Source organism: Pelophylax lessonae, assembly GCF_965119305.1.
Source record: "Pelophylax lessonae genome assembly, chromosome: 5".
Classification (NCBI taxonomy): Eukaryota; Metazoa; Chordata; class Amphibia; order Anura; family Ranidae; genus Pelophylax; species Pelophylax lessonae.
In genome coordinates this window covers 515,627,322-515,771,500 of record NC_138772.1, presented here as the reverse complement: position 1 = coordinate 515,771,500, position 144,179 = coordinate 515,627,322, and the positions used below count along the sequence as shown (strand labels likewise).

Here is a 144,179-nt window from a genome sequence, read left to right as displayed (position 1 = left end):
TAACAGGTATTCTGGTGATGGTACTGATAGGTGATGTGCGACAGGTGCACTGCTGATGGTCAACAACAAGAAAAGGGCGCACCGACCTTGTGCATTACCACTAAAAAGTTTATTAAAATCGAAATGGGTAGCGTACATTATACTCACAAACATAGGATGTGTACATGCATGTAGGAAATGTCTCCAGAACACTTCTCTACTGCTGGATAGCGTGATGGCGTCCACAAAGACCTGGTTTGGCTTACACATTTCGAGGGAGAACCCTCTTCCTAAGAGCCAAATTGGCGATTTTGTCACATGTCACCGCTGACATCCACTGCCCCATAAGGATGCATGGAGCATCCAGTCAGGTCCGCCTGAAAAACTGATAGGCGGATCGGATCGCTCGTGTGAAAGGGGCCTTAGAATATACACTCAACGGCCACTTTATTAGGTACATCTGTTCAACTGCTTGGTAACACAAATTGCTAATCAGTCAATCACATGGCAGCAACTCAATGCATTTAGGCATCTGGATGTGGTGAAGACGACTTGCTAAAGTTCAAACCGAGCATCAGAATGGGGAAGAAAGGGGATTTAAGTGACTTTGAACATGGCATGGTTGTTGGTGCCAGACAGGCTGGTCTGAGTATTTCAGAAACTGCTGATCTACTTGGATTTTCACACACAACCATCTCTCGGGTTTACAGAGAATGGTCCGAAAAAGAGAAAATATCCAGCGAGCGGCGGTTGTGTGGAGGAAAATGCCTTGTTGATGTCAGATGTGAGAGGAGAATGGGCAGACCTGTTCAAAATGATAGAAAGGCAAGAGTAACTCAAAAAAACACTCGTTACAACCAAGGTATGCAGAATACCATCTCTGAACGCATCCAACCTTGAAGCAAATGGGCTACAGCAGCAGACCACACCGGGTGTCACTTCTGTCGGCTAAGAACAGGAAACTGAGGCTACAATTCACACAGACTTACCAAATTTGGACAATAGAAGATCGGAAAAACATTGCCTGGCCTGATGAATCTTCATTTCAGCTGCGACATTCAGAGGGTGGGGGTCAGAATTTGGTGTAAACAGCATTATAGTATGGATCCATCCTGCCTTGTATCCACGGGTCAGGCTGGTGGTGGTGGTGGTGGTGGTGGTGTTATGGTGTGGGGCAGGGCAGCCATCAGAAATTTTGGGGCCCCTTACACAGTTTTATGCTTGGGCCCCTCTGGGCCTGACCGTCAACATTCCAAAGGGCCCGCCCTCTGGCCACCCCACTGAATCGCCTACTGGCCATCCCACCAAGTCCTTCAGTGCACCCACTTCTATTTTAACACTCTTATAACTTAATACATTCAAATGAATCCAATCCATCAAAGAGACATCCCCATATATTTAGCAAAGAGACATCCCAATCAAGTAAAGAGACAACCTCATATATTTAGCAAAGAGACATGCCAATCCAGCAAAGAGACGGCCTCATAAATTCAGCCAAGAGATATCCCAATCCAGCAAAGAGACGGCCTCATATTTTCAGCAAATAAAGATCCCAAAACTGTAAAGAGACAACCTCATATATTCAGCTAAGAGATATCCCAATCCAGCAAAGAGACAGCCTCCTATTTTCAGCATAGAGACAGCGCAATCCACCAAAGAGACATCCCTTCAGCTGCATCGGCTTACTCTGTAGCCGCTATGTTTCAGCAATTGCTAGTTACTACAGCTGCAACTACTCGGTCTCCTTGGTTGGGGCCTGGGCAGCTGGGCCCCTTGGAATGCCTGGGCCCCTTACATGTGTATGGGCTGTCCCCCCCTGATGGCTGCCCTGGTGTGGGGGAGGGTAATGGTTCGGTATCCCAGTACCCAGGGCCCGGTGATCATGTGATTGCTGTGCGATCACATGATCACAATGTCAACAAAGCTGTCATGAATAAATTAGTTCATAACAGCTGTGTTGCCTATGTTGTGATTGGTCCACAGCTATCACATGGTACCTGCTACAATTCTTTAGGTGGGATAATGCAATTAAAACAATGTTCCATGCATTTTACAAAAGCTCCACTTGGTGGCGCTGTGGCTCAAGTATTTTCCTAGTGTGAAAGATAGCAATGATAAAAAAAATTTCTCGCTAGACTCACAACTTTGCGATTTTCATTGCAATCAACCTTCATGTCAGCTTGTGCCATGATGCACAGCTACACATGTTCCCATGCACACCAGTGTACAATGTAAAGTTGTGGGGTTAAAAACACACCAAAATGCAAAGATGTAAAAAGGTATTAAAGTAAAAATGTCTTTAGGCCCTGTTCACACCTGAGCGTTTTTCAGTTTGTAAACCGCTCATCTCTGAAGTCTCAAAATGCCCAACAAGCAAAATCCCATTCATTTCAAAGGCCCCTGTTCACATATGAGCGTTTTGTTGCCTGAAGCTCAAAAAAGTACATGAGCTTCCTTTTTTGCAGAATACAAGCGTTTTTGTTAGATGTCAATGCCTGCCTTCAAACACCTGCAAAAAACGCCTGAAAAACGATACGCTCAGGTGTGAATGGAGCCTAAAGTATAACTAAAGGCACAACTTTTTTTTTTTTTTTTCTTAGTTTTGGGTTAGATCCCCTGTTGGTTTTTATTGCTGTCTGTGTCCCCATTAAGGAGATTCATCCTCTCTATTTGTCCTGTTTATTATGATCACTGAAAGTGAAAATAAAAGAAAATCCCAAGTTTAGGGTTGTCCCCAGAAAAATATTAGAGGGGAAACTTCCAATGGGGACACTAGTTCTGTTGACCTGGGGGGGTCCCCAAGGAATTCCCTAAATTTTCAGAGATTTCCTTTCACTTCCTGTTTGGTTATGTGACAGGAAGTGAAGGGAAATCTCCCCAACGAGACACAGATGGGAAAAAAAAATCTGATAAGGGCTATAACCCTCCCTTAGAGCCGGTACACACTGGGGTGACTCAAAGTCGCCCCGACTTTGAAGCCGCCCTGTGCAGCGCGACTTCATCCCGGCTTGCAAATGACTTCTCTAATAGAAGTCAATGCAAGCGGCTCCGAAGTCGCCCCCAAGTAGTGCAGAAACCTTTTTCTAAGTCGGAGCGACTTGAGTCACTCTGATTAGAACGGTTCCATTGCACAGAATGGAGCGCTACTTGTCAGGTGACCAAGTCGTGGCAGTGTGAGCCGGGACTTACTCTACCAAAAAAAAAAAGTTTTGCCTATAGTTCTACTTTAGGTAACACTAAGCTCTAGCTAAAAACAATTCTTTTGAGAAAAAAAAAAAAATTCTATTCTCGTATGTTTTTTTTTTTTTTTTTGCTGCTGTGATCCAACTTCCTGCTAGAGGGTGACTACATTTGTTGGAACATATCCACCCCGTCTTGCTCCCTCGCAAGGTGGACTTGTAGTGTGCATAGAGCAGTTCACATAACAACTAACATGCATTGCTCGTTGCAAGCAAATGGAAGGGAGGGGGGAAAAGTGAGGGGTTCGGGAGCTCATGGAGGATGTTACAGGGAGGCAGAAAAACACTGCAATAAATGATTTGATAAAAAATAGATTCAGGGCCATGAATTATGAATGTGTATGGATTTTTTTTTTTTTTCCGGAACATAAGGATATCATTTAGAGTCACTTCAAGAAAACATTTACACCCAGGGCTTTTTTTCTCAGAGAATAGGTGAAGGAATTCCCCCCTTCTGTATCCCCCCTTGTCTCTTCCCCCCCCCCCTTGAGCACCGCCACTTGGTTCCACCCCTAACCACCTCCCAGTACTTCCCCAAGTATCATTTTTTGGTGCTAAATAATTTGTATGGGATCTGTTCTTGTCTAAGAACACGTAAAGCTGTAAAATAGATCCTCGGCAGCCAGCAACAATAGATCTCCCCAGCATAAATAGACCCCACCCCAGCAACAATAGATCCCCCACACAACAATAGACTTCCTTAGCAACAATGGACCTCACCCCAGCAACAATGGACCTCACCCCAGCAACAATGGACCTCACCCCAGCAACAATGAACCTCACCCCAGCAACAATGAACCTCACCCCAGCAACAATGAACCTCACCCCAGCAACAATGGACCTCACCCCAGCAACAATGAACCTCACCCCAGCAACAATGAACCTCACCCCAGCAACAATGAACCTCACCCCAGCAACAATGGACCTCACCCCAGCAACAATGAACCTCACCCCAGCAACAATGGACCTCACCCCAGCAACAATGGACCTCACCCCAGCAACAATGAACCTCACCCCAGCAACAATGGACCTCATTCCAGCAACAATGGACCTCATTCCAGCAACAATGGATCTCATTCCAGCAACAATGGACCTCACCCCAGCAACAATGAACCTCACCCCAGCAACAATGAACCTCACCCCAGCAACAATGGACCTCACCCCAGCAACAATGGACCTCATTCCAGCAACAATGGACCTCACCCCAGCAACAATGAACCTCACCCCAGCAACAATGGACCTCACCCCAGCAACAATGGACCTCACCCCAGCAACAATGGACCTCATTCCAGCAACAATGGACCTCACCCCAGCAACAATGAACCTCACCCCAGCAACAATGGACCTCACCCCAGCAACAATGGACCTCATTCCAGCAACAATGGACCTCACCCCAGCAACAATGAACCTGACCCCAGCAACAATGGACCTCACCCCAGCAACAATGGACCTCACCCCAGCAACAATGGACCTCACCCCAGCAACAATGGACCTCATTCCAGCAACAATGGACCTCACCCCAGCAACAATGAACCTCACCCCAGCAACAATGGACCTCACCCCAGCAACAATGGACCTCACCCCAGCAACAATGGACCTCACCCCAGCAACAATGGATCTCATTCCAGCAACAATGGACCTCACCCCAGCAACAATGAACCTCACCCCAGCAACAATGGACCTCATTCCAGCAACAATGGACCTCACCCCAGCAACAATGGACCTCATTCCAGCAACAATGGATCTCATTCCAGCAACAATGGACCTCACCCCAGCAACAATGGACCTCATTCCAGCAACAATGGATCTCATTCCAGCAACAATGAACCTCACCCCAGCAACAATGGACCTCATTCCAGCAACAATGGACCTCATTCCAACAAAAATAGACCCCCACCCAAGACAATAGTTCCCCCCCCACACAGAAACAATGGACCACCCACAACAAAATACCACACTCTGCAACATTAGACCCCCCCAGCAGCAACAACAGATCTCCCAGCAGCCAGCATAAAATAGACCCTCCAGAAGCCAGCAATATTAGACCTTTCCCTCAACAGTAGATCCCCACCAGCAACATAAGACTCCCCAGCAACAATATACCCCCCACTTGCAACAATAGACCTTCACACAAAAACAGATTCTCATCAGTAACAATAGATCCCCCAGCAGCCAGCATCAATAGCAGCTTCAGCACACCCCTTGCTATTACATTCAGTGCTAGAGGTGCCGGAACGGCGTTCCCCTGCATTCATGCTGGAAAAAAGCCCTGTTTACACCCATGTATTCCAAATTTCTGCACACTGCAGCTTAAAAAAAGCTCAGCACAGATTTTTATTTTTCTGAGCTAAAATACAGCCGGTTCATTGTAATGTGCCCGTGCACACAGGTGCGTAAATGAGCGCCGTGCATTCTTTAGTAAGAACAAAATAAAAAAATCTGCATTTTTGGACAGTAATTTACGCCTAATGCGTGCAAATACGCGCAATTGTGAACAAATGAACGCATACAAACATACTGTTGATCTGAAAAATACTAATTTGCATATTTTACAAGAACGCGAGAATACATTTGCGCGAAAAGACTTGAATTTGCGCAAAAAGACGCAAATTTGCACAAACACATATGTGCGAAAATGCATGCGAATGCGCAAATTTCAATAAGACAAATAAGCTCCAGTCCCAGAAGCCGACTTGTTAGTGGAAACGCGTCGGGGGGAGCTAGCCGTGCTGCTATCGGTCCCGGACTTACTGCAGAGGTCCTCGATCCACATTGACATATGCTGTTTATTTCTCCTGAAATTGTAAGTGTTACTCTACTTTTATTGGTTCAATAAATTGAGGTAATGCACTATAGTCCCCTTCTCTTCCTTGGGCATGTTCTTTGTGGCGATATCCCCCTGAGTGGAAGTCTCTAGATCCCCACATTTTGGAAGCAGGTGGTCGCTTTATTCCTTCTGAGAATTTCCTTCAACAAGCTGACCCTAACGGACTCCAGGAAAATACGCCATATGTTTGCATCTCTTTATTATCTGGTAAGAGTCCTTTCCTAACACTGGGTGCATCACGTGTACATTAGAGCACAGTTTGGATCACCGTTTAGGAAGAGGCTACACCCACCTCCCATCACTCCTCAACCTCACTATATTTTCTGGATTTTTAAGACCTTATTCACCGTCTCACTATCTGGAATATAGACTTTATTCTTTAGCTGAATTTCAGCAGACACCACTTTTTGTGAACATTTGTGTTCCTTATTTTTTAGCGCACTTTTGAAATTGATGTTTTTCATTTGTTACAACTTTCTCCTAGTTATATTATTTCAGTGCTGCTTTTCCCCACTTTTTTCTCACTCAAGGTTCGCGCACCTATTTTCTATTTACCAATAAGACAAATGCGCCTGAAATTTACGGCTGAAAAAGGAGATGCTCAAACAGGAATATTGTGTGTAAGAGGCCTTATAGGAAAAATAATACATATATTTTGCAGGAAAAAAAATGTGCATTCATTATATTTTCCCATAGAAGCCTGCAAACCATTGCACCTGTGTTCAGTGGATGGCCGGTGCAATGTCAGGCTCCTGCACACTCTCCCCCCAACTTTTTACACGTACCTCCATATGGGGCTTCAATTAGAGATCTGGAGGAAGCGTCAATGGACTGCAAGTCCAACAATAATAAATGTGACAGCAGCTGCAGGGGAATGATACCTGTAAATACTGTTTGCAGACATCATCTACACAGGAACCATTGCAGCTGTGAAACACAAAGTGGACCGCCACCAGGATAATAGGATACATTGGGCTGCTGAGCACTGGACGCAATACCAAATCACTGGTGTACCTTGCTCATCAACAGCTGTGCTGAATATCATGAGCGGCTACTGAAGCCTGCAATTCTATAGCTTGACACAAACTAAAGCAGTATTAACCACTTCCCGCCTGCCATATAGCAAAATGACGGCCGGGAAGTGGTTGCTCTATCCTGACTGGCCGTCATATGATGTCCAGCAGGATAGACCGGGGGCGCACAGAGTGACGATCGGTGGTGCGGCATGTCACTCTGACTCACCGCATCTACGATTCCGGTAAAGAGCCTATGACGTAGGCTCTTTACCATGTGACCAGCTGTGTCCAATCACAGCTGGTCACATAGCAAATAGGAAGAGCCGTTGATCAGCTTTCCTCAGTTCACTCCTGACAGGCACGAGTGGAGGAGAGCCGATCGGCGGCTCTCCTGACAGGGGGGGGTCTGTGCTGGTAGTCAGAGCATTGATTACCAGTGCAGACCCTTGGGGGGTGCCACTAGAGCCACCAGGGATTGCCCACCCATGGCCACCAGGGAAGCCAATCAGGGCTCAGGGACCCTTTCAGTGCCCTCCTCATCAGAGCTGCCCATGATTGCCATCTATCAGTGCTGCCCACCAGTGCCCATCATTGCCATCTATCAGTGCTACCCACCAGTGCCCATTATTGCCCATCAGTGCCGCCTGTCAGTGCCCATCAGTGCCACCTATCAGTGCCCACCAATGCTACATATCAGTGCCCATCAGTGCCCCATCATCAGTGCCACCCCATCAGTGCCTCCTAATCAGTGCCTCCTCATCAGTGCCTGTCAGTGCGGCCTCATCAGTGCAGGAAAAAAACGTATCTATTTACAATATTTTATAACACTTTTCAGTCTTTTTTTATTTGTTTAGCAAAAAAGAAAAAAGCTTGGGGTGATCAAATACCACCAACAGAAAGCTCTATCTGTGGGAAAAAAAATGACATACATTTGGTTTAGGTACAGTGTTGCATGACCGCGCAATTGTCATTCAAAATGCAACAGTGTTAAAAGCTCTAGAACTGATCAGTGGAATAGGAACCAAAGGAGCAGGCAGAAGTCAGTGGTCAAGCCGAGGTGGATGCAAGTGGAGCTCGGAGGAAGGTCAAGACAAGCCGGGTCAGCAACTGGAAGCAGAATGCAGGTTCACAGGATTACAGATACACAGAAGGCTGAAGACAAAGCAGCACTGATCTTGAGCACTGGCTGAGTTTAAATAGCCTGTTTGGCGCCAGCATCTGCCACAGGTGTGCGCAAACGCGCATAAAAAATACGCAATGACATGCGTGCACGCGCGAGTTCGAGCATGCGCATATTTATTAGCCAGTGCCCAATTCCTACGTGCACGAGAGGGAATATGTTTTAGCTTATACCCAAAAGTTCATCCAGAGGAGTTATCTAGTTTGCTGACATGTGCATCCTGACAGAACATGAGTGAAAATTTAACAACATAACACATGGATGCCAATGAGATGCTAATCCCCGGTGTCCGACCCCAGACATATGTGACATAAGTATGCCTCTTACTACAATGCATATTACTAGATTGTGACACACCTGCTGTTGGTCCTGAGGAACCCTATTGCGAAACGCGTCGACCAGCAACAAGGATTGCATACCTTAATCAATGGATTGAACATATATAGGTGTTAACATAAAAAAAAAACCTCATAAGGATATTGTTATCATATAAATTTGTGTTTCTTTGAAATGTAGTCGTCTTGGGCGCCTACTATGTTTTAATGAAGTACAATAAAATATGATTTTTTTAAAAAATACAACAAATCTGTCTCATGTTAGTGCCATTAAAACCCACCACAAGCAGGACTGTGTCTTGCAAACTTTTTGCACATACAGTACACTGCCTGGCCGAAAAAAAAATTTGCCACCCAGAAAAAGGTCACACACTCTATTATTCCATTGGCTTTGATTACGGCACGCATTCGCTGTGGCATTGTTTTCGATAAGCTTCTGCAATGTCACAAGATTTATTTCCGTCCAGTGTTGCATTCATTTTTCACCAAGATCTTGTATTGATGATGGGAGAGTCGGAGCCCTGCGCAAAGCCTTCTCCAGCACATCCCAAAGACTCTCAATGGGGTTCAGTTCTGGACTCTGTGGTGGCCAATCCATGTGTGACAATGATGTCTCGTGCTCCAGGAACCACTCTTTCACAATTTGAGTCCGATGAATCCTGGCATTGTCATCTTGGAATATGGCCGTCCCATTAGGGAAGAAAAAATCCATTGATGGGATAACCTGGTCATTCAGTATATTCAGGTGGTCAGCTGACCTCATTCTTTGGGCACATGCAGGAACTATCCAATAGGATATCCAATAGGAGAGTTACTGCATGCTTAGTTTAGTTAGTTGCTTAGTTAATTCCAGGTGGCAACTTTTTTTTTTTGGCCAGGCAGTATATATCGATATATAAGGATGGGGTAAAAGTCCTTTTCCTTTTTTTTTTTTCTATAGTACAGTTTTCGTTTTGTGTTTAGTACTGCTCTAAATATACTGCAATTCATCTTTTCCTGACAACAAAAATGTCAAAACAATGGCTCCCGCTGCTGTCAATCAAAGTCAGTGAGCCAATGAGGAGAGAAAGGGGGCATGGTGGCCTGTGGCTCCATATCTGAATGGACACAGGGAGCTGTGACTCAGCTCGGGTGCCCCCATAGCAAGCTGCTTGCTGTTGGAGGCACTCGACAGGAGGGAGGAGCCAGGAGTGCCGAAGAGGGACCTGAGAAGAGGAGGATCTGGACTGCTCTGTCCAAATCCAACTGCACAGAGGAGGTAAGTATAACATGTTTGGTATTTTTAACAAAAAAAATATCACATTAATGCATATGAGTAGATCTGTGTTTTAACCACTTCTTGTCCGCCCTATAGGGAATTGACGGTGGGAAGGTGGTTGTATTATCCTGAAACGCCGCCATATGACGGCGGCAGGATAATGCACAGAGCGGCGATCGGTGCTGCAGTGTGTCACTCTGACACACCGCATCTCCGATCTCGGTAAAGAGCCTACTGATGTAAGCTTTTTACCATGTGACCATCCGTGTCCAATCACAGCTGGTCACATAGTAAATAGAAAGTGCTGTTGATCGACTTTCCTCAGTTTGTGCCTGACATGGGGGGGGTCTGCACTGGTAATCAGAGCATTGATTATCAGTGCAGACCCTTGGGGGGGGGGGTGCCACTAGAACCACCAGGGATGCCCACCCATGACCCCAGGGATGCCCACCATGGCCACTAGGGATGGCAATCAGGCTCAGGGAGCCCATCAGTGCCCTCCCCATCAGTGCTGCCTGCCAGTGCCCTCCCCATAAGTGCTGCCCACCAGTGCACATCATTGTTATCTATCAGTGCCGCCCACCAGTGCCCATTATTGCCCACCAGTGCTGTCTATCAGTGCCCATCAGTGCCGCCTATCAGTGCTGATCAGTGCCACCTATCAGTGCCCATCAGTGCCGCCTATCAGTGCCGCCTATCAGTGCCACCTATCAGTACCGATCAGTGCCGCCTTTCATTGCCACCTATCAGTGCCCATCAAAGCCGCCTATCAGTGCCCACTAATGCTGCATATCAGTTCTACCTATCAGTGCCACATATCAGTGCCCATCAGTGCTGCATATCAGTGCCGCATATTAGTGCCATCCTATCAGTGCTTCCTCATCAGTGCCTGTCAGTGCAGCCTCATCAGTGCTCATCAGTGAAGGAAAAACATATCTATTTACAAAATGTTATAACATAAACAAAAAAATTTTTTTTTTCAAAGTTTTTGGTCTTTTTTTATTTGTTTAGCAAAAAAGACAAAACCTTGCGGTAATCAAATACCACCAAAAGAAAGCTCTATTTGTGGGGAAAAAAATGACATAAATTTGCATGACCGCGCATGAGTGTTGCATGACCGCGCAATTGTCATTTAAAATGCAACAGCGCTAAAAGCTATAAATTGGCCTGGGAGGAAAGGGGTAAAACTGCCCGGTATTGAAGTGGTTAAATAAAAGCTTTGCTTTTAAAAGCATTTTTACTCTATGGAAGCCTTCCTTCCTCCATCTTGATTCCATGGGTGGCTGGGACTTGCTTGAGCGGGCTTAAATGTGAGGAACTATATTGGCAACCAGGATGGTGGAAATGAACAAGTCTATTGTGGAGCGCAGTAGTTGGTTTATAACGTGACCAGCCATTATTTATGGTGAGTCAGTATAGTGCGGACGATGAAGGATTCGCAGGATTCGAGTGCCACCTATAGAAATCTGAATAATATTTATAAGAAGATTATCGGTGGTTTTCTGGGACTCTTCCTTCTGGATCACTAATGAACTCTGTTTTTTGATTGGACATTTATTTTTGCACTTTGCACATTTTTGTATTCACAGCACAAGAATTAGCTTTTTTTTTTTGCAGCATTTGCACTTTTTTGATAAGCATTGTTTATATTGTTATTAGAAGGTTACCGTTTACAGCATTGACATACTTAAGGCTCCGTTCACATGTCAGCGTATGATCGCGGGCAGAACCGCCGCGGTTCCGCCCGCGATCCGGAGATTTATTGCAAATCGCGGGACGCCTAGCGTTGCCCGTTGATTTGCAATAGCCCCCCAAACGCCGAGCGATGTTGCCGCGATTTACGCCCGCCGAATCGCGGCAACATCGCGCAAACAAAATCGCGGGACGCAATACGCTCCAAAGAAGCTCTTGTACTTTTTTGGAGCGTATTGCGTCCCACGATTTTGTTTGTGCGATGTTGCCGCGATTCGGCGGGCGTAAATCGCGGCAACATCGCTCGGCGTTTGGGGGGCTATTGCAAATCAACAGGCAACGCTAGGCGTCCCGCGAGTTGCAATAAATCTCCGGATCGCGGGCGGAACCGCGGCGGTTCTGCCCGCGATCATACGCTGACATGTGAACGGAGCCTAAGACAACTCAAGTAATCATGTGATATATATTTTTATATTATTTATTTTTATTTTTATATTTTTATATTTTTCTGTTTATTGTTACACATGTCAAATGTTTGATTAGGATTATTTTCATATATTTATTTTCACTACTGGTATTGGCCAGATTAAGGCCCCTTTCACACTTGCGGACCATTCAGATCCGCCTGTCAGTTTTTCAGGCGGATCTGAACGGACACCCCATGCATCTCTATGGAGCATTGGATGTCAGCGTAGACATGTCCTCAGACATCCGATCCGATCTGGTCCGTCAAATCTGGACGGATGGAAACCCTATTTTCCTTCCATCCGTCCGGCGGATCGGATCAGATGGGATCGGATGAGAATGGACAGGCGGTCCATTCCCATCCGATTCCCCCATAGAGAAGAGCGGGACCTGACAGCTCTGTCTCTGCACACAGCGTGGAGACAGAGCTGCCACCCGCCTGCTCAGAGGGGGATCGGCGGATCGATCCCCCGCTGAGAAAAATGGAGTCCGCCGACGGACTCCAAGTGTGGAAGGGGCCTTAAAGGATAGATTATAGACCAGTGCCGCAATTCTTTCCTCAATAGAAATTTAAATTAGTTGTAAACCCACTTTATCATTTTCTGGTAATCCTCTGTGTTAAATAATGCAATGCCTCCAGTGTCTGTGCTTTATTAAAAAAAATGCCCCTGTATACCTTACAGTGGGGGTCGAAAGTTTGGGCACCCCAGGTAAAATGTGTATTAATGTACATAAAGAAGCCAAGGAAAGATGGAAAAAATCTCCAAAAGGCATCAAATTACAGATTAGACATTCTTATATGTCAACAAAAGTTAGATTTTATTTCCATCATTTACACTTTCAAAATAACAGAAAACAGAAAAATGGCGTCTGCAAATGTTTGGGCACCCTGCAGAGTTAATATCTTGTACTGCCCCCTTTGGCAAGTATCACAGCTTGTAAACACTTTTTGTAGCCAGCCAAGAGTCTTTCAATTCTTGTTTGAGGTATCTTTGCCCATTCTTCCTTACAAAAGTCTTCCAGTTCTTTGAGATTTCTGGGCTGTCTGTCACGCACTGCTCTTTTAAGGTCTATCCATAGATTTTCAATTATGTTGAGGTCAGGAGATTGTGAAGGCCATGGCAAAACCTTCAGTTTACGCCTCTTGATGTAATCCCCCGTGGATTTCGAGGTGTGTTTAGGATCATTATCCATTTGTAGAAGCCATCCTCTCTTTAACTTCCGATTTTCACAAATGGCATCAAGTTACCATCCAAAATTTGCTGAAATTTTATTGAATCCATTTTTCTTTCTACTCGTGAGATGTTCCCTGTGCCACTGGCTGCAATACAACCCCAAAGCATGATTGATCCACCCCCATGCTTAACAGTTGGACAGAGGTTCTTTTCATCAAATTCTGTGCCCCTTCTTCTCCAAACGTACCTTTGCTCATTCCGGCCAAAAAGTTCAATTTTAACCTCATCGGTCCACAGAACTTGTTTCCAGAATGCATCAGGCTTGTCTATATGTTCATTTGCAAAGTTCAAACGCTGATTTTTGTGGTGAGGACGTAGAAGAGGTTTTCTTCTGATGACTCTTCCATGAAGACCATATTTGTACAAGTATCTCTTTATAGTGGAATAGTGTACCACAACTCCAGTGTCTGCCAGATCTTTCTGGAGGGATCGTGCAGTCAAACGTGGGTTTTGAATTGTTTTTCTCACAATCCTGCGAGCTGTTCTGTCTGATATTTTTCTTGGTCTTCCAGATCTTGCTTTAACTTCCACTGTTCCTGATGACTGCCATTTCTTAATTACATTCCAAACAGAGGATATTGACATCTGAAAACGCTTTGCTATCTTCTTATAGCCTTCTCCAGCTTTGTGTGCGTCAACTATTTTCAGTTTCAGTTTTCTAGACAACTGCTTAGAAGATCCCATGGTGCTGATTGTTGGGGCAAGGTCAGATGATTCTGGGCATTTAAAACCTTTGAAATTGACATCACCTGGTCTTCCCAGACGATGATTGAGAACAATCCATGACACTGGCAGGTCTCAGCCTTGAAAAGGGGGCAGTGCATGCTATAAATTCCCAAACTTTCGATCCCCACTGTATTTCTGAGCCCAGCTTGGCGCTCACATGACTGGTCGCCATTCCCTCTCCCGATCTGACAGGTACAGGAATGGGTGTTCACACTTATGCGAACCGATTCATGTCCGAACTGACAGTTTGCACTGCGATATGCGAACTAATCTGGGGGTGTCCTTAACTTTGTGTTGACACCCCCAGCGATTCGCATATGGCAGTGTGAACTGCCTGCCCGCAGTGGATTCGCAGAGTTCCCGTATCGCATATGTGTGAACCGGCACTCAGACTGCAAACTGAGCGCCATGCTTGCACCATAGAATATCTGTTTATTTCCTAAACAAGTATTTATACTATAATCTGTTTATAAATGTGTAAGTCCCTGTTCACACTAAGGCGACCTGTGAGGCGACCTGGTCGCCTCACAGGTCGCCGTAGGTCGCCTCCCATAGGGAAGCTGCGGACCCGTTCTAATAGGAGCGACACAAGTCGCTCCGACTTAGAAAAAGGGTCTGGAGCTTCTTTGGGGCGACCAGGAGGCGACCGCCATAGACTTCAATGTTATGAAGTCCGTGGCGGCCGCTCCGAGGTCGCGGCGCGCTGCTCGAACCGCGACCTCGGAGGTCGCGGTGCGAAGTAGCGTCGCCCCTATGTGAACGGGGCCTAAAACTTCTAAGAACAACATAGTCGCAGGACCTCTATCAGTTTACAGTACTGCCGATGTATAATGCAGAGGTATTTGAAATTGCCTAAATAGCTTTTATTAAATAATTAGCTGAATTTTCTCATCGCTTTGTATTTGTCTCGGGTTCTTACAGCCAAATATGTACTTGGCAGCTGCCCAGTTTCCAAAAAACTGTTTGATGTTTTACTATATATTCATTCCTATGAATTACATATGAATTCTTGCCTGACTTTTATAGTTTAACCCCCTCCTGGACATGGGTGCTGATGAGCCTCTCCTGTCTGCGCTTGTTCATTGATTGTGTGGTATGCATACTCTTAATCTCGAATGGCCTATGGCGCTCTCACGTTTATAATTTATTTATTGATTTTTGCACACATCTAGCCTGCATTAAAGTGTTGTTCCTCCCAAAAGCAGAAGTTCCTCTTAAGGACTCCTCACCCCCTTACATGCCAGTGATACCACATTTGGCATGTTATTTTTTTTTTGTGAAATTTTCAGTCAAACGGACTTTACAACAGGAGACTTCAGAATTGTTTTCTCTAGTCACAGCCCATGCAGTAAGCCAAATCTATTTCACTGTCTTAACCACTTTAAGACCGGAAGGATTTGCCCCCTTAATGACCAGGCCCTATTTTGCGATTCGGCATTGAGTTACTTTAACGGACAATTGCGACGCTGTACCCAAATAAAATTGATATCCTTTTTTTCCCACAAATAGAGATTTCTTTTGGTGGTATTTGCTTACCTGTGCAATTTTTTTTTTTTGCGCTATAAAATAAAAAAACATCGACAATTTTGGAAAAAAAAAAAACAAAACAATATTTTTCACATTCTGCTATATGACATTCGCAAAAAAAAATTTAAAAATCAAATTTTTTTAACATTTTAGGCATAATTTGTTTTCTGCTACATATTTTTGGTTAAAGAAAATCGCAATAAGCATATTTTGATTGGTTTGCACAAAAGTTATCGCATCTACAAATTACTATGTCATTTTTATTGTTTTTTTTTTTTTCACTAGTAATAACGGCGATCTGTGATGTTTTGCGGGACTGCGACATTGCAGCGGACAGATCGGACCCCTAACTGACACTTTTTACACTTTTGAGGGTACCAGTGACACTACTACAGTAATCAGTGCTAAAAATATGCACTGTTACTGTAATAATGACACTGGCAGGGAAGGGGTTAACCCTATGGGTGATCAATGGGTTAAATGTGAGCCTAGGGGAGTGATTCCAACTGTGAGGTGGCGTGGCTTGTGAAATGACCATAGAGACATGTGATCCTATATAGAAGGATCACGGCCGCTCTGTGATCATTCCAGGGAGAAGAACGGTCAGCTGTGTTTACAACAGCTGACCGTCCTTCTCTCTCAGGGGGGAGCGATTGCGGGTGTCATCGGCAATCGTAGCCGCCTGACCCATGCATCTGCTACCCAGCTGTCGAGTGGGGGTGGGAGCACGCCATTGGCGGCGCACGCTTGCCCTTTTGCTTCCCGTGCGTGACCGACGTAGGTCTACGACGGTTTTCGCAGGAGAGCCACCCTGCCGCAGTAAAACCGTGGCGGGTGGTCGGAAAGTGGTTAATAGTGTAGATTTCTTACACTCAGCTCTACTAGTCATCCTGGCCAGCACTGAAACTAAGCCTGTATGTGTAATAGAATCTTCCCCAGGGTGTTTCCTCAGCTAAAAACTGATTGTAGTTCTCCAAAAAATCCACAGTTTAACCACTTTGCCACTGAGTACCGTAGTACTACTGCGGCAGAGTGGCTCTTTATCGTCTGACGACGTAGACCTACGTCGTCAGACACTCCCCCTTGTGGGCGGCGCCGCCGGAGGCTCGCTCCCGCTGTATTCAGTCACAGCGGGAGTCGGGCCAGGGGAGGAGCAGCGGCGATCGCCGCTGCTCTGCCCCGATCGTCTGGGATCTAGTGTGGAGATCCGCCCGCTTGTGTAAACACAAGCGGGTGGATCTCCCAAGTGACAGGGAGTGACAGATCGGAGTGTTCAGCATAGCTGAACACTCCGATCTGTCCCTGGCTCACACAGTTACCTCCCCCCCCCCCACACGTCAGTAAGCACCAGGCATACATTAACCCCTCCCTCTCCAATAAAATTAACCCCTTCCCTGCCAGTGTCATTTTTACAGTAACAGTGCATGTATATAGCACTGATTACTGCAGTAATGTCACTGGTACCCCCAAAAGTGTCAAAAATGTCAGTCAAGGGTCCAATCTGTCCGCCGCAATGTCGCAGTCCCGCAAAAAAAATCGCAGATCGCCGCCATTACGCGTTAAAAAAAAAACACCAAAAATGACAGAAATCTTTCCCTTCGTTAGTAAATGCAATAACTTTTGCGCAAACCAATCAAAATACGCTTATTGTGAATTTTTTTACCAAACATAGGTAGCAGAAAACAAATTGGCCAAAAATTTAAAAAAAATTTAGATTTTTACATTTTTTTGGGGGGAATTTCATATAAAAAAATGTGAAAAATATTGTTGTTTTTTCAAAATTTACGCTCTTTTTTTGTTTATAGCGCAAAAAGTAAAAATCGCACAGGTGGTCAAATACCACCAAAAGAAAGCTCTATTTGTGGGAAAAAAAGGACGTAAATTTCGTTTGGGTATGGCGTCGCACGACCGCGCAATTGTCAGTTAAAGTCGCACAGCGCCGAATCGCAAAAAGTGACGTAAGACAGCAAAATGCTCTAGTGGTAAAGTGGTTAAAGTGGAAGCTCCACTTTTGGGCCTCCTGACCCCCTGACCCCCTGACATGCCACATTTGGCATGTAATTTTTTTTTTTTTGGGGGGGGGGGGGGGCGGGTATCTAGATTTGACAGGTACCTGCTCCTACATTCACTCGAGCCGCCTATGCAACCTGAGCGGAAGTTCTCCTCTCCCCCTCCCTCCCTGCAATCTTCTGGGACACGACACAGAAGATTGCCGGGCCATTGAGAAGATGCAGCGCAACTCGCGCATGTGCAGTGCGCGCCCGGCTGTGAAGGAGAGAGGAGAGGGAGAGGAGTGAGGCTTCAGGCAACTGCATCGCTGGATCGTGGGACAGGTGACTGTGTTGTTTATTAAAAGTCAGCAGCCACAGTTTTTGTAGCTACTGACTTTTAATAAACACAAAAATTACTGGAACTCCGCTTTAAAGTGGAACTGCACTGCATCTTAACACCACAAACCAAAAATACTATTTAATTCATTTGTATTATTCAAAGCAACCTCCCCCCATGCATCCATGTCTCCATGCTTTATTTTGCTGAGAAATAACTTTGAAAAACACACCCTAGCATTTCTGGTTGTGGCCATCTTGAGTAAGGGCAGATGGTTCATGTATCATTTACTTCCTGGAATCCATCTGCTCTTAGCTCAGGCACAGGCCTCCCTCCTATGCTGAAGACTCTTGGGATGTATGGCATCATTTGCCTAAGCATGAAAACCAGGAAATAACTGAAGAGATGTTAAAAAAAAAAGTTTTAAACAAGTAAATATGATATACTTTCCTATCTATTTACTAATGCTAGCAGCATAAGGATTAAAAATAGTCGATGTTGATTGAGAGAGTGAAGTTCCACTTTAAGTTGGTCCCTAGCATACAGTGTATATACAGGAATATAATTAAATGTCAGAACTGCAGTTGGGTACGATGATTTTTTACACACAGTTGTCCATTTATACAATATTTCTAACACATAGCATGTACATAGCAAAAATTGCACCCGAAAACACATTCTGCTACTCCTTCTGAGTATGGCGATACCCAATCCTGTTTAATTTATTCATAAATGATCTAGAGGAGGGGATATCGAGTACAATATCAGTATTTGTGGATGATACTAAACTAAGCATGCCAATATCTTCTATGCAGGATGTGGAAACCTTACAAGCGGACCTGAACAAAATAATGGGGTGGGCAACTACATGGCAGATGAGTTTAATGTTGAAAAATGTAAAGTAATGCACTTGGGGGCCAGAAACCAGAAAGCAAGCTACTCACTAGGGGGGGAACCTCTGGGTGAGTCTAGGATGGAAAAGGACCTGGGGGTACTGGTAGACAACAGACTTGGCAGTGGCATGCAATGCCAAGCCGCTGCAAGCAAAGCCAACAGAATACTGGGATGTATAAAAAAGGGGATTCACTCCAGAAATAAAGAGATTATTCTCCCACTCTACAAGACTCTGGTCCGGCCACATCTGGAGTATGCTGTCCAGTTCTGGGCACCGGTCCTCAGGAAGGATGTGCTGGAACTGGAAAGAGTCCAGAGAAGGGCAACAAAAATAATTAGGGGAATGGAGGACATCAGCTATGAGGAAAGACTACAAGCACTGAACCTATTCTCTCTGGAGAAGAGACGATTGAGGGGGGATATGATATCAATGTACAAATACTGTACTGGCGACCCTAGCATAAGGAACAAACTATTCAGAGAAAGGAGATACAATAAGACACGTGGCCACTCACTAAAACTAGAGGAAAAGCGGTTTAACCTTAAAGTGCGTAAGGGGTTCTTCACTGTAAGAGCGGTAAGGATGTGGAATTTTCTTCCACAAGCAGTGGTATCAGCAGAGAGCATTGATAGTTTCAAAAAACTATTAGATGGCACCTTAGAGACCACAACATAAAGGGGTATACAATGTACGGTTAAAAGCAAACATACACACACATCATAGGTTGAACTGGATGGACTGATGTCTTTTTTCAACCTCACTAACTATGTAACTATGTAACATGTGTGAGACTTTTACACAGCCTGGCAACATACGGAGCCCCAAAATCCAAGTAGCACCTTCAGGCGTTCTGGGAGCATAAAATACTAGATTTACTAGTGTATATATATATATATATATATACTCTAATTTCCTGACAACGTATCATTTTCAAAGGCCCTTCCTGTTTCTAACACATAGCATGTACATACCAAGAATTACACTCCAAAATAAATTCTATTGAGGAAAGGGTAAAAAAATAAAAGTATTACCTGTGGTTTTAGTGGTGCAGCTGTCCACAGAGGAGAGCAATGGTCCAGGCAGCAGACAGGGACATGCTTAGCAACAACAATAGTAATTATCCAGGCAGCAGGCAGGAATATTGTCTATAAGCAGTACTGGGATATTGTCAGCACAGCCAAAGCATTTGTCCAATGGAATTGTCCAGGCAGAGACATGGTCAGCACAACCATAATATTGGTCACACTGGCATTAACAGCAGGCATTTGAGAGGTGTTAAAAACTCCCCTCAAACGTCTATGCAAATGATACAATGGATAGCTCACAGTGCTGTTCACACTATCAACACGTGAAGCGTTAGCATCGCACCGCTTCAAAATTGAAGCCTCATGTCGAGTCAGGAAGCCTTTCAACTCCTCCCATTCAAGTCTCTGGTAACGCTTTGCAAACGCTCTGGCAGGCAGTTGTGGGGCGTTAAGATTTGTTTATTTCCTGTAAGGGAATGGGCTTTTTTGGGGTGATTTTAACGCACCGTTAATGCTCATCAAATGCTTCAAAACTACCCAAAGTGCGTTTGGGGAGCATTTTTAACTCGTCATTAGTGCTCGAAAAATGCCATTCTAAGGCCCCCTTTCATACGGTGCAAATCCGTTTTGATGGACCCTTCTTGCTCAGTGGGGAACGCTCCGCTGAGCAGGCGGATGACAGGTCCGTCTCCGCTCACTGTGCAGAGACGGACCTGTCAGATCCCCACTCTCCTCTATGGGCATATCAGATGAAAATGGACAGCCTGTCAGTTTTCATCTGATCCCATCCGAACCGACCTGCTCTTTTCAGTGGATCGTGTCGAAACGGATGCCAGGCTGGTGTCAACAGACACATGTCCACTGACATCCACCTCCCCATAGAGGAGAATGGGTGGCCCAATTGGGTCTGCCTGAAAAACGGACAGGCGGACCCGATAGTTCCCATCGCGTGAAAGCGGCCTTACGCCCATACTGACGCTATAGGAGCATTTGTTAAGCGTTAGAAATTAGTCAAGTGTGAACAAGCCCAAATACTGGCTTCCAGTCTTTGACCATTGACAGTCATCAACTTCTATTACATTCTGCTTTGCTTTAAAATTCTCCTTACTGCTAATATTGGCTTTCCATGAAGTTCAGAGTACAGGTTGCAGGATTAAGTTATTGTATTCCTAACTTCATTGTAATGTGCTGCAAAAGGGGAAAAAATATGGCCATATAGAGAGTGCACATGGTGCAGTTCTGTGCTGCCCTCCCATCCATGCTGTGCTGGAAGTTGGACCTGTTAGGGACTGACGTTGAACCCTCAGTGCGCATGCTTTTGCAGCTCATAGTAAACAGAAGACGAGGTTTATGTAATCTGACATTCTGTATTCAGTGATAAGTATGAGGCTTCGGAATAAAATGAAACACACCCATACTGCTAATCCTTGTCCTGAATCTGGGTAATAACTGCCCAGAAGTTTATGAATATTCTATTACCATCTGCAGAATAATAAAATGAAATTCCAGTCATATTTAAAGAGGTCACATTTGACATTGTTATTTATTTATTGCTATATATATTTTATAAAATGTAATTAAATATATAACACTTATAATGCATGAAATATCTCTTTATGCAACCTTCCTTTCTACTGCAGGGATCTCCAAACTTTTTTAGAAAAGGGCCAGGTTACTGTCCTTCAGACTTTAGGGGAGCTGGACTGCGGCCAATGGAAGTAAACTATGCCCTATCAATGGTGTCAATGGGAGTAAACTATGCCCTGTCATTGGTGTCAGTGGGAGTAAACTATGCCCTATCAATGGTGTCAATGGGAGTAAACTATGCCCTGTCATTGGTGTCAGTGGGAGTAAACTAAGCCTTATCATTGGTGTCAGTGGGAGTAAACTCTGCCCTATCATTGGTGTCAGTGGGAGTAAACTATGCCCTACCATTATTGTCAGTGAGAGTAAATTATGCCCTGTCATTGGTGTCAATGAGAGTAAACTATGCCCTATCATTGGTGTCAATGAGAGTAAACTATGCCCTATCATTGTTGTCAGTGAGAGTAAACTATGCCCTACCATTGTTGTCAGTGAGAGTAAACTATGCCCTACCATTGTTGTCAGTGAGAGTAAACTATGCCCTACCATTGTTGTCAGTGAGAGTAAACTATGCCCTACCATTGTTTTCAGTGAGAGTAAACTATGCCCTATCATTGGTGTCAGTGGTAGAAATAGTGCCCCGCTTGTTGGTTTCAGTGGGAGGAATAGTACCCCATTGATGGGGTCAGTGGAAGTATTATGCCCCATCGCTGGTGTCAATGGGAGAAATAGTGCCCTATTGTTGGTGTTGGTGGCAGGAATTATGCACCATTGTTGGTGTCAGTGGCAAGAATATTGACTTAATCCAAGCAAAGGGCCACATCCGACCCCCAGGCTGCAGTTTGGAGATCACTGATCCCATGCAAAGGTCTCCAAACTTTCCAAATAAAGATCCAGTTTATTCTCTTTAAGGCCTAAGGAGGGCCAGATTGTGGCCAGTGGAATTAGAAAATGCCAAAGTGTCAGGTCAGTGGGACTAATCAATGCCTCATCACTGTTTTAAGTGGGAGGAGTAGTGCCCCATCATTGGTGTCAGTGAGAGCAATAGTGCCCCATTGTTTGAATCAGTAAGAGGAATAGTGCCCCATTGTTGCTATTAGTGGTTCCCATTAGTGGAAGGAATAGCGCCCCAATGTTGGTGTCAGTGGGAGGAAAAGTGCCCCATTAATGGTGTCAGTGGAAGGAATAATGCCCCAATTGTTTGTATAAGTGGGAAGAATAGTGCCCAATTGTTCATATCAGTGGGAGGAACAGTGCCCCATCAATCATTGGTGCCAGTGGAAGGAATAGTGCCCCATTGTTGGTATCAGTGGGAGGAATAGTGCTCCCATTGTTGGTATCAGTGGGAGGAACAGTGCCCCATCAATCATTGGTGCCAGTGGAGGGAATAGTGCCCCATTGTTGGTATCAGTGGGAGGAATAGTGCCTTATTGTTGGTGTCAGTAGGAGGAATAGTGCCTCATTGTTGGTGTCAGTGGGAGGAATAGTGCCTCATTGTTGGTGTCAGTGGGAGGAATAGTGCCTCATTGTTGGAGTCAGTGGGAGGAATAGTGCCTCATTGTTGGTGTCAGTGGGAGGAATAGTACCCCATTGTTGGTGTCAGTGGGAGGAATAGTGCCCCATCATTGCTGTCAGTGGGAGGAGTAGTTTTCCACATTCAGCTTCGGGTGTGGCTGCAGGAAGGTTCTCTGGCTGTGTGTCTGGAGCTGCTCCAGGTGATTTCTGTGAGAGGGGAGTTCGGTAAAATCTCTCCCAGCCCTGCTGGCCCCTATCTGGGGAGGCCATGCAGGCCAGCAGGGCCTCTCCTGCTGGAAGCTCTGAACCATCCCCTGGGCTGATGGATGACATACCTGCTCCTGGACAAGCCATGGCTGGGGATCTCTCTGCCCCTGGTGAGGATGAGGATGCCGAGTCCATTCGGGAGCGAGTGGTGGCCGGGATCAAGGTCCTGAATAGGGAGAGAGACCAGCTCTACAAACTGAGAGCAGAGTTGAAACGCCTGCGAAAGCAACGTGAAGGTTTGCACAGCCGCAACCGTGGATCTATGGATCCGGAAATCCAGTTGGCAAAGGTCCGGGTTCAACACCAGGAAACCATTGTGGCCATGATGGAAGGTAAAGAGGGGCCCTTTAAAGAAAAGTTCTGCAATGACCGCAGATTTGCAAGGATGGCAAAGATGGAGGTGGAGGAGGGGACCCCAAGTTCTGACCCCCTGCCCCCCCAAGGTGAGGTGAGCAGCCCGTTGCCTTCTCAGGGCTCAGGAGGCATGCTTAAAGTGATCCAGGCAGTGGAGTCTCCAGTACGGGGAGATCAGCTGGTGTTTGGTGAGGAGAACTTTCCTGATAATGTGCCTGATAAGGTAAAGCCAAGCAAGTCAAAAGTGACTGATAAAACTATTTTTGTGCCATTTAACACCTTGGTTAATGCGGATGTTTTGCCCAATGACACCCAGGCTGGTAATATTATATCCAGCAATATTTCAGCTGCTAATGTTTCCTTGCAGGAAAAACTGTGTTTAAAAAATGACATTGCAGCAAAGGAACTACAAGAGCCTGAACAACCCATTAACCCCCCTTTTGCTGAGCCCAAGGCTGTTTGTCCAGTCACAGCTGTTGTTCAGGACTCTATACTGCAGCATCAGGCCACCTGTGGTACTACAGCAGAAACTGTGATAGTGAATACTGATTGTTGTGACATTTCTTCCAACACAGCTGTTCTGAATAATCATACTAATGTTTGTGTAATGGGAAATCCTGCTGGCTCAGTACAAGCAATTAATAATAAGGATAATAATAATAATGTACCAGCTAAAGTTACATCGGTGTGGGGTCTTGGCCCTGATAAGCCTTCTTTTGCTCAGGTGGTACGCTCTGCGCCTGGTAATGTTATTAAGCCAGGGCTGCAGCCAATGAGGAACCCTGCTTCCAGGCAGAGATTTACACCACAAACTGCCACTTTGAGCACCCCTGGTTCCGGTCTTGGGTCTCTGGCTTCTGCTGGGGGTCCAAGACGTAATGTTGTTATACTTAAATGGGAAGGTGGTGCAGTCTCTCCAGCACGGCGTGTGGTGGTGGATATGATTTTGGAGATGGGCTTTGGGGCGAATGACCTTTATGCCCTAATACACGTAGCTGGGAGTCGGGAGTACACAATCAGCTTCACCAGGCCAGAGGGTCTTGACCTGTTCTGGGAACGATATGAGGCTCGGTGCAGGTCAAGACCCGAATGGGAAGATCTGGCACCAGTTGCTGTTTCGCAGAGATCAACGGTTAAAAAAATAACCATCATCCTCAATAATGAGAGTGTTCCTGCTCGGGACCTAGAGGTCTGGTTAAGAAACTATGGTGAGGTTTTGACAAGGCTAGAAAAAATCCTTGATGAACGTGACATCTGGACTGGGGGTTGGTCAGTAACGGTCAGGTTGGCCAGGGATGGGAATGTTGTCCGTCACCTGCCCTCCTCGGCTTTCATAGGGAGGGATAGGATGACTATTTTTTATCCTGGTCAGCCAAAGCTATGTCACCGCTGTGGAGAAAAGGGGCATTTTAGCTCCTCCTGTTCAGCCGTAATATGTTCAGTATGTCGGGGACAGGGTCATGTGGCCAGGGACTGTACCCAGGCGATAAGGTGCAACCTGTGCCTGCGCCTTGGCCACCCCTACAGCCGATGTCCGGAGGCCTGGCACAATATGGAGAAGGAGGTAGTAGATGAACTGTTGAGGCTGGACAGGATGGAGGATGAGGCCCCTGGTGTATCATCCTCCTCTGTGGTGACGGACCCCCCTGGTCCTGTTCAGGATACCTCCCCAGTTTCTGTGGCCAACCCTCCTGTGTCTGTAGGTATTCCTTCTGTGGCTGTCTCTGTGTCCCCCCAGCCTACTGTACCCGCTCCTCTTGTGTCAGAACCTTCTAAGTCCGTGCCCCCCGAGTCAGTCTTGCCCCATGAGTCTTCCCCTCCTAGGTCTGACTTAAGGGAAGGTCCCCCCCCACCAAGAGTGGTAGAAGGTACCAAAAAGGGTGCTGCGGCTTCCTCTGTAAAGAAGTCTTCTGTGAAGACTTCAAAAAAGAAGAAAACAAGAGATAACATCTCTGAATCTGACCTGCAGTACCTGGAGGAGAGAAGGAAGGTTGTGAGGCGGAAGAGACAGGCAGTGAGGACGGAACAGGGACAGGAAGCCCCAGTGTCTGTCCCCGACCGTTCTAGGGCTTCTGCATGGGATATATCCTCATCTGGAGCTTCTTCTGAGCAAAATTCTGATTCAGAAATGGAATTGGAGGAGGCCTCAAGAAAGAGAGAGGCTTCTGGTGATGAGCAGCAGAGGGGAGCTAAGAAGCAATCCACCCAATAACCCAAATGGCGGTTCCCCCTCCGTTAAAAGTGGTGACAATAAATGTCGCCAGCATTAAGTCGGTAAGAGCTCGTTCTATGGCCTTCTTTTTGTTCAGCCAATTAGATGCTGAAATTTTATTTTTGCAGGAGACTAGGCTCACCTCCTTGGCAGATATTCATATGGCCAAGAGAGAGTGGAGGTATGGTCCATCTTACTGGTCTCTTGCGGCCGAGCCTTACGGCGGGGTGGCGGTGTTGTTTAAAACCGGCATGGTAACTGTCCGGCGGGTTATTGAGGTGGAGATTGGGAGATGTATGGTCTTAGACGTTCTTGTGGGAGGGCAGGACCTGCGCCTAATTAATGTTTATGGGCCGCACACAAAGTGGGACAGGAAATGCCTTTTTACAAGGATCAAGCCATTTCTTTTTACATCCCGGCAAGTGGTTTTTGGAGGTGACTTTAATACTGTGACTAGGCCCAAGGACAGGAAGGACTTCAATGACAGGCTGGGATATGATAGCGTTTTTTTAAATAGTATGGTTAGGGATGCTGGTCTTGTGGATGTGCACATTAAGCACCTTCCGGATGACACAGGGTTCACCTTTCATCGAGGTAATAGTCAGAGTAGGATAGATAGGTTTTTTTTGAAGGAGGCCTCTGCTTTCTCACCCCCAGTGGTGCAGGCAGTGGAGTTCTCTGATCACTGTATGCTATCTGTGGTCTTGAATGCTTCAGACTTCCCTCAGAGGGGCAAAGGCATCTGGAGATTAAATGCGACTCTCCTTGAGGAAGAACACGTTAGACAATCCTTTGAGGAATTCTTTCAGGCACAGGTGACCATCCTGGACTTTTGTAGCAGCAAGGCTGAGTGGTGGGAGCTGACCAAAAAGAGGATTGCTGGATTCTTCAGGGGCCTAGCCAATAAAAAACAGTTTAATAGATACATGACCTACCAACGTTTGCGGAGGAAGCTGGATATTCTTGTCTCGAGAGGAGGAGATCCTGGGGCAATCTCTGAAGTGAAAATCCTCCTCAGGAAGTGTCAATATGACCGGCATACCTCTTTGGTTCTGGAGCGGGACTATGGGAAATACCACTCGCCTGACCCTTACCAGAACTGCAAACAGGGTGTAGCTGTTAAGATGGTCATTGGCCTTAAGGATAGTACAGGTTCCTTGACAAAGTCCAGGTCAGGGATCCTGGAGGTCGTGAGGTCTTTTTATGCTGAACTTCTTGGGAGGAAAGAGCTTGACCGAGACAAGATGGAAAGCTTTTTGGACTCTACTCCAGGTCTAAATGGTGGAGATGTCCCTTTGATGAATTTGACAGAAGAGATCACAGTTGAAGAGGTGACGAGGGCAATTGAACAGCTTGCCATCAAAAAGTCACCTGGACCGGATGGTCTGACGGCTGAGTTTTACAAAGCCTTTAAGTCTATTCTGGCCCCACATTTGGTAGAGGTTTTTAACAGTTGTCTTGCTGAGGGGGTGCTTCCCCCTTCCATGAGACTCTCAGCTGTGATTCTTCTTTCAAAAGGTAAAGATCCTTCGATGATTGAGAATTGGCGCCCCATCAGCCTTCTCAATGTCGATAGAAAGGTGCTGGCGAAGATACTTTTCTGGCGCCTATCGGCAGTAGCAGAGTCTTTGCTTTCTCGCCATCAGCACTGTTCGATCCAGGGTAGGAGCACCTTCACAGCGGTTTTAGCTGTCCGGGAGGCCTTGGAGCAGTGCAGGGCTGCAGGCTGGGGAAAGTATTTACTGGCATTGGATCAGGCAAAGGCTTTCGATCGTGTCAACCATGAGTACCTGTGGTTGCTCTTTAGTAAGTACGGTCTGCCGGGTGGTTTTGTCGATTGGTTAAAAGTCTTGTATAAGGGGGCAGAAAGCTTCCCTCTTGTTAATGGTTGGGTTGGACAGTCCTTTGAGGTTGGTTCTGGGGTGCGCCAGGGTTGCCCCCTGAGTCCCCTGCTCTATGTGTTTGCAATCGACCCCTTCATCAGGAGGCTAGAGAGCAGCATGTTGTTTGGGGTACCAGTGGGAATCCCGGGTGAGCCGCCTTTGAGGGTTGTTGCCTATGCGGATGATGTGTCAGTGATTGTCACTGGGACAGATGAAGCGGAGGAGGTGGTCTCTCTGACATCACGATACTCTGAAGCATCAGGCTCCAAGATCAATCAGGACAAGAGTGAAGTTTTTTGGATGGGAAAGGAAGGTGAGGGGTTTGATCTCCCGGACACCTTTCCAGTGCCCCAGGAAAAATTAAGATATTAGGCATTGAATTTGGACCTGGCGATTATGGCCTCAAAAACTGGGAAGGCAGGCTGGAAGTTGCCAATACTAAGGTGGTCAGCTGGAAGAGATGGAAGTTATCTCTGAGGGAAAGGGTTGATCTGATTAAGACTTACCTGATACCGATCTTCTTGTATGTCAGCCCTGTCTGCATCTTGCCAGTGTCTCTCTATGCTAGGATCTATAGTGTGTTCTTCCAGATGCTGTGGGGGAACAGACTGAACCCCATCAAGAGGAATGTCACCTATCTATCCAGGAGGGAGGGTGGCTTAGGTATGGTCAACCCCGTTCTTTTCTTTTCACTGCTATTTATCAAGTTTAACATTGGTAGTATGCTTGCAGTGGAACCTCCTGGATGGGCAGGCATGTTTAGATCTTGGTTTAGGCCTTTTCTGCAACTTTGGGAAGAAGGTGGCCAAGTGAAGAATCTCAGGGGTCATCGTGGTCAGCTCCCAGCCTATGTCGCTCCGTGTCTGAAGTTACTGCGGCAGTGGCGACTGTCGGCTGAAGATCTCAGATCCGCTCCGAGGAAAGTCCTTATGAGCCGAGTCTTGAGCGAAGTCTTTCATGACCCACTGGCCTTAAGGGATTGCCCAGGCCCAATTTTGAGGGAAGGGTTAAGACTGATTAATTTGGCTAGAGTCCCCCTTAAATTCAGGGATCTGGCCTGGTTGTGCTTCCACGGGAGGCTCTATGTTCGGGGCAATTTGAAATTCCGCAGTGGGATGGATCGTGGTTGTCCTCGGGAGGAATGTACAGGTGAGGAGGAGACTATGGACCATTTTCTGCTTCGTTGCCCTTTTAACATAGAGGTATACAAACAGGTGGGGCGGGCCCTCGGTGTTCCTTTCCTCTCCAGGCTGGGTTATGCTGAGTGGGTGTACGGAGCATTCAATACTGGTGGGGGCTTTTGTTTGGATACACTTTTTTTAGTTAGTTTAGTAGTCCGTTATTACACATGGAACGCACGGTGTCAGGTCACCCTTCGGCGTAAAATCCTTCCTGTTCAGGTGGTGGTGTGTGACATTCTGCATGAGGTGGGGAAGATTCGGGCGCTTGAGAGAGACAAGTGGGGTCAGAGGGCTTGGCTGAAGGCGTGGAGGGGTTTCAAGCCTCCCTGACTGCCAGGAGTCTCTTTCCCGGGTGTGGCTTTCTGTCTCTTATCACCCTAGATTTTTTCTTAATGCTCAGTTTTTGATAAATGGCTGCATACATAGGTGATGGGTTGTGCCTCTTAGGCCCTCTCTGCTGCTTTATGTAAATAGTTTTCTAAAAATGTTGGAAGTGGATTATGTATATATTGTATATATTCTGCACATGGATGTGTATTCCTTTGTTTTCTTTTGGAATATTGTACTATAGTTATGTTTTTTACTTTTGTATAAAATATGTTGCTTGATTCTTTTCAATAAAAGATCAATAGTGCCCCATTGTTGGTGTCAGTGGGAGGAATAGTACCCCAAAGGACAGACATAGGCAAATTTAGGGTGGCATCCAGCCCCCAGTTTTCGAGAACTCTTCGCCAAGGATTTTAGGACTTCCCCTCTCATTATCTCCATAACACAGGAGAGGTGTTCCGTAGTTTACAGAGGTAACCTGAGAATGGCTGATGACACTCCTTTGGAGTTCAAAGCTACAGAGGCATGAAAGGAAGATTTTCCCCTTGTGGTGGGACTTTTAAGGCACTCACATGAAATTACAGAAGTAGTAATAAAAAGAATACATTTTTTTAAATAAATATCAACATTTGTGAAAATATTAAAATATCCAAACAGTACATTACATGATATACATAGTACATGTGGTTGTCAGCCTAAACGGTGAGAGATACCCAATGCATTTTGAAGTCAAGAAACGTCTTCCTCAGGGGTAGATCTGACATCTGTAGCTAGACTTCTGTGATCAAACCAAATAAATTGCGATTAGTACATATGTTTAATCAATATTATACAACGCATATTAACCACTTAAGCCCCGGAAGATTTTACCCCCTTCCTGACCAGGGCCTATTTTGCGATTCGGCACTGCGTGACTTTAACAGACAATTGCGCGGTCGTACGACGCTGTACCTAAACGAATTTGACGTCCTTTTTTTCCCACAAACAGAGCTTTCTTTTGGTGGTATTTGATCACCTGTGCGATTTTTTGATCATGCGCTATAAACAAAAATAGAGCGTAAATTTTGCAAAAATAACAATATTTTTCAATTTTTTTTATATGAAATTCCCCCCCAAAAAAATGTAAAAATCAAAATCTTTTAAAATTTTCGGCCAATTTGTTTTATGCTACATATGTTTTGTAAAAAAAAAATCACAAAAAGCGTATTTTTATTGGTTTGCGCAAAAGTTATCGCGTTTGCTAATAAAGGGAAAGATTTTTGTCATTTTTGTTGTTTTTTTTTTAACGCGTAATGGCGGCGATCTGCGATTTTTTTTGCGGGACTGCGACATTGCGGCGGACAGATTGGACCCTTGACTGACATTTTTGACACTTTTGGGGTTACCAGTGACATTTCTACAGTAATCAGTGCTATACATATGCACTGTTACTGTAAAATTACACTGGCAGTGAAGGGGTTAACTTTTTTTGAGAGGGAGGGGTTATGTGTGTCCCTAGGGGCGTGATTCTAACTGTGATTGGCTGTGGCTTGAGGTGTATGAACAGTGATCAACGGTCCTACATAGTAGAACCGTATGATCACCATTCATACACAGGGGAGAATGACAGGCGGCTTGTTTACATTAGCCGTCTGCCTTTCTCCCTCTGCACCGACGATCGCAGAGTGACCGGCGGACATCGGGTCCGCCGGTCACACGTGCGGGGAGTCCGTAACCGCGCGGGAGCAGGAGCGTGCCTCCGGGGGCGCTCGCTCGCTCCCTAGACCCTCACAGGCTAGCGACGTAGTACTAAGAGAAAGATCCCATGCTAGGATTTCCTTTTTTTGGACTCGGGTCGTCTGGGGTGCTGACATCGCGGGCTCCCTGGACAGGTAAGTGCTTGTATATTAAAAGCAGCAGCTACAGTATTTGTAGCTGCTGACTTTTATTTTTTTTTCTTCAGGCAGAACTCCTCTTTAAGTAGAACTTTTTGTTTTTAAACCCGAGTTTAGTTTTACTTTACAGGCAAAAGTTACCTCTATGCAATGATATCCCTCCATCCCTGACAGCTTTCATCCACAGTACTGGTGCCAAGTACTATACTGGCTAAGCTAACAGCGCTTCTGCTGCCCGTCCCCGATAGACATATATGTCAAGTGCAATCACAGTAGGGAGGTTGCCTTTAGGTCCCATCAAAACTTTGTGGTGGGGCCCCGTGATCTATAGTTACACCCCTGATTACAAACAATAGAAAATAATGACTTCTGAAAAGAGGAGACCTCGCAATTAACAAAGAACAGCTTGTCCCTGTGATTCAGTTAGTATAATGAAGATTAAAGGTTAGATTCCAGGAAAAAGGAGAACATGTGTAATCTCTTGACATCTTCATGTCAAGTCCCTCTGTTCCTTTCCATGACAGGTCTATAAGCTCCAGGCAACGCAATGAGCAAAATTCTAACAACATGAAGCATTAAAGAGAAATGTGCTATACATCTAATTAGAAAAAAAAACTGGTTTATCAACTTCACACTGTTCACTGCTTAAAAATTTAAACTGATCAGTAAAAAACCCTGCATAACTCAACATTAGCACAAGGTATTTAAACAGTGTGTCAAGGCAAAATTCACCATATTCAGTACACATCTGAAACAAATGATAATTCTCCTTTTTCCTTTACAAAAGCTGCAATTTCAAAAGAATACTTATTAATCTGCCTGCAGTTCAATAGGCTCCAACCTTCCTGTGCAGGGTGACAACACGGTGCAGTTACTGCTCCTAAATCCTAAGCAGTGTTGTCAGCCCTGTCTGTAGGCAGGGGCTAATTTAATACCCCTTAAAGGGTCCTTTCTGCCGATCCCCGCTGAGCAGGCGGATGACAGCTCTGTCTCCCCTCTGTGTGCAGAGATGGAGCTGTCAGATCCCCGCTCTCCTCTATGGGAGATTGGATGAGAATGGACCGCCTGTCAGTTTTCATCTGATCCCCTAGACCAGGGATTCCCAAACTACGGCCCTCCAGTTGTTCAGGAACAACAATTCCCATCATGCCTAGTCATGTCTGTGAATGTCAGAGTTTTACAATGCCTCATGGGATGTGTAGTTCTGCAACAGCTGCAGGGCCATAGTTTGGGAATCCCTGCCCTAGACGGATGGAAAATAAGGTTTCCATCCGTCCGGAATCCAAGGACCGGATCTGATAGCAGCGGGTGTCAGCGGAGATGTCACCGCTGACATCCGCTGATCCATAGAGGTACATGGAGCATCCGATCAGGTCCGACTGAAAAACTGACAGGCGGACCGGATCGGAAAGCCCGTGTGAAAGGGGCCAAACCGCTTCTGCCCTGGAAGGTTTTGCCCTCTTAATGACCAGGCCATTTTTTGCGATTCTGCCCTGCTTTAACTGACAATTGATTGGTCGTGCAACGCTGTACCTAAATAAAACTATTTTTTTCCCCACAAATAGCGTTTTCTTTTGGTGGTATTTGATCACCTGTGCAATTTTTATTTATTGCTCTATGAGCAAAAAAAGAGCGATTACATTCTGCTATATGACATTCCCAAAATAAAAAAATTAAAAATCAAAATTTTTTAACATTTTAGGCCAATCTGTTTTCTGCTACATATTTTTGGTAAATAAAATAGCAATACGCGTATTTTGATTGGTTTTCACAAAAGTTATCGTGTCTACTATCTACGGGAAAGATTTATGTCATTTTTATTGTTTTTTTTTTTTTTACTAGTAATGGCGGCGATTTTCAGCGGGACTGCAACATTGCGGCGGACAGATCGGACCCCTGACTGACATTTTTGACACCTTTGGGGGGACCAGTGACATTACTACAGTAATCAATGCTATACATATGCACTGTTACTGTAAAAATGACACTGGCAGGGAAGAGGTTAACACAGTGGGTGACCAAGGGGTTAAATGTGAGCCTAGGGGAGTGTTTCTAACTGTTTTGGGGATGGGCTTTTGAAATGATCACAGAGACCTGTGATCCTATATAGAAGGATCACAGGCACTCTGTGATCATTCCAGAGAGAAGAACGGTCAGCTGTGTTTACAACAGCTGACTGTCCTTCTTTCTCACTGGGGAGCGATTGCGGGTGTCCGGTAGCAATCGGAGCTGCCGGCCCGTGCATCGGAGTCCCCGCTGCCGAGTGGGGGCGGGAGCGCGCTGCCGGCGGCGTGTGCTCGCCCCCTAGCTGCAGGCGCGCGACTGACGTATATCTACGCAGGGCTGCTTGCTGCAGTAAAACTGCGGCGGGCGGTCGTTAACAGGTTAATAAGTGAACCTCTTGTTGCCTGCAACGGTGTATCAAGTGATTTACATCAAAACATTTTTTTTATGTGAATGCGTAGCCATGATCTGTTCACAAAAAATGGCAAATAATAAATGGTGCAAAAAGTTCATAAATAGTCCAGTGCTCCACAATTCAATGAGTTTAGTGAAGAGATGATGCTCCAACTTTCCACATGCAAATACAGCAATCCACAATGGAAAGTTTGTCACCGCTGTGCTCTATATGTGAAAATTGGCCGCTTACCAAATCAAATGATCCCACCAAGAGCCCATATGAGTGTGAGTGGAAGCGCCTCTGAACAGTGGTCAGCCAGCTCCTGGGAATGTATCCAGGCTTATGGTGCTTCCTAATCTCATTAACTACTTGCCGACCGCCCGCTGCAGATACGTATACTGCGGCAGGCTGGCTCGGCTGCAGTTTGCGGGAGCGCTCCTGGGGGCACGTGCATTTGCCGCTTGGCCCCCACGATTGCTCCCCGTGGAGAGAGAATGGCGGTCTATAAGAAGATTGCCAAGACCCTAAAACTGAAACTGAGCTGCAGCACGGTGGCCAAGACCATACAGCGGTTTAACAGGACAGGTTCACTCAGAACAGGCCTCACCATGGTCGACCAAAGAAGTTGAGTGCATGTGCTCAGCGTCATATCCAGAGGTTGTCTTTGGGAAATAGAGGAAATAGATATATGAGTGCTGCCAGCATTGCTGCAGAGGTTGAAGGGGTGGGGGGGGGGGTCAGCCTGTCAGTGCTCAGACCATACGCCGCACACTGCATCCAATTGGTCTGCATGGCTGTCGTCCCAGAAGGAAGCTTCTTTTAAAGATAATGCACAAGAAAGCCCGAAAACAGTTTGCTGAAGACAAGCAGACTAAGGACATGGATTACTGGAACCATGTCCTGTGGTTTGATAAACTTATTTGGTTCAGATGGTGTCAAGTGTGTGTGGCGGCAACCAGTTGAGGAATAGAAAGACAAATTTGTCTTGCCTACAGTCAAACATGGTGGTGGGAGTGTCATGGTCTGGGGCTGCATGAGTGCTACCGGCACTGGGGAGCTACAGTTCATTGAGGGACCATTAATGCCAACATGTACTGTGACATACTGAAGCAGAGCATGTTCCCCTCCCTTTGGAGAATGTGCCGCAGGGCAGTATTCCAACATGATAACGACCCCAAACACAACTCCAAGACGACCACTGCCTTTATAAAGAAGCTGAGGGTAAAGGTAATGGACTGGCCAAGCATGTCTCCAGACCTAAACCCTATTGAGCATCTGTGGGGCATCCTCAATTGGAAGGTGGAGGAGCGCAAGGTCTCTAACATCCACCAGCTCTGTGATGTCATCATGGAGGAGTAGAAGAGGACTCCAGTGGCAACCTGTGAAGCTCTGGTGAACTCCATGCCCAAGAGGGTGAAGGCAGTGCTGGAAAATAATGGTGGCCACACAAAATTTTGACACTTTGGGCCCAATTTGGACTTAGGGGTGTACTCACTTTTGTTGCTAGCGGTTTAGACATGAATGGCTGTCTGTTGAGTTATTTTGAGGGGACAGCAAATTTACACTGTTATACAATCTTTACACTCACTACTTTACATTGTAGCAAAGTGTCATTTCTTCAGAGCCCATTCACATTAGCGCGACTTGTCAGGCGACTTGTCAGCCTGACAAGTCGCGCTCAGTCGCAGTCCATTGATTAGCACAGGAGCCGTTCTAATAGGAGCGACACAAGTCGCTCCGACTTAGAAAAAGGGTCCTGTACTACTTTGGGGCGACCTGGAGGCGACTTGCATAGACTTCCATTATGTGAAGTCTCTGCAAGTCGCGCCGAAGTCGCGGTGCACAGCGGTGCATGCGACTTCAAAGGTCGCCCCCCAAAGTCATGTCGCGCTAGTCTGAATGGGCTCTTAGTGTTGTCACATGAAAAGGTATAATAAAATATTTAGAAAAATGTGAGGGGTATATTCAAAATAATAGGGGTAAAAAGCCTGGAAGAGAAAAGAAATGCACCCACCAGATCTAAGGCTGGCCATACATTATACAATTTTCCTATTCAATTTCCTTTAGATTTACCCTCAGCTATGTAGAGCAAGGGCCTACCTGATTGCATACAAATTGAAAGTGTTTAGGTTTGACTTCATATTACATGGTTTTGGTAAATCTAAAGTAACTTTGCACAAGGAAATTGTATAGTGTATGGCCAGGCTAAGGACTAGTAAACTGCAATATATTCAATTTTTGTTCATGTGTTTAGATACACTTTAAGATGACTGTTTATTATGTAATATATCTGTATCCTCCTGAAGTGCTGTGACTTGTATGTGACCTCAGCCTTCACATCCTGCTCCGCAGAGAGAACACGGCACAGTGTGTCATACAACGTGTTGTCAGTTTCCATCTGCAACTTCTAAGAACACCATACTGCATATAAACCTGCCATTTTTTCGTCATGCTTTCTACATTAAACAGAGTGAATGAAAGATTGTGCGATAAGCATATTGTAATTTACATGTACTGTATGTAATTCAAAGAAAACCGGTTTTGCCAGAAAAAGACGAGCTGATGTTATTCTTCCGATGACAGTTGGCTGAGTGTCATGCTGTTTCTTTGGTTTAGTTATTTGTTTTCCACTAAACTTTGTTATTATCACAAAGGGGACCAATAGTTGCCTATGTAATAGCACATTTTAAAGACAGGTTCTCTTTATTGAGATTTTAGGAGTCTATTAGACCTCTAATGACTCCCCTGCCCTCCTAATGGGACACATAGGTAAGCAGGCCGGGTCCGTGGAAGCAAATAGGTGCAAAATAATTGATCGTTGCACAATAATGGTAAAATAAAGAGCCATAAATAGATCTTACAGCACAAAGCAGTGCCACAATAAATTCATCAATAAATTCAAACAATCCATAATATGTGAGAAAAATAGACCAAGGTATATTCCACCCGCCCAGGAGTATTCTAATATGAATATGTTTTATCTATTATATGTTGTGAAATGAGCAGCTGCTGTAGAGAAAATGAGTATATAAAGGATAATGGTCTTTTTTGGAGGCCAACTACAGCGCTTGCTGATAGACCCTATATAAATGCCAGTAAAATTACTAAGACAGGTGATATGTGATAAACATAAAAACTGTCAATAAGTTATATATATAACTTATTGACAGTTTTTATGTTAATCACATATCACCTGTCTTCAGGGGCAGACTGGCAACTTTCAGCCCAGGGGGCAAGTACAAACCAGAGGCACACGGAGCAGCGACTCAGCCCCCCTTCCACACTCTCTCTCTTCCCGGCCTCCTTCTGACCCCCATTCCAGGCTGAAGCTCCACTCCAGGTACTCTCTACTCACCGGCCGAATCCAGATTCCCGACCTGACCAGCAGGGGCAGTTGGGGGGAGCGGGGACATTTGGTCAGGGCTGGCTGGAGGAGGAGAGTCTCCAGTGGGGCATGGAACCGGCCTCTGCTCGGACATAGCTTACACCAGGGGTCTTCAAACTATGGCCCTCCAGTTGTTCAGGAACTACAATTCCCATCATGCCTAGTCATGTCTGTGAATGTCAGAGTTTTGCAATGCCTCCTGGGATGTGTAGTTCCACAACAGCTGGAGGACCGTAGTTTGAGGATTCCTGGCTTACACCATCCAGGTCAGCGGTGGGGACTTTTTACTTCTCATCACCAGGAATCCTTTAGGCATGTCTGTGGCAGAAGCAGTGCAGCCTTTTTATGGGGCATCAGAGTGGCCCGGGTGGCAATTGCCCCCCTGCCCCCTGGCCCAGTCCTCCCCTGCCTGTCTTAGTCATTTTACTGGCATTTATATAGGGTCTATCAGCATTCAGCAAGCGCTGTAGTTGGCCTCCAAAAAGACCATTATCCTTTATAAACAATCCATAGTGTCCATAAATGCACTTCTCTACTTTAATACCAAAGTGCAAGAGTGCTTACTCCACAAAAGTGCTGCGATACACAGAACCAACGCTGTTCAGGATTACTTTTTGCCTTGAGTTCCACTATTAAAGTGCATCTAAACTGAAAACCTAAAATGTGATATATTGTACATTACTTGTCTTTGGTGTGATGGTTGCATTTATTTTATTTTTTTCAAGTTACTTTTGCTTTATTTTCACCTGAAAATCCTGAAATTAACAGACTTCTTGTCCCAGGGTGGCAATGTCACTCCTCCGCAGTATCTATGGAGGAAGCCATAGTTGTCACCCTAGGCTGCTCTCTTGATACGGACTCCAAACACGTTCCTATCTCTTCATATCCATTACATGGTGGGCAGGGCAATTGGTAGATTACAGAAGATAGCGAGGAAGGAAGATATTCTTTGGTACAGCTCAGAGAAAGTGACAAAGGAACGGCATTTCTGGGAAGATCAACACATATTTTCTGCATTTTCTGAAAATGTTCTTAGCTGAAAAAAAGGAAACGAATGCAGCCACCACATTTAAGGTAGGCGGTCCATGCGGAAGTGGGAGCAGGTATCTAACTCCCCCCCCCCAAAAAAGTGCCATTTAGAGAGGAGGAGGAGGAGGGAGAAGGCCATAAAGCAGAACTTCTTCATTTCCTGTGTATCACCCTCTTTTTTTCTTTCTAAAGCCCGTAGCGTGTGCAACACACTCAAAAGACTCCACCCGGTGCATAAAAAAGTGCACACACACAAAGTGAGAACACAAAAAAGCACAGGGTGTGCGAAATCGTATGGTCTTCCCTCCGAAGAGGTAGGACCCGAAACCTCGATCCCCCGGGGCGCAAGACTCCTGACAGGGATATAAGGTACTCATGGTCTGTCTGGCCGAAACCAGAACGACCCCGTTCTTCAGGGGGACTGCCGAAACAGCCCCCACCGAGTACTAAGTAGGGCTCCCCCGAAGGGAGACCCCATGGGAGAGGGCGAACTAAGCCAAAAGGCCATATCCACCCCCTCCCAAGACTCAAGGCTGGGCCCGAGGACCCACACACTCCAGTCGTGCAAATAAAGAAAAAAGGTGACAGTGCAGTGACAAACTCCAAAGAAAAGGACAAACAAACAAAGAAGTGAGGGAAGGGAAGTGGGGAAAGTGCGATGGTGCCATGTGAGGGGACCAAGGCAGGCCTTCCAGCCGGAATAAAAAATTCCTCTGGTGCAAGCCAAAAGGCCTGTCCCAAGAGGCAGGTGTGAAAAAGGTGTGCAGTGACCAAAGTGCCGAAAAAACTCACAGCGAGCTGCCCCTCACCAGTGAGAAATTAAGGCACCCCTGGGCTGCCACCCCAGGGGCACTTACATTACGGGCTTTTTCAATCTCAGCCCCCGGCCAGACCGAGTGTAGCCTATCCCCACCAGCAGACGTCAGAACCTGGACAGCTTAGAGAGAGCTTTCCTACCACTGGGGACAGGCCTTTTGCAAGGCCAGATCAAAACCCAGGAGAGAAAGCCCTCCCCTCGCCATCCTGTTCCTCAGCCCATTACATCCAGGAACAGTTCCACCGGCCCCCTGAACCGGCTTTCCTGCCCCCTTCAAACTGGTTAGGACAGTTCAACCCATTCGAATCAAAAGGCGGGCCCCACATGCTTTCCCAGATGACCTACTCCCCATACCTCAATACTCTGAGCGCTCCGGGTTTCGGTCATACTGGTACTAGCTAAGGCCCATACCAACTGATAAGAACAGATACTACACTTGATCTTAGCCAAAAGGCCGAGAAGCGATATCACCCTCTAGCTATTGTGCTAGTGTACATAGTTGTTGACTGAGTAAATTTGGCTTGGCTGGCAGCCAAGCCTGGGTTGAATCTGGGTCAGGGCTAGTGAATCAAGCAGAACCTCTGGCAAACCCCCCTGCTCTGTGGAACATTGGAGAGGTTTCCAAAAGTAGAGGGTAGAGTTTAGGAGGAGCGACTTGGAGTATTGATGAGGGCCCCAGCCAATCCCTAGCAAAGTAGGCTGTTAGGGGATGGGCACCTCTTATATTCTTGAGTCATGCCAGCAAGGGGAGTCGGGTTGAAGATGGAGAAGGAGTGCTGAGGAGGCTGTTGGTGGCCCTTGAGGGTACCCCCTAGTCTGGTGGGTGGGTGACTTCCGGCCTGGGGCTGGAGTGCTGGAGACGACACACAGAGGATGTCCTTTCCTGGAGGCACGGGAGCAAGTGTGAGGACAGCAGGAGCAGGTCCGCACGTCCAGGAGTTCTCCAGCTGAAGTCAGCCGGGTGGGCTGGTGAGTGTGGAGTCTGGGAGGACTGTGAAGAAGTTGCCAGGAGGGCTAGTGAGAGAGGCAGTTACAGCCAGGCGGACTGGCACTGCCTGAAGAGGTGGTGCTGGGATCAGTAGCCACAAGAATGTAAGCTGGACACTGGACTTTGGTACACAACCAAAGGGGCCCGGGGTCCCTGTCTGTAAAGGGCATGCAAGAATTGAAAAATAACAAACAACGTTGTTTTAAGTTTATTACTTATTGATATAGATGTTTGCATTTACAGTACGTATATATATTTTTAAAAAAATCAGAGAATGAATTCCTTGTAATCGTGTTATGCAATTTCCTGACATTTCCGAAGTTTGAGATGACCGGTTTTTCTGCTGACTGTGTGAACAGCTGAATTCTGTGAAAGACTGAAAATCTCATCAGGTTACTGTATCTGGAACTAATGTTTATGACCTTTCTATGAGAATTGTCTTATGAAATTCTGTACATTTCACCATGATTGTTCAATCAATATCTTCCTCTGATATCTAAGAAGAAAGCGTACCTCCTGCATAACCAGGACCACACCTAAAAGTCACTATAAACACATCAAAAATCTATTAGAAGGGCATCTTAGAGAGCAATGTATACAGGGATATGGAAAGTGGTAGAGACATAAATGCATACACACACCCTCACAGGTTAAACTGGATGGACTGATGACTTTATACAACCTTGCTAACTATGTAACTAACCTATTTGCCATAACTGGTAGAAGGGAACTTAAGGCTTCAGTAGTTAGCATGGGATTCTCGGACTCCAGCTTCTGTCTCCAGTTATAGGGGTTCCTACTTTTGTTCTCCACGTTCCCACTGTATGTAGGAACGTAGCCACCCTCTCTTGTTTGCTCCCAGGATGGGCTATGGACTATGGGATCTGTAGTATATGTAAAGCTACCACAACTAACATACACTGCTCCATTCAAACAAACAGAAGTCGGGGAGATCAGGAGAGGTTCCAGAGCTCACAGAGAATGTTTCTTGTAAACAGAAACACAACAAAAGACAGTAAAAAATTATTTAATAAAAAGATTACAGTGCCATTAAAAGAGATGCTCATTTGGCTGTACTTCAGCTGTGGAAAACAGGAGTGCAGTTCGTTTAGCACCCCTGTGACCCATTTTCAGTAAAAAGTGAGCAAGCACGTAGCAGTCGTGTGAAACGCGTCTACTGTCCTACCCTGCTGTACCTTGTACCACTTATGTGAATAAAGAACTTTTCTTCATTGGATTCCGTGGTGGTGTGCGACCATTTTCTTCTTTCACCCATTTTCAGTAGACAGCGAGCTGACTGTACCTGGCTGAAGCCTGCTGTCAGCTGATGTCACAGAGTCGGTTCAGGCCAGGGGAGGACTGGGCCAGGGGGGCAATTGCCCCCTGGGCCGCTCTGATGCCTCATAAAAAGGCTGCAACCCCTTCTGCCACAGACATGCCTAAAGGATTCCTGGTGAAGAGAAGTAAAAAGCTCCTGCCGCTGACCTACTGAGTGGGGGTTGAAGACAAGGACAAAGCGCAGGCCTCCCCCTGCCCCCCAGCATGGATGGTGTAAACTATGTCTGAGCAGAGGCCAGTTCCATGCCCTCTTCTGCCCTTGCCAGCCCCAATCGAGCTGTCCCAGCTCCCCCCAACCGCCCCCTGCTGGCCAGTTCGGAAACCCGGATTCAGCCGGTATGTAGAGAGTATCTGGAGAAGGGCTTCTGCTTGGAATGGGGGTCAGGAGGAGGAGTGGAAGAGGAGGGGGGGGTTAGGGAGAGTGGGAGGGGGCTGAGTCGCTGCACCATGGGCCTCTAGATTGTACTTGCCTCCTGGGCCGAAAGTTGCCAGTCTTCCCCAATGGTTCAGGCATAGGAACAATTGAGACAATATGGTCGATATTCGCCCACAACCCTGGACCAGCCCCTGGCTCAGCTCCTGGGAGCCTAAGCCAGCCTCTCTCACCCCCTCCACAGCCCGGTGCTCCACTGAGCGTGGGGGAGGGGGGGGGCAGACCAGACAGCGGTTCTAATGGCACTTTTCCACTGCAAGTACTGGCTCGGCTCTACTCAGCCCTGCTTGGCCCGGTTTGCTTTTCCACTGCTGGTACGGCATGGTACGGTGTTGGAACGGTTCTGTACGGTACGATATGGTTTGCTTTTCCACTAAAGTAGTACTAAAGTTAAGTGGGTGGGATAACAACGGGGTGGGTGGGATTCTCTGACCAATCAGTGGCTAGTAGTGACTGCATGCAAAGGATTGTGGTATATGGTACCGGTTATGGTACCTGTTGGAACCACATTCGAGTAGGTACTGTTTTTGAGAGCCGTACCGTTCGGTTCCATGCAGTGGAAAAGCGCCACCGTTCCTACACTATACCATGCGGTACCAGCAGTGGAAAAGCACAAAAGCGAGCCGAACCGTTCGGTTCCATGCAGTGGAAAAGCGCCATAAGTCTTAGAGCCAGCGGGGGACAAATGCTGCACTGCATCCAACTAGGTAAAAAAATATACTGAACTTCTCTTTTAAGTAGTGGATGGGTAGGGATTATATTTTGGAGAATAAGGATATAATTTCGTGTAACTTCTTAACCATTAGGACATTTGTGAATGCACCTTGGTGGACAAGGGGTTAGTGGTAAATGAACATTTGTCGTTTTTTCAATCTACTGTATGTAATAATTTCAACAATAATGTATAGAAACCAGATTTCATCAATTATTTTACAACTCTCAATACAATGAAGGATGCCTTCTGATTGGTCTGTGTTGGTTCCTGAACTTTGTACATCACTCTTTGCCTTGTTAAATAATAAGCCCACATACAATAATTATTGAAAATGTCTTAATTGGTACAACAAAGTAAGCCAAAGCTATTTTTAAATTGCCTCTGCCATTAGCCAGCTAGTTCATCTACTCTTACTGGTACAATTATACGCTGCTCTGACATGTCAGATTACCGTGTGAAGTGTGAGGGACATGACACTCAATGACAGGTCCATGGGGGAGTTGCTGAACCACAGGTATGGCTTACAGGTAAGGCGTGTCTATTCTTAGATAAGCTCAGTTATACAGCTTTCACTTCCCTTCTGATTCCAGTCTTGCTGCATTTTCATGAGGCATTTTTACGCTGCTTTTCAGGTTAACTGAACAATCTAGTGGGCATGTAGCTGCAAAGCACTACCTTTTCATCTGATATCCTGATAGGAAAACTGACTGCCTGACACAAAGGAGAAGAAAAAACATTCACAAGTTGATGACCACCAAACAGGTTCATCATCCATCTAACTGTTTGAAAAGCCAAGAGGATCGTTGTATTTCAACATGAACAGGTCTAAAACATTTGGGAAGATCAAGAAAAGGATTGAGGAGGCCAAAAATAGATGGGCCAGATTGGGCAAGGCAGACTTTAGCTATAATGAGAGCGCACGCTTGGCCACAGACGCTCTTCTGGATGGAGGAAAGGATTCCTATCAAAAAGTTCTGGCGGATGAAGGTGAGGTGGACTTTTTCTCTACGACAGAGGTCCAATTCATCGTGGACAATGTTAAAGAACCTTACTATGCTAATGAAAGTCATAACGAGGTGGAAAATGGATCGGAGCAGAATGGGAACCATGAGCACAAATCTGAAAGCTTCTACCCCATTCATTCTGATATCAGTGAGCCCACAACGCCACTGCACAACTGGAGTTCGGAGGACAAGCCATATCTTAAGGACAAGTCCAGTGCCACTGTCTACTTCCAATCTGACAAGGCCAACATCAGGGAGACCATTCGAAGGAGCATACATCGAACAAGCCAGGTATAACCATATATATATATATATATTGATAGTTGTGGTAAAAGTTTATCAGTTATTGGGGTAAAAGACAATCCGTTTCGACCAGAGTGAGCAAAAAAATAAATAAAAGGACAGTATGCCATTTTGGTAGAGTCTATTCATCCCATGATGGCTAGCAGTGTGTGCTGGGACTTGCAGTCCAACAGCTGGAGAACTCCAAATTGTCCTTGATACATAGCGCTATTATAACTAAAGTCTATAACCCTATGGCAATATATTTGCATTATTAATTAAAGTACAGGTAAACAGTATAGGTAAACCCTAACGAATCACTTTAGCCCCGTACACACGCACCGATTGTTGGCCCACCGTTCGGCCGTCTTTTGTCCGGTGCTGTCGTGTAGGTTGAAAAGTGCTAAAGACTACACACGAATTTTGTCGGCCAACAAAAACCAACTTCAGAAGTGATGTCATGTTCTGGTTGACTTTCTGTGTGTTTTTTCTTCTCTGAGCATGCCCAGTCTTGCTCATCTGCTTTTTGTCGGCCGAAATCTGTACTGACTGAGGAACAATCGGCCATTCTTTGTTGGCCTACAAAAATTTTATAGCCTGCACACCAGATTTTGTTCGGCCGAAAAGTCGCAGTCGGTTGTCGGAAGCATCATACTAACAAGCCGACAATCGGCCGATCGGACGTTGGCCGAATATTTACGGCCGACAATCAGTACTTGTGTACGGGCCTTTAGCTAAAGTACTGTGCATCATAAACAATTTCATTTTTTAAAATAAAATATTATTAAATAAAACTATTAAAATAAAATTAATAAACACTTTTTTTAATCTTTTGTTGCATCTCTGCGCTGCGGATTATCTGTAACCTCCTGGCAGTCACTTTTTGCCTACAGGCTTTCCACTGATGGCTGCACGTAATTTCTCAGGAGGTTTTCCAACAATTGTGACAACTGCGGACAATGTCTATGTAATGTGTATTTAAACAGCCACTTCTATTGGAAGCCAGCGTGACAGAATGACAACACAGGAGCACAATTGGGGGATAGGGACAAAGTGTTGTCACCCTGTAACAGGAAATTCCTGAACAAGGACCTTCATGGAAGGTTTCATATTAATAAAAGCTTCAGATTTATGAAAACAAAAATGGTAATACCTTAAAAAATAATACTGATATGGTAAAGTGTATATGAGATGTTAATAGCTGGATTTACATGTACTTTAATTAAGGTTTCAGTAGAATATCCAGCCACGGCTGCCATACTTTGGTAAACTTCTGAGGACATGCCCGACCCCAGCGTGTTGTAATTTGTACAGCGATCTACCCTGATGTTCTTCTGTGTTTTGACAGGGGGACGCCCCCCCCCCCCCCCCCCGCCAGAACACTCCAGTGAGAGCACTGATCGGGAGCCAGTGGGCTGCTGGTTTTCCAGCATGCTTGTCCAACAGAAGCCAAAGGCCGGCTTCTGTCAGACCGGCTGCCTTACGCACGGACCGAATGTCGGACAGTTTTTATTGAACCGGCCGATGTTGCCCAACATTTGGCCCATGTGTGTGTACAGGGTTGTAGGTAGATCAGCATTAACTAAACGAAAAAACTGTTGGATGGAAGGTGGAAAAGCATCTTTCCAGTGTAACCAAATCATATTACATGCAAAAAACAAAAGCATGCAAAGCAGAATACGGGGCATGAGTCCCAGGAACAAAGTCGTTCAAAATACCAGAAAGTTCAACCTCCGAGGTCCAAGGCCCTGGAAGATGAAGGGTGTTCTCTAAGGCCTCTTTCACACGGCCGCTCCGCTGTTTTTGTCCGCTGCGGGACTTTTTTTTTTCACGGAGCGGATGACACTTGTGTCATCCACTCCGTAGGTCCGCATATCATCCCATCCGTTTGCGGATGATATGCGGACATAATGTAAGTCTATGGGCATTGGGGATGTCAGCGGATGACACCGCTGACATCCGATTTTCCTTCCTTTCCGTTTTTTGAACGGAGGAAAAATAGGGTTCTGTTCCATTCCAAAAAACGGAACAGAACTGAAAGGAAGAAAATCGGATATCAGCGGATGGTATTCCGCTGACATCCGCAATGCCTTCGACTTACATTATGTCCACAAATCATCCGCAAAAAAATAGGATGATTTGCGGACATACGGAGCGCCCGTGTGAAAGGGCCCAAAGAAGAGAAACAAATCCCACCGAAAATCAGACAATACGAGTCAAACTATGTGGAAAAGGTCTGCCCCCTCCGGGACCACATCGGGAACAAATGGCAGCAGACCCAAACCACATGCGAGCCAATCTGGTCAGAGTTTAATGAAGATGATGGATAAACTTTAACTGAATAAGACTTAATAAGAGTTAACAATCGGTTTCGACCAGAGTAAGCAAAAAAAAAATCAAAGGACAAGGATGGAAAATTTTGTCCAATCTAATTTATTATTTATTTATTTCAGGTACTTATATAGCGCCGTCAATTTACGCAGCGCTTTACATATACATTGTACATTCACTTCCGTCCCTACCCTCGAGGAGCTTGCAATCTAAGGTCCCTAAATCACATTCATACATACACATTACTAGGTCCAATTTAGACAGGAGCCAATTAATGAAAACAAACAAATTTCTTATCATTGAATTTTCTCCCGGCCAAAAAAATTCTTATGCGCATGTACTTTTTAAGGTTAATCTAGAAATGGAACGTTCATTCTACGAAAATCGAGACATTGACATTGCAATATATATTGGGATTAGAGGAAAAAATGGGGAGGGAAAGGGATTGAGAGAAAAAGGGGAAAAAAAGGGGGAATGGGACATTGTACTGGAATGTAAAAGTGTTCACATATAGTTGTGTCCATGAAAGAACCATCAAATGGTTGGACGAGTAATTTATTTTTTTATTTTTGTGTGAACATTCCCACACAATTTTACAAGTGTAAGGCCAGCATCTGTTTTCAGGATTTATTCACACAAATCATTTGCAAGTGTTTAGTACATGTGTGAATCTCCTTTGATTCTGAATACAGGAATGGAGGTACAATGGTCAGTTGTAACCTCATTTAAAGTCCCAACCCCTTCCCCATATATAAATACATGTGTATGTGTTCATCCCATGTACACAGTTCTTAATTCATTCGTTTTGCCAAATATGAAAGAAACTCACAGGGGTGGATTTACTAAGTGTCGGTTCACACTATGGCGATCCGACTTCGGGGGCGACCTGTGAAGTCGTATGCACCGCGACTTCGGCGCGACTTGCACGGACTTCACATAATGGAAGTCAATGCAAGTCGATCCGAGGTCGCCCCGAAGTAGTACAGGAACTATTTGAACTACTTGAGTCGTTCCTATTAGAACGGTTCCCGTAGCACAGAATGGACCGCGACTTGCCAGGCTGACCAGTCGCCTGACAAGTCGCGGTAGTGTGAACCGGGACTTAAAGCAAAAAGACTGTGCACTTTGCAAGTGCTGTTACTCCAGAGCTTAGAGCTTCACTTTGCAACCAATACTCAATCACAAGGAAAATTTAAAAAAAAACAGCATTTTAGCTTACACATGATTGGATGATGGAAGTCAGCAGAGCTTTCTTTCGTTTACTAATCTCTTGAGCATTTTTGCAGCCTTTTGTAAATCCACTCCATAAAATGGATTTGTATGATGTGGAAGGGTTACAAAAATGCACAAAACTGCATGATACATATGATTTTATGTATTGACTATTAATTTCAGTGGTTCTGCTTAACGGCTATGAACACACAAATATTCTAATGTCCTATTATTTTAAAAAAATGCACCAAGGTGCCGCACATAAATGTGAACAAGCCACATAGGAATTAATAAGAATCCTACTTGAAATGTATCCTCATGCAGAAAAATGCTTGTGGTTTACTGCAGAATGGGCAGGAGTAAACAAGCCCAACTTAGGCTCGGTTCACACTGCTGCAACATGGGATCCGACTTGTGAGACCCCTTGTCGCATGACATGTCAAATTCAATGTTTCCCTACGAGAGCTATTTTACCCGATGCTACACAAGTCGCCCTGACTTTAGAAAAGATTCCTGCACTACTTTGTCCTGTCTTGGGTGTGATTTCAGCCCTTGTACGGGCTTCTAAGTAGCATCCAAGTCGGATGAAGTCAGAAGGAAGTTGCAGGGCAAAGTCACATGAAAAAGTCCTACGACTTTTTCGGTGCAGCAGTGTGAAATATTAGGCATTCATACAATATAAAATGAAAGTATATGTAAACCCAAACACTGAAATCTCATAACATGTTAGCATTTTTTAAAAATTGTTTATAATCTTTTTAATTCGGCAGCTTAAATTAGAAGGATAAATTGATTGATCCATGTTCAGTCACTTCCTGACATAAGGTGACAACGGTCTCCATAAATTTTCCTGTGTTGTCACCTTATCAAATGCCCCCCTGGTGGAGACTACAAGAGCCATGCTAACCCACACTGTACGGGTATAGCCCACCATTGTCACCAACAAGAAGCTGGTTCAGAGCAATGACAAAGCAAGGGCATGTAGAGAAAAAGTGCCTGAAAGAAGCTGGAGGGGATAGACAGCGCTGAGATGCATAAAAGAGTTCAAAAAGGGTGAAAACTAATTTATATTAAAAACCAAAAAAAAAAAGAAATCAACTGTTTATTACACATTGGGCAAACAAAGGTTTACATCTGCCTTTAACCAAATAGAACAACAGTCATATAAACATACTAAGTTCATATATATATATATATATATATATATATATATATATATATACTGTATGGTGAGAACATACAGTATGTATATATATGAAATTGCATTAATAGAGTAATTTACAATAATTTTATATTACTATTGTAATAGAAAAAAGCAATTTCTGCTTGGAGGTTACCCACAGCAACCAGATCGGAAGACACCTTTATTTTTCTAGAATTTTGAAATGTAAAATTGACTTGCCTTTGGTTACTGCTGTTGCAGTTTTTTCAGGCATTGGGCCTGATGTGGGTCTGCCATTGTTACCAGTAACACTTCCAACACATTTAAGTTGAGAACCCAAGTGTGAGATTGGAGACAATGACCATTCCAGGATCTTTGGTTTGTTTTGTTTATTTTGTAATGAGGATGGGAGAAAGGAATGAGTGGGATACTCCTCTGGCTCAACTAGGTTCAACTGGGACACTTTACAGAAAAATGCCCATTGGCGCTGTCTTGACGCCAGCTGAATGCTGACCAACGCTTCCTGGCACTTAAAGATACTGTTTTGCTTAACTGTGCTAGAACTTTGACTTTAACACTCTGGTTAACTCAGAAGATCCAGGACTGTAATACATTTGACTCCTGACACTCTGTTTAGCTCAAAGGTCCAGTGAACAGCTCCCTCCAGCCCTTCACTGACTGAGGTAGCTCCTTGTAACTGCTTGTGCTGCTGCAACTCTTAACACTGTACACTTCACACTGTATACATTAACTCTTCAGGGCGCAACTGCTGGAGTCCCCTTTACACTTGAGGATCCTCTGACTAGGCACCCCCTCTAACACTTCAGGGTCCTCTGACTAGGCACCCCCTTTACACTAGCTGGCTCCTGGATCCCTGGGACCTTCACCGGAGTGGTCCCCTCTACGCTAGACAGACCCCCAGGGGCAGTTCACAGTACTCACGAACTTGGAATGCTTTCCTGGAACTGAAAACCTCTTCCTCGTCTTCGGCACACCGGATCCTCTCTGCAGCTTAGCTCAGCTCTCTCTGTACTCTCAGGCAAGCCACCCGAGACACCCGATCCTTCTGACAGGAGGAGCGACAGCCGTACTCTCCCTTCTGGGACTCTGCTTCCCGCCAAAGACCCTGCGTCATGTGTTTCCCTCAAACTTATACCCACTCCCAGAATGCTCTGCAGCAGAATTTGGCTTCTGGGGTAGACACAGGCCTAAATGTGTCTCTGATTGGGTTTCCTCCACTGTCCAATGAGAATCCTCTCATGGAGCCAGTGGGGAGACTCCCCTCTCAGCAGACACACCTGGGAGACATGACAGCCAGCTGAAATCATGGCCCTGCTGTTAGGCAGCCAAGGCCCACTATACTTTACCTAGCACCTAACTTGTAGGGTGCTACACTGCATTGTAATTGTGTTTCCTTTTTGAATACTTTAAAAAGTAACCTATGTTTTAAAGTGTATCTAAAACCTAACACCTAAACCAAATAGGTTATCACACATGTTCCTGTAATGTCAAAAAAACTCTATTTTTGTATGTCCTGCTTTCAATTAGATAACACCATTCAAAGATGGCTCCATTCCTAAGGTGGCCACACTCACTAAGTTTTTTTAGCTGCAATTTGATAATTTATGGTCCATCATTCCCCTAGAACAGCCATTCTTAACCAGGGTTCCTCCAGCCATGTCCAGAGGTTTCTTCAGCTGCGGCTAACTGACCTACCATTTGATGGCGTTTGCCTAGTTCTAGGGCCAATGCCACTTGACAGAGTCAGTTCATGGCACCAGTAATCTTTTCTGTCACCAGTAAGAGAGACATTCAGACCACCATTGTAAGGCCTGTACTCTTCCCACTATACCCACCAATGTAAGGGGCAATTTTTACACTGATCCCCAATAAATTGGTTTTAGCAAGGATTCCCTGAGACCTGATAACTATTTCAAGGGCTCTTCTGGGGCAAAAAAGTTGGGAAAAGCTGCCCTAGAATCATATGGCATGTACTGGTATCTGCAACATCCATATTTACTAATCCTTGAACCATTTTCTATTATTATTATATATCGTACAGAATAAAAATTGCATAAACCAAAGTGGATAGTATGTATACTATTTACTATGTTAGGTGTTCAGATCTACATTTACTTTTACCTAAATGTATAATCACTCCGTACCTTTAAAAAATGGATTTTTACTGGTTGTATATGTTTAATATACTTTTATTATATGTAAACATAAAAATAAAAATTTCCCTTTTCCTGCGCATTCCTGGGTTGAGCTACAAGCAGCCATTCCAATGCACAGTGTGCTGGCTCTTTCTGCTGTAGTCTCCACAGCTAAAGTCTGCATATATTCAAAGGAAGTTCCTACAAAGAGTCTAGAGAAGTGGAGTTCTACCTGAACAACATGAAAGAGATCACAAATAACCAGGGTGCAGTGCGCTTTTTTCAGGAGACAACCTAGTAAGTTCCTATTAGAAAGTTAGGAAAATTATACAGAGTTCAGGGGTCAGTAGTAATGTACAGTGCAGGGGTCAGGAGTAAGTAACGTACAGTTCAAAGGTCAGTAGTATCTAATACAGATTACAAAGGTCAGTACTAAAACAGAGTTCAGAAGTCATTAGTAAGTAATTCAAAATTCAGGGGTCAGTAGTAAGTAACACAGATTACAGAGGTCAGTAGTATCCAACACAGATTACAAAGGTCAGTAGTATCCAACACAGATTACAAAGGTCAGTAGTATCCAACACAGGTTACAAAGGTCAGTAGTATCTAACACAGATTACAAAGGTCAGTAGTATCCAGCACAGATTACAAAGGTCAGTAGTATCTAACACAGATTACAGAGGTCAGTAGTATCCAACACAGATTAAAAAGGTCAGTAGTATCTAACACAGATTACAAAGGTCAGTAGTATCTAACACAGATTACAGAGGTCAGTAGTATCCAGCACAGATTACAGAGGTCAGTAGTATCCAGCACAGATTACAAAGGTCAGTAGTATCTAACACAGATTACAAAGGTCAGTAGTATCTAACACAGATTACAGAGGTCAGTAGTATCTAACACAGATTACAAAGGTCAGTAGAATCCAACACAGATTACAAAGGTCAGTACTAAAACAGAGTTCAGAAGTCATTAGTAAGTAATTCAAAATTCAGGGGTCAGTAGTAAGTAACACAGATTACAGAGGTCAGTAGTATCTAACACAGATTACAAAGGTCAGTAGTATCTAACACAGATTACAAAGGTCAGTAGTAACGTGAAGTTCAGAAGTCAGTAGTAAGCAATGCATAATTCTGAGGTCAGTAGTAAGTAACACAGATTACAAAGGTCAGTAGTAACACTGAGTTCAGAGGTCAATAGTAAATAACACAGATTGTAGAGGTCAGGAACAAGTATTGTAGAGTGCAGTGCTCAGTAGTTAGTAACACAGATTGAATTATTGATTCTTTGATAATTATTTTGACAAACTGTAGATATAATTTTTTTCCTCTGAAAAAGCTTGGCTGCTCTCTATCTATCTATCTATCTATCTATCTATCTATCTATCTATCTATCTATCTATCTATCTATCTATCTATCTATCTATCTATCTATCTATCTATCTATCTATCTATCTATCTATCTATCTATCTATCTATCTATCTATTACTTTTTCTCTCTTTAGCATTTGTGTCCCTTCCCCTTTTGTTTGTATATCTATTGATATTTTTTTCTTTTTATCTGTATGTATTAGCGAAAGTGCTAATACATACAGATAAAAGTTTTGAAAACGCCCAGGAGGAGGGCGAAACGCGTTGACGCAACTTCCGGCTACGGACGAGATGCATCAACACTTCCTGGTCACACCGTGGAACACACGCCGAATGCGGCTTCCACGAGTTTGTGATACATGCGATATCTATGCTATATGTTTGTGAGTATGCTTTTGACCTTTTGACTAGCAATAAAACTGTTAAAACATACTTCACCATGTACGGTCTTTTCATATTTTAATGGTGGATACGGAGGCGGATCACACCTACCTTTATCCAAGGATATATGAAAAACACCGAAAGATCCCTATAAGAAGGCTTTTGTGCAATATACATTCCAGGCGCAAACAATCTGGCATTGTGGTGAGTGGGGAACCAAGAGGGGTCACCTATCACCTTGGAGCACTTCTGAATATTTCTGCACTTGAGCATTTTATTTGGATCACTTCACAAGGACTTTTCTAATCAATTGTATTATCTATTTATTTATAATATTCATTACATTTGTTGTTTTTATGCTAGCGCTGCTTCATTTTGGTTTTATATATTAGCGAAAGTGCGCCCATTAATTTCTTAAAATAGCTAGTACAGACCACAGGGAACAGTGTGGGGTATGTGTCTTATGGCACAGCATAGAGATCATAGTGGTTTAGTGTATGTAACGTAGAGTAGAGCATATTGAGTATATGAGAAGGCATTGACAGGAGGTGTACTGTGATACCTACGAGAGGTAATAAATACTAGGAAGCGTTACACTAACACACAACACTTTGCACGCCTGTTTTTACCAATAAAGAATATACCTGATGTTGGGTCCGCTTCAAGCCTAGAATGTGGGAAATCTAATTGCTGGGCTACAATGTGCTTATAGGAAAATAAGCAGCTTGAGGTAGTAGTCCTGGAGCTGTCCAACAGGACCATCACATGCTTAGAGTCTCTGAAGCCAAGTATGGGGGCACAGATGCAGACCCCTCACTATGTAAAAGTGGGGAACCTCTGTGTACACACACATGGGGTAAAGCAGAGAGAACAGTAGCAATTAGATTAAAATAATAAGAGAAATATTATGTTGGGTTACTTATACATAGTGAACAAATAATACTTCTGTTCTCTATTCATCACCTAATGCATCTGCTATGTTTGAAGCTACAAACATGAAACATAGCAGTTGGGTCCCTTTCACACAGGCAGCATCTGTACCGATCATAATGGAGTCCATGAACAAATCCTCTACCAAATCCGAGAACGGAATGTACGACACTTTTTTCAAATCTGTGTCCTTTAAGTTTTTCCTCCAGCCTGAAACCAGAGTTTAGCAGACCCATGGTAGGTCTATGGGCAGGCGGATGTAAACTGACCAGCATATGTTGATATCTTTTTACTCTGGTTCACCACATTTAAGTATGAAATGTAAGCAAATGCGCTTCCATTTACATCTGCATGACTATAGACTAACATTGAGCTTCTGTTTAGATCCACCTGAACTGACAGGTGGATCCAATCAGATCACCCATGTGAAAGGATCCTTACGCCTTAGGGCTCTTTCACACAGGCGGACCGTTTTTTTGCAGATCTGAACGGTCCCCCCATGCATCCCTATGGGGCATCGGATGCAGGGCAGCCATCAGGGGGGAACAGCCCATACTCATGTAGGGGGCCTGTGCATTTTGAGGGGCCCGGCCACCCAGGCCCCAACCAAAAGAATGAGTTGTTGCTGCTGTAGTAACTAGCAATTGCTAAAGCAGGGTGGCTGCAGAGTAAGTCGATGCAGCCAAAGGGATGTCTCTTTGCTGGATTGCGCTGTTTCTTTGCTAAAAATAAAGGCTGTGTCTGTGCTGGATTGGGATGTCTCTTTGCTGAATATATGAGGCCGTCTCTTTGTTAGGTTAGGATGTCTCTTTGCTGAATATACAGTATGAGGTCATCTCTTTACTGGATTGGGATGTCTCTTTGCTGAATATATGGGATGTTTCTTTGATGGATTGGATTCATTTTCATATATTAAGTTGTAAGAGTATTAAAATAGAAATGGGTGCACTGAAGGACTCAGAGGGATGGCCAGAGGGCCTGCGGAATGTTGGTGGTCAGGCCCAGGGGGGCTGAGGCCTAAAGATGTGTAAGGGGCCCCAAAATATCTGACGGCTGCCCTGATCGGATGTCAGCAGAGACATGTCCTCTGACATCCGATCGGATCCGATTCGTCAAATCTGGACGGATGGAAACCCTATTTTCCATCCGTCCAGCGGATCGGATCGGATGAGAACGGACCGACGGTCCATTCCCATCCGATTTTCCCCGTAGAGATGCATGGTGAACTGACAGCTGTGTCTCCGTGCACAGCTATCATCCTCCTACTCAGCGGGGGATCGGTGGATCGATCCCCCGCTGAGATAAACGGACTCCGTCCGACAGACAGAGTGTGTGAAAGGGGCCTTATTCACACAAGTGATTACATGAAAATGCTGGGTTCCAGGGAAGATCAACTGATTCTCATGGCTAGGATGACAGGTGTATGCAAATAGTGGCAACCTGTACAAAATAACCAGTGGTTAGGGATGGAGGTCCAGGCTTGGAAGCATCTGCCTGCATAACTATGTGGGGAGGTGCGGCGGCAGTAAACACTCAGATTTGTAAAATACTGATAAGGGGGGTTGTGATGCGCTTCGGGGTGTTTACAAAATTCATTACCATAGAACCATATATTAAATAAACACTCAGATTACCCAGTGGGAACATAACCCAACCAGGTGGACTCACAGAATATTGCAGTGAAGAGAATAACAGTAGGTCTCAGGTGTACCGACAGCATCTGTATCGAGAGGCAAAATGTGGCCTGCAGTCCGTACCCAAAAAGGAAGGCTACCAGGAAGGATGGCGTGTCCTGACTCATTCCCTACTCATCTGGAACCTCTCTCTGGCACTAATTACTGTCCCTGACAGAAGGGTGACCTGTCCCTACACTACCCACATGCGAAATGCACACCAAGCCTAGAGCCAGGGTCTTAAATAGACTCTGCTCAACCCAAGGTGGCCACCAGAGTCACATGGGGTGCTAGTATCCAATCGAGTAGCTCCCCCAGTGACCCAGGAAACCATATGGGAACCATGTTCCTCTTGACTTCCTCTCCCTCTGCAATGCCACTGAGGTTGGGTGCCACCTGCAGTGGAGAAAGTAGACTGTACCTGCCTACAACTGTGTAACTGTTGCGTGTGTGGACATCTTTACAAAAAGTGCAGCGCTAAAGTAATTTGAATAATAATGTGGCAAGTGGAGAACCACAAAAAAAAACATATACAATATAAGCAAAATAGTGTCCAAAATACTGAATAAAGTCCCAAAACAGAAATGCAAATGAAAATGAATCCGCATGCAAGGTGTTGAGGAGAACAATCCTTTTCAGTGACACCCAGGGAAAAGTGAAGGATGGGGACACCTCTGTGCACAAGTATCACAAGCAGCTTACCAGAACTCCTTGGCTACTCAATTTAATGAGACAGCCTCTCCCAGCAAGATGTTATACCAATGTCACCAGCGGTTGTCAAGCTCCAATGCTTCATAATCACTCCATCATATAAGCATGAGTATATAAAAAGAATAAAAGCCCATAGCGTAATTCCGTAACATATAAAATCCAATTTATTAAAAGAATACTACTCACAGTGAGAAGGTAAAAAACAGGTACATAGAACAGTGCGGCGTCCCGCAATTGTCCAAAACAGCATCAAGCAATGTAAAGCAGCCGGCTCCGTAAGGGGGCGTGTGGACTTTGCATCTGGAGTCGCCAACGTTTCGTGTGGACATGTCCGAACAGGGACAGCTCCTCTCAATCTGTCATTACTCGGTACATACTGTTTGCATACGCCTGTCATCTCAGCTGCAAGAATCCACTGATCCTTGCTGCTGGAATCCAATAGGGTGGATTTACTAAAGGCAAATAGACTGTGCACTTTGCAAGTGCAGTTGCACTCATTTTACCTGGTAAACGTAAATGTGGTAAAGCTTAATTTTGGAAAGACTACCCAAAATATGCAAGGACACAAAAACTGCTTTTCGCTTGCACATGATTGGTTAATGGAAATCAGCAGAGCTTCACTGCATTTATAAAGCTCTGGGGAAAATTAGTGCAACAGTGCGTTTAGTAAATCCACCCCAATGTATGCATGTATAGATACAGCACTTGATCAACACCTCCCACACATATTTATTTAAAGTAATAAAGTTTTAAAATATAAAATTGTGAACACAGATGTCACAAAAGATAAAGTCATTACAAACTTACAGTTCCCAAGAACCTCCATTACTAATTATTATTAGTTTGTTTTAACCATCCCCTGTCAGCCCGCTGGCAGGGAAGGTCATTCTGCACTGAGAATTTGGAGAAAAATGACATTTACTGATTAACGCCAGGTCACTAAAATACAGAGGTCATTATTATGGCCCAAGGTGACAACAGATGAACATTCCAGATAAGTTCCATCAACGTGTCCATGGAGTTCTCCTCTCATCTTAGTATTGTTTGTTATGGAAGTAATGAACTTCTGACCCAGGTCATTTTTATGACTTGAAAACCACATTCCTCAGTGGCACCAAAAGAAGCAAGTGTACCTTTATCCAGGTAACACGTTGTATGGGAGAGGATGGGCCCCATCAGCAAATGGAAAGCTGATTGCTAGGAGGAGAAAGTTGTTAGGCGTAAAATATCCAGTTTTTCAGGTGCGTAGGGTTGCCACCTCATCCCTTTAAAACCAAACACATATGAATTACACAGGTTCCGAGGCTAATTCAATGCAGATAAGGCACTAAGTGAGTTCAATTATTTATTTATTTATTTATTTCAGGTACTTACATAGCGCTGTCAATTTACGCAGCGCTTTACATATACATTGCACATTCACATCAGTCCCTGCCCTCAAGGAGCTTACAATCTAAGGTCCCTAACTCACATACATACATACATAGTAGGGCCAATTTTATACAGGATCCAATTAACCTACCAGCATGTCTTTGGAGTGTGGGAGGAAACCGGAGTACCCGGAGGAAACCCACGCAGGCACAGGGAGAACATGCAAACTCCAGGCAGGTAGTGTCGTGGTTGGAATTCGAACCAGTGACCCTCTTGCTGCTATGTGAAAGTGCTAACCACTACACCACTGTGCCGCACAATTACCACCGCCATAGAACCTGTGTAATTCATATGTGTTTGGTTTTAACCCCTTCCTGACCACCCCCCTGCCTTTTTAGGGTGGCTTCCCTGCGCAAACCGACGTAGACCTACATCGGTCGCGCGCACGCGAGAATCTAGGGAGCTAGCGCGTCCTGCCAGCGGTGTGCTCCCGCCCCCACTCGGCAGCAGGGAAGCTGATGCACCAGTCAGGCAGATAAGGATTGCCGCCTGTCACCCGCGATCGTTCCCCGCTGAGAGAGAAGAATGGTCAGCTATTGTAAACAAAGCTGACCGTTCTTCTCCCTGAAATGATCATAGAGCGCCTGTGATCCTTCTATATAGGATCACATGTTTCTATGGTCATTTCAGAAGCCACGCCCCCCCCCCCCCACAGTTAGAATCACTCCCCTAGGCTCACATTTAACCCCTTGATCACCCACAGGGTTAAGCCCTTCCCTGCCAGTGTCATTATTACAGTAACAGTGCATATTTTTAGCACTGATTACTGTAGTAATGTCACTGGTACCCCGAAAAGTGTCAAAAATGTCAGTTAGGGGGTCTGATCTGCCTGCTGCAATGTTGCAGTCCCGCAAGAAATCGCAGATCGCCGCCATTAGGAGTAAAAAGCAATAAAAATGACATAAATCTTTCCCGTAGTAAGTAATAACTTTTGCGCAAACCAATCAAAATACGCTTATTCGATTTTTTTTAACAAAAATATGTAGCAGAAAACAAATTGGCCTAAAATGTTAAAAAAATTTTGATTTTTTAATTTTTTTTTAGAATGTCATATAGCAAAATGTGAAAAATATTGTTTTTCTTTTTCAGAATTGTCGCTCTTTTTTGTTTATAGCGCAAAAAATAAAAATCGCACAGGTGATCAAATACCACCAAAAAAAAGCTCTATTTGTGGGAAAAAAAGAACATCAATTTTATTTGGGTACAGCGTTGCACGACCGCGCAATTTTCCGTTAAAGTAACGCAATGCCGAATCGCAAAATAGGGCCTGGTCATTAAGGGGGCAAATCCTTTAGGTCTTAAAGTGGTTAAAGGGATGAGGTGGCACCCTTAGGTGCTCCCATAAAAGTCTGTTGGAGCCAAAGATGTGAGATGATGCCCCAAACAAGCTCCTGTACTTTTTATGAGCGTCGAGTGACATCACATAATTCACATGTGAACAGACATAATAGAATAGCATAGAAATATGAGTGCTGAGGCTTTTTGGAGTTGGAAATACACTTCAAATTGCTTAGATGTGAATGGAGGCTAATCAAAGAATGTTGGCTTGCTATATTGAGTAACAATGTGCACATAGATTGTTATAACTATTTCTACTGATGATGAAAAAAAAAAATATGTTTGATAACTTTACCTCTAAATATCTCTTTTACCTCTACAGTAGGTGCATGCTTACTGTGCCTAATAGATATGTGTGATTCATTCAGTTATGAACCAAAATTCAGACAAAATTCTTGTTATTTGGAGATTCACAAGTATCCGAATTGCCGAATTACAATAGTAACGAATTTCAACTAATCTGAAATAAACTATGACAAAATAATGACATTTATTTGTATTCAATAATTTCATTTGAACCTTTTGTTAATGTTTAAAGCATCGAAAAAAAAAAAAAAAAAGTAGACATAACAAATAATATAAATTAATTCTGATCCATTTCATTTTTATGTTGCATTAACATGTTTCATTATTATAAAAAATGCACTGCAATAGTAACAGATTTCAATGAATCTGAAATAAAATATAACAAAACAATGACATTTATTTGTATTCAATAATTTCATTCGGACCTTTTGTTAATTTTTGAAGCATCTAAAAAAAAAAAAAAAAAAAAAAAAGTAATGACATAACAAATAATATAAATTAATTCTGATCCATTTCATTTTTATGTTGCATTAACATGTTTCATTATTATAAAAAATGCACTGCAATAGTAACAGATTTCAATGAATCTGAAATAAAATATAACAAAACAATGACATTTATTTGTATTCAATAATTTCATTCGGACCTTTTGTTAATTTTTGAAGCATCTAAAAAAAAAAAAAAAAAAAAAAAAAGTAATGACATAACAAATAATATTAATTAATTCTGATCCATTTCATTTTTATGTTGCATTAACATGTTTCATTATTATAAAAAATGCACTGCAATAGTAACGGATTTTAACGAAACTGAAATTAACTATAACAAAACAATGAAATTTATTTGTATTAAATAATTTAATTCGGACCTTTTGTTAATGTTTGAAGCATCTAAAAAAAAAAAAAAAAAAAAAGAAAAAAAAGTAATGACATAACAAATAATATTAATTAATTCTGATCCATTTCATTTTTATGTTGTATTAACATGTTTCATTATTATAAAAAATGCACAGCATATGAAATGGAACCATATTGCAATAAATACAATAAGGTAAAAAAAAGTGAAACTATATGATGATTCCTTGGATGGAGGTGGATCCATTAGAAGCTCCAAATCATATCCTAATGAATGGAACAAAATACATTTTGGATTTTTTTGTTATGTTATGAAGATTCTGATGTATCCACCTCAGTGGGAGCCAGATAGGCTTCTCTGAAGAGATGAGTTTCCAAGGATTGTTTGAAAGCAGACAAAATAGAAGATAGATGGACAGATTGGGGTAGAGAGTTCCAGAGGATGGGAGAGGCTCGGAAGAGGTCCTGGAGGCGAGTGTGGGATGAGCTTGAAAGGACAGAGAGCAGGAGGTCATAAATGATCTAGAGGAGGGGATATCTAGTACAATCTCAGTATTTGCAGATGATACTAAACTAAGCATGCCAATATCTTCTATGCAGGATGTGGAAACCTTACAAGCGGTCCTGAACAAAATAATGGGGTGGGCAACTACATGGCAGATGAGGTTTAATGTTGAAAAATGTAAAGTAATGCACCTGGGTGCCAGAAACCAGAAAGCAAGCTACTCACTAGGGGGGGAACCTCTGGGTGAGTCTAGGATGGAAAAAGACCTGGGGGTACTGGTAGACAACAGGCTTGGCAGTGGCGTGCAATGCCAAGCCGCTGCAAGCAAAGCCAACAGAATACTGGGATGCATAAAAAAGGGGATTCACTCCAGAAATAAAGAGATTATTCTCCCGCTCTACAAGACTCTGGTCCGGCCACATCTGGAGTATGCTGTCCAGTTCTGGGCACCGGTCCTCAGGAAGGATGTCCTGGAACTGGAAAGAGTCCAGAGAAGGGCAACAAAAATAATTAGGGGAATGGAGGATCTCAGCTATGAGGAAAGACTACAAGCACTGAACCTATTCTCTCTCGAGAAGAGACGATTGAGGGGGGATATGATATCAATGTACAAATACTGTACTGGTGACCCGAGCATAAGGAACAAACTATTCTGAGAAAGGAGATACAATAAGACACATGGCCACTCACTAAAACTAGAGGAAAAACGGTTTAACCTTAAAGTGCGTAAGGGGTTCTTCACTGTAAGAGCGGTAAGGATGTGGAATTCTCTTCCACAAGCAGTCGTATCAGCAGGGAGCATCGATTTTAAAAAAACTATTAGATGGGCACCTTAAAGACCACAACATACAGGGGTATACAATGTACAACATACAGGGGTATACAATGTACGGTTAACAGCAAACACACACACATCATAGGTTGAACTGGATGGACTGATGTCTTTTTTCAACCTCACTCACTAACTAACTAACTAACTAGGTCTTAGGAGGAATGAAGAGAATGATTTGGTTGGTATTTAGAGACCAGGTTAGTGATGTAGCTGGGGGCCAGGTTGTAGATGGCTTTGTAAGTTACCATTAGTATCTTCAATTTAATTCATTGGTTGAGTGGCAGCCAATGGAGGTATTGGCAGAAAGGGGTAGCAGACACCGAGCGGTTTGTAAGATGGATGAGCCTGGCAGCAGCGTTTAATTTAACAGGCTGCAGGCAGCAGGGTTGGAAGCAGCACCTGTCCCTCCTGGAGACACATGGGCTAAGTGCTTAGTGTGCATGCGGGATTAATGTTCCCGATACAATTGCTTCTCATCTGCTGGATGTGATTGATATTTTCTATAGTTAGTGATTATTCCATGGATTTAGTATAACATTTTGCAGAATACTGTGTAATTAGCTGTCCTCGCTGTGGAAGAGACTTTATTGTACCATCTTTGACACCCGCAGATCTAAAATATTGCAAAATGTACAATGTTGTGCAACATTTTCCAGCACCTGGCGCCAATAATCTTTTCACTCATCACACATGACAGAGAAAGATCACTCTGCAGATCCAGCAGAAATATAAACATTTACTAATTGTCACCGGGTCACTAAAATATAGAGGTCATTATTATAGCCTAAGGGGACATGAAGATGAACCTTTCAGACACGTTTCAGCAAGATGTCCGTGGCGATCCTTATCTCTTCTTGCTATAGTTTGTTATGGGATGCAAAGTAATGAACTTCTGACCCTAAAACCACATTCCTCAACTATATTAAAGCTGAACTCCAGGCAAACAGGTAGATATATAAATTAAATAGAAATATGGAAATTATTTTACCTGCCATGGGATTTGTTATTTATGTTCAGATCAGAGATTAAAGCCCCGTACACACGATCAGATTATCGAACGATCTGTCATCCGTTTTTTGTTGCATGCTAGTCTGATGTGGAAAGTGAAGAGGTTATTTTCATACGAATTTTCCCGTACGACAGAATTCTTCTTCAGAAGTGATGTCATGTGTTGGATTGCTTTGTATGTCTTCTTTCATCTTTGAGCATGCCTACTCTTGCTCTTAAGATTTTTTTCCGTTGAAATCTGTACTAATGAGACAAAAATCGGACGTTGTATTACGGACAACAAAAATTTTATATCCTGCACATCAGGATTTTGTCAGCCGAAAAGTCGGAGTCGGCTGTTGAAAGCACCATACTAACAATGCGAAAATCGGCAGATCGGTCGTCGGATGAATTTTCCCTACAGATTTTCTTATCGCGTGTACGGGGCTTTACACAGCTCTGCCAAACAGCACAACAAGGTTGGTGACCACACTTTTGTCTACTGCAGTTAGCAATGCACCTGTCTAGTCACCTCCCTGTTCCAGCCTGTGATTGGACAGGGAAGGAGAAGCAGCAGACCAATGGGATCATCCCTCTTCCCTCATTACTATGTACCAATGTAGATGACTAAATATGGGTATGTGTCCATATAAAAGCACTGTAAACACCAGCATCCCACCCCTTTGTTTATATGTGTTGCTGGGCAGGGAATGACACAGCCACACATGATTGCATTAAAAAATAGTGCAAAGTGAAAGTTTGGAGAGAGATGAATTCAGAGGACATTCAAGAACAGTTCCAACTCCTTCCCACCCTATCCAAAATGATAAAAAAAAATGGTGCAAAGTAGAAGTGGAGAGAAGTAAGTTTGGAGGACACTCAAGATTGTCTCTAGTTCAAACCCCTTCGCACTGCATGCAAAATTATATACAATTGGCGCAAAGTGGAATTTTGGATAGAGATGAGTTTGATTAACAATCAAGATAATCTCTAGTTCCAACTCCTTCCCACTCCATCCAAAATTATAAACAAATGGTGCAAAGTGGAGGTCTGGATAGAAATGATTTCAAAGGACAATCAAGATCATCTCTAGTTCCATCTCCTTCCCGCTCCATCCAAAATTATAAACAAATGGCGCAAAGTGGAGGTCTGGATATGGAATGAGTTTGATGGACAAACAAGATCATCCCTAGTTCCAACTCCTTCCCACTCCATCCATAATTATAAACAAATGGCGCAATGTGGAAGTCTGGATAGGGATGAGTTTGACGGACAATCAAGATCATCCCTAGTTCCAACTCCTTCCCACTCCATCCAAAATTATAAACAAATGGCGCAAAGTGGAGGTCTGGATATGGAATGAGTTTGACGGACAATCAAGATCATCCCTAGTTCCAACTCCTTCCCACTCCATCCATAATTATAAACAAATGGCGCAATGTGGAAGTCTGGATAGGGATGAGTTTGACGGACAATCAAGATCATCCCTAGTTCCAACTCCTTCCCACTCCATCCAAAATTATAAACAAATGGCGCAAAGTGGAGGTCTGGATATGGAATGAGTTTGACGGACAATCAAGATCATCCCTAGTTCCAACTCCTTCCCACTTCATCCAAAATTATAAACAAATGGCGCAAAGTGGAGGTCTGGATAGGGATGAGTTTGACAGACAATCAAGATCATCCCTAGTTCCAACTCCTTCCCACTCAGACTTGTATAAAGTACTCGAAACCCATACTTGAGTAAAAGTACAAGTGCTCGATCAAAAAGTGACTTGAGTAGAAGTGGAAGTGCTCGATCAAAAAGTGACTTGAGTAAAAGTACAAGTGCTCGATCAAAAAGTGACTTGAGTAGAAGTGGAAGTGCTCGATCAAAAAGTGACTTGAGTAGAAGTACTAAAGTATTCAACATTTTTTGTACTTAAGTATTGCAAGTAGTTTTTTTTTAAATTTTGCTACTTAAGAACTGAAAGTAAAAGTACCAGTAGTTTTGAAAAAAAAATTGCTACTCAAGTACTGAAAGTAAAAGTACAAGTACTGTGTTATGTAGTTATTGAAGAAAGAAGTCAAAAGTTTGAACATCATATTGTTTTTTATTATTTCAAATGCAGCTTTTATTTATACATACAGTAGCACTTATTTTCGTATGCGCTGATAATACACATGTTTTGAGCTTCATGAAACCTGACATCTACTGTTCTGGCAGTGGTCATTTTTATAATTGTAACGAGTAACTATGCAGCACAAAAAAAAATATCGGAGTAGAAGTATTGGAATCATCGAAAAAATGTAGTGAAGTAAAAGTGGAAGTAGGAGAAAAAAATTCTACTCAAGGAAAGTACAGATACCGCCTTTCCGTACTTAAGTACAGTAGTGAAGTAGTTCTACTTAGTTACTATACATCTCTGTTCCCACTCCATCCATAATTATAAATAAATGGTGCAAAGTGGAGGTCTGGATAGAGATGATTTCAAAGGACAATCAAGATCATCTCTAGTTCCAACTCTTTCCCACTCCATCCAAAATTTGATGTGCTTTAAAAGAGAAGTCTACATATCTGGATGAAAATAATTAACTGCCAGCACTGCAGAACATTAACAGGGCGTTAATTTGAGAGGGGTTTGGACCTCACATTTCAGGTGCTGGCTGGGGTTAGTATAGGGGAGGGTAGAAAACTGGCAGGGATGGGGTCAGGTGGATTTTGCCCACATGAAACATGGTCAGAGTCCACAGATCCCTTCTCTCCAAACCTCCCCCAGTAATTCTTGGCAATCTTCTCACCGCAGGCTCCTGTCACTTGTCATTTGGCTTCACCCACACAGCTGCATCATCATTTCAAGATCTGTGATGGAGAGACTTAGGCCAGCCATACATGGTTTCTGGGAATCGTGTGAATTTCTTTCCTGCAACCCATGGTTGCAGGAAAGAAATTCACACCGTATATGGCCTGCCTAAAAGTCCCATCTGCCACTGTGGCAGGTCTTAATGGAGCACAAGCGTGGTGACGTCATCATGGTCCACTTCCTCTAGCCCCTTAACTGGAGGAGTCTGCAGGAGCCTGTGCATTACACCCACAATCCACATTTTTTTTTTTTTTTAAAAGCGTAACTCCACTTTTGTTGAGAAAAAAACATTCCCCTCATTGTTTGTTCCTCTGTGCTGAGTGGGTCTAATGGGAGTGGTTTCATAATTACCTGTCAGCTGTGCAGCTGCAGGGCTCTAATGAGGAAAGCTGCATCCCTGGTGGGAGTATCTCATCAAAAATGACATTTTTGTTGCAGGGGATGCCAGAAATCTGACTTGTATCTTAGTGCAGACTTCTGGGAAAATCAGTGAGCCAATCACACAAGCAGGAAATGATGTTTCTGGGGTGTGGTATATATTCTGTATACAGAACAGCTCTAGGCGGCCATATTGCATTGCATTTTCAGAAAATAACAACAGCTGCAGATTGAAAAGGAAAGGTCATTTTTAATAACATTCAATAACAATATGATTTGTTTCGCAATTGTATACGCTATATTGTTTTTTCTTTATTTTCTATTTTTTTTCACCCTTGAAAGTGGAGTTACCCTTTAAATCAATGTGGGTGCATTTATTACATTTTTTGCAAATGGCAGAATATGCTTTTAAAGCTAAAACTTCAAAAGCTCTGTGGATTCCCTTTAACCACTTTACCACCGGAGGATTTTGCTGTCTTCCGTCCAGGCCACTTTTTGCGATTCGGCGCTGTGCGACTTCAACTGACAATTGCGCGGTCGTGCGACGCCGTACCCAAACGAAATTTACGTCCTTTTTTTCCCACAAACAGAGCTTTCTTTTGGTGGTATTTGATCACCTGTGCGATTTTTACTTTTTGCGCTATAAACAAAAAAAGAGCGTTTATTTTGAAAAAATAACAATATTTTTAACATTTTTTTATATGAAATTCCCCCCAAAAAAGATGTAAAAACCAATTTTTTAAAAAATTTTTGGCCAATTTGTTTTCTGCTACCTATGTTTGGTAAAAAAAATCACAATAAGCGTATTTTGATTGGTTTGCGCAAAAGTTATTGCGTTTACTAACAAAGGGAAAGATTTCTGTCATTTTTGGTGTTTTTTTTTTAACGCGTAATGGCGGCGATCTGCGATTTTTTTTGTGGGACTGCGACATTGCGGCGGACAGATCGGACCCTTGACTGACATTTTAGACACTTTTGGGGTTACCAGTGACATTACTGCAGTAATCAGTGCTATATATATGCACTGTTACTGTAAAAATGACACTGGCAGGGAAGGGGTTAATTTTATTGGAGAGGGAGGGGTTAATGTATGCCTGGTGCTTACTGACGTGTAGGGGGGGAGGTGACTGAGTGAGTCATGGACAGATCGGATGTCCAGCTATGCTGAACAGTCCGATCTGTCAGTCCCTGTCACTATGGAGATCCGCCCGCTGTGTTTACACACAGCGGGCGGATCTCCACACTAGATCCCCGGCGATCGGGGCAGAGCAGCGGCGATAGCCGCTGCTCCTCCCCTGGCCCGACTCCCGCTGTGAATGAAAACAGCGGGAGCGCGCCTCCTATTACCCTACTATTACCGTACTCGGTCGGCAAGTGGTTAATGTTCCAGATACAGCAGCTGCTCGCCTGCTGCATCAGATTTATGTGCTTTGTAGTCAGTGACAAGGGATTATTTCATGTATCTAATCTAACACTTTTGCCGAATAGTGTGTAATTTGGTGGTCTTACTGTGGATGGGACTTTACTGTACCCTCTTGTGCAAAAGCTGACACACACAGATGTAGTCTTCTGCCTTCGATGTTGTTGTGTAACATTTTCCCGCACCTGGCGCCTATAATCTTTTTTATCATCAATCATTCAGAGCAGTACAATGTGTGTGTGTGCTGACCGCATCATGAGGATTATTGTAATTGTTCGTGTAAACCTCTCTGAATACAGTCCTGTTTGTTTAAACACAGTCCTTACATGACACCAATGAGCAGACATAATAGGATAATTAAAAACAACCTAATGCCGTATTTAGTCTTTCACCATATGGTAATTTATTTCACATATTCAATTAGCAAATTCAGGAGGGTGTAGAGCCATTCATGTCAGTTCTCGCCCCAGAAGAGTTTACTATCTAATGTCCGTTACCTATGGTTGTCAATAATTTAACCACTTTCATACCGCTGAGCACAGGGGAGGACTGGGCCAGGGGGACAATTGCCCTCTGGGCCGCTCTGATGTCCTGTAAAAAAGGCTGCACCGCTTCTGCCACAGACATGCCTTAAGGATTCCTGGTGGAGAGAAGTAAATAGTCTCTGCCACTGACCTACTGAGTGCAGGTTGAAGACAAGGACAGAGCGCAGGCCTCCCTCCCCAGCACAGAAGGTATAAACTGTGTCTGAGCAGAGGCCGGTTCCATGTTTCACTGAAAACTCTCCTCCCCTGGCCAGCCCCAACCACCCCCTGCTCACCAGGTTGGGAACCCAGATTCAGCCAGTGAGTAGAGAGTACCTTGGGCAGGGCTTCAGCCTGGAATGAGGGTCAGGAGGAGAATGGGAAGAGGGAGAGTGGGAGATGGGCCGAGTCGCTGCACCATGGGCCTCTGGTTTGTACATTCCCCCTGGGCCAAAAGTTGCCAATCTACCCCTGGCTGAACGTCATATCACCTCCTAGGCTTTCCATTGAGGCCAATCATAATTTGATATGGAGGATGACAGTTGCCTGCACAGCATCCTTGTATTCCCCTCTTCCGTCCCTCTCCATCAGCTTACATTAGTTGAATGATGGAGAAAAACCGAGGGAGAAGAGAAAAATTGGAATACTAGTCAGTACCAGTTTGCAAAAGTGCATTTGCTTTGGAAGAATATTTTCCCTTTAACGTTGGGTGTCCTACTTGTGTGGGGCGCTTCGAGATTGACCATCATTTTTAACCACTTGCCTACTGCCGCACGACTATTTACTGCGGCAGTCAGCCGCTCCTGGGCAAAGCGACGTAGACCAACGTCGCTCGCCCACGAGCCTGTAGGGTGCGAGCGCGCGCCGCCGGCGCCGTGCTACCGCCCCCGCTCGTTCACTGACATCCCTGTGCGTGTGACCGGCGGCTCCGATGTCCGCCGGCCACTCGCAATCTCCCTCAGGAGAGGGAGAAAGACAGACGACTGATGTAAACACAGCCGTCTGTCATTCTCCCTTAGATCATGACAGAGGGTATGCGATCCTGCTATGTAGGATCATATGTCTCTGTGACGATCTAACAAGCCACGCCCCCCTGACAGTTAGAATCACGCCCCTAGGGACACACTTAACCCCTTGATCACTAATAAAGTTAACCCCTTCCCTGCCAGTGTCATTTTTACAGTAACAGTGAATATTTATAGCACTGATTACTGTAGTAATGTCACTGGTCCCCCCAAAAGTGTCAAAAATGTCAGTCAAGGGTCCGATCTGTCCGTCACAATGTCGCAGTCCTGCAAAAAAAATCGCAGATCGTCACCATTACTAGTTAAAAAAAAAACAATAAAAATGACATAAATCTTTCCCGTAGTTAGCAAACGCAATAACTTTTGCGCAAACCAATCAAAATAAGCTTATTGCGGTCTTTTTGATTTTTTTCTTTGAGAATTTCATATAAAAAAAATGTGAAAAATATTGTTATTTTTTCAAAATTGACTCTCTTTTTTTGTTTATAGCGCAAAAAGTAAAAATCGCAGAGGTGATCAAATACCACCAAAAGAAAGCTCTATTTGTGGGAAAAAAAGGACATCAATTTCATTTTAGTACAGCGTTGCACGACCGCGCAATTGTCCGTTACATTCACGCAGTGCTGAATCGCAAAATAGGGCCTGGTCTTTGAGCAGCCAAATCCTCTGGGGCTTAAGTGGTTAAAGGGTGCCTCGAGATTGTCCATAATTTTAAAGGATGCCTTGACTAAAAAAAGGTTGAGAAACACTGATTTAGACCCATGAGAAAGGGGCATTAACATGACCATATCGCTGCTTTAACCACTTGCCGTCTGAGTACCGTAGTGGCCGCCGGAGGCTTGCTCCCGCTGTCGGGGATCGTCAGGGATCTAGTGTGGAGATCCGCCTGCTTGTGTAAACAAAGCGGGCGGATCTCCCAAGTGACAGGCAGGGTCAGATTGCAGGGTTCAGCATAGCTGAACCCTGGATCTGTCCTTGTGTCACACAGTCACCTCCCCCCACACACGTCAGTAAGCACCAGGCATACATTAACCCCTCCCTCTCCAATAAAATTAACCCCTTCCCTGCCAGTGTCATTTTTACAGTAACAGTGCATATGTATAGCACTGATTACTGCAGTAATGTCACTGGTACCCCCAAAAGTGTCAAAAATGTCAGTCAAGGGTCCGATCTGTCCGCCGCAATGTCGCAGTCCTGCAAAAAAAAATCGCAGATCGCCGCCATTACACGTTAAAAAAAAAAACACCAAAAATGACAGAAATCTTTCCCTTAGTTAGTAAACGCAATAACTTTTGCGCAAACCAATCAAAATACGCTTATTGTGAATTTTTTTACCAAACATAGGTAGCAGAAAACAAATTGCCCAAAAATTTAAAAAAATTTTGATTTTTACATTTTTTTGGGGGGAATTTCATATAAAAAATTTGAAAAATATTGTTGTTTTTTCAAAATTTACGCTCTTTTTTTGTTTATAGCGCAAAAAGTAAAAATCGCACAGGTGATCAAATACCACAAAAAGAAAGCTCTGTTTGTGGGAAAAAAAAGGACGTAAATTTTGTTTGGGTATGGCGTCGCACGCCCGCGCAATTGTCAGTTAAAGTCGCACAGCGCCGAATCGCAAAAAGTGGCCCAGACGTAAGACAGCAAAATTCTCTAGTGGTAAAGTGGTTAAAAAACAGTGCACCCCTGTTGAAATATCATTGGGGCCTTCACTAAAGTTCTCGATCATCTTGGTACAGTTAAAAATATCTTGAATGAACATTTCCTCTACAGAGTTGTTACAATGAGTCATGGCTATCTTGTAACATTAACGTAACGCACCTAAATAGCACTATGGGTAATTATCGTAAGATCTCGGAGAGTCCACATTTTTCTGGAATGCAGAAAATTGGAGAACACGTTTGTGGCTTTTCTGCCATTTAAATAAATGAGACCAGTTTCTGCCTCTTGGCCATGTTTTGTTCTTTGAAGCTCAATGCTTTTTTATGTTCATTTTACAAAACAAATTACAGGAGGTGATGTGGAAGGAACAATCAGTCACTGTGCTGCTTGTTCTCCACGTATAATAATACATTCAAAATTACCAGTTTTTAATACAGTATCTCACAAAAGTGGGTACACCCCTCACTTATTTAAAAACATTTTATTATATATTTTCATGTGACAACACTGAAGAAATGACACTTTGCTACAATGTAAAGTAGTGACTGTACAGCTTGTATAACAGTGTAAATTTGCTGTCCCCTCAAAATAACTCAACACACAGCCATTAATGTCTAAACCGCTGGCAACAAAAGTGAGTACACCCTAAGTGAAAATGTCCAAATTGGGCCAAAAAGTGTCAATATTTTGTGTGGCCACCATTATTTTACAGTACTGTCTTAACCCTCTTGGGCATGGAGTTTACCAGAGCTTCACAGGTTGCCACTGGAGTCCTCTTCCACTCCTCCATTAAGACATCACGGATCTGGTGGATGTTAGAGACCTTGCGCTCCTCCACCTTCTGTTTGAGGATGCCCCACAGATGCTCAATAGGGTTTAGGTCTGGAGACATGCTTGGCCAGTCCATCACCTTTACCCTTAGCTTATTTAGCAAGGCAGTGGTCTTTTTGGAGGTGTGTTTGGGGTCATTATCATGTTGGAATACTGCCCTGCAGCCCAGTCTCCAAAGAGAGGGGATCATGCTCTGCTTCGGTATGTCACAGTACATGTTGGCATTCATGGTTCCCTCAATGAACTGTAGCTCCCCAGTGCCGGCAGCACTCATGCAGGCCCAGACCAGGACACTCCACCACGATGCTTGACTGTAGGCAAGACACACTTGTCTTTGTACTCCTCACCTGGTTGCCGCCACACACGCTTGACACCATCTGAACCAAATAAGTTTATATTGGTCTCATCAGACCACAGGACATGGTTCCAGTAATCCATATCCTTAGTCTGTTTGTCTTCAGCAAGCTGTTTGCGGTGCATTTTTGTGCATCATCTTTAGAAGAGGCTTCCTTCTGGGATGACAGCCATGCAGACCAATTTGATGCAGTGTGCAGCGTATGGTCTGAGCACTGACAGGCTGACCCCCCACCCCTTCAACCTCTGCAGCAATGCTGGCAGCACTCATACCTCTTTTCCCCAAAGACAACCTCTGGATATGACGCTGAGCACATGCACTCAACTTATTTGGTCGCCCATGGCGAGGCCTGTTCTTATCGGGACCTGTCTTGTTAAACCACTGTATAGTCTTGGCCACTGTGCTGCAGCTCAGTTTCAGGGTCTTGCCAATCTTCTTATAGCCTAGGACATCTTTATGTGGAGCAACAATTCTATTTTTCAGATCCTCTGAGAGTTCTTTGCTATGAGGTGCCATGTTGAACTTTCAGTGACCAGTATGAGAGAGTGAGAGCGATAACACCAAATTTAACACACCTGCTCCCCATTCACACCTGAGACCTTGTAACACTAATGAGTCACATGACACCGGGGAGGGAAAAAGCCTAATTGGGCCCAATTTGGACTTTTTCACTTAGGGGTTTACTAACTTTTGTTGCCAGCGGTCTAGATATTAATGGCTGTATGTTCAGTTTTTTTCAGGAGACAGCAAACTTACACTGTTATACAAGCCGTACACTCACTACTTTACATTGTAGCAAAGTGTCATTTTCTTCAGTGTTGTCATATGAAAAGATATAATAAAATATTTACAAAAATGTGAGGGGTGTACTCACTTTAGTGAGATACTGTATATAACTAGTTATGTAATTAACCTATAGTAGCCTGTGTGGGTTTCCTCCGGGTTCTCCGGTTTCCTCCCACACTTCAAAGACATGCTGGTAGGATCATTATCCCCTGTCTATATTGGCCCTAGTATGAATGTGAGTTAGGGACCTTAGATTGTGAGCTCCATGTACAATATGTATGTAAAGTGCTGCGTACATTTTTATAGTGGCCAGGGGGAAGAATGATGTTTACATTGGTGGTCAGTGGGAGGAATGCTCCTTACATTGGTGGTCAGTGGGCAGAATGCTCCTTAAATGAGTGGTCAGTGGGAAGAATGCTCCTTACATTGGTGGTCAGTGGGCAGAATGCTCCTTAAATGAGTGGTCAGTGGGAAGAATGCTCCTTAAATTAGTGGTCAGTGGGAAGAATGCTCCTTACATTGGTGGTCAGTGGGCAGAATGCTCCTTAAATGAGTGGTCAGTGGGAAGAATGCTCCTTACGTTGGTGGTCAGTGGGAAGAATGCTCCTTACATTGGTGGTCAGTGGGAAGAATGCTCCTTACATTGGTGGTCAGTGGGCAGAATGCTCCTTAAATGAGTGGTCAGTGGGAAGAATGCTCCTTAAATTAGTGGTCAGTGGGAAGAATGCTCCTTACGTTGGTGGTCAGTGGGAAGAATGCTCCTTACATTGGTGGTCAGTGGGCAGAATGCCCCTTACATTGCTGGTCAATGGAAAGAATGCCCCTTACATTGGCGGTCAGTGGGAAGAATGTTCCTTACATTAGTGGTCAGTGGGAAGAATGCTCCTTACATTGGTGGTCAGAATGCCACTTACATTGCTGGTCAGTGGGAAGAATGTTCCTTACATTGGCGGTCAGTGGGAAGAATGTTCCTTACATTGGTGGTCAGTGGAAAGAATGCTCCTTACATTGGTGGTCAGTAGGAAGAATGCTCCTTACATTGGTGGTCAGTGGAAAGAATGTTCCTTACATTGGTGGTCAGTGGGAAGAATGTTCCTTACATTGGCGGTCAGTGGAATAAATGGTCCTTACATTGGTGGTGAGTGGAAAGAATATTCCTTACATTGGCAGTCAGTGGGAAGAATGCTCCTTACATTGGTGGTCAGTGGGAAGAATGTCTCTTACATTGGTGGTCAGTGGGAAGAATGTCTCTTACATTGGTGGTCAGTGGGAAGAATGCTCCTTACATTGGTGGTCAGTGGAAAGAATGCTCTTTACATTAGTGGTCAATGAGAAGAATTCAGAGCAGATGGGAGGCCAATCAGCCACAGCTCAAGGAACCTTTGTTCACACACGTCCAGGGTCAGGTGTGATTTAGGTGAAAATTTTTACTTGAATTCGCACCAAAACCGGACCCAAAATCCCACAGGACCCTTTTCAGAAAGGGACCATGGCCGTCCCGGACATGTGTGAACCAGCTCCATTGAAAGCTGGTTCCGATTTACATGTTATGCAAATTGGATGAGGTTAAAAACGCATCCCATTAGCATATATGTGAACCGAGCGTAAGTACCCTCTGGAGGAACCCAGTGGTTCCATGGAATGGCTGAATCAAGGTGTGTGTGCTACCTGTGTGGATATAAATGCTAGAGTGTGTCCCTTACCACTCATAAGACCTGAAGAATTTGGAGAAGCTACGAAACGTCTTCCTCATACAGAACAAGTCCAGTTGAATGTGACTAACTACTAATAGCTATACCATGAGAGACTTCACATACATTCCTGCTATTGTTTATTCTACTTCATTATTGTTTATTCTACTTCATTTATTATTATTCATTATTATACTTCATAAATCAGCCTGAGTTTTCAAGCATAGCTTCAGCATAAATGATTACACAGAGGCAAATCAGCAAGCCGTAGGGAAAAATCAGAACTAGAGGAAGTGAGTAGTGCAGCCTCGCCTCCGCCAGAAGCTGGTTCACCCTGTGTCAGGGAGATGAGCCGGGTTATTAATTAGACATCATTGTAGATAGATGGCCTCATCTGATGAGGCCATCTATCTACAATGATGTCTAATTAATAATCCGGATTTGTGGTTTTCCTCACACAATAGGGAAAATAAAGAACATCAATAATGAAGACATTAACTGAGGATTCTTTTATTCAGTTAGTCATTTACTTACATTACTCTTGCATCTTTCAAAATGGGACATGATAGTCCCATGCCCAAACTTCCTTAACCACTTAAGCCCCGATAGATTTTACCCCCATTCCGACCAGGGCCTATTTTGCGGTTCGGCACTGCGTGACTTTAATGGACAATTGCGCGGTCGTGCGATGCTGTACCTAAACGAATTTGACGTCCTTTTTTTCCCACAAACAGAGCTTTCTTTTGGTGGTATTTGATCACCTGTGAGATTTTTTGATCATGTGCTATAAACAAAAAAAGAGCGACAATTTTGCAAAAATAACAATATTTTTCACATTTTTTTATATGAAATTTCCCCAAAAAATGTAAAAATCTAAATTTTTTAACATTTTCGGCCAATTTGTTTTATGCTACATATGTTTGGTAAAAAAAATTGCAAAAAGCGTATTTTTATTGGTTTGCGCAAAAGTTATTGCGTTTACTAACAAAGGGAAAGATTTCTGTCATTTTTGTTGTTTTTTTTTTAACGTGTAATGGCGGCTGTAGTATGGTAAGCAACGGGTTAAGTTGCTGTCTGCAAAATGTTACAATTATGTATGTCTGGGAGCTGGGTGTGGCTGGAGTTAGTTGCATGCTGATGTGCAGGAATAAAGAAGCAACCTGTACAGCCTGTCTGTGTTAATTCACTACATTTTGGCGACGAGGATGGCTAGCTTTCTGGATTTACCGGCTATCGGACCGTTTGATGTGTCTGGAGACCACACTAGTCTCTCACAGCGCTGGGACAAGTGGAAGAAGGGATTTCAGCTCTATGTTATAGCCACAGGAGTGACTGCACCTGCTCAGAAGAGAGCCATGCTGCTGCATCTAGCTGGACCTCAAGTTCAGGACATTTTTGAAACCCTGGGAGCAACAGGGGAAGATTCAGACTATGAGACAGCCATGAATAAACTGAGTGAGTACTTTGAGCCAAAGAAAAATATTCCCTATGAAAGATATAAGTTTAGACAGGCTGTGCAAGAACTGGGAGAAACCACAGACAGTTATGTGACTAGGCTGAAATATCTGGCAAAGTCTTGTGATTTTGGGACTGTAACTGAGGAGATAATCAGAGATCAGGTCATAGAGAAATGCACATCTGTGCACCTCAGGAGGAGATTATTGAGAGAACCTAGTCTCACACTTACTAGTCTGCAGGAGATTGCAAGAGCCATTGAACTGTCTGAGCTCCAGGCTCTGCATATTGAAACCAAGAACACTGCATCTGTCAATACAGTCTCCAAACCTACCTATAATAATAGGAATATCTGGAGTAGGAAAGAGAGTTTTCCAAAGAGGATTTTACACATCACCTGCAATAAATGTGGCAGGGCGGGACACACAAGTCAGGACTGCACTGTGGTACAGAATAAAATGTGCTATGCTTGTGGAAAGACAGGTCATTTTGCAGCTGTGTGTAGAAGTACAACCAGAGATAACACAACCAAAGGACAATCTGCACAAGTAAATGTTATAGCTGAGGATAAAGAGAGTGCTCTTGACTGTGAATTTATATTCTCCCTGTGTTCTCTGCAAGCCGGGACATTAACCATTAAGATTGGAAATACAGATGTGTCAGTGTTGATTGACTCTGGAGCTACATGCAATGTTATGGACTTGGCTTCTTGGCACAGTCTTAATGGCAGAGAAAATCACCTTAAATTGTGTAACACCACTAAACAGATTTATACTTATGGATCCAGTACACCACTGCAACTTAAAGGCAAATTTTATACCTCTGTTCAAACACATGAGACTGGTCCTCCATTGCAGACCGAATTCTATGTTGTAGATGGCACAGGGTCGCCTCTGCTTGGTCGTCAAACCGCAATGGCACTAGGGGTGTTACAGATTGGCCGTGATGTAGGCAGCGCAAGAGTGAATATGGTGTCTCCTGCTATTTCTGCATTGAAAGAGGAATTTAAAGATTGCTTCTCTGGGTTTGGAAAATTAAAGGATTTTCAGTTGGAGCTTCACATTGATCCACATGTAAAGCCTATTGCACAGCCAGTACGCAGACTTCCTTATAGCCTGAGATCACCTGTTGAGCACAAACTGGCAGAGCTGCTAGACCTTGACATTATTGAACCTGTGGAAGGGCCCACTCCATGGGTATCGCCGTTAGTTGTTGTACCAAAGGGCACAGATATTCGGATTTGTGTGGACATGAGATGTGCTAACCAAGCTGTGCAGAGAGAGAGACATCCAATTCCCACTATTGAAGATGTTCTACATGCAATGAATGGGGCAAGTGTCTTCAGTAAACTGGATTTGAAATGGGGATATCATCAGATTGAATTGACCCCAGCATCTAGAGTCATCACTACATTTGCAAGCCATAAAGGTCTTTTTAGATACAAGAGGTTGATGTTTGGCGTATCGTCCGCACCGGAGGCCTATCAACATGTGATTCAGCAAGTGCTACATGGTTGTGAAGGCACGCATAACATTTCTGATGATATAATTGTGTGGGGAACAAACACACAGGAGCACGATGAACGTCTCCGTGCAGTGCTAAATCGCTTGAAGGAGAAAGGGTTAACATTAAATGAGAAGAAGTGCACATTTCAAATGAATAAAATGACTTTTATGGGCCATGTGCTGCCTGACAGGGGCATTGGTCCGGAGGACTGTAAAATTAAAGCTGTGTCTGATGCCAGAAATCCTGAAAACCCTGCAGAAGTACGCAGTTTTCTTGGGCTAGTGAATTACTGTGCCAAGTTTATTCCAGATATGGCGACTGTCAGTGAACCTTTGAGAGTGTTGACTCGCAAAGCAGTCCCTTGGAAGTGGGGCTTTTTGGAACTAGGTGCATTTGATGAACTTAAGAGACGGCTGACTTGCGCCACAACTTTGGCTTATTTCAATCCTACTGCACACACCCAAGTTATTGTCGATGCTAGCCCTGTGGGGTTAGGCGCCATCTTGGTTCAGAGACAATGCACAGGCGATTACAGGCCTATTCAGTATGCAAGCAGATCCCTCACTGATGTAGAGAGACGTTATTCTCAGACCGAGAAAGAAGCTTTGGCTGTTGTTTGGGGATGTGAAAGGTTTCACACCTATCTCTACGGCCTTGATTTTGAAATCATCACAGACCACAAGCCTCTGGAAGTGATATATTCGCTACGCTCAAAACCATCCGCCAGAATTGAGAGATGGGTTCTCAGATTGTTACCATATCGCTTTACAGTGCGGTACAGACCTGGACCGACTAATGCGGCAGATGCACTTTCCAGATTGCCTCAGTCTTCTGCACCTGTTCATAACCTGGCAGAAGAGTACATTCGTTTTGTGGCTACTAACGCCATGCCTCAGGCATTGACACCGCGGGAGGTTGAAGAATTGTCATCTGTGGATCCGGAAATTGCTCGGTTGAGAAAATGTGTAAGACAAGGGGTTTGGGTGGATTGTGACTCAAGCTATCACAGAATCAAACAAGAGCTGAGTATTGCAGGACAACTAGTTCTACGTGGCCATCGTATTGTGATGCCTAAAGACTTACGGAAACGTACATTACATTTAGCTCATGAGGGCCATCAAGGCATTGTACGCACCAAACAAAGATTACGTGAGAAAGTCTGGTGGCCAGGAATTGACAAGGATGTGGAACGTTTGGTTTCTTCAAGTCGAGCATGTCAGTTGGTGGGCAGCAAACCTAAACCAGAACCAGTAACTCACACTGTTCTACCTGAGGGACCATGGGAAGATTTAGCCATTGATCTGTGCGACATTCCATCTGGACACCATCTTTTAGTTGTTGTGGACTATTATTCAAGGTGGCAAGAGGTGGTAGTTCTCACTAAAGCTACATCATCAACTGTAATTGAGGGGTTGGAGAGCATTTTTGCATCTCATGGGTTGCCTAAACGGATTGTGAGTGATAATGGTGCCCAATTTACTTCTCAGGAATTTCAGGATTATCTGAAATCAAATGCTATTGAACATCATCGTACAACTCCATACTGGCCACAGGCTAACGGGGAAGTGGAACGCCAGAATCGAACCTTGCTGAAAGCTTTGCGGATTGCTCATTTAGAGAGAAGAGACTGGAAAAAGGAACTGTGGCGTTTTCTTTTAGCTTATCGCACAACTCCGCATACTGTCACTGGCGTTAGTCCTGCGGAACTTCTTTGTGGTCGCAAATTCAGGACAAAATTGCCAGACATTGGGGGTCCTCCTACAAGTCAGAAACCTTTTCGGCATATTGATGAGGAAAGGAAGATCCGGGCTGAACAGTATGCAAACCACCGCCGCCATTGTCAACCTAGTGGCCTTCAACAGGGTGATAAGGTGTTGCTTCAAAATGATCGGTTTAACAAACTGGCTCCGTCCTTTGAACCTGAACCTTATGTTGTAAAGGAGAAAAGAGGTACTCAAGTGGTTTTAGAGGATTTAGATGGACACACAAAAGTGCGTAATTCCTCATTTGTGAAGAAATTTATTGAGTCAGAAGGTCAAGTATCGGAAGATGGCGAACAGGCAAAGAGTAGTGATGATACTGCCAGTGATCCAGACTTCAATCCACAACCATCCACATCGGAATGGCCAAGAGAAAAACGAGCAACAAATCCACCGGCCTACCTTAAGGACTATGTGTATAGTCAGGAGTTTATAGTTTAAATTTTTAGTTGTTCATCCATGCATTTTGTTAATCTTATTAATACGTTGTGCATGTTATGTTTTATTCAAAGAGAGGAGGGAATGTAGTATGGTAAGCAACGGGTTAAGTTGCTGTCTGCAAAATGTTACAATTATGTATGTCTGGGAGCTGGGTGTGGCTGAAGTTAGTTGCATGCTGATGTGCAGGAATAAAGAAGCAACCTGTATAGCCTGTCTGTGTTAATACACTACAGCGGCGATCTGCGATTTTTTTGCGGTGCTGCGACATTGCGGCGGACAGATCGGACTCTTGACTGACATTTTTGACACTTTTGGGGGTACCAGTGACATTTCTACAGTAATCAGTGCTATACATATGCACTGTTACTGTAAAAATTACATTGGCAGTGAAGGGGTTAACTTTGTTTTAGAGGGAGGGGTTATGTGTGTCCCTAGGGGCGTGATTCTAACTGTGATTGGCTGTGGCTTGAGGTGTAGGAACAGTGATCAACGGTCCTACATAGTAGAACCGTATAATCACTGTTTCTACACAGGGGAGAATGACAGGTGGCTTGTTTACATCAGCCGCCTGCCTTTCTCCCTCTCCACCGACGATCGCAGAGTGACCGGCGGACATCGGGTCTGACTGCCGACATAAATATACTGTGAGCAGTCGGCAAGTGGTTAATTCCTATTGTTTCCATGTTTAGGGAGATTATGACTATTTTTGTCAAATTCCGGCCCATTTAGATCCCTGATACCGAGACAAAATTAGGACTTGCACTTTGTTTTATTAAGAATATAATTTTCTTCTGTGTGTGTGTGTGCGGGGGGTGGCGGGTGGTATATGTATGTATATATATATATATATATATATATATATATACAGGGCTGATAACTGTACTTGAAGTTACAACTCAACAGAAGCAGAAATTACAAGATAATAAGTAAATACAAAACAAAATTAAACCCGCGCTAACCCTACAACTGAAAATTAATAAATAAATTACAATAAAAAGGTTGCAGCTGCTGTTCACCAAGTATATACTCAGATAGGATGTAGGTTATCAATTTACACAGCGCTAGCATAAAGGAATAAAGAACTAATAAAGGTGACACAAATAAATAATGATGTGACTCAAATATAAAAAATGTGCAAAAATACCAATAAAATGTCCAAAATTAGTGATAAAATAGAAAGTGTCCAAATATGTCTTTGAAAACGCCCTATTGGGAGGGCGAAACGCGTTGACGCAATTCCGGTACGACACCCGAGCCATCGTCACTTCCGGTTTACTTCCCGAACAGCCGTGGAACGCACGCTGATAGCGGCGCTCTCGGCTGATTACTGTGTATACCTCGCTCATTGTTTTACTCTTTTGTAAAACGGGCTTCACTATCCTGGTCCCCTTTTCTCTCTTGCCAACATTGTTTGGAGGAAACTTAGGACTGTCTATGGTGGGAAGGTGTATCCAGCCCCTGATCCTTGAGGAATTTGCCCGGATATCAAGAATTTTTAAAAGTGTCCACAAGCTTATTAGACCCTTGCTGGGTCCACACTCTCTGGTGAGTAGGGGGTCCTGGAGGGGTCACCACCACTTGGAGCACGAGTGTTTGATCTGCACTGGAGAACTTTATCACTGATTATCTATTTGGACTCTTTCTCTATTTTATCACTAATTTTGGACATTTTATTGGAATTTTTGCACATTTTTATATTTGAGTCACATCATTATTTATTTGTGTCACCTTTATTAGTTCTTTGTTCATTTATGCTAGTGCTGTGTAAATTGACTACCTACAAGATAATAAGGGCTTATTGGATTTCTGGCAGTTCAACAGGTATTTTTCTGCACTTGCAGTTTATTTTTAAAAGAGACAACACTTGGGAAAATTTGCAATAGAAAGATCAATCTAGTTTAATCCTTCCAGCCGGCTCCCACCCCAGACAAAGTGAAGTTAGTGACAAGTGTTAGGTGACTCAGGTTGGTCCTCCCTATGCTGAGAACCAATTACTGTCAGTGCTGGTTGCACTGATGTGTCTTATCAGGGACAGGGGAGACCTGTACCAGGAATGTGACCCCCCTTCCTGTGATGTCAGCCAGGATCACATTTTGCCCTTCTTGGATCTGGCAGATGGGGGCAGCGCTGGCTGTGGTGAGTCTGGCAGTGCGAGCAGTGTAACCCAAGCCTGGAGGTGATGGCTGCTTCCCTGGAAATATACTTTATAGGAGGCACCATGGCTATGGATCATTGGAATGCATGGGGTTATTTTTTTGGGCAAGAATGAAAATAATGTGAAGCAACCCTTATCACTTTATGTCCAATGGCTGATTCTGATTGGCTGTAATGCCTTATTCCAGTTGGCAATTCAAATGATAATGTGCAAGATGCTGTAACCCAAGTAACCACTGAGGAGGCTGCACCATGTTCATTGTATATTCTTGACCGTTGCACCATGTACACCCAAGACACCTGTCCCCTTCACTCTGAGTGTTACCTACTCCTTACCCCTGCACTCTGTACTTTACATGTTCCTGACCCCTGCACTCTGTACACTTAATCCTCCTTACCCCAGCACTATGTACATTACACACACCTGTCACCTCCACTCTGTGTGTTACCAACTCCTGACCCCTGCACTCTGTACATTACACTCTCCTGACCCCAGCACTATGTACATTACACACCTGTCCCATGCACTCTGCATGTTACCTGCTCCTGACCCCTGCACTCTGTACTTTACATGTCCCTGACCCCAGCACTATATGCACATTACAGTGCTATGTACATGTACTGACCCCAGCACTATGTACATTACACACCTGTCCCATGCACTCTGTATGTTACCTGCTCCTGACCCCTGCACTCTGTACTTTACATGTTCCTGACACCTGCACTCTTTACACTAAATCCTCCTGACCCCAGCACTATGTACATTACACACCTGTCCCATGCACTCTGCATGTTACCTACTCCTGACCCCTGCACTCTGTAAATTACATTCTCTTGACCCCAGCACTATATGTACATTACACACACCTGTCCCATGCACTCTGTGTGTTAACTACTCCTGACCCCTGCACTCTGTAAATTACATTCTCCTGACCAGTATACTATGTACAATACATACCCCTGTCCCCTTCACTCTATGCGTTACCCACTCCTAAACCCCTGCTTTCTGTATATTACATTCTCTTGACCCCTGCACTATGTACATTACACACACCAGTCCCCTCCAGTCTGTGTGTTACCCACTCCTGACCCCTGCATTCTGTACATTACATTCTCCTGTCACCTGATGGTCCTGCCAAATATGCACTTCTTATGCTAGGGTGACAAAGCTCACTTACCATACTGTAACTTTGGAGGAGCAGCGTTGTCACCCTAAGCTGCTCTCCTGTTTGGATTTCAAACATTTCCTCCTCTCCTCATTTCTATTACACAAGCATAGGCGTGTGCACACAGGGTCTGCCTAATCACCCCATGTGGTGCATATTCTCCCTGTTTAGAGTCCTGATTTTTCACCAAAGCCCCCTTTCTGGGCTCCTAAAAAATATAAAATAAAATAAAATAGTTAAAAATGAAAAAAAATATAATAAAAATAAAAATTACTGACATGGTTCACTGCCCTACTGACACCAATCTCTGCCCCACTGACACCAATCTCTGCCCCACTGACACCAATCTCTGCTCTACTGACACTGTCAGTATATATACACATGCACGCACCCACATATGTGTTTGAGATTTGGGGTGCACACCCTAATGCAATAGGCTGTGCCCACCTATTTACATAAGGAGGAGGTAGTTGGTAGTTCAGAGAAGATAAATGGGAAACCTGATGACATTGTTGGAGATTTCAGCTCAATGCATAGGAACTTACGAGGACACTAGAAATCTGAGAGGATCAACAGGTGTTTTGCTGTACTTGCACAAAATGTTCTGGCAAAAAAAGAAAAAACAAATGCAGCAACCACTTCTAAGAACTGGTAAGATGTAATATATCCCATTTTTGTTGTTGGGTTCAAATATCCTTTATCTTTAGTGCTATAGACTCTTTTGAGCAAAACCCAGGGCCATCTTTAGTATTGATTGGACCCTGGGCAAATATTTTCTTGGGCCCTACCAAATGCACTTATCATCTATTTGTGGGCAGTGAGGGCTCAAGGGGCAGCTGCTTTGGGCCCCAAAACAATGGCTGGGCCCGGGGCAGCTTCCCCTTTTGCCCTGTGTTAAAGACGGCCCTGGCAAAACCCACTTATCTTTTGTCCTTATGTACTGTATATATTCAGATTTTATACTTTTGTGTTTAGGTTCTTGCTATAATGATGGACGAGTTTACGGATGTGGAGATTTTCTGCGACATTCTGGAAGCCGCCAATAAAAGGAATGTATTTGTCTACCTGCTCCTGGATGTCACTAAACTGCAAAGCTTCAATGAAATGTGTAAGAAATTGCAGGTTGAAGAGATACATCTCAAGGTATGGGACATAGACTTCCATCATTACTTACAGAGGGTAAAATAACAGAGAACATTCACACTTTTCTATGTTAAAGTGATTGTAAAGACAGAATTTTTTTTTTTTACCTTAAAAGAGAAGTACAGCTAAAGCTTGTTTGGCTGCACTTCTCCAGGGGATCACAGGAGTGCAGTACGTTCTGCACTCCTGTGATCCCGTTTTCAGCAGACAACGGGCTGAAGTCCACTGTCTGCTGACCTCACAGAGATGGCTTGGGAAAGATCTGGACCATATGGTCGGGATCCGCCCACATGCCTGGAGCGGCATCCGGGCTAGCCTCTCAGAGAGAGAGCCTCTGAGAGCCTGAGCTTGCCGCTCCCGCCCCCCTCTACAGCCCTGCACTCCAGTGGGAACAGGGGGAGGGGCAAGGCAGAGAGATGGTGGCTGACAGCCGCCAGCTTTCTGCTCATGGAGCTGTGAGAACCGAGCGATTGGCAGTGTTAGAGCCGGCCGGGGACATCAGACTAAAGCTGCATCTAGCTAAGTAAGTATGATTCAACAAAAAACAGATTCCTGTACTTTTACATTCCCTACATTAAAGTGTTACTAAAACTAAATGGTGTATTACAAGATGTTCATACTCACTCAGTCACTATGAGATTAGTTTTCCTTATTTTGCAAAATACCTGGTTGATCCTGCTGCTCTCTATCCTCCTCTTCTGTTCATGTCCCTAATTCAGCTAGGGATTTTGCAGAGCAGTGGTGGCAGCTCTGCACATGCTCAGTTTTCAGTGAGTTTCTATGCTGAGCATTTCCTCCCTATCACATCTGAGCAGCCCATGTGACTATAGAGTCACACATCTGGGTGTATACACAGTGGTAAATGACAGTCCACTTCCTCCCTCCTCCTCCATGCCTACTAACCAGCTACACATAATAGGGTGGGATACATAATAAAAATAATAATAATAAAATAATAAACTTTATTTTATATAGCGCCTTTAAAGGTAGCTTCTTAAAGCACTTTACGGCTACGTTTCCACTAGTGCGACTTGTTGTGCTACTTGACACATGTCAAGTCGCATGACAAGTCAAAACCTATTATTTTCAATTAGGATCGTTCTAACTGCTGCAACTTGAGTTGCAGCGACTTCATAAAAGGTTTTTGCACTACTTTTGGGCGACTTCAGTGCGACTTGTCCCTCATAGAAGGAAGTCACACTGAAGTCCCCAGAAGTAGCCGCAAACAAGTCGCACTACAAAGTCGCGCTTTAAATTGCGCGACTTTGTAGGTGCAATAGAGGAAATGTAGCCTAAAAGGAAAACGCAATGAATACACAGGATAACATAAAGAAAAAAGGGACAGTTACATGAAAGCTTTTCCAAAGAAAAATGTTTTTAGATTTGATTTGAATGAGTTTAGAGAAGATAACTCTCTGATGTTCTTTGGAAGTGAATTCCAAAACTTTGGAGCATAGCAGAGTGTAGGTGAGTAGAGGGGACACACAAAAGACCAGAATTTGACGAGCGGAGGATATGGGAGGGGGCACAAGTTGATTAAAGTTCAGAGAGATAAAGGGGTGCAAAGTCATGAAGAGCCTAAAGCCCCTTTCACACCTCTGTTTGGCGAACTCCGCTTTCTCAGGGAGGGATCACTCCTCTGAAGCCTGCTGAGCAGGCGGATGATAGGTCCATCTCCGCTCACTGTGCAGAGCTGAGACGGACACAGTCCCGCTCTCCTCTACGGTGAAATCGGGTGAAAACAGACCGCCAGTTCGTTTTCATCCAATCCACCAGACGGATGGAAAATAGGACCACCATCCATCTAGATTTTGTGGACAGGCTCAGATCGGATAACGGCAGATGTCAGCGGACATGTGTCCGCTGACATCTGCCGCTCCATAGGGGAGAGTGCATGGTCCAATCAGGTTCGCCAAAAAAACTGACAGAAGGCCTGATCGGACAGCCCGTATGAAAGGGGCCTAAGGCTCCATGTAGACTACAGCTCCTAAACTTGAATTTAGGAGCCTTTGGCATTTTTTTTCCCAAAGTTCCTAAACTCAGCTCCATAAAAGCCTATGTGTCAATGTAGACTTTTAGCAGAGTTTAGGAGCTTCTGCGGTTAAGGGGACCTTCAACCTCCTTCTGTTGAACACGGAAGAATTGCTTAACCTCCCCCCATATAGGCTGTAGCGCGGACTTGAATTTTCGGGAGGCCGTTTTTAAATGGCCTCCCAGTGACACTCCCCCCGCGCGCTCCCGCGAGCGCGCAGTGGGGAAAATCTGTGTCGGCCGTGTCCCTTGGACACGGCCGATCACAGATCGTGGTGAATGGCCAATCACAGCGGCCATTCACCACGTGATCGGGCCGTCCAATGAGCGATGATCTCATATGTAAACATATGAGATCATTTCTCATCGCCGGCGCTCCTTCCTCACACAGAGCCTGCAGTGTGAGGAAGGAGGGGGAGCCTCACAGCGCCGGGGACACAGAGACATGTAATCAGGGCACTGATCACCAGTGCCCTGATTACTAAAAGGTAAAAACATACACACAGTGCCCCCCCATCAGTGCCCACAGTGCCCGCCATCAGTGCCCCCATCAATGCCCACAATCAGTGCCCATAGTGCCAGTCAGTGCCCATCAGTGCCTGCTCATCTAGGCACTGATGAGCACTGACTGGCAGCACTATGGGCACTGAGTGTGGGCACTGATGGTGCTGCCCATCAGTGCCGCTCATCAGTGCCACCCGTCAGTGTCCAATGCCATCCGCCAGTGCCCATCAGTGCCGCCTATCAGTGCCCATCAGTGCCGCCCGTCAGTGCCGCCTCTCAGTGCCCAGCAGTGCCACCTCTCAGTGCCACATCTCAGTGCCCAGCAGTGCCACCTCTCAGTGCCCAGCAGTGCCGCCTATCAGTGCTCATCAGTGTCGCCTATCAGTGCTCATCAGTGCCGCCTATCAGTGCCGCCTATCAGTGCTGCCTATCAGTGCTCATCAGTGCGGCATATTAGTACCTCCTCATCAGTGCCCATAAGTGCCACCTCATCAGTGCCCATAAGTGCCACCTCATCAGCGCCCATCAGTGCAGCCTATCAGTGCCCATCAGTGCCGCCTCATCAGCGCACATCAGTGAAGGAGAAAAATTTATTTTCAAAATTTACTCGCAGAAAATAAGAAAAACTTTTTTTTTTTTCAAAATTTTCTGTCTTTATTCTTTTTTTTTGTAAAAAATAAAAAACCCAGAGGTGATTACAGTGTAGCATGACCGCGCAATTGTCAGTTAAAGTGTGACAGCGCTGAAAGCTGAAAATTGGCCTGGATGGGAAGGGGGTTTAAGTGCACAGTAGGCAAGTGGTTAAGGTTGAGAACGTTTTGACCTCCGGCTGCCGGAAAATGCAAACCGTGGTAGGAATAATTGCATAGGAACTTATGTTTGTTTATGTAATAGGAATTCATGTTTTGAGAGATACTCCCCAGGAGTTAAATACTGCTAAAGGGATGCAGACACTGAGGCTTTCCTCATCTGAACATTCAGGGTGTTTATAATGAACCTGATCCTCCTATTTAGAATCAGAAGGCACTCAGCCTAATGAAACAAACAGCTATGTCTTCAGAGCAACGTAGAAATCTGCTATAGAGTGTGTTAAAATTCCTTCAATTCACATTGTGTTACATTCCTTAGTTTTAGATAGAAAATGAGATAGGTAAAGCAAAACCTCAATGGCAAGGTCCACTGATCCAAGATGCCCCCAGCCTCTCCCTAAAATGCTGCATACTGTAAAAGTTTCTGTGGGGAAGAATTAGTTGGATAATATACCTTTCCCCATTTGTTTCCCATCGCACCAAGGCTAGGGTGATGGCATCCTCCTCCCGAAAAGAACCCAGGGAATGTTGAGAAACACAAATTTCACAAGATGCTGCAGCACTGTGTAGGACCATCTTCTCACAAAATTGGGGCTACTCAATATTCTCCAAGATCTGACCGGAAAGGAGATGACATCACACACCTGAGCTCATCAGAAGGAAGTCAGGGAAGATTTTCCCTCAACTCCTGTTCTGGTGATAAAGTGTTGTTTTTCCCATCCGTTTTTGTCCCAAGGACAATGTCATTGGGAAATATAGAGAGGACAAATCACCATAGTAGGAACACGTACAGTACATTAATAAAAACCTTCTAAGCTGTAAAATGATGGAGCTCCCCAAAATTCTTTATCTGTTCAGGACAATCCCACTACCTATCCATAACAAATACCTCAAAGAACTGAAAAGCGCCCTCAAGCACTTTGTCTGGTTGGGAAAGAGACCCAGATGCTCTATGGCTCACCTCATTAAGCACAGAAGTGTGGGGGGGGGGATTTGCTGGCCCGTAATGGAAGATTACTACACGGCTTCTCTCCTATCTCAAGCAGAGAAGTGGTTCCTCGAGTCTCCAGAGGCACACTGGGTGCATCTTGAAGCAGCAATGACACGATCCCCGTCTCTACATTGGTTGCTTCTGGCAGACTCGTGGAGGCCACTGACACTACACTCATTTCCACCAACCGCCCAGGCTACCCTTTTGGCCTGGAGGAAACTTTTTTCTCCCTCACAAATTCCACACACTCCCAAGGAACTCCGTATTCCAATCCAGACACTAGAAATTCTTATCCCATATCTTAAAACACGTATTCTGACGGATCATGGCATTCAGTGGGTGGACGAACTGCTGTCCGACCAGCTGACTGTTCCCTGGGCCAACCTGGCTGACAAATATGCACTTCCCCAATCGGCAAAATACATTTACTTACAGATCGGTACCTTCCTAAAGAAGTGGCCTCCTCCGACCATACAGGTAGATGACAGAATCCAAGCTTTTTTCACCTCCCCGGGGATCGGGAAGAAGGGCATTTCCCTGTTATATAATAACTTGGGCAATAAAAACTCCTTTACGAAAACTCCCCCGATGGTGCGTTGGGAACAAGACCTAGGTGTGCAGTTTTCTCAAACTCAATGGACACAGGCATTCCAAGCTGTCTCCTCCGCATCTCACTGTACGAACCACTGGGATCTTTCCCAGAAAATAGTGGCAAGGTGGTACAAGACACCAGTTATCCTAGCTAAGTTCATTCCAACTTACTCTCCCCTATGCTGGAGAAACTGTGCGCAAGTGGCAAACATTTCACATGTATTCTGGGCTTGCGTTGGCATATCGAGCTTCTGGAAGAAAATCTTCCACGTCATGGTGGAGATCACTGGCATCCTTAAAAAACCAGACCCTGCTCTTGCAATCCTGCACATAGGAAGTCACGACTACCCCATAGAGTACCGAACTATAGTGACCCACCTGTTACTGGCGGCCAAGCTCGTCATAGCAAGACACTGGAAGGATGACTTGGCCCCCAGCCACAGGGAAGTATTGACCCAAGTAAATCTCAATTACCAATATGAACGTCTACTACATGCTAGGGCAACCTCGTCCCTAACATCCTTTGATAACAAATGGGCGGCATGGGCTTCATGGTACCCCACGCAGTAGACCTAATATTTGATATATCTTCTAGCACCCATCATGGTAACGTTGTTTATGCTCTCCTTAGACATTGCAGCTCTAACCACCTAATGATTATTTTCACACACTGTAGTTTGTTATTGAGTGAGCGACTGCATATTGTATACTGTTTGTATGTTTTGTTTTGATGTATAATTCAATAAAAATTATTTGGAAAAAAAAAAAAAACCTTCTAAGCTGCTAGACCCGATGAGCAGAAGAGACTCCCATTCCATGCTAGAGAAGTCTCTTCTAGGATACCTTCTCTCAGGGTTTTTTTCAGAAGGTGCATCCAAGCATGCTTTTTTGGGGTAGCTTATTAACCACTTGCCGACCACAATATGTATATATATATATATATATATATATATATATATATATATACTGTGAAAATAGATATACTAGTGTAGCGCTACCCTTAAAAAATAAAACTATATATGAATGTCTACTAACCTGTGAATCCAATAGATAATAAATTATGAGCAAGTGATGATCGAAACTTGATGTATATAACGAATAAAGTGCAAAACAAGATGGACAAGTGATAAATGTGCTAAGACAACAAGGCATATGAATAAATCCCAATAAGTTAGGGATAGAATGCACAAACAGTAGTGATATAGAGAAAAAAAAATATTTAAATGAACACCTGTAAAAAAACATTTATCACTTGACCATCTTGTATTGCACTTGATAATAAAGGTGTATGTCCGGTCACTGTGCTGGGTAAGTAGTCTCTCAGCACAGAAAGCTCTCCTGCCCATGGATGCAAATGTGTGGCGTGTTGGCGTTAAAGCCCACCTTCTTTCCCACCATTCATATGCTTTTTGTGAGCGGCAAGGGGCTAAGACTTTGATAAAAGAATTCATGTGTTGCTGGCCACTTTTATTTATTTTTATATAAAAAACACATTTTAAAGATTATACGATCCCTTTAACTTACTGATTTGGGCATTTTTCAGAATATATCCATCAGGAGCGTAACTGGTGATGTTTACTGTGCGAAATCCGGCAAGAAATTCTTTGGTCAGATCCATGAAAAGTTCATCATATCCGACTGGAGATGTGTCCTATCAGGGACATACAGGTGGGTGCAAAACTAACATTGGTATGAGTAATATATACTGCAAAATGTATTCCATGATATAAATGATGAACAGTCTCGAGGCACCCCATTTTAAAATTAAAAAAAAATTATTCTAATAGTTTTACATAATGCAGAAACATCAATACGTAGGCAGAGTTGTATAAAGTACTCGAAACCCATACTTGAGTAAAAGTACAAGTGCTCGATCAAAAAGTGACTTGAGTAGAAGTGGAAGTGCTCAATCAAAAAGTGACTTGAGTAGAAGTACTAAAGTATTCAACATTTTTTGTACTTAAGTATTGCAAGTAGTTTTTTTAAAAATTTTGCTACTCAAGTACTGAAAGTAAAAGTACCAGTAGTTTTGAAAAATAAATTGCTACTCAAGTACTGAAAGTAAAAGTACAAGTACTGTGTTATGTAGTTATTAAAGAAAGAAGTCAAAAGTTTGAACATCATATTGTTTTTTATTATTTCAAATGCAGCTTTTATTTATACATACAGTAGCATTTATTTTCGTATGCGCTGATAATACACATGTTTTGAGCTTCATGAAACCTGCCATCTACTGTTCTGGCAGTGGTAATTTTTATAATAGTAACGAGTAACTATGCAGCACAAAAAAAAAAATATCGGAGTAGAAGTATTGAAATCATCGAAAAAATGTAGTGAAGTAAAAGTGGAAGTAGGAGAAAAAAATTCTACTCCAGGAAAGTACAGATACCGCCTTTCGGTACATAAGTACAGTAGTGAAGTAGTTCTACTTAGTTACTATACATCTCTGTACGTAGGACACCCAATGTTAGAGGTGATTTTATTCTTCCAAAGCAAATACGCTTTTGCACACTGGTACTGACTAGTATTCCAATGTTTCTCTTATCCCTCATTTTCTCTCTATCAGTCAGCTAATGTGACCCCAGTGCTGAGAGGGAGAGAGGCAGAGGAGGGTCAAACAAGGATGCCGTGGTTGTTAGGATGCCAGTGTATAGAAAGTCGTAATGGTGCATATAAAAACCCGTGGCTTTGTGTAACTAAAAGGCAGGTTTCATCCACTTGCTGGCTTGTATACAATTTTTGATCAATTTTTGGGCATTTTGCTGAAGCACCCCTGAATAAACCTCAAGGCACTCCAGGGTGCCTGGGCACCCTGGTTAAATAAGGTTGTTCTTTACTATACAATATCAAAGGTAGAGGACATGGGAATTCTAGGACTTGACTTAGTATTAGGGTCAACTTTAGACTTACCAAAACTATGCAATATGAGAATCTACCCAATCCATCCAATCCATGTGCATCCATTTACAAAGGCCCTTACTCTACATAGTGGTCTGTAGATCTAAAGACGTACAATTGGATCACAACATGTGTAGTGTGAAGCATGACTCCCAAAGGCAGAGGCGTAATGTGACTTGTTGTTCAGCAACAACTGGAAGGCCACATGTTGAGCACCCATGGCATTGGGTATGAGTCTTTTTTAATGCACATATATGCAAGTGTTTTTAAGAGTTAAGTGCCATACAGGAGCCTTTTTGGAGCAGGATCGCGTGTTTTTGGCCCCATAGACTAATATTATGGGAGTGTCTGAAAAACATGCTACATGTATTTTTGTGCATTTTGTGCGCACTCCCATCTCCCAATAAAGTAAATGGGGCGAAGAACACCCCATTCTGTTTCAAAAGTATCTCATGTACCTTTTTTGCTTCAGGCATTGAGCTACAGGCTCCTGCAAAAACTCAAATGTGAACAGGGACAACTTTAAAACCTGGGATTTGGCTTACAACAAAAATGAGAGGTGCAGCTCAAGGCTCCACCAGATCCTCTTGCATGACAAACCAATAGGAGTGCCGACAAGGAGAGAGCCCGTCCCAGCTTAAATTATCTAGTCGGGAAAGGAAGTCCTAAAAGTCGTACATCACAGCAAAACCTTTAAGGAGGTGTATGACAGCCTCAGCCCAGGCTCCAACCAGGCCGCACACCCAACGCGTTTCATCCTACCCCTGGAGCTTAATCATAGGATGTATATGTCCCATGTATAGGGAGGAATAAATACAGCATTGGCTGCCATTTGTTTAAAGAAAATGTTTGTCAGGTGAACGTTTGCCTCATACTGGGCTAACAGAGCAAAAAGAGTGGCTTAGTACAAAGAATAATGCTTAAAAAACACTACTAAAAGACCAATGGAGGCAAACGGAAAAATGAAAAATAAAAATAAGAGTAAAAATAATAATAAAAATAAAATAAAAAATGATATTTCTTTTGAGCTGCTTTTTATCTTGTTTTTTTTTTTTTCATTTTGGATTCACAATTTTATTTTTTATTTTTCTCTTTGCTACTATTTATCTTTTAGTATTGGTGTTTTTTTTTTTTTTTTAGATAAAAAGCAGCTCAAAAACCAAAACAAAGTACATTTTATTTTTATTATTATTTTTACTCTTATTTTTGCCACCATTTTTATGTTTGTCACCATTTTTAGTAGTGTTTTTTGAGCAATATCCCTTGCACTTATATCACTATTCTTGCTCTGTTTTCCCAGTACAAGGCAAATGTTCACCCAACACACATTTTCTTTAATCAAATGGCAGCCATTGATGCATTTATTTATTCCTCCCTATATATGTGATCCCCATGAATAAGTTCCAGGGGTGGAGTGGAGTTCCAGGTTGGGGGTGTGGCTTGGTTGGAGCGCAGGCTGAGGCTTTCATATACCTCCTACAGGGTTTTGTTTTGATGTGCGACTTTTAGGGCTTCCTTTCCCTACTACATGGGATTTGGCTTGTTGAGCATTTTGGAGATTTGAACTTCAAACTACAAAACACTCAGGTGTGAATGAGGGCTTATATGAATTCTTTCTGTGTATTTAGCTGTTTGCCTGGAGATCAACTTTTATGATACTGAGATTTAAGTTTAAACCCCAGGTGCAATAAATACAAAAAGCGTACAACCCCACCTAAGTAAAAAGGCCTGTCCTCTGCCAGCATGCTGTAGAAAAGGAGTCCCTCCAATCACACTGCAACCCCATACTGTCCTCCACTGCCCCCCCGTCACACTGCCCCCCTCCTGTAACACTAACCAGGTACCCTTCTTAGATGGGGTGGCTACATTAGTTTTCTTGTTTAGACTTTCTTTTTCTTTTTTTTTCTTCTGATCAGCTTTTAACTAGTTTTATATATATATATATATATATATATATATATATATATATAAAAAGTATATATATACACATATATATATATATATATATATATATATATATATATATATATATACTTTTTTTTAATGTAAAACCTTTATCCTAAAAGAAAAAAAAATCTTTTTACTGTAACTGATTGAATACTTGGAGAGTTATCCATAGTTGATAAAAAAACATAACGCTAAAAATAATATTGTTTTCATATAATTTAAATACAGATTCTTATATTTTATTATACTTAGCAGCTTTAAAAATGTAAAATTAGTTATATCTGAAAAAATATAAAACCTATAAAGGTTTTATATTTCTTCTGAATGTGATACCACATGTTTAGCCTAAATCTCATCTGTCAACTATGCTTATATGCAATATCTGTTTTTGAGTCAAAACAATTGAAAAGGGACTGTATAACCTAAACATAATCTTTAATGGATATGCAGGCAATAAAAAATTTATGGAAATTGATGTAAAAAAAACAAACAACTGAAATTCTAATACAAATACAGCTTCTCGCCAAGGGTGCTGGAGACCCTAGGTACACCTCTGAAAAGGACTCCTGATATCTGTGGGAAAGCAGTGGTCTCTCTGTCAAAGTCTGACACTCCCCCTTCTAAGTCAGACCTATACTTCTGCATCAGCAAAGCTCATGCTTCCCTATGATTGGAGAGCTCTATGATTGTCAGGGCCATCTTTAAGGCAGGACAAAAGGGGCAGCTGCCCCGGGCCCAGTCATTGTTGTGGGGCCCAAAGCAGCCTCCCCCTTGAGCATGAGCTGCCTGCAAAATAGTTGATAAGTAAATTCGGGTGGGCCCAAGAAAAATTTTACCCAGGGTCTAATCCATTTTAAAGATGGCCCTGAAGATTGCCTATGATTGGAGTGTCAAGACCTCTACAGAGAGACCTCTGTTTCCACAAAGAGACTTTGCATACCTTTTGCTTTGATGCATTTAGAATGGATTTAGCTCATTGAAACTGAAAGCTTAGCTTGGTTTTACAATGTTTCTTTGGAAAATATAATTCTCATATTTTATAGTATATTTACTTTACTGTACATACCGTGTTTCACCAAAAATAAGCCCGGGTCTTATATTAATTTTGGCACCAAAAGACACAGTAGGGCCTATTTTCGGGGTAAGCCTTATCTCCCTCCCTGCCTGTCAGGAATCCCCTAGTACAAATGCTTGTGAAATCCTAGAATCTACTTAATTACTATTTTATGTAATGTCCTGTGTGTTTCTGTAATCTAATAGTGTGAAATACTTTTGGTACAGCGGCACTCATCTAATCCCCCGCTCTGCTCTCCTCTCCTTCTCATAGCTGTCAGTAGGAGATCTTAGCCCGGGTCACAGAAGTGCCGAGCATTATGTTATAATAGTGTGAAATACCTTCGGTACAGCTGATCTCCCGCTGCTCCCGCTGCTAACAGCTGGGGGTTGCGCTGTACCAAAGGTATTTCACACAATTATAATATAATACTCGGCGGTTCTGTGACCCGCTCTGAACACTGCAGAGGGGAGGGGCTGAGATCCCCCGCTGACAGCTGGGACAAGGGAAGGAGAGCAGAGCGGGAGATCAGCTGAGCGCAGAGCGGCACTGTACCAAAGGTATTTCACACAATTATAATATAATGCTCTGTGGTTCTGTGACCCGCTCTGAAAACTGCAGAGGGGAGGGGCTGAGATCGCCCGCTGACAGCTGGGAGAAGAGAAGGAGAACAGAGCGGGAGATCAGCTGAGCACAGAGCGGCGCTGTACCGAAGGTATTTAGATTACAGAAACACACACTGGACATTATATAAAACAGTAATAGAGTGGATTCTAGGATTTTACAAACACTAAACTAGGGCTTATTTGCAGGGTAGGGCTTATATTGCAGCCCTCCCCGAAAATAACAGTAGGTCTTATTTTCAGGGTAGGTCTTATTTTCATGGAAACATGGTAGTGTTGCTTCTGGCTCTCTGTTCTATTTCATCTAACAGACTTAAAGAGGAAGTAAACCCTCCTCTGCAACTTTTACCTATAGGTAAGCCTATGATAAGGGTTACCTATAGGTACTGCAAATATCTCCTAAACATGCACCGTTTAGGAGATATTTACCTTACATGCAGCCAGTGACATCAGTGGCGCATGCGCTCTGAAGGAACGGCTGCTGGTGCCGTTCCTTCAGAGCGCATGCGGGAGTGACGTCACCGCGGCTCCGGCCAATCAGATGGCCGGATGCTGCAATCCCGGAAGACGGGCGACTGGACATGTTGCCCGTCATGCAGGTAAGCAGGCGGCACAGCGGGGGCTCGTTCTAAGGTAAGTATTTCATAGTGAGCTAGTATGCGATGCATATTAGCTCATTATGTGTTTCTCTTTCAGGTTGAAAAAAAAAAAAAAAAAACATTTTTATGGGTTTACAACCTCTTTAATATCAGTTTTAGCATAAATATGGTTTCCTTCTTTGTTCACATCTCTTGGAGGACAGGTACACTTCATGGTTATGTCATGGCAATTGTGTGATGAATCTGAAATATTATATAGGACACCAATGCTCCAGTTTGATGCATTTTATAAGTTTTATATCACCTGCAATTATTCATTTATAATGTATTTATCTCCCATCTTATCTATGGAAATGGAAGAAAAATGTTTATTAGATGAGGGAAAACAACGTGCCCATTAATGTGAATAGAGACTTCAAAGCTTGTGTGTAATCTGGAACTAATAAACACATAGAGGAGCTTTCATCTTGTTCTTTCTTTCTGAGAATCATGTATAATTAATGAGACAGGTGGAGGAGCACTCTGCCGCGGGCACAGGGTGTGGGATTTGGATGGGTTGTGCCACATGCTGCTGTTTGTGTAACCTTCCGTTCCCCCAGTGCTGGCCATAAACAGTAATCAGAGTCGGCAGAAAAATGTTATTTCAACTCCCTAAAATATGCTAAATTCCCCATCAGGTATGGATTATAGATTGATTTGGGAAGTTATGATAATAAAGTTTATGGTAAAAAATCTGATGGATGAAAAGGTGTGAGGACGAATCAACTTAAAATTAGGAAAAAAGTATTTAAAGCTGAACTCCAGGCAAAGAGTTACAGTAAATGTGAAACTGACATACATACAGTTGAGTCCCGGTTCACACTACCGCGACTTGTCAGGCGACTTGGTCGCCAGACAGGTCGTACTCCATTCTGTGCTATGGGAATTGTTTTAATAGGATCGACTCAAGTCACTCCGACTTAGAAAATAGTTCCTGCACTACTTTTGACCGAAGTCGGAGCGACTTGCATTGACTTCCATTATGTGAAGTCCGTGCAAGTCACGCCGAAGTCGCCCCCGAAGTCGTGTCGCCATAGTGTGAACCGACTCTAATGGCATTGTTTTACTAGCCGAAGTATTTGTTTCTGTCCAGCTAGTCCTTAGATTTACTCATCCTCATCACAAAGCACAGCCAACCCAGTGACTTGACCTTTCTTTACTGTAGTTAAAGAGGAAGTAAAGCCGCTAAAAAAAAAATGTGAAAAAAAAAAACCTGTAAAGACAAAGGCATAATGAGCTAGTATGCATCGCATACTAGCTCATTATGAAGCACTTACCTAAAAATGAAGCCCCCGCAGTGCCGACAGGACGGCTGACATGTCCGGCCGTCCTGCTTCCTGGATCGTGTCGGCCGGAGGCACGTTTACATCACTCCCGCGCATGCATGCGGGAGCCACCGTTTACGGCACTGGGCTCTGAAGGAATGGCACGGGAGGTCATCAACGTCATGACGTCATCGGCTGCATGCACTGTAAATATCTCCTAAGCAGTGCATGTTTAGGAGATAATTATAGCACCTATAGGTAAGCCTTAAAGCGGAGTTCCGGCCTCAAAATCGAAAAAATCTATTTTGGGCCATCCGCTTGCTGAGTGCAACCTGAAATAGAAATGGATACTGGCGATTTTTTTTTTTTGGTCACTTACCTTATAATAGAAGTATACTCACCTTCCTTCCACTTCCTCCCTCTGCAACCGCGGCCCGCACCGTCACTTCCGGTTTGCCATGATTCCTGCTAGCTGAACGTCATCGCTCCCAGGTATCAATGCGCCTGCACCGGCCCCGCTCGTCACTTCCGGTGCAGCACCTCATTCCCTGCTAAACAGCTTCTGGGCATGCCCAGAAGCTGTGCAGAGATGCTGCTCCTGCCCCGGAAGTGACGAGCAGGGCAAGTGCAGTGCATTGTGGGACTCCGACGTCAAGAAAGAGGACACAAAGAGGGACGCAGCGGCTTCAGCTGCCCACACCTGAGATGGCAGCGCTGGAGAAGAAATTTTCAAGGTAAGTATTTCTTCTTACAGATAAGTGCGACCCTGGACAGTTCCGCTGTCTGTCCTCAGTCCTCCTGACACTCCTGTGTCTGCCGCGCCAACCACCCTAGAAGATCCAGCCTGCCCTGCGTGAGATGCAGTGCGCTGATGTCATTGCGCACACCACGGTCACATGATGGACGTTCTTCGGAGGAGACGCTCCGCCTCCTCATACTCATCAGTTTGCACTATGGGTGGCAGTATGAGATGGGGAATGCGTCGCAAACTTATGACACACAAAACTGCTGGACAAAAAAAGCTTGGGAGTGAATTTGCTGTCCCTCTAAAAGTGCTGCCTGGGTCCAATGGACCCAGCGAGACCCATGGTAGGGCTGGCCCTGCAAGTGTGGTGCCATGGATTGGCACCAGGAAAGGAAAATTATGGTAAGTATTTGATTAGTAATGCACGTGTGTACCCAGCATTAATGTTTGCCCTCCCTCTCCCAGTCTGTGCATGGGGTTATAGATAGAAGGCTTGTATCAAACAAGACAGGAACTTACTCCGGTTCTGTGTAAAAATTCATTGAATTATTTTTTTTTAAATAAATACCTGGTGAGAACACATCATGAAAAAAACAGAAATACCATTACTGACTTTACTTTCTTAAAATGCTAGTTTCTTGGCTCTCATGCTGACAAACTGACTAGGAACAAGTATAGAGACCCCCATGCTCTAATTCTTTAAATCATTAATCCAATACAAGTCTGCAGATGAGGACTAGCTTTTCTTTTTACAGACTTTCCTAACTGGCATATTTTTTCTGGGTCAGCAATTTAAAGACAGTACCTAAGGGGTCAGTATACCATAAAGAAATCAGCAGGAAAAAAAAAGGGGATAAGTGGAATCTTTCCCTCTGTACAGAGCACTGTGTTGTTTGTCAACACAGGGCTCTGAGCTGTTATTGGACACAGCCAATCAGCAGGTCATTGGCTGGGCCCTGCTGACAAAATCACACTGTGTCCAGTCCAGGCATTGATGGGCAGGGACATGCACCCTGTACCCAGAAGAGACCAGCGGTGTACAGGTACAATGCAGGCTGGCGGTCCTTAAGTGGTTATACAAAGCAAGTCCTGCTAGTCAGACTCAGTATGACAAAAGCTCCCGGGGGATTAGTAGCAGCATAAGGGGAAGAAGGACAAGTGGCATACGGCTTGTATTTCTGTGATGTGTGCAGGTTCCAATGCACATTGTGAGAAGCTCACAGTGTGCATTGAAATCAGAGTAAGCAATTCTAATACAGGGGAGAAGCCTGTACAAATGTGCAAGGTAAGGCTGGAGTTTAGGTTTAAAGCCAAAAGAAAATGTTACACAATAAAGTGTTTTCATACAAGGGAAGTTTACTTTCAAGTTTGGAGCCCTTTATAGTTTATATCCTTCAGTCAAGTATTTAATATTATTCTGTAAGATACATTTTTTTTTTGAGTGGAAAAAATGATACCTTAGTATCCCATAATCACAAGCACCTCTGCCCTAAAGAGATGGATTAAAGGTATCCATAATGGATATAATGACAGGATGGTGTAACATTGGCATGTTAAGGTGTAATTTAGGAAAAGCTATAAAATTTCACCTTTAATCACGCTTAATTAGGTTATGCCGAAATAGCCTGGAGTGAGATAGTGCTGGTTTGTGAGACATTTACTAAGAATAATAATGTGTGCCAAGAGAGGACATATAGAGATTATTATTATTATAATACAGGACTTTTGTATAGGCCAACATTTTTCGCAGTGCTTCACAATATAAAGGGAGATAGTACTGTTCAATACAGAAGGATTAGTTGCAGGATCGGAGTGGAAATAGAATTCAGCCCTGGAAATAATTTCATACCGACCCCATAGCATTATTATACTAGCCCAACAGCATAACGCCATTATTTTCTTGTTCATAAAAGGGACTGCAGACATGGCACAGGAGATGCAGGGGCTGCGGGCATGATACAGGAGATGCAGAGGCTACGGGCATGGTACAGGAGATGCAGAGGCTACGGGCATGGTACAGGAGATGCAGAGGCTGCGGACAAGGTACAGGAGATGCAGGGGCTGCGGGCATGGTACAGGAGATGCAGGGGCTGCAGGCATAGTACAGGAAATGTCAGGGTCTGCGGGCATGGTACAGGAGATGCAGGGGCTGCAGTCATAGTACAGGAGATGTCAGGGGCTGCGGACATGGTACAGGAGATGCAGGGGCTGCAGGCATGGTGCAGAAGATTCAGGGGCTGCAGACATGGTACAGGAGATGCAGAAGCTGTGGACATGGTACAGGAGAAGCAGGGGCTGCAGGCATGGTATAGGAGATGTAGATGCTGAGGGCATGGTAAAGGAAATGCAGTGCTGCGGTCATGGTACAGGAGATGCAGTGCTGCGGGAATGGTACAGGAGATGCAGTGCTGCGGGTATGGTAAAGGAGATGCAGGGGCTGCGGAGGGGTCTTACCCATCGGTGAGGCTCCTTACATTTATAAATGACGCCGCCTGGCGCCATTACGTCACTGCGCATGCGCCGTCTGCACAGGCGGAGCGTGTATGGGCCTCCTCTAGTGGTGGCGGCGGCGCTTGCGCAGTGTACATATCGGGCTGAACCCAGACATTTTTTACGGGTGCCGTTGCCTTCCAGGCAGCCCCAGGGCAGGGGGACTTGCCGGCCTACCAGGAAATTTCCCGTTATCCCGGTCGGCCAGTCCGAAAAAGGGACAGAGGGACATTGCTAGAAATCAGGGACAGTCAGGGCCAGAATAACGTAGGGGCTATTGGAGCTGCAGCTCCAGGCCCCTACCTTAATATAGGCCCGGGCTGGCCAGATTCACTGTTACCGCTCCTAACTGTCACTTGTAAACACAGAAGTCTGGCTTTTGTGCTACAAGTGAAAACACGCTTCCTTAGGCAGCTCCCTCAGAACCTCCCCACACAGCACGAAGGCCAGACACAGAGGGGCAGTTGCCAATGCATGGATGTGTTTATGGGCTTCAGAGAGGGCACTCCATGTTGTATTAGGCCTGCTGGGCTGCCCCCTCCTCCTCAGGGTGCATGCCAAGGCACGGTGCTTAAGGCCCTTCAAAATCCTCTGCACCAAGCCCATGATGCTCTTAACCTTCCTAGCGGTATTCTCGAGTGTGGCTCGGGGTTAATATGCAGTGTCAAAAGAGGTAACCCAAGAGCCACACTCGGGATTACCCCAGAATGATACTCACCTTCCCCTGCGATCCCCCGCCGTCCTCTGCAGCCTTCCTCCAGCCGTCCTCCCGCTGTCCTCTCGCTGTGTGTTCATCCGATGCCGTCACCTACTTCCGGTTCCCTTCCCTGCAAGCGCCGCGTCGCAGGGGGGTGGAACCGGCAGGAGACTAAAAAAAATGACATAATACAGTGTAATCTGTTAGGATTACAATTTTATATCATGCCATTCCACCTAGATGCTTTTCCAGTGCCCTGTACTTTTTGCGGTACTTTGTGCCTGGAAAATTGATAAAGTCCATGGCGTCCAAAAAGCGTTCTTTTAGCTCACAAACGCTTTTGGACGAACTGGAAAACATCGACGGTGAATCAGAATTATTTGAAGAACTGAGCGATATCGATTTGTGGGAAAATTTGTCAGCAGATACTAAAAGTGACAACAGCAACGATGAAATTTATTATTATTATATTATAATTTTATGATTTCATGTTTCAAACTTTATCATACCCGGGATGTCTACTAGACTCCTGTTTGGACAGATTTAAGTGAGTTATTCTTAGGAATTACAGACCGAAAATATAAAACAACAGATTTCCATGCAAAACAATGTACCGCTTTTATCACAAAAATTCTGACATAATCAGACCGCCAGGGAGGTTAATCCGGCCCTGGGGACAGTCCCTCAAAATCAGGGACAGTTGGGAGCTATGCAAATAGAGAAGATGAATCTGCCTAGCAGAGACATAGACAGCAATACAAATTTAGCAGGGGTTATGGTTACTTCTTATTCAATCCAAAACTTGAATAAAATGGCTGATTTAACCAGTTCCCGTCTGTCTTCTAGACACATGACAGCTGAGCAGGACATTCGCCATTCTGGGTGGACATCATATGACGTCCTCCCAGAACGTGACACAGGCCGTGCTGTAGCATGATCCACTGTCCACTGGACACAGCAGACAACTGATCAGTAATGGCCGTTGCTGGTACCATGTGATCGCTGTGACCAATCACGTCAGATCACATGAAAATTGTACACAATGAATGGCAGAGGACAGGGTCATCATAAGTATAGAACAAGAATAGGTATAGAAATTTTGAAGATATGGATTCTTCCATAACGGAGTGTGGGGTTAAGCAGATGAGGATCCAACGGTCTCTGCCCTCTCTGCTGCCTCCCAAGCTCTAATGGTAGAGGGCATGGAATTTGTTACTAGTGGCTGTGTGTTTGAATGGATGCACACAGCTGGCTGGGAGATTCCATGGGATCCTTCCAGGTATAGGAGTCACCCCATATCCAGAAGATGGCAACAGCGCTCAGGGGACCAGGCCATTCACCAGGAAACAGAAACTTCAGGACATGAAGGAGCAGATTAAACTGTATTCATCAGCAAGAGAATGGCTAAATAAATGTTTAGCACTTTAAAGCGGAGTTCCACCCAAAAGTGGAAGTTCCGCTTTAAGTACTCCTGACCCCCTGACATGGCACATTTTTTGGGGGGGTGAGCGGGTACCTAGTTTTTCCTCCACTCCCTCCCTGCAATCTTCTGGGATACGTCACAGTTACCAGAAGATTGCCCGGTCATTCAGGACATGCAGCGTGACTCGCGCATGCTAAGTGCGCACCCGGCTGTGAAGCTACAAGAGAGGAGAGGGAGAGAAGCGAGGGTTCTGGCGGCCGCATTGCTGGATCATGGAACAGGTGAGTATGTGTTTAACCACTTGCCAACCAGCCGTCGACTATATAGTTACATAGTTACATCCGTCCATCCAGTTCAACCTATGATGTGTGTGTGTTTGCTGTTAACCGTACATTGTATACCCCTGTATGTTGTGGTCTTTAAGGTGCCCATCTAATAGTTTTTTGAAACTATCGATGCTCCCAGCTGATACGACTGCTTGTGGAAGAGAATTCCACATCCTTACCGCTCTTACAGTGAAGAACCTCTTACGCACTTTAAGGTTAAACTGCTTTTTCCTCTAGTTTTAGTGAGTGGCCACGTGTCTTATTGTATCTCCTTTCTCTGAATAGTTTGTTCCTTATGCTAGGGTCGCCAGTACAGTATATACGGCGGCAGGTTCCCGCAAATTGTTGTACCTGTACGGGGATGAACGTGCACACCCACTCGCCGGCGGGGAAGCCGGTCCACGGGGCCGGTGGCCGCGATTGCTGCCGGGCACCCACGATCGCTCCCCGTGAAGAGAGAACGGCGGTCTGCTGTTTTAAACACAGCAGACCGTTGTTCTCTCTGATATCAACCCAGAGCTCCTGTGATCCTCCTATTTAGGAAAACAGGTTTCTGTATTGATTTCACAGGCAGCCCCTCCTGCGCGAACTGACGTAGGTATACTTCGGTTCCGCGCCTGCAGCTAGGAGGCGAGCGCGCGCCACCGGTGGCGTGCTCTGCCCCCACTCGACAGCAGGGACTCAGATGCATGGGGCAGGCGGCTCCGATTGCCGCCTGACACCCACGAACGTTCCCCGCCGTGAGTGAAGGACGGTCAGCTGTTGTAAACACAGCTGACCGTTCTCCCTGCAATGATCACAGAGTGCCTGTGATCCTTCTATGTAGGATCACAGGTCTCTGTGATCATTTCACAAGCCCGACCCCCATACAGTTAGAATCACTCCGCTAGGCTTACATTTAACCCCTTGATCACCCACAGTATTAACCCCTTCCCTGCCAGTGTCATTATTACAGTAACAGTGCATATTTTTAGCACTGATTACTGTAGTAATGTCACTGGTCCCCCCAAAAGTGTCAAAAATGTCAGTTAGGGGTCCGATCTGTCGGCTGCAATGTCGCAGTCCCGCAAAAAATTGCAGATCGCCTCCATTACTAGTGAAAAAAAAATAAAATAAAGAAAAATGACATAAATCTTTCCCCTACTTTTTAGACATGATAGCTTTTGCGCAAACCAATCAAAATACGCTTATTGGGATTTTTTTTACCAAAAATATGTAGCAGAATACAAATTGGCCTAAAATGATGAAAAAAATGAGATTTTTAAATTTTTTTGGGGAATTTTATATAGCAGAGAGTGAAAAATATTGTTTTTTTTTTTTCTTCGAAATTGTCACTTTTTTTTTTTGTTTATAGAATCGCACAGGTGATCAAATGCCACCAAAGGAAAGCTCTATTTGTGGGGAAAAAAGGACATCAATTTTATTTGGGTACAGCGTCGCACGACCGCGCAATTGTCAGTTAGAGTAACGCAGTGCCGAATCGCAAAAAAATGGCCTGGTCATTAAGGGGGAAAATCCTTCCGGTCCAGAACTGGTTAAAAAAAGTCAGCCACTACACTTTTTATAGCTGCTGACTTTTAATAAACACAGAACTGGCTGGAGGAACCTTATGTGGCTATGGGAAATTAGTAAAAGTCAGTAGCTACAGGTGATATTTTGGAGAGGAACCAAGGGAGCGTCATCCTTGCCTAGGCGAGGAATGATTAAGTGGGAGCAGGAATAACTAAAAAAAGGTACTCCCCCCCCCCCAAAAAAAAAAAAAATTGAATTATGTAAATGGCTGGGGAAGACAAAGAGAATGATAGTAAGACTTATTTTTGGGTGAAGTTCTGTTATAAAGTCCTTCAAACCCGATAAAGACTATATGAGCTCCTCCAGCCGTCACAGCTTCAGAGATACATCTTTTCCTCTCGGAGAATGACGTTACGTAAACTAGGTGATCATTTCTTCATTATATCTTGCAGAGGGGTCAGCAGACTCAATGTCAAAATCTGAGAATTACACAGGAATCCTGTCAGTTGCATTCTTCTCTCTCTTTTGGATCCTGGGGCTGTAGCTTACAGTTTATAAAACTGGTTATCTGAGAACTGCTTCTTGACAAAGACAAATAGCCTCTGAAATAAACTAGGGAACATTGAGGACCTCGGGGCCATAACAGTTACATTTTCAAACCGGGATAGTGAAGGATAGGTGTAGGCGATGAAAGGGATCAGTCAGGGACCATTCATTTGTAACCACCTTACTAATGCCATTGGGTTTGATCGAGAAGGACGTTGGGTTGTGTAGACACATCTTCCTTTGTTTTATGGAACAGCAGGGCAGCCATCAGAAATTCTGGGACCCCTAACACCGTTTTAGGCCTGGAACCCCACCCCCCCCCCCAGACCTGACCACCAACGTTCCCCAGGGCCCGCCAACCATGTCGTCATCCTCCTCTAGTCCCATGTCCTACTTCTCCTCCATTCCCATGTCCTCTTTCATCCCATGTCCTCCTCCTCCTCCAGTTCCATCGCCTCCATCCCAGGAAAGTAAAGGTGAATGGTTCTAGTAAATGCTGCCCCTCCTGTCCAGGCGTGAACAGCTGGAGAACAGGGGAGGGCAGGGTCTACAGCTGTGTGTGAGGGCTACTGAGGCAGGACCCCCTTCATTGTGCCAGTCTGCAAGGGATTGGCAGAGCTTACAATTGAATGGTATTGCAAGGACAGATGGCAACCCTACCCTGTTTTGGGCCCCCTGGGACGCCCGGGCCCCCTACATGTGTATGGGCTGTACCCCCCTTATGGCGGCCCTGTGGAACAGTATACCAAGTCTAGAGATTGAAGAGTCAGACTCAGGTCATATAAACAAATGCTGACTAGTTCACAGTCTTGAGAGCACCTAATTTAACAATGGACTGAAGAGTCTGCTTGGATAAGTAATGAAATGCCTTCAACTCCAGTTGAATGTGACTAATAAGTACTACTAGCTTTCCCATGACCTGGATAAATAAGACTCTTCCCCAGGGCCGCTGATAGGGGGGACCACCAGTCCTCCTGTAGGGGGCCCGGGCAAACAGGGGGGCTCCAACAGCAATCAGTGCGGTCAGGCAGAGGGGCAATTTCAGAAGAAAGCCCTGTGCAGCTCTCTGCAGCAGCTGAAAGCCAGTGTCAGCTTCCAGCTGCTGCAGGGAGAGACACAGGGCATCATTCCTGTAATTGCTTCTCCTACACCCATATTCCCCCCCCCCTCCGTTCTGCCTGCTTCTGATCCCCTCCTCCCCATGAGCCCCCCTTTCACTGTAACGCCCCACTACCCCTCCCCTCCACAGTGCTGCAGGCTTCCTAGTCCTGTAGAAAAATAAGAAATTGAAAAAAAAAAATTATAATTAAACATTGTAATGAATCATTTTAAAAAATTGTAAACTAAAATTGTAAAAAAATTTAAAATTTAAAAAAAATTATAATTTTTTTTAAATGTAAAATTAAAAAGGGCTAATTCATACAGGTTCTGTGTTATGTTTGTGTCTGCTAATAATGATTTTAGTGTATTTTTTGTGAAAATATTGTCTTGATATATTCGGGGGTGGCCCTGCCAGGTAGGCTGTAGGGGGCCCCGTGATTTCTAACAGCAGCCCTGCTCTTCACAACCAACAATGAAGTTTCTTTTTTACGTTGACAGATTATCTTCTTGTCATACAGTAGATCTGGTTGAAATCCTAAGTATGTTAGATATACATAGGGAGCATGTGGGTTAGAAAATGAGGAAATAAAGTGAGTTACAATAGTGGCTGGTTTCCTTAACCTCCCTGGCTGTATGATTGTTTCCGATTTTAGGTGCTGAAAGCGGTACCGTTATTTTGCATGTAATTCTTAAGGACGAGCAGCCCAAACCAACTATTTACATATGATATTTTTTTTACTGTGCGTTCTTCTTTATAACATCTCGGGTATGATAAAGTTTGAAACACAAAATCAGAAATTCTAATATAATAACTTTAAAAAAGTGAAAGTATATATATATATATATATATATATATATATATATATATATATATATATATATATACTTTCACTTGCCTGACACCCACGAACGTTCCCCGCCGTACACATATATATATATATATATATATATGTGTGTACGGCGGGGAACGTTCGTGGGTGTCAGGCGGCAATTGGAGCCGCCTGCCCCGTGCATCTGAGTCCCTGCTGCCGAGTGGGGGCAGAGCACGCCGCCGGTGGCGCGCGCTAGCCTCCTAGCTGCAGGTGCGCGACCGAAGTATACCTACGTCAGTTTGCGCAGGAGGGGCTGCCTGCCACAGTATAACTGCGGCGGGCGGTTCTTAAGTGGTTAAATAATACTTAACATAACTTTAGGCTCTGTTCACATTTTGGCGTTCCGAAGCATGGGCAGAATCGCCGCGATTTTGCCCGCGATCCCAAGCCGGGACGCCCATGTGATTTCCATCACTTCCAATGGCATGCCAGATGCAGTGTGACTTTGCCATGATTGTCGCCTGACGAATTGCAGTAAAATCGTGCAAACACTCGCAGGTAGCCTGTCGCCCAAAATAATTTATTGTACTTATTTTGGGTGACAGGCATCCCGCGATTCTGTTTGCGTGATTTTACCTTATAAAAATAAGTGTGGTGAACAAAAGTTATTACAAATCGTCAATTTAGGCATGGAGGGTACAATGCAGCAGTATAGTTTGGAGTGAGTTATCTCAATATCATAAAGTAAAAGAGTAGGCTTGTAAGTCACAATCATAAAATAAAAATTTGGGATGGTCTAAGCCTTGAGTTACCAGGTGGATAGGATGAATGGGAGTGTAGGGGATGGATAGGATTGCGTATCCAAGTAGATCCTGGAAACCCAGTGAGTAGAGACAGTTAAGAGGGCGGATTGGGGACAGGACAGATGAGTCCCATGGACACACTCCATCTCAAAGGACCAAAAGGTCTTGGTCAGATCCTGCTTGGAGATATTAGGTGACCCAAGGATGCCAGATGGACAAATAGTTATAATTTTTGCCAGTCAGTTAAGGTTCTATCTTTTCATGTAGCACTGTATTGATCCTTGACTTAGTTCCAGCCAAGGTGAGGATAGGTATTTTTCAGGTTTTGGCAATTGTTTGCTTGGCTGCTGTTAGAACATGTAGTAGTAATTTGAACTTTTGAGTAAAGGCCTGGGGGGTTGAGATTTAAAAGTACATATTGGACTGGAAAAGAGAGTCCATTAGTTCATGTATCATCTGGAATATTTCTTCCAAGAAATTCTGTGCTACACGACAGGTCCACACACATTGTATTTAGAGAAAAGTTCCCATCCTTCCACACCCTCTGAAGCAAAGTGGTGAGGATTCAGGTACATAGTGAGCAATGTGGGTTAGTACAAAATACCGTGTTAGAACTTTATAATTGTTCTGGACCGACAGTGTATTGTGTGAGTAGGATTTGATTATATTCCATCTTTAGGAACCAATGTTGTGCATCCAATTCTAGACCAAATTCTGCTGACCATTTTTTAATATATATGGGGGAAAGCTGGAAGAAGAGTGCTACCAGCACAGTATAGTGTATATTAGAGTGATCATCTTCGGTGCATGGGAATCTGAATAGTATCTTTGTTCAAAGGGGGTAAGGGAACGTTTTGGTTTGCCTACATTCACTTGCAGGATTTGCAGCTAGTGGAATAGCTTTTGTAGACAGGTGTGGGGCTACTAAGTGAGGAGAGGGGACATTATTGACTACACAACAGGTTGTTTGTTTCCCCGCAATGTTTGTGAATAGATTGTTGCATCGCCTTCCTGCCTCTAGAGGGAGCCCCATTTTCTTGACCTTGAAAGCAGAGGACTTTGAGACATGTAGTCCCCCAGCTAACACTTGCTGAAAAAGTGAAGCCATTCAGAAACTACAACCTCCATGGGAGTCAGAGTAATAGCGAATTTTGGGAGAGTCTTTAATTTTGATTGGTTGGCTTGGAGCTCTTGCTTTGGGGATGCCGTAAAGTTCAGTCAGGTACTGATGCTCTCCCAGGCACTGTGGGAAGAGAGAGCAACACAGCATAGCGGCATCCAGCACTCAAGTGATGGTGTCAGGGAATTCCTGTGAGACGGCTGATTGAAATGCACAGGCGCACAGCAATCTCTGCCGAATGGCAATCAGGTGCACACATGTGGGCAGGAATATGTATGGAAATGCAATGCATGTGTGCACACAGTGCATTTTGGCACCAGACAAACTATTTAAGGATGCTCCTGCCTATGCTCAAGTGTTGACTGGTCTTTAGCTGTTCCCTGTATACTGCGTTCTTCCAGTATGTTCCCTGTGTTGCTGACCCGACTTACTCCTAAATTGATCTCCGATCCTGCTTTTGTCTTGTTGCTTGTTCCTGACCTGGCTTGTTCCTGAATTTGGCTATGCTCATGATTTGATACCTCACTACCCGCCTGTTGATGACCCTGGCTAATCCTGTGACCATGCTTCTGAATCTGATCATGGCTTCCTGATCCGTTCAAAAGTCTGCCTGTATGTCTGCTGTTGCAGTTCTGCACCCGTTCCTCTTTTTTTTTCTCTTTTTTAATCATAGAAATACTTGTTTTATAATTGCACTGTATATAGCCTAAGCTTGGCAATCCCAGGTGTGCAGCTGTGGCCGTGTCGAGCCTGTACAGATTAACAGCAGACCTTCTGTTCCAAGTCTGAGCTGCATCTCTAGAGGACCCTGTTACCGACTACGCTGTTCTACCTAGTAGTTCATTGCTATTTGTTTCAATCTATCTAATGGCTCGTTTCCACTGAGCGGTACGGTACGGTTCGGTTCGGTTCGGTACGGTAAGCAATTTTTGCCGTTTCCATTGTGAATAGTACCCTAATTTCGAACCGTACCGTACCACTTTTTTGGGACCCTTTCGTTGGGGTACCAAGCACATTAGTACCATACCAACAGGGTGGAGCTACACTCTGCAGAACTTTGATTGGTTGACAGAGAATCGTCGATCACAGCTTTCCTGCTACACCACGCCTATCATGAAGGGGTACTATTGGCAGTGGAAACGCAAGGTGTACCGTTCCGAACCGTACCGTACTGAACCAAACCGTACCGTACCACTCAGTGGAAACGAGGCATAATTGTCTAACAACAATTGACTGTGTATTGCTGAATGTTAATTGCTTCCACTGCTAACCTGAAATGCTTTTAAATGTTCAATATAATAGTGTTGACCAAATTTTATGTTTACTGCTTTGGTGTTGAAAATCACTAGTGGCATGGCTGATAGGTATTGTGGGTGAAATCCATGACTGAACCTAGAGTGTCAGAAGGGTGGAGGTGCTTACAAGGTCAAGGCAGCTAAAAAATACAGGTATCATTGAGCGACCATTACAAGGATAGAGCTACACTTGCGATCTGAGGGTTCTTTTTTCTGCTGTAGAATCGGAAATGGTTTAACCTTCTTCTTGTTCTTATAAGTTATGTGGTATTGGTATAATTGGAAGTAGGTTTCCAAATATATTTAGGCTGTACATAGAAATATATTCTGCAAATAGTGGCAAGTATTGTAGCTGATGTGTGAAGACATATACTAATTAGGTCTTCATTGTGATAAACTTCTTGACCAGTTGGGCATGTGATAAGTTTGTTCTCAGGGCAATAACGAGATGTCTGACTGCACACAATGGAAACCGCTATAGAGAATTTGTTTCAAAAGAAACTGCTTTAGTTTTTGGCTTGATTGAGGATGTACACGTTTGGTTATTTTCATTCACGTGACATCAACAGGGCCGGCCCTATCATGGGTCCCACTGGGTCCATTGGACCCAGGCAGAACTTTGAGAGGGGCAGCAAACTGATGCCCAAGATTTTTTTTCCAGCAGTTTTGTGTGTGACAACTGCCCCCCGGGCCACTCCACTGCCCTGTAAATAGGTCGCCCTGCTTCCCTCAACACACATACTCATAGTTGCCGGGCGCGAGGGTGCTCACACACCAAAGCACACATGCAGAGCTCAGGTGTGTGTATTGCCGGGGCAGGGTACCCAAAGGAGACAGAAAGCAAAGATCCCTTTTCCACCGGCTCCGCCAGCAGCCGATGTTCAGACGCAGCTTACATTTCTATTGGGTGGAACTGGAGGGGTAGATGCGGCTAGCCTTGTGCCTGGCCCGCCTTCTTCTGCTCTTCTGCTCATGCCCTTTGATGGGCGTGATTGTTTTTTGGGGAGGGGGAGGCAGCATTTTATTCTTGCATCAGCCCTGGACATCGGAGCTATCATCAGATCAGCAGGTCAGGATCCCCTCCAGTGTTAGTCACTGGTATTAACCTGTATATCAAGGGGAAGATTTCAATTCTATGACTGGGAGGATGATGGAAGGAATGGCATAGGTGAGAGGGCATGGCAATGCATGCACATACATAGGAGACACATAGGTGCATACTTTAGAGTGGACATATATTTTAGATCGGTGGAGTGCTTTTATGTTTGCTAAGTTAAACAGAAAAAAATAATATTCTGAGGGGGACTTAATAAGCTTCCTATTTTATTGTACTATTTTGTAAATATTCTGTTGGACGTTTCATCCGTTGATGGTAGGGGTGCACCGATCCAACTTTTCTAGTCCCGATACCGATACCTGGCATTGTGTATCTGCCGATACCGATACCAATACCGATTCGGAACTACACACATACACAATATGCATGCGGCTGCAGTACAGAGCAAAGCCACTGCTTCATGTGTACGGCTCCTCCTTTCACAGGCAGAGTGCATCTGATATCACTCCGCCTGTGAGCCGGACTTATACAGGAAGTAGCGGCTCCGTGCAAGTAAGGGACGGCTGAGCCGGGACTCAGCAAAACCAGATTGGTCCGTGGATCGGTTAATTTTACCGATCCCCCGATCCAGCTATTTTGGCAGTATCGGCGCCAATATCCGATCCTAATATCTGATCGGCTGCATCCCTAGTTGCTGGGATCCAATAAAAGCAACACTGTGTGGAAAAGAACCAAGGTTGCCTGGAATTTGGTTGGATAAGGTTTTGTTCTACACCTGTTTTTACCACACAACAATAATAACAATTTATTGAATATTATTTATTAATATAGACAACGCTTTTTTTGGTAATAAGGTGGCACACTTGGACAAGATCCCTGCAGATGCATTTATTGAAGACCAAAGGGGTATGAAAATCTGGGAGAAATCCAGGATTGTGAGTGATAGGCATAGGGAGTTTGTATCGTGACTGGAGGTTTGGAAAAAGATTAACTTTGTCCAGACTTGTATTGTGAGTTTATTGATGGGGTTAGTCAGAAAATGTCTATCAAAAGGTTTGAGTCAAAAGATGTTAGCTTTAGAGGGTTGTATTCTATGGACTTGAGGACTACCCAAAGGAAATTTGGAAATTTGGGCCAATTGGGCTGAATAATAGTATTTATGGAGGGATTGGAGGATGCATGTCGAACGTGGTTTTATCCAAGAAATTGGCCTAAATGACCTTGTTTTGGTGTCACGTAATGTTCAGTGTGCAATATGGTAGAGAATGGATATTAGGGAAATACAGGGCGTAACAATCTTTATATGCTATACTGCAGATTTAGTCACCTCTCTCAATTTGTTTTTCTATCTTTAGTATATGTTTAATTTGACTTCATTTACATTTGATTTATGCCTCTGTATTTTGATTTACATTATTGCTGTCATTGAATAAAAGAATATTTATTGGCTTTGGTTCTTCTTAAAAATGTGTACTTTGGAACAAAACAGAAGCGTTGGTGCCAGAGCTGTGTGCTGCTTGCACAGCTGTCATCATTATTTATTACTCTTAAACAAAACCATATTTAATGTATGCACACATTCAGCTTAGCCTTTATAGTATCCAATACTAGTCATTAGCGATGTGAATGATCAGGTACCTACGAGCAAAAGTGAGCATACCATCGGAATTAATTCAGATTTGACCAGGATACAGCAAACTTGGGTGGGGGGGGGGGGGGGGCTAAGTAATTTATTTGAAATACTGTCTTTCATATTTTTATTTTGCTATTTCTTGCACCTTTTTTCTATTGTGTAAAAAAACTGAAATAGCAACAAAGTCCACCAAAATAGGCAAAAAAAAATGTTTTTTCAGTTCTATCAAACTTTTCAAACTTGTATTTGGTTTATTATTGTAGTTTTTTTTTTTTTTCATCACGCATTAACATGGTCACTGATCATGCATAATGTGATTTAAAAAAAAATATATAAAACATAATTATATGTCCTTTCCCTTGTGTTTTTTTTTTTTTATTTGAAGATTTCTAGTCAAAAGAAAATAAAAAAGTTATATAATAAGTAGTTTAAATAATGTTGGTCTTTTGCTCCATTTTTTCTCTGGTGAGCTAATAAAGACAAGGGAAACAACATTAAATCTATTTAAATAATTTGCTATATGTTTTATTTTGTAAGTGCTTTGTGCATGCTTTGTTCAGGCACTTGCCTGCATGATTGTTGACAGACTTTGTATAACTGACAAGTCAGATGGTCATATGTCTGTTAGAAGTGTGAGTTTGGAAATGTTCCTCCTCTGAGTCATCAAGCTTTGGGTGCTATCTATGTGTGCAGGCATTTCACAATACAGCTATAGAAGAATAGGGTTCTTGCCAACTTTAAACTCCTGTATGATACAAATAAAAAAATGGGCCAAGTCTGACAGGGAAGGGGAAGTGGGAAAGGGAGTGGGGAAAAAAAAAAAAGGGGGGGGGGGACAGATCACAGCAGACAAAAAAAAATGGGGATTTTAATGTGCCCAAAATACTGAAAAAAGCAGGTCTAAAAATATATAAATGTTATTGAGACAAGAAAATCATTAAAAACCGGACACTGAAGTGCAACATATCAATGGTGTATCCACATGGCATAACACATCCTTCTGTGCGATGAATCAATGCGTTTCGCCCACAACATGAGCTTCCTCAGGATCCAGATGTGTTATAGAATTTTCAAATTATACACCTTATAATAAGCAAAAAACATACCCTAAATGTCAATACAATGTCAACACAATAAATAGTCAATACATAAATGTATGTACATGTAATCTTATTAATATATAATATAACAATGTGCAGATTACATGTTCATATACATCAGCAATGGGAGAGGCAAGATAGGAGCAAACATACAGTGGAGATACAAGTTTTTAATGGGATGTAATAATTTCAAATTTATCATTAACCACTTCTGGACCGGAAGGATTTGCCCCCTTAATGACCAGGCCATATTTTGCGATTCAGGACTGCGTTACTTTAATGGGCAATTGCGCGGTTATGCGACACTGTACCTAGATAAAATTGATGTGTTTTTTTTCCCCACAAATAGAACTTTCTTTTGGTGGTATTTGATCACCTGTGCGATTTTAATTTTTTGTGCAATAAACAAAAAAAGAGCGACAATTCTGAAAAAAACATTTTAGGCCAATTTGTCTTCTGCTACAAATTTTTGGTAAAAAAATCTCAATAATTGTATTTTGATTGGTTTGCGCAAAAGTTATTGCGTCTACTAACTACGGGAAAGATTTATGTCATTTATATTGTTTTTGTTTTTTTTTTACTAGTAATGGCGGTGATCAGCGATTTTTAGCGGGACTGCGAAATTGTGGCGAACAGATCGGACCCCTAACTGACATTTTTGACACTTTTGGGGGGACCAGTGACATTACTACAGTAATCAGTGCTAAAAATATGCACTGTTACTGTAATAATGACACTGGCAGGGAAGGAGTTAACAGTGTGGGTGATCAAGGGGTTAAATGTGTACCTAGGGGCGTGTTTCTAACTGTTGAGGGGCGTGGCTTGTGAAATGACCATAGAGACCTGTTATCATTTATAGAAGGATCACAGGAGCTCTGTGATTATTCCAGGGAGAAGAATGGTCAGCTGTGTTTACAACAGCTGACCGTCCTTCTCTCCCAGCGGGGAATGATCGCGGGTGTCAGGCGGCAATCGGATCTGCCTGCCCCCGTGCATCGGACGAGCTCACCCCCTAGCTGCCTGCGTGCAACCGATGTATGCCTACGGCGGTTTGCGCAGGAGCGGCTACAATAACTTTAAAAATCCAAAAATATTTCAAATCCTAAACATGAGAAAGTCTTTACATCGTCTGATGGAAAAGGCTCTTTTGTTGCAATCACATGCAGTGTGAGTGGGATTGGACCCGTGCCTTCCGGCTCTTTGCTCTCTGACAGCTGGAAAATCACCAACAAGACAAGAAAACTGCACCTATTGTCAGTGCATTACTCAGCTCAGTGAGAAACGACGGCAGGAGAAGATCGACATACCAAGCAACTATTGAATTAAGGGTGTTCTAATCATTCCCTTTATTTATTTTTAGCTTGACCCTGTAATTAAGCTGTCACAATATTAGGGCAGGATGATTATGCCAGCGATAGGACAAAGATAGAAAAAAGGACAGAAAGGTAGAAAAACTTGTCAGAGACCATCAGACTTCTTAAGGGAACAAACATAATTTTTTTACATTTTTTTTTCTTTGTTATGCAATATTTTCTTTATAAATTCTAAAAAAAATTAATAGATATGCAGTTAACCAGTTTTGGACCACCCCAAGCAGATATACTGCAGTAGCAGGACCGAGGACCGGTGCAAGGATTTTTGGGGGGCGGCCCACCGGCTCCGCCCCTAACTCCACCTCCTTTGACCTGCCCATGTATTCCCCTACCTTTTTAATGACTGCTACCAAGGAAGGGGAGAAGGAGGAGGGTCCCCCCGTATGTCATTTCATGCACTGGGTCTAGGGCACGTGCACACGTGACACCGGCAACCCGCTCCAGGTGTGATTGGATACTGCCAACCAGCTGGTCCAGCGGACCCGATGTTCGTCGGCAACCCGCGATCATTCGTTAGAGAGGCAGAACGGCGGTCTGCCAATGTAAACAAGGCAGAGCGCCATTCTGTGAGAGGGGAAGCTAAGCAGGAACAAGAATCTCTGTCTTCCCCAAGTCAAAGCATCCCCCACAGTTAGAAAGCACTCCCAGGGAACACATTTAACCCTTCAATTACCCCTGATGTTATTCCCTTCCCTGCCAGCGTCATTAGTACAGTGACAGTGCGGTTTTTTTGTAGCGCTGATTACTGTATTAGTGCCACTGGTCCCCAAAAAGTATCACTTAGTGTCTGATTTGTCCGCCGCAATGTCGTAGCCCCGCTAAAAATCGCTGATCGCCACCATTACTAGTAAAAGAAATTTAAAAAAAATAAATCTATCCCATAGTTTGTAGACGCAATAGCTTTTGCGCAAACCAATCAATATACGCTAATTGGGATTTTTTTTTTACCAAAAACATGTAGCAGAATACATATTGGCCTAAATTGATGAAGGTATAAGATTTTTTACATTTCTTTTAATAGATATGTTTTATACCAAAAAGTAAAAAATATTGTTTTATTTTTTTCAAAATTGTCAAATTTTTTTGTTTATAGCACACAAAATAAAATCTGCAAAGGTGATCAAATACCACCAAAAGAAAGCTCTATTTGCGGGAAAAAAAAGGACATCAATTTTATTTGGGCACAGTGTCGCACGACTGTGCAATTGTGAATTAAAGTAGCGCAGTGCAGTAGCGCAAAAATGGCCTGGTCATGAAGGGGGGTAACCCTTCCGGGGCTGAAGTGGTTAAAGTAGAACTGTAGGCATAACTTTTTTTGCATTTTAGATAAAGTAAGGGGAAAACGGAGTTGTTCTAATCCCTGTCCCACATCCACAACTAGAAAAAAAAAGTTTTGCCTTTAGTTATACTTTATTCCTTCAGTTTCAGATGGCTTGTATGTGGAATTCCATCATTCCAGTTTTATTTGATTCTGGTTTTGACCTTCTGATGTCAAAATGTGGACAGAATACTTGCCATCAATTGGTTGCAGTATATATTTTTCTACACTATTTTTAATTTGTATCTAAACCCCAAAAAGATAGTACAGTATATATTGCAACCTAACAGTCCTTAGATTTGGTGGCAGCATTTGTTCTTTTTTTTTTACCTTATATTTTCAGCTGATGTTACTGCAAATAACCCATCCTGTCCTCGGGTGACAACCCTCACCCATTCATCTAACAGATGTATGACCATCTGCCTTATTCAGCTATACAAAGGCTGTCAACAATCATGCAAAAAGTGCTAAAAAAAAAAAAAAAAAAGAAACAAAAAAAAAATACATTTTAAATAAATTTAATGTCTTTTCCCTTACAGGAGCTTTTTTTTAACACAGTAGAAAAAAAAAGGGGCAGCAAAAAAAAATATGTATATATTTTTTTTACTACTATTTACCTTCTTTCTATTGGCCACAAAAAAATGTAATATAACAATAAAAACACAAGATAAAAGACACAGAATTATTTTTTACTTATATTTACTTATATTTGTTATTTTTAAAATCACATTCACAAAATCACAACACATGTTTAGTGACAAAGATCACGCATGATGAACAAAAAGCATAACACAAATATAAATAATCAAATAAAAGCTTAAATTTGTTTTTTTAAAAAACTATATTTTTCAGACTTTTTTAACTGGTGTTTCTGCCAATAACACTCTGTCTGTCCTAGGATGCATTTTTTAACCACTTGCCGACCGCCTGCGACAGATATACTGCGGAAGGCTGGCTTGGCTGCGCGAATTGCCGTTTCCTTTATTCTGGACCCTCCATCAAGAAAAACTCCTAGGTAGTTCTTGTTTGTAAAGGGGTTGGAGAGCTGTATTTTCCATAATTAACTTTATGGGGGTTATTTACTTAGACTTGAGCGTGCAAAATCTGGTGCAGCTCTGCACAGAAGCCAATTAGCTTCCAGTTTGTTTAGCCCTCATTCACACTAAACACAGCTTTGTCGTGTGACTTCACCACAATTGCAAAACCTAATTTCAGTCCGACTTCGGGGATGGCTTGAAAGATATCTGTGCGGGTTCCTGTACAGATATTTATTGAAGTTGCCCCCTGTGACGGTGTTCACCAACACTGGGAGTGAAAGACAGATAATTAATGGTTTGAATTGCTTCAGATGGGACAGTAATATTTGTCAGCAATATCTTCATATGGAAATATGAAGATTTAATCCTTCTTTACACTGGGAGACTTAGACTGTTTTAGATCATTGCCATGAAGTCTGCCCCTTAGATAATGTGTATTCCATGTGCTTGTCTGTGAGAGAGACACACAGACTGTCATTGGCAGACTTCCCTATTGGTTGTGTATTGAAATAGAATGTGGATTGTGCCTGACCCATTGTTAAATGTTAATGACCTCACATTGTTCTGTCCAGATGGCTAGATAATTCGTTTAGGTTAATTCTGTTCCTGTATACACTTTCATCTGCATATGATACTGTAATCAGCCAGAGGGGCAGGGATTGTGTACACTGTATGGAAGTGTAAAACCCTGTTTCTATTGGATTGTGAATGTCATGTCCTCTTCCCAACAAGGTCCACCTGGGCGGTAACATTGTGTGGGAAAACTGTATAAAAGAGCAGCTGTACCATTAAAGTTTAAGTCATACTTCACCCTCATTTAAGAGTCCTGTCTCTTATTGGGGGAATCTACTAGGGATTGCTATGCTCTTCATACTCCCTTGGATAATCACTAAGCTCTTGTCAGAGCTTGTGTAACAGCTTGTTCCTGTTCCTGTTCCTGCTTCACTTTCTGGGGAAAGAGAGGTTCACCCACGGGAACTTGAAGCCTTGTCGTAGGTCCAGGGTGGGTAGGAGATGGCGAGACCCCAACCAAGCTGCAGCGGTTCCTGGGGTCTGACGTGGTTATGGTGCCTGGTGGAGTGCTTGGAGCCCTCGGGAAGCACTAGGAGCATCCGTCAATAGAGGTACCCGATCGGGGTGCCGGTTGATCCTTTAAACCCCTGAAGAAGCCAAAAGTAGTGCAGAAACTACTTTTGGAAACCAGTGCGGTGCCGTAAGGTCGTCGTCGTGCCGACTGAGACTTTCCCATTGCCGGCAATAGGCTGTGATTTGACATGCGTTTTGACCTTTCAAATTGCGATGATGTTAACAAGGTTTGTTGTCAAAACCTAATTGAACAAGCTGAAGTTAGAAGCTGATTGGCTACCATGCACAGCTGTGCCAGATTCTGAGTGCATCAGTTTTAGTAAATCTCCCTTGCTCTATACTGTGCAGGAAAATCTTCGCCATCATTTGTATTTAGATTTGAACCCTGTCTGTCCTAACAAAGGGTCAAAGGTTTAGAGCCTGGGCATTGTATGTTAACGAGGACAGACTTAGGGCAGGCTCACTTTAACATTGTTCAAAAAAACAAGCAGTCAGCATGACACCTCCTCCTGAGAAACCTCTAAAAAGTAGGAAATATTTAGAAAAAAATGTAGGCATGCCATGTGAATGATAACTAGACATGTGTGATTTGTTTCGTTATAAATCAAAATTTGGACAAAATTTTCATTATTCAGAGATTCGGATGTATCCGAATTCTCAAATCACAATAGTAACGAATTTAAAAAAATCCAAAATTAAATTATACCGAATCGAATTATCCAAATTCGAAATAGAAAATGAATTTGAATTTGAAAATGAATTTAAATATGAATTTGAATTCAAAATGGAAAGATATTGGAATAAATAAATAAGGTATACAGTGAAAGAAGATGATGATTCCTACTTAGGCTGCTTTATAGAATATGGTAGAATAAAACAGAATAGAGTAGAACAGAATACAATAGAATCAAAAATAGAATAGATCAGAATAGAATAAAATAGAATAGAATAAAGCAGAATAGAATATAAAATAATGAAATATGAAGAAATAGTTAATACAAGATTATAAAATGATAGAATAGAATAAAACAGAATAGAAAAGAATAGAAAAAAAACAGAATAGAAGACAGAAACAAACAAATAAATAAATAAATAATGCTATACTATATAAGCAATTTTGGCTCTATCTGATGAGCATTTATTTAGTTCATCCACTATTCCATGATTGAGAGGACGTCCCTGCATCATAGAGGGGTTATCCAGTTCCCGATGGGATTACAAGGTCTTTGATTTCATGATTTCTGGTGGGTGCATTTGAATGCTGGTGGAGGAGCACTGTCACCCATTGCATTAGTTACCGGAGGTGGATTCACAGTTTTTTGAACTTCTTGTTTACATTTCATATTTTGGCGTGTGTGTTTGACACCCTATATATCACCCTTCATCTTCACTGTGGATTACGGACTACTATTGAGGATTGGACTTTCACTTTTTAATTTGTTTCTGCTTTATGAGCAGATTTATACATATTATTTTGCTATTTATGATATGTCATTTGCATATTAGTGCTGCACTTGTTTTTGTTTCACTGTTTATAAGGTATATATTCACCTTTTTGTGCTAGCGGCTGCAACCTCATAGCGCTCACATTTTGCAGAATAGAACACAGAATGGACCAGAATAGAATAAAACAGAATATAAGAGAATAAAGCAGAATAGATTAGAATATTTTATTTATTTTTTTATTTATTTCAGGTACTTATATAGCGCTGTCAATTTACGCAGCGCTTTACATATACATTGCACATTCACATAAGTCCCTGCCCTCAAGGAGCTTACAATCTAAGGTCCCTAACTCACCTACATACACAGTAGGGCCAATTTTTTTTTTTTTTTTTTTTTTTATACAGGCTCCAATTAACCTACCAGAATATAAAATAATATAATATAAAGGAATAGATAAGAATATAAAAGAAAATAATGAAATAAAAAAGAACAGAATAGAATAAAACAGAATAGAAAGGAATAGAAAAAATAGAATAGAGTACAATAGAAGAGAATAGAATAGAATAAAACAGAATCAAATAGAAAGGAATAGAATAGAAACAATAGAATAAAATGTAATCTAATAAAATAGAATAGATTAGAATAAAATAGAATTAAAATAGCTGTCTTCTTAAAGTTTTGAATCAAGTTGAAAATAACGAATGTACGAAATGAATCGGAATATACGAAACAAATTCTGAAAACGAATCATTCTAATATAATGAATATGACAAAATGAAATGATTAACCTAACGAACAAATATTAAATAAAACAAATATTTCTACCGTGCAAATCTCTAACACATAAACATAATGTGGGGTTTTCTCAAATTTGACTACAGAAGTGAAACTATGCTTTAAAGTCTATTTAAAACTACTAGGTCACCTAAAACTAACCTGTCTACGGGGTGACGGTGACTTTACTGCAGAACAAAAGTTCAAGGAAGTAGAACAGAAAAATAACAGATCTACTGGAATAATCAAAAGGTAGGGGAAAAAACAAAGTTACATTTAAGTAAAAGCTGCTGTGTTTGTTCTCTGACAGGCTGCATCATATATATTATTTTTTAGTTTGCTCGTAATTTCATTTTGAGTTGAGACCTGTTTTGAGTCCTGGCACTGAGTTGGCTGTGGTGTTTAAAATGTCAACTTTTTTTATTATTATTATTTTTTTTTTTTTATTGTGTAACTAATGTACACATTACGACATAAAGAGGTATTTCTCAACCTGGGTTCTATAAAAAAAAAAGCAAAAACCCTAAAAATCCTGCAGAGGTTGCTAGGAGTTCCTTGAGCTTCGAGCAATCTCTCACCTTCTATGATGACCACTAATGCAAGGGGGTACATCTACACTGACTTCTAATTTTAGGGAACACTACAATTTGTACTCGTTTTATCACTATTCATTTGTTTTCAAGATTAGTACTAAAACCCTTGTTGTACAGAGCAAAGGAAAACGCAAAAAGAGTGCCTCTAAGTGTAATATTTATTAGCACTGTGGAGAAGTAAACTCACAATTGTGAAGATAAAAAAGAATAGAATAGAATATAAAAGAATATATTATAAAGGAATAGATAAGAATAGAAAAAATAGCATTGAGTACAATAGAAGAGAATAGAATAGAATAAAACAGAATCGAATAGAATAGAAAAGAAAAGAAAAAATAGAATAGAATAAAATACAATATTTATTAGCACTATGGACTGAGTAGTAAACTCACAAGTGTGAAGATAAAAAAGAATAGAATATAAAAGAACATATTATAAAGGAATAGATAAGAATAGAAAAAATAGAATAGAGTACAATAGAAGAGAATAAAAATAGAATAAAACAGAATAGAATAGAAAGGAATAGAATAGAAAAGAAAAAATGGAATAGAATAAAATAAAATATTTATTAGCACTATGGACTGAGTAGTAAACTCACAAGTGTGAAGGTAAAAAAAGGCTCTAATGTAATGATCCAGATGGAGAGTTGGACGCCAAATTCATCAGCTGCTCGCTCCAGCGATGTCCGGGTAGACAGAGGCTAGCTGCTAGATGGTGCTTTCAGGTAGAAATGGAGAGCAGCGTGGAGCGCATCGGCATTGAGTGACGTTCCTCGGCTCCCTGTGTGTGACACAAAGCGTTTCCGAGCATGCGCCAAGCCCTCCCATTCCAATTCCCTTTTTAGGAGATTTCATATGGACATTTTGCATGGATATTTTATTGGACTGAATATAATTTAAATTTTTTTTAATATTTATTACCTTTCCATGCATCTTGTGGATTGTTATCCTTACTACCATCAACACTCTTATGGTAATTCTGAGCGCATCCCCCAAACATTATATTTTTTTTTTTTTTAGCAGAGACCCTAGAGAATAAAATGGAGATTGTTGCAATATTTTTTATCAAAACCGTATTTCCACAGCGGTCTTCCAAACGCAATTTTTGGGAAAAAATGTACTTTTGTTTAATTAAAAAATAAGAAAACAGTAAAGTTAGTCCAATTTTTATTTTATTTTTTATAATGTGAAAGATAATGTTACGCCGAGTGAATATAGATACCCAACATGTCATGCTCCAAAATTGCGCACGCTTGTGGAATGGGGACAAACATTGGTACACCCATAGGTGACATTTTAAAAATTTCTACAGGTTGCCAGCTTAGAGTTACAGAGGAGGTCTAAATTATTGCTCTCGCTCTAACGATCGCGGCGATACCTCACAGGTGTGGTTTGAACACCATTTACATATGTGGGCAGGACTTGCGTACGCGTTCGCTTCCGTGCGTGAGCTAACGGGGACAGGGCACTTTGATTTTTTTTTTCCTATTTATTTTTTAATTATTTTCTATTTTTTATACAGTTTTATTTTTTTTATCATTTTTATTCCTATTACAAGGAATGTAAACATCCCTTGTAATAGAAATAAGCATGACAGGAGCTCTTTATTGTGAGATCTGGGGTCAAAAAGACCTCAGACCTGACAAGTACAAAAAAAAAAAAAAAATGATGAAAAAAAATTGGCTCTTTAAATCCGTTGCTAGGAGACGACGTTGGACATCGCTCCGGTCCTCACTCGACTTCCTGGCTGTGAGGTGCGTGGACCGGATAGTTTTCCCCGCTGCCAGCAGGTCCGGTAAGCGGGGAAAACGACCGGGAAGTTATCTGAAAGAGAACCGCCGGCAGTTTAAAAAAATACCGGGGTTATGGGAGCTATCTGCTGCCATAACCCTGGTATTTAACGCCAACTTACCAACGTATAACTGCGGCAGGTGGTCCGGAAGTGGTTAAGTATTCGGACATTCGGATCAATCTGTACATCCGAATAGGTAAAAGAACGAAAATACAATAATTACAAAACTCTGAACAGGCAAAATAAAGAAAAAACGAAAACTCTAAATTCCGAACATATGAAAGAACGAAAATACGAACTTCCGAATAGATGAAAGAAAGAAAATGAAAATGTCTCTATAGTGAATGACACAACACTCCCTACCCCAACACACGCAATCTCTCTCACTGCAGACTTTGTATTTTTCACAAAAGCACCCAAAAACCACCCAAAAACCACCAAAACAATACCAGTCTCTGCTCCTCCTTCACCACACTACTGTACTCTCTCTCAGAATGGCGTCAGAGGGGCGGTGGCTAATCGCGTCCGAAAAGTAAACTAACATTTTGAAATTACAGATCATTCCGAATAATCAAAATGTGTTTGCAAAAATACAAATAAATCCGAAGCACCGAAATACATTACATTTCCTAATTTTGTATTTTGGCTATTCAGAATGATTGGGAATTTGGTATTTTATTTTCGTTTTCTGACACATTAGGCACCGCCATTTTGAGAGAGACATGTTTTTGGTTTTCTTGCTGTTTAAAAAACAAAAACAAAACACACACATTCTGATCCTGTTTAATGCAACAAAAGTACGAATCAACGAAAAAGGCATTCTCACGAAAGTAAGACTTACAAAAATTACGAAATGTGTTCCAAATTGACAAAAAAAGCAAGTATGAATTCGGAGTCAACGAAAAATTAGCCTTACAGAATTAGGAATCGTTCCGATTCAATGAAAAATGACCCTTACGAAATTACAAATTATTCCGAATAGAAAAACATACGTTTTATGAAATTACGAATCAACAGAGATGAAACGAAACAAAACGAAGCTAATTTCCCCCCTGTGCACATATATATCTACAATTGTGATCACGTTAATGTACCGCAGACTCTGTGTATACTAATTTTTTTAGCCGGGGTTCCCATAGATCTGAAAATATTTCAAAGGTTCACCCAAGGTAAAAAGGTTGAGAAAGGCTGGAATAGTGATTTCTTTTTGCATTTGTGATACATCTGATCTTTATCAGGACAGGTTTTCTGTATTTGTGTGTGATCTTACATATCTGATATATTTTCTTGAACAAGTTTTATTTTGTATGTGTTTAGTTGTCACTGCCTGGGACAAATGGGTGCTTCTTGGTTTATTGTACAGTCAATTGCTTTGCTTAGAATGTTCTCTTTTTTTTTTTTTTTTTTTTTAAGCATTTTCGCTCTTGTCCTAAAGGTTTGGGTTTATTTGTGCTTTTCATTTTTTCATTTTTTATTTGTGCTTTTCATTTTATTTGTGCTTTTCATTTTGTAATAAAATTTATGCCTGGCAAAAAAAAAAAAAAGAAATGGGTTTGGTTTTTGGGGGCAAATAATTCTTTTTACATTTTACATTATATTCTTTGTAATAATAAGGAATGAGTTTTTTTTTCCTCTTCTACAGCCATGTGTTGTAAATGTCCATTTTTTTCAAACCAGTAATAGTAAAAACTGTATTTTTTTTTCATTATCTTCTTTTTGTTTAAAAAGACCATTAAAAAAAAAAAAAAATATATATATATATATATATATATATACACACAGTATCTCACAAAAGTGAGTACACCCCTCACATTTTTGTAAATATTGTATTATATCTTTTCATGTGACAACACTGAAGAAATGACACTTTGCTACAATGTAAAGTAGTGAGTGTACAGCTTGTATAACAGTGTAAATTTGCTGTACCCTCAAAATGACTCAACACACAGCCATTAATGTCTAAACCGCTGGCAAAAAAGTGAGTACACCCCCAAGTGAAAATGTCCAAATTGGGCCCAAAGTGTCAATATTTTGTGTGGCCACCATTATTTTCCAGCACTGACTTAACTCTCTTAGGCATGGAGTTCACCAAAGCTTCACAGGTTGCCACTGGAGTCCTCTTCTACTCCTCCATGACGACATCACAGAGCTGGTGGATGTTAGAGACCTTGCGCTCCTCCACCTTCTGTTTGAGGATGCCCCACAGATGCTAAATAGGGTTTAGGTCTGGAGACATGCTTGGCCAGTCCATCACCTTTACCCTCAGCTGCTTTAGCAAGGCAGTGGTCATCTTGGAGGTGTGTTGGGGGCCGTTGTCATGTTGAAATACTGCCCTGCAGCCCAGTCAACATATTTAAACCCTTTTTATTTCTCTAAAAGGTTTGCACTTTCCCATGCTGGACCAGCAAACTTCATCTTCCAATCTTCCATTAAGATTTTTACAGTTCTTTGCATTAAGAAGATTTCCAGTTTCCAAAACTATGTCATTTTTGTACGCTTGCCATCTGGAGTCAAGCTTGATACATAAACTGGATTCCACAACGATAACAAGAATGGCTCCAGCCCCCCCCTTTAACCAACAAGTCTCAACATAGCTTTATACGCATAATTGCTTTTCACATGAAAATTGTTTTATCCAAGAAATTGCCCTAATTGTCTTGTTTTGGTGTCACGTAATGTTCAGTGTACCATACTTTAGAAAACTGATATAGAGCAAATACAGGGTGTTTTATATCGCACTGCTGATTCAGTCCCCTCCATACATAAACTTACTTACACTTTATTTCATATTCTAGTCTAAAGATATTACTAGATCTCAATTTGTTCTCCTCTTTCTATCGTCATTCGATCTTTAGTATATGTTTAATCTGACTTCATTCACATTGATTTATTTCTCTGTGTTTTGATTTACATTATTGCTGTCACAGAATAGAAGAATTTTATATTGGTTCAGGTTCCTCATGTGTATTTTGGATCAATGCAGAAGCTTTGGTGCCAGAACTGGGTGCTGCCTGCACAGCTGTCATCATTATCTATCACTCCTACATAAAACCACATCTAATGTATGCACACAGGTGCACAGAGCGTTCAACGCACAACCCAGGCAGCAAAGTTCATTCAGCTTTAGGGCCTTTTAACAGGGATGTCTTCTTAGTTTGTTCCGTAGAGGAGGCATGAGCAGATTCCCTGCTGAATCGGAACGGGACAGATGTCCTTTTGTAAAAAACCATGCCCATTGATTTTTTTTCCCTCCATTTTGCAACTTAACTTTTTGCAGAACTATGTTGGATCTATGGACGGCCAGAAGAAAACAGACTTGTGTCTGAGTACATCAGGTTACTGACGATCTATCATGTTTATTCTGGAAAAATATATAAGGACCCAGTCTTTTTCCATTTCTTTTTCCAGACCTGGATGGACTTGAATAAATGTCTGTTTACATCCGTTTGTCCATAGAGTTACTTGGAGCTTCCCATCAGGTCTACCTGAAAAACTGATAGAGGAACCCAATTGGAAAGCCCATGTGAAAGGATAAAGGAGTTGATTTACTAAAACTGGAGAGTGCAAAATCTGGTGCAGCTGTGCATGGTAGCCAATTAGCTTCTAACTTCCGCTTGTTCAATTAAGCTTTAACAAAAAACCTGGAAGCAGATTGGTTTCGATGCAGAGCTGCACCAGATTTTGCATTCTCCAGTTTTAGTAAATAAACCCTTAGGGCTCTTTAACACGGTCCACCTCCGTAGGCGGATCAGTGCTGCTCAGCAGGGATCGATCCGCCAATCCCTGCTGAGCCGGCGGATGTCAGTGCGGAGAGGGAGGTGTCACAGCCCCCGCTGCTCTCTATGGGGGATCCAATCCGATCCCCAGGACGGATGGAAAAAAGGGTTTCCATCCGTCCGGATTTCACGGACAGGATCGGATGCGGATGGCAGCGGGTGTCAGCGGACATGTCACCGCTGACATCCGCTGCTCCATAGGGCTGAATGGGCATCCGATCAGATCCGCCTAAAAAACTGATCGGAACGCCCGTGTGAAAGAGCCCTAAAGGCCCGTACACACGATAGGAAAATCGGAAGGGAAATTTCGTCCAACAAACGATTTGCCGATTTTCTGATTGTTAGTATAGTGCTTTTGCCAGCCGATTACCGATTTTCGGACGACAAAAACTGTGCACAGTGTCAGGCTATAAAATTTTTGTCGTACGTCAACACAATGTCCGGTTTTCATTTAATTAGTACAGTTTTCGTCTTAAAAAAAATCTTAAGAGCAAGACTAGGCATGCTCAGAAACGAAAGAACACATACAAAACAATCCAACACATGACATCACTTCTGAAGTAGAATTAGTTAGCATGCAACAAAAAACGGACGACAGATTGTTCGATAATCTGATCGTGTGTACGGGGCTTTAGTCTTTATATTATTCAATGCTAGTCATAAGTAGTGTGAATGATTAGATACCTACTAGTAAAAGAGTGCAAACCATCTGAGTTGGTTCAGATATGACCAGGATACAGCCAATTTGGAGGCTGAATTGAAAAATTGGACTGCATTTGTAAATTACTATTTTTGCGCTTTTTTTTTTTTTTTTTTTTTTATTGTGTCAAAAGCTTTAAATAACAAAATCTACTAATAATCAAATAAGTACAAGAAGAAGACAAGAATTTGTTTTCTTCTTTAAACTGTTTTGACTATTTTTTTGTAATTTATTTTTATTTAAAAAGCTCTTACAGCTTCATCAATTGGTTGGAAAGGCAAATATGGGATTTTTGACTTGCTGTAAAATTCTCTGATGTTCATTGATGGACATAGCTTCTTATCTTCTTCACCGTTGGGTTATGCTGCCCCCTACAGGAGTAGGACACTAGGTAGGAGAACAAACTTGACTTCGCCTATGGGGCAGTCCCTGGGGGTTATACTCCCACTTTTGGCTATAGCCACTCAGTTTTGTTACAAGTAGTGTCAGAAGAAAGCCAACTTCATTAAGGAGTGGGTGCTGTGTCCGTTTTGCCCACCTTAGAATTCCGGCTACTTCCCAAGCCACCAGGGCACTTCTTGTGCCCCGTTGGTGATTGACATAGGCCATGGCCGTGGCATTATCCGATTGAATACATACCGGACACCCCTGAAGATGAATTATCCAATGAGCCAGACAAAGTCTAATCGCTCCGAGTTCCAGTACATTGATCGTCAGTCTGGACTCTGGCAGAGTCCAGACTGCGCACTCCCTCCCCACCCCCATCTCCAGCTTGACACCCCAGACCGACCTAAAAAAGGTATGGCCACCCCATGGGAGAGGAGGGGGAGGGGGGTGTGGGCAGATGGGTGGGGGGTAAAAAGTCCACAGAGGACTACTGATAAATCGGAAAGGGGTGCATTGGAAGGAGGGGAGCCCGGGGGTTCCGACCATCCCAGGGAGGGGCCCACGTCCACCCCAAAACCCTCCTGGGGTAGTGGGGGGACAGCTACTTCCCATTCCAGGAACAGGGGGGGCACCGCTCCTGACAGACCACCGCTCCATCAGAATGTGGGTATCTGTCGGCCAGGAGGAACGCTGCGACTCAGGCTGAGGCCAGATCGTATGCACCCTCGCGAGACGTTTAACTCGCAGGCCAGCCCCCGTCCAGTGGGGCTATGTCGCGGCTGACCTAGCACAGAGCTGAGGAATGCACAAGCTCGCTTGCCATACTTGGGGGAACCTCTGGATCTAGATTATTAAGTCCGTCGCCCAGTTCGGCAGTTGATTGAAGCTTCTCACAGGAAACAAAATAACAAAGATAGAAAAAAATCAACGTAAAAGGAAAAAACTGCCAGGACCATAGATCCCAGCAAGGAACTAGGTCCTTCCCCCTGACTAGGCAAAAAAAAAACTGAGTGGCTATAGCTGAAAGTGGGAGTATACTCCCTGGGACTGCCCATAGGCGTAGTCAAGCTTTTTCCTGCCTAGCGTCCTTCTCCTGTAGGGGGCAGTATAACCCAATGGTTAAGAAGATAAAGAGCTGTGTCCGTCAATGAACGAAAGAGAACATAAAATATTCACATTCACTTGGAAAAAAGCTTGAATATTCTATCTTGTTATTCTGCACATGTTAATTCCCTTTAACCACTTTACCACCGGAGGATTTTGCTGTCTTTCGTCCAGGCCACTTTTTGCGATTCGGCGCTGTGTGACTTCAACTGACAATTGCGCGGTCGTGCGACGCCGTACCCAAACGAAATTTACGTCCTTTTTTTCCCACAAACAGAGCTTTCTTTTGGTGGTATTTGATCACCTGTGCGGTTTTTACTTTTTGCGCTATAAACAAAAAAAGAGCGTTTATTTTGAAAAAATAACAATATTTTTAACATTTTTTTATATGAAATTCCCCCCAAAAAAGATGTAAAAACCAATTTTTTAAAAATTTTTTGGCCAATTTGTTTTCTGCTACCTATGTTTGGTAAAAAAATCGCAATAAGCGTATTTTGATTGGTTTGCGCAAAAGTTATTGCGTCTACTAACAAAGGGAAAGATTTCTGTCATTTTTGGTGTTTTTTTTTTTAACGCGTAATGGCGGCGATCTGCGATTTTTTTTGTGGGACTGCGACATTGCGGCGGACAGATCGGACCCTTGACTGACATTTTTGACACTTTTGGGGGTACCAGTGACATTACTGCAGTAATCAGTGCTATATATATGCACTGTTACTGTAAAAATGACACTGGCAGGGAAGGGGTTAATTTTATTGGAGAGGGAGGGGTTAATGTATGCCTGGTGCTTACTGACGTGTAGGGGGGGAGGTGACTGAGTGAGTCAGGGACAGATCGGATGTCCAGCTATGCTGAACAGTCCGATCTGTCACTCTCTGTCACTATGGAGATCCGCCCGCTTGTGTTTAAACACAAGCGGGCGGATCTCCACACTAGATCCCCGGCGATCGGGGCAGAGCAGCGGCGATCGCCGCTGCTCCTCCCCTGGCCCGACTCCCGCTGTGAATGAAAACAGCGGGAGCGAGCCTCCGGCGGCCCGCCCAGAAGGGGGAGTGTCTGACGACGTTAATACTACGTCGTCAGACGATAACGAGCCACTCTGCCGCAGTAGTATTACTGTGAGCAGACGTAAAGTGGTTAAAGTGGTTCTAAAAGCAGAAGGTTTTTTTTTTTACTTTAATGCATTCTATTTACCTGAGGCTGATCTTTAGCCAGTGCTGCACACAAGAGCAGCAGCTCTCTCAGCTCTTTCTCTCCTCATTGGACAGAGGGGCAGCAGTGGGAGCCATTGGCCCCTGCTGCTGTCAATCCCAGCCAGTGAGGAGAAAGGGGGCTGGGGCTGAGCTGTGCTCTGTGTATTAATGGACACACAGAGCCAGCTCAGGTGTTTGCAAGCTGTTTGCTATGGGGGGGGGGGGGCACTTGGTCGGGGAAAGGGCCAGGATCGCCAACAGGGAACCCTAGAAGAGGAGGATCGGGGGATGCTCTGTGCAAAACCCTTGTATGAGCAGGTAAGTATAACATGTTTGTTATTTTTTTTTTTTTTTAAATTAACCTTTAGATTCACTTTAAAAATATTTTGCTGACAAAGGTCCCTTCTGCAGTGCTAGTATGGGCAGCTACAGCCTCATCATGTCTTTTTTAGCTGAAATATTAACCGTCAATAAATGCACTATGGAATAATGTTGTTTACCCTCAAGGGCGAATTGATGAAAAAGCCAAGTGAAGTGTCGATAAGATAATCCGATCTCCAGCTGTCTGTGTCTCTACTTGTTCCTAATTACCGATTGCTGTCAGGACGTATGCCTTCTGAGCTGCATTCTTGTTGTTAGTAGTCAGTGTGCAGATTCGCCATCGGTGTGGGGGGCTGCTGTCATGATCATACTGGGAAGACATTTTTTCTTATTATTTTTCTAAATCAGGTTTAAATACAGTACTGGGAAATCTTAAACTTACACTAAACTCTGTTTTTTTAAAAAAAATCCTGGGAATCTCCAAATATCTATGATTGTTCAGTATTTTCCCTGTATCTTTATTCTTTTTTAACCACTTCTGGACCGGAAGATTTCCCCCCTTAATGACCAGGCCATATTTTGCGATTTGGCACTGCGTTAATTTAACTGACAATTGCGCAGTCGTGTGATGCTGTACCCAAAAAAATACTGATGTCCTTTTTTTTCTCCACAAATAGAGCTTTCTTTTGGTGGTATTTGATCACCTCTGCAATTTTTATTATTTTTTTATTTTTTTAAACAAAAAAAAGAGCGACAATTCTGAAAAAAAAAAAAAAAAAAAAACAATATTTTTCACTTTCTGCTATATAACATTTCCAATAAAAAAAAAAAAATCAAATTTTCTCATCATTTTAGGCCAATTTGTATTCTGCTACATGTTTTTGGTAAAGAAAAAATCCCAATTAGCGTATTCTGATTGGTTTGCGCATAAGTTATCTTGTTGTCTACAAACTAGGTGAAAGAATTATGTCATTTTTTAAAATTTATCTTTACTAGTAATGGCAGCGATCAGAGAAGGGGACAGAAGCTAAGGCCAAGTTTCAGTACTTCCACCTCAGCTGGTGATAGTTCATATGAGGATAAGTTAACAATATGCAATGTTGTAGTGTCTAGTTGTTCTTGGTCAGGTATGGGTCCAATGTCTCTGTTTTCCTCTCTCCCAGCCCCGGCTGCCCAGATAGCCCATCCGGTGCTGGGATCTGAGGAGGGATTATAATTTTCTGGTATTGAAACACCCCTACTGTTTTTCGAGATGTCTCCGGTATTGGGCTGTGGGGATTGATTAGGGCCGAGATTAGGGCTAAACATCGACACTTGGGGGACATCCCCTCTTTGTCCATGTAGACTTCTCCGACCTCTCCACATATTGTTCGATTATGAAAAGAAATGGCTGCACTCCAGATAAGGTCAAATTCCAGGTTTATTGCTGGACATCCCAGTGTGACAAAAGGTGGCAAGGTAGACGCATTTCACACACTAATATGTGTGCTTAATCATTACCAATCATTACATACTAATGATTAAGCACACATATTAGTGTGTGAAACGCGTCTACCTTGCCACCTTTTGTCACACTGGGATGTCCAGCAATAAACCTGGATTTTGACCTTATCTGGAGTGCAGCCATTTCTTTTCATTATTGATTATCCACGGAGGCGAGCAGGGGCGCGCACCGCTGTTGGTCATCAAGCTTCTGAACCACCTTGAGCAGTGAGTCTCTTTTCCTTGTATATTGTTCGATTGTTTGGGCTTCAGGGTGGTTTAATGTGGTGAAACCAGATGTTTGTTGGACCTATTAGTATATTGGGGGTCAGACCTACCTTCCATCCCCCGTTTAGGTGGACGTCCCCTTCCTGTCCTATCCCTTTGTGCAATGTTTTGAGATTTCACTGATGAGGCCGATGAGGACAGCGACACATCCGCTTCTGATCTAGATAGTTCCATATTCTGTGGGGTTCTCCCTCTACCTAATCTTCCCCCTCTAGGCCACACCATCCGCTGCTATTTATAGGCGTAACCGCCAGCAAACGCCAGTTTGTCCTTATGCAATTTAAAATCCTTTTTTAGTATTACATTCTTATTGAATTTCTCTAGATGTTGGATCAATTCCTGTTCCGTTCTCACAAACTCTGCATTTTGGATGGTGGGTTTTTTTAACCTGTAATGCATCGATGTCCCTGTCCACCTCCCCGAGATCTTCTTTATATTTATATCCCTAATTAATTCCATCATTGTGGCCGAGCACTGTGTGAGATTTTTTTCCCACAGTTTTCGGAATTGGATGTCAGAAGTCTCAAATGACGGAAACACCTGTATGCGTAATCCCAATGGGTTTATATTTTCCCTTAGATATCTGTCAAAGTATCTAATGTGCCATCCAAGCTTTGACTTACGTTCAAGTAGTCTTCTTAGTTTCTGAAAATATACTTCCATTCCCACATCTTGTTCCGTCTGGGGAACACATGATTGTTGAATGGAATCTAAGAAGGTCTCCCAACCTTCCCCACATAATTGAGCCATACAAGAAGGCTTATTACCTAGGAGAGAGACACACTAAATAACAAAAGACAAACAAGGAAAAAAGAGGGGGGAAAAAAAGTAAAAAAAAAGGAAGGAAGGGGAATTTGCTAAACAACACTTTTTGATTCAAAGTTCAGTGTGATAATGCAACATCAAGGGATACAGACATCAAGCATATATGCATGTTCATAAATATAGTTCTTTCATATCCAAAGTATCAATATCCCTATAGTGGATGATATCAGTGCTTTAAGTGCCCCAAAAGAGGTGCCGGTACTCTATTATAGCCTATAAATTTTTTCACCTCCCCCCCACCCCACTTCAGGGTCCCCACAGAGCACCCCCCCCCCCCCCCTGGCCTGGGACTCCGGAGCAGGGGGACTCACTGTTTGTGACTGGTCTGGCTCTGGAGTGGGAAATATTCTTGGGGGGGGATTGAGGGCGCAGATGTCCAAAATGAGCGTACTGGTGTGCTAAGGCGCACTGAGGGGTGGCGGTACGCTCAAGAGCCATATTTGGAAGTGGCGGTACTGAGTACCAGTGCATACTGGCCCACTTAAAGCACTGGATGATATTCATATAATTAATTATATCCTGGGCATAAGTAGCTATTCAACGGTTAATCATAGAGTTGATCTAAGAGTTTGGGTTCTACACCCCATTAATCAAAATTGTAAATAGCAGAGGGTATCAACTCTATGAGAGTCCCAGACCCACATCCTCAAAATCATGTATTAAAAGAAGAAGAAACTGTATAGATTATAGTGACCACGTGGTCCCAGAAACCATCTGTGATCGATCTATTACTAGGACTTTGTAGGGTCTAGGGCTAATAGTAATGGAGGTAAAAACTGTACAGCAAAACTGTATAAACTGTGAGGTCTCTTGTAAGCTGCCAATTCACCGCGTTTCGCGGACTGGTTTAAGCAGTCACTGCTTCATCAGGAACATGATTGGCAGAACATTCACCTTAACAGAATTAAAGAAGGAAAAACAGAATATAAATTACAAAAAATTACAGTAAAATTACAAAAAAATCGCAGTAATACCCCAACACTCTGTGTGTCACCATGTGTTGTGAAGTAAATAGATTGCTTCTTACCAAATGACAAATGAGGGTAAGCATCAAATCATATGCTCCTTATGGAGACTCCCAGAATGGATACTCTGGCTGGGCTCCTATTAATACCATGTGGATGAGCTTGCTTCTCTATGCAGGTGTAAATCCCATGCATTGGATGCTCAGCCTGCCCGGCTTACAACACTGCCTTGTCTCTCTTGCCTCGTGTTGTACTGATAACACCAGGAGGATGGTGATATATGTTACCCTTTTACACAGCTGTTACTGCAATAAATGTCCCAGTTGGTAGATTCCCCCTCTGCTCCTGTTCCAGTGATTCCTCAAAATGTTGGATTTTCCCTCACTTGTTGGCAGAGTTACTTGGACGCAAGAAGAATGTGAATATTCCCATTGGAGACACAAACAGCAACAGTCTTCCTAGCCCTTCCCTACGCTATATCAAGGACAATGAATTCAAGCGATATGGGATAAAATCTTACACAGCCACCTGCAGTGCAGTCCACGCTAGTTGATGTCACTTTGCTAGCTCCAATCCAACGCATTTCCTCTCAGAAAGCATTGTCTGGGATGGAGGCATTTTTTGCAATGTGGCACTGCGTTACTTTACTTTACTTTACGTTACTTGGTGGCATTTGATCATCTCTGCCTTTTTTATTTTTTGAGCAAAAAAAAGACAGACAATTTTGAAAAAAAAAAAAACAATATTTTTTTAATTTCTGCTATAAAACATATCCAATAAAAAAATGTAACAAATCTAATTTCTTCATAAATTTAGGTCAATATTTATTCAGTTACATGTTTTTTGATAAAAAAAAAAATCCCCAATAAGCGTATATTGATTGGTTTGTGCAAAAGATATAGTGTCTACAAACTATGGGATATATACTGGAATTTTTTATTTCTTTTTTTATTCTAGTAGTGGCGACGATCAGCGATTTATAGCAGGACTGTAATATTGCGGCAGACATTCTGACACTTTTGACACTTTGTGGGAACCAGTGACACTAATACAGTGATTAGTGCTAAAAATATGCACTGTCACTGTACTAATGACACTGGCAGGGAAGGAGTTAACATCAGGGGTGACTGTGTTCCCTGGGAGTGCTTGCTAACTCTGTGGGGGGGGGGGGTGCACTGACTGGGGAAAGACAGAGATCACAGGAATGAGACAGGAACACTGATCTCTGTCTTCCTCCCTGTCAGAACGGTGATCTGCCTTGTTTACAGAAGCAGACCACCGTTCTGTGTCTCTCGGGAACGATCGCAGTTGGCCGGTGGACATCGAGTCCACCGGACCCACCAATAGGCTCCCTCTCTAGCCAATCAGCTTGCGAACGCACCCTAGGCTGGGCGCGCACGCCACCTGAAGCCCTTGCACGAAATCACATACAGGTACATGATTTTGTGCGGGGGAGCCAACTTGCCAAAAGTACATTAGGCAGTCGGCAAGTGGTTAAGTAAAGGCCCCCTACCTACTATTGATTTAAAATTTTCACTTTTTTACTTAATTTGTTCACTTAATTTCACTTAATTTGTTTTATTGTCTAGACTGTGGCTAGTAGGAGCAGAAAATGTCCTGGCAATAGAAACAATGCCCCATCATTGGTGTCAGTGGGGGAATAGTATCCCATTGCTGGTGTCAGTGGGAGGAATAGTGTCCCATCATTGGTGTCAGTGGGAGGAATAGTGCCCCATCATTGGTATCAGTGGAAGGAATAGTGCCCCATCATTGGTGTCAGTGGGAGGAATAGTGCCCCATCATTGGTATCAGTTGGAGGAATAGTGTCCCATCATTGGTATCAGTGGGAGGAATAGTGCCCCATCATTGGTGTCAGTGGGAGGAAAAGTGCCCCATCATTGGTATCAGTAAGAGGAATAGTGCCCCATCATTGGTGTCAGTGGGAGGAATAGTGTCCCATCATTGGTATCAGTGGGAGGAATAGTGTCCCATCATTGGTATCTGTAGGAAGAATAGTGTCCCATCATTGGTGTCAGTGGGAGGAATAGTGCCCCATCATTGGTGTAAGCGGGAGGAATAGTGTCCCATCATTGGTGTAAGTGGGAGGAATAGTGTCCCATCATTGGTGTCAGTGGGAGGAATAATGCTTCACTGTTATTGTCAGTGGCAGGAATTATGCCCCATTGGTAATGTCAGTGGGAGGGATAGGGCCGAGTAAAGGCAATCAAAGGGCTAGAAAATTACAAAGATTTATATTTACTCAACTAAATGGGCCTTAAAGTAAATCTGCTACAAGTAATACAACTGAGCTTATGATTAAATATGAAGAAGCAAAGGTTACTTTTAGTGAAAATGGAATTTCCAAAAAATCAGTAGATCCAGAGATACGGGCACCTACATTTATATGCAAATTTTACTTTTTAAATTTTGCCTAGCCCTCTCCTGCCTTCCCAAGCCTCTATATTTGTCCTTTAATGTAACAGGGAAAAGCGCTGAACAATTGGGAGAAAGTCAACCATGGCTTTTAAAAGAAAATTTCAAATTTCTGTGCAATTTTAACTATTTGCCGTAAAATCACGTACCTGTAATCATTTTGCTCAAGTGGTTGTACTGAGGTCAGCCTGCACCGTTTCTTTAAGCCAACGGTCGGCTTTCTTGTAATAACCAATGCGGCTAAGCAGCTGCTCAGCTGTTATTACAAGCAGCGGGAGGAGATGTCCCCCCCCCTCCCCTCCGCCTTCAGCGGCTTGCCCAGGCTCTCCTGTCCCACCAAGAGACCCGAGCCACCTGTCAGCACATCCGCCAGCTGCTCGGAGACCCGAACAAAGCCGGATTTAAAAAAATCCAAAGCATTCAAAAATGCTGATCTTGGCGTTTTAAATACTTTCAAGTGCAGAGGAGGGGTTTGGGGTCTTTAGACCCCAGATCCCTCAATGAAGAGTACCTGTCACTGCCTATTACTGTCACAAGGGATGTTTACATTCCTTGTGACAGCAATAAAGTGATCAGAAACATTTTGTTTAAGGTAAAGCGCCCCATCCCTCTATGCTCGTGCTCCAAAGCAAATGCACACGTAAGTCACGCCTGCAAATGTTAACAAACCACACATGTGAGGTATCGCTGCGATCGTTAGAGCAAGAGCAATAATTTTAGCACAAGACCTCCTCTGTAACTCTAAACAGGTAACTGTTACAATTTTTTTAAAGCAATGAAGATTTGTAGGTACCGTAGTTTGTTGCCATTCCACGAGCGTGCGCAATTTTAAAGTGTGACATGTTAGGTATCTATTTACTCAGTGTAACATCATCTTTCACATTAAACAAAAAAAAAAAATTGGGCTTACTTTACCGTTTAGTTTTTTTTTTTTTTTAATTCATTGAAGTTTATTTTTTCCCAAAAATTACATTTGAAAGACAGCTGCGCAAATACAGTGTAACATTAAATATTGCAATGACCACAATTTTATTCTCTAGGGTCTCTGCAAAAAAATAAATATATATAATGTTTGGGAACTCTACGTAATTTTCTAGCAAAAAATACTGATTTTAACTTGTAAGGAACAAATGTCAGAAATAGGCCTGGTCTTCAAGTGGTTACCTACCTATATCCCTGGATCTGCTGACTATTTTTATGTGAGGTTTTGCTTTTTTTTATTACATGGTCAGTTTAATTGCTCATGTGAATTTTTGGATTATTTATTGTTTGATATTGTAGAATAGAAGTCTATATTTCTTTTGAAGTTTTATTTGAGTAGCCCCTCATGAGTGCCTTTCTTGATAGCTGGGTAACCTGCTAAACTTGTCAGTTTCTAGCTGTAATGGCCTTTTTCATTGAGAAGAAACACTAAGGGGCACTTAGGGAAACCAACTTTTCCAGTGAGGATGAAATCTGTCTAAGAATGACAAAAAGGAATTCTGACTATTGTAATAATTGAAGTATTCTCAAATGATCTCTGTTTGGACTTGTTTTGAAATGTCTCGTTGTTTTGGGACAGTCTAAAAATCAAGGTTATACTTTCTAACAGTACTTCTCTTGTCTTTTCAGCTTCACGTGGCTTTCTGGGCAAGTCCACAGAAACTTTTTGTGCAAGTTTTCTGGACATGTGGTGGAGTTATTTGATGAAGAGTTTAGACATCTATATGCCACATCCAAACCAGTGATGGGTTTGAAGTCCCCAGCTCCACTGGCGCCAGTCTTAAAAAAAGATAATGAGAAAGGGGCAATGTCGGACAGCAGCACCCAGGAGAGTAAAAACACAACCTCAGAACCTCTTAGTGGGTCATCCAGTATCTCCCACACGTCACAACCACCATCATCCCCAACATCCATCACTCCAGTTCAATCCCCAGTGCTATCTCCAGTGACATCCCCCCTTCAGCGCATTAATTCTTTCCATGGCTACTCCTCTCTTCGAACTCCCCCAACGCCAACTAACTATCAACCGAACTACTTCCAGAGAAGCTACCAACCTGAGTCTCCAACCCACGCATTCAACAATAATAACAACATCTACCGCTCCTTCAGGACCCGCAGAGAAGACTTTTTGAGCTCCAGGTTTACCCAAGGGTGGAGATTTTTTTCTAAACCCACAATGACCTAAAACATTACTATTATTGCTATGCACTGGTACAAAAAATGCACTAAAAAAATACAAACTCCAGTAGTAAAATGAAAATTAATAATTATAAAATGTAAAATTAAAAAAATGCTCTTATTAAAAAGGGAACACTGAACATGAACAAGTAGGTAACATTTTGTTCAGTGTCATAACTGGCCCTACTTGACAGGGAGCCCAACCATGACCTCTGCTTCTATAATTAGTACAGTAACAAGAAAACTGTTGGCCATTTTCAGCTTTTATAAGTAAAACTCCTGAGTAAGAGTAAAAGCGACAAGACTCCTACTAAGTCTTCTGGCGCTTTTCCACTGCATGGAACCGAACGGTTTGGCTCACTTTTGTGCTTTTCCACTGCTGGTACCGCATGGTATAGTCTATGAACGGTTCGGTACGGTACGACGGCGCTTTTCCACTGCATGGAACGGAACGGTACGGCTCTCAAAAACAGTACCTACTCGATTGTGGTTCCAACAGGTACCATACCCGGTACCATATCCCACAATTCTTTGCATGCAGTCACTACTGGCCACTGATTGGTCAGAGAATCCCACCCACCCCGTTATTATCCCACCCACTTAACTTTAGTACTACTTTAGTGGAAAAGCAAACCATACCGTACCGTACCGAACCGTTCCAACACCGTACCATGCGGTACCAGCAGTGGAAAAGCAAACCGGGCCAAGCAGGGCCGAGTAGAGCCGAGCCGGTACTTGCAGTGGAAAAGTGCCAATTGTTGGACAGGAAACCCTCCTCTATGAACCTCCCTTAAATTAGTGATACTGTGTAACTGGGGCCTGACATGCTTGGCCTAAGCTTTACACATCTGCCATCCCCTTGTCTAATACATGTGTCTCACGAGATAGTAAGGCCCTCTTGTTGGACAGATTGGTGGAGCTCTTGGTGCTTAGCTCAGAAATTAGACCCCAATTACAAAAAAAAAAAAAAAAAAAAGGAAATTGATCTTAAAAAAGGCACCCGTATTAGGATTTCCTAATAAACGAAGTAGAAAGCATCTTGTAATGTTTACTCTTTATTCTTAAGTTTAAAATGGCTGTAAGATAAAAATCTAAACCTGACAGTTTCTCAAACCTGCTATACAGATAAAAACCATCAAAACTTCCATCACTTATTGAAGAAATCAAAATCTGCCAAATTCTACTCCTTATACCTTCCTACTGTTCCATTACTGTGATGGGCAATCTCACCGACCACCCACCTGACTCCACCAAGAATGTTGATCTGTTTCAAATGTCGCTTTATAAAGTGACATACCTCCTTAGACCCATTCAACTGGACAGGTCCTCTGCAGACTTGGCACAATCCACAGGCAGCTTAAAGTGGAAGTAAACTCCCTTGGTTGATTTTACCTATAGTAAAACCTATAATAAAACACTATATAAATATAATGGGGACCTATAATAAGGCTTAGCTATAGGAGGTACAGTCAATATCTCCTCAATGTGCACCATGTTGGAGATTTCTACTTTAGGAGCAGCCGGTGACGTCACCAGCGCATGTGTTCTGAAGGAAGAGCATACCATGCCGTTTCATCGGAGCACTGTGGCATCATCGCTAGTTGGCCATTTTCATACTGCCAAAGCCTGGAAACCCAGAAAGAAGACCGGGTGAAGATTGAAGCGCCTACAGCGGTGACAGAGCACCTATGTAGGGCTTCATTTTCAGGTAAGTCTGTTATAATGTTCAAGTATGCAGTACATACTATCACATTATAACTTAAATTGCCTGGGGCCAGTTTTTTTTTTGCTGTGGCTTCCTACCACTTTCACTCTTCAATAAGACACAAAAGCTGAATCCAATGCAATTTAACTTCAGCTAATTGCAGCACAGAGGATGTTTTTCCTTTTCTTTGAAGTGTAAGAAGATAATGTCTTTTCAAAGTACTAACATTGACTGAGGGAAAGTGGAAGAAACGGAGTAGGTCTAGCTAGGACTGAACTAACTAGCAATAAACAGAAAAAAATACATATAAGTGGGACAGAACAAATGTGTATGTTTTAGAGCTCCTTGTACAGGGACCTCAAGGTACATGTGGTTAGTTAAGCAGTGTTGAGAAACTGACAAGTCTAGTTTAATGGGAAGCTATTATGGTTTTTGCCTATTTTAATGTTTCCAAGTGTAGAAACTGATCTTTATGATTTTTTTGTTGCTTGTATAAATTGTTTATAATAAAAAAAAAAAAAACTAATACTAATATTGGGCGATCTAATAAAAAGCCCGGTACTGCCAGCACACGTGTTTATTGCCTCTATGTAACTGAAAATCCATACAGGTTTCTTTGAGCTAATAGACAAGGTGTGGAGTGTGTAATTCTTCTGACATATGGCACTTTTCCACTGCAAGTACCGGCTCGGCTCCATTCGGCACTGCTTGGCCCAGCTCGGCTCAGTTTGCTTCTCGACTGTGTGGTACGAGTCGGCACGTTTCAGCACTGTATAGGCTCTACTCGGCTCGGTTTGCTTTTCCACTAAAGTAGTAAGTGGGTGGGATTACAACGATTCTCTGACCAATCAGTGGCTAGTAATGACAAACAATCAAGGCTGCGTGCAAAGGATTGTGGGATATGGTATAGGTACGGCCCACTTGGAACCCCAACTGAGGTGGTACTGTTTAAGCGAGCCGTACCATGTAGTGGAAAAGCGCCACTGTACCAAACCGTTCTAACACGTACCATGTGGTACCATGCAGTGGTAAAGCGCCAAACCGAGCCAAACCGAGACGTACCATGCAGTGGAAAAGCGCCATTATTCATCTGTGTGTGTTTTGTAAATAGATCTGAATAGCAGAAGATGAAGTTACACAGGCTAGTCTGACTATTCCCAGCATAGTAGTAAAACCTGCAGCTTCAGCGACACCTGCTGGTAGCAAGTAGTAAATATTAAAATAGGAAAATCCAATATTAGTATTTGTGTTAGTAATAAGATTTAAAATGTAAAAATCAACATTTTTAGGGCCCGAAAATAAAATGGAAAATTTATAAAAAAACACCATTCCCTTTTATTCGATTATTCTGTACATATTAAGCAGTTACCAATTGAATTTATCAGTAATCTGGAGTTGTTTTTGAAACTTGAACATTTAGTGAATACTGTATATTGCTGTTACATGTTGTAAGCATTCATACTATGACATCAGGAAGTATTGTGAAATGACTAGTAGAGTTACTTTTGTATTTTGTATGACGCACATTTGTTGATTTGCTTGCAGTTTTTGACATTACATATTTTTTTGTTCTTTACCAAGTCCTGTTAGTGTTCTGGGTCATGTCATAAGTCATAACCAGTGAAATATTTTATTTTTGCTGCTTATAGGATGTTGATGGTCAAGTGTCACCACACAAGGGCTAAAGTTACAAGTGGTGTACCCAACTATGGTATGACTTGCAATGACTACCTTTCCATACAGGGTATCTCTAGTGAGTTCTACCCCATGTTGGCCATCCACATTTCTATGGATGTTGGAAAAAAAAGTCTATCAATTGATTTAGTTTTACCATCTACCAAGTTGGAGGAGAGCGTACTGCCTGAGCGGCCAAAAAGTTGAGGACAAGCAGATACCTCACTAACCCTTATTGTCAAAAACGCATTTGACAACAAAGCTACAGGTCTACCTAACTGCCACCCCTCCAGCTGCATATGCTCACCTTTACTTTGCCTACCTGTTGACCCTCTTGGCCCCTTAACATTTTTAGAAAAGCCAAGCATAAGCTCCAGTTCACTGTGGTTGGCGTTTACTCAGGACTGTCCCCCTACCTTCATTTGTCTATTGATTGGTCACTCAGGCACACAGAGCTGCATCACGGAGGGAAGGGGAGTGAGGAACATGCTCTTCCTACCAGGAACTAACATGAATTTCACTTTTCTTGCCAGAGGAAGGACTAAGCTGGGGGAGGGGCAAAATTAAGGTGAGTAACACCAGGGGCAGCAGTTAAGTTGACCCGTTGCTTTGCACAGGTTTACTTTACCAAGTGTGATAGCAATTCTCCTGGTGATGTAACGCATAAGTTACTATTCGTGTAATAGAAGGTGAAGAATTGAACATGCTGAATGGCTGCACTGACACTGCAAATAATTGTTGATTATTTTTAAATAAAATGTACATATTGTAAAAATGACCATGTTTTGTGTTTTTTTTTTTGGTGGTGGTGGTGGTTGGGGGGGGGGGGGGGGGGCATTAAGTCAAATGTAGATACAGATAATTTGTTAAAAATTTGTACTACATTTATAGAAAGCACAGTGTTGGCCCAAAGACTGATTTCAAGAACACCAGAAAGTGAGTTTCCAGGTAAGTATCGCCAACTACAGCCATCATGAAGGTGCCTGCCTTTCCCCTTATTTTATTTCCCAGGAAATGCTGCAGGAAAAGTAAGAGTTCTGGGGAGATCTCATTGCTGGAGTTCCCAATCTAAATTAATTTATAAACTAGTAATATGAAAAGCAATTACAAGTATATGAAAGTTTTAGAATTGCTGACTGTTTAGACCAGCCCTTCTCAATCTTTTCAGCACAGAGGAACTCTTGAAATAACTTTCTGATCTCAGGGAACCCCTTCTAAAAATGACTATATCTGAAACTCCAGATACAGTGCCTTGAAAAATTTATTTTATTGGGATTTTATGTGATAGACCAGGCATCACTAAATGGCGGCCCGTGGGCCAAGTCCGGACCCAATCAATGTTCCGTCCGGTCCCGCAGCGGTCGCGCCATTTAGGATCTGTTTTTTCCCTCTGCCGCCACCGCTGCAGCTCTGTCTTTACAGAGCTGACATCGGAGGAGCAGCGCAGTGATTCACGGAGGACGGGAGCTGGTACAGTTAACTGATTGGTTGCTCGAAATGCCCTGTATTCTAGCAACCAATCAGTTACCTGGGGCAGGTTCCTCCCTCCGTCCATCCCTTTGCTGCACTTCCGATGTCAGCTGCTGTGCCTCCGATGTCAGCCACGCTGCCCTGTTTAAGGTAGGACAGGGAAGAGGCACTGCTAATGTAAAGGGGGAAAGAGGCAGAAAAGTAAAGGAGGGATATGAAGGGGGATGGGGTTCTACAAAGGGGGTGAGGATTGGAATGTGAAGGGGGGCTGGAGACTTCAGTGTGAAGGGGGGTTTTAAAAAAAAGGAGATGAGCACAGGAATGTCTGAGGGTGCTATAAAGGGGATGAGGACAGGAATGTTAATGGGGGGCTGGGGACTGCAGTGTATAGGAGGGGCACAAAAAAAAGGGGGAGGACAGTTATGTGAAGGGAGTGCGATAAAATGAGAGAGGACAGTTATGTGAAGGGGGTGCTATAAAGGGGGGGGGACAGTTATGTGAAAGGGGGTGCTATAAAGGGGGGAGGACAGTTATGTGAAGGGGGATGCTATAAAGGGGGGGACAGTTATGTGAAGGGGGTGCTATGAAGGGGGTGAGGACAGTTATGTGAAGGGGGATGCTATAAAGGGGGGGGACAGTTATGTGAAGGGGGTGCTATGAAGGGGGTGAGGACAGTTATGTGAAGGGGGTGAGGACAGTTATGTGAAGGGGGGTGCTATAAAGGGGGTGAGGACAGTTATGTGAAGGGGGTTGCTATGAAGGGGGTGAGGACACTTATGTGAAGGGGGGTGCTATAAAGGGGGCTGGAGGACAGTTATTTAAAGGGGGGAGGACAGTTATGTGAAGGGGGGTGCTATAAAGAGGATGAGGACAGGAATGTGAAGGGGGTGCTGTACAGGGGGTGAGGACAGGAATGTGAAGGAGGGGTACTATAAAGGGGACGAGAACAGGAATGTGAAGGGTGGGTGATATGAAAGGGGCTTGGAATTGCAATTTAAAGTAGGAGGTGATATAAAGGGGGGCCGCTGACAAAAATGTGAAGGGCTGAGGACTGTAATGTGAAGGGGGGATGATGTACAGGGGGACTGAGAACACTGATGTAAAAAAAAGGATTGTGATGTGAAGGATCGTAGACTAGGTTCACATTATTGCGTAACGCGTGTAGGCGGCGCATTTATTTCAGTGGGCTGCCTTGTAAGCAGAAACGCAGAAAAATAAGTCCCTGACCTTTTTTCTTTTTTTTTTCTTTTTAATTGCGCCGTAGCAAGGTGCATGGTACTGTGGCACCATGTGATGTGGCACTCGTAAAGACGCGCCATGTTTGCGCATTGTGCAGAGGTGCCATTGAGAGCCAAACATATGATTCGGACCTCGGTTGGAAGAAAATTTTACCTACTGGACCTTCATGAATTTTAATTCATTACCCCTGTGATAGACCAACACAAAGTGGCACATAATTGTGAAGTGGAAGGAAAATGATGAATGGTTTTCAACATTTTTTACAAATAAATATGTAAAAAATGTGGCAAGCATTTGTATTCACCCCCCTGAGTCAATACTTTGTAGAACCACCTTTCACTGCAATTACAGCTGCAAGTCTTTTTGGGGATGTCTCTATCAGCTTTGCACATC

General features: G+C 43.2%; 1 protein-coding gene across 1 annotated transcript; it reads left to right on the top strand.

Moving 5' to 3' along the window:
• Window positions 1–42,608: 42,608 nt before the first annotated feature.
• FAM83A (family with sequence similarity 83 member A) lies at window positions 42,609–137,855 on the top strand. The gene is made up of 4 exons (XM_082257937.1): window positions 42,609–43,325; window positions 82,468–82,635; window positions 89,105–89,229; window positions 137,150–137,855. The coding sequence occupies exons 1-4, from the start codon at window positions 42,846–42,848 to the stop codon at window positions 137,703–137,705; spliced, it is 1,329 nt and encodes a 442-aa protein (XP_082114063.1). The 5' UTR covers window positions 42,609–42,845; the 3' UTR covers window positions 137,706–137,855.
• Window positions 137,856–144,179: the final 6,324 nt, after the last annotated feature.

Excerpts from the sequence above, each read along its gene's own strand:
- FAM83A (XM_082257937.1), top strand. The coding sequence starts at position 42,846 with ATGAACAGGTCTAAAACATTTGGGAAGATCAAGAAAAGGATTGAGGAG. Across the intron at positions 43,326-82,467 it reads GCATACATCGAACAAGCCAG|GTTCTTGCTATAATGATGGA; the intron begins GTATAACCATAT and ends TTTTGTGTTTAG. Across the intron at positions 82,636-89,104 it reads TTGAAGAGATACATCTCAAG|AATATATCCATCAGGAGCGT; the intron begins GTATGGGACATA and ends GGCATTTTTCAG.